Genomic DNA, 144179 nt, shown 5'->3' with positions numbered 1-144179 from the left:
CGCGCGTTCTTCGTGTTCCCCGTAGGATCCACTCCAAACGTGAAAGATCGGCCCCTAGGGTTCCGCCCTACATCAAAGTCCTTGAGCGCCGAGAAGCACGAGGTGAACCACCAATCACCACTTGGGCTCAAATGAAAGATGTCATGCTTGCACGTTTTGTGCCCACTTACTACAACCGTGATCTCTTCAAGAAGCTCCAACTCCTCAACAAGGAACAAAGAGTGTTGAAGAATACTACAAGGAAATGGAGATAGCCATGATACGAGCCAATGTCACGGAAGATGATGAGAAAACTATGGCACGCTTCTTGAATGGCCTCAATCATCCCATCAAGAAGATTGCTGACATCCAACCCTACTCCAACCTCATTGAGCTCTTGCATCAAGCTACCAAACCGGAGCGTCAAGTGCAAGATGACTTCAAGTACACCAAGTACTCATCCAAGACCTATACGGCTTCTCCAACACCCAAGCTTCAATGACTCCTCCAACTTCTACCTCAACCAAGCCATCTACAAGCAACGACGACAAGTCAAGTTACAGGAAAACTTAGACCACCAAAAGTCGTCCTCCTCCTACTACGAGCAACTTCAAGCTGGCGCTTCATCATCTACTCCAACCGATGAGACCGTCAAGACAAGCTCCTTCAAGTGTTTCACTTGCGGTGGCCGAGGCCACAAGTATTCCAATGCACCAACAAGTGCACCATGATCCTGAATGATGATGGAACCTATGACTCCATGAGTGAAGAGGAGATAGAAGCCCTTGAACAAGTGGCCATGCACCGGAGCATGAACGAGGATGAAGATGATCAAGTCTTTTGTGATGAGGATTCAAGCCCCGCTCTCGTTGTCTCCAAAGTCTTGACTCTTCAACATCGAGAAGAAGAAGACCAAAGATGCCACATCTTCCACACAAAGGCCGGCATCAATGGAAGGTCCGTCAAGGTCATCATTGATGGAGGTAGTTGTCACAACTTGGCAAGTGAAGAACTTTGCTCCAAGCTACAATTGGTCAAGATGAAGCACCCGCACCCCTACAAAGTCCAATGGCTAAGCGACTCCGGCACTATACGAGTTGAGCATACGGTCCAAGTCTCCTTCAAAATTGGCACATATGAAGAGACTTTGGAGTGTGATGTCGTCCCGATGTCCATTTGCCACCTCCTTCTTGGTCGACCATGGCAATTTGACCGAGGCGTCATCCACAATGGGCGTACCAATCACTATAGTTTCAAGATGAAAGGGAAGGAATATGTGCTACGACCTATGTCTCCTAGTCAAGTGATAGCCGACAAGAAAGCCACCCATCATGGAGAAAAGAGTGAGAAAGTGATCCACCCAAAAGAGAGTGAGAGCCACAAGCCAAAATCGAGTGCCTCCATGATGAGTGACAAGAAAAACTTCATCCTATTTGCCACCAAACGGGAGATGAGAGAAGTGTGTGAGAACCCATCGAGTGTTATGCACTTTGTCCTTGTGTGCAAGGATGAGGCACCAAAAACTAACACTTCTCACGATCTACCTTTAGTGTTCTCTTCTCTTTTGCAGGAATTCCTAGATGTTTTCCCCGATGAGCTACCTCCGGACTACCTCTAATACGTGGCATCGAGCACCGAATCGACGTCATCCCCGGAGCACATCTACCAAACAAAGCTCCATACCGCATCAACCCCAAAGAAACTAAGGAGATCCAATGGCAAGTACAACAACTCATTGACAACGGACATGTACGTGAAAGCTTAAGCCCCTGTGCCATTCCGGTTATACTTGTGCCCAAGCAAGATGGTAGTTTTCGCATGTGCTCAGATTGTAGACCCATCTATGCTATTACCGTTCGTTATAGGCATCCCATTCCTGGCCTAGATAATATGCTTGATGAACTTAGCGGTGCCATCATTTTCTCAAAAAATGATCTTTAAAGTGGTTATTATCAAATCCACATAAAAGAAGGTGATGAATGGAAAACAACTTTCAAAACCAAATTTGGCTTGTACGAGAGGTTGGTTATGCCTATGGGTTTATCGGAAGCTCCCGATACTTTCACGCATCTTATGCATTTTGTGCTTCGTCATTACATTGGAGTGTTTGTTGTGGTTTACTTCGATGACATTCTTGTTTTTAGCAAATCCATGGAAGAGCATCTAAATCATGTTAGGGCTGTTTTGCAAACCCTTCACAAGGAACGTCTTTATGCCAACATGAAAAAGTGCACATTTGGCGTTGACAAGCTTGTTTTCTTGGGTTTCATTGTTTCTTCCAAGGGTGCCATGTTGATGAATCTAAAATTGAGGCAATTAAAACTTCCCCCAACCCACCAATTTGCAACAAGTGCCTAGCTTTCTTGGCCTTGCGGGTTTCTATCGTCGCTTTTGTGAAAGATTTTAGCACTATTGCAGCTCCTTTGCATGCCTTGAGTAAGAAAAATGCTCCTTTGCAATCTACCGCTTTTGATGAGCTCAAATATTTGCTTACTCATGATCCGGTTGTCGCTTTACCCAACTTTGACAAAACTACTGAGGTTCATTGTGATGCAAGTGGTACCAGAATTGGCAGAGTTTTGATGCAAGAAAAACGAGCCATTGCATACTTTAGTGAAAAACTCTCCGGTGCTCAACTTAACTATCCCATCTATGACAAAGAATTGTATGCTTTAGTGCGTGTCATCTTAGACCTCATGAGTTTGTCATCCATACCGATCATGAAACGCTGAAGTACTTAAAAGGACAAACTAAGTTAAACAAGCGTCATGCCAAATGGAGTGAATTTATTGAATCTTTTCCCTATGTGATCAAGTACATTAAGGGTAAGGAAAATGTAGTTGCGGATGCACTTTCCCGCATATGTGCCCTTGTCACTAAACTTGAGTTGAATGTTGTTGGCTTTGAGCACATCAAATACTTGTATGAAATTGATTCTACCTTTGCAACCCCTTATGCCAAGTGTTTGACGCATACCTCTTGGGAACGATATTACATCAAGGATGATTATCTTATGAGAGCTAACAAACTTTGTGTTCCCGAGTCTTCTCTTCGTTTGCTCCTTTTGCAAGAGGCTCATGGAGGCGGACTCATGGAACATTTTGGACGCAACAAGACATTCTCCATGCTCTCTAAGAACAACTTTTGGTCCAAGATGTTTCGCGACGTCTCACGCTTCACAAACTGATGCTCTACATGTCGCAAAGCTAAGTCAAAAGCTCAATCCCATGGTATTTATATGCCTCTTCCTATTCCTTACAAACCTTAGGAAGACAGTAGCATGGATTTTGTTCTTGGTTTACCTAGAACTCAAAATGGAAAGGGTTCCGTCTTTGTTGTTGTGGACCGATTTTCTAAGATGGCACATTTCATTCCATGCAACAAGATAGACGATGCTTCACATGTTGCCAATCTCTTTTGTTGGGAAATATTGCGACTCCATGGAGTACCAAAGACATTCGTCTCGGACCGCAACGTCAAGTTCTTGAGTTACTTTTGGAAGACGCTATGCACGAAGCTCGGTATCAAGCTCTTGTTCTCGTCGGCATACCATCCTCAAACAGACGGCCAAACCGAGGTGACGAACCATCCCTGTTCAAGAATTCGTCCAATTAACCAGTTAACTTGCCGATTAATCCCTACTCATATGGTCACCGAGTAGCTGATAAACCGATAAATCATCCGATTAATTGATTAAATGCCGATTTACTTGCCGATTAGCCTATTAATCCCCTACTCGCCAGCCAACCGAGCAGCTACCAGTTAACGATTTCCTCAACAATGCGAACCATACACTCTCCACTCTACTTCGCGTGTTGATCAAGAGGAACATCAAGGAGTGGGAGGAGTGTCTACCCATCGCCGAGTACGCCTACAACCGTGCAAGACATTCGACTACCCGCAAGTCCCCCTTTGAGATCGTCTACGGCTTCAACCCGTTATCCCCATTGGACATCCTTCCTCTTCCTCTACAAGAGCGCACCAACCTCGACGCGAGTGCACGGGAAAGCTACCTCAAGAAGATGCACGAAGATACAAGGGACACCATCGAGCGCCAAGTACAACGACTCGCGACCAAGCTCAACGTCAACAAGCATCCCATGATATTCAACATTGGAGATCTCGTGTGGCTACACCTTCGCAAGGACCGCTTCCCCAACGAACGCAAGTCCAAATTTCTACCTCGAGCTGATGGACCCTTCAAGGTGCTAGCACGCTACAACAACAACACTTACAAGATTGATCTCCCATGTGACAAGTACAACGTGAGCGACATCTTCAATGTCAACGATCTCTCCACGTACCATGGTGATGAGGATTTCGATCTGAGGTTGGATCTTTCCCACGGGAGGGGAGACGATGCGGACCATCCTACGGTCATCCGCATGGACCTACCATCGTCTCATCAAGCACCAAGAGTACCATGACAAGAGCACGAGCTAGAGCTCTCGAGACCGAGGTGACTTCTCTCCTTAGTGATATCTCATATGATCCTCTGGAGACATGGCTACTACCTAAGTCCACAATGTTGTGCATGATTAGGTACCAAGAGGACCCTCCCGAGGTTGCACCTGAAGATGGTCAACCCCCAAGTCCACAAAAGAAGAGAACCAATGGAAGAAGGCGAGGACAGCTTCCAGGCCCCGAACATATGGCCATGGCCCCGGACATCCGGCCCCTGGAGCTCTACCCCGCAGCCAGGGATCTACAGCCGAAACTAGAGGGCCTGGACATCCGGCGTCCAGCCTGGACATCCGGCCCTTCGCCCCGGAAATCCGGTCCCTAGCCCGGACATCCGGACAAGCCATCCAGGGAGCACAGAAGGCTGCCTCGATGGCCCGGACATTCGTCCATCACCCTGGACATCCGGCTCCTCCCGAAGCCCCGGACATCCGGCCCCTTCGCCCAAACATCCGACCCCGCCTATCCAGAGAGCACCGAGGCCGACTCCACTAGCCCGGACATCCACCCCCCTAGCCCGGACATCCGGTGTCTCGGGAAGGCCCGGACATCCAGCTCGACGCCCGGACATCTGCCCCCCTACCCGCGTGCAGCGCATCCGGGCCGAGGCCCATGTACCCCTTCGTCCCTTAGACTATATATACTCCCTCTCGACCTACGTTTTAGGGGTAGCGTTGATTTAGCTCATTTGTGAGATAGAGCCTCGCTCATCCATACGGATATACTCCTCGTGAGGGACCGACACCTCTTCGGAGAAGATCCACCTAGATTCAAGACCTCCATCCGGAGAAGACCATCATCAAGACCTCCTCATGGAGAAGAACCAGTTACCCTTTGTATCTTCTCTTGTTGGATTTGGATCTTGTACCCCTCTTGTGTGTTTCAATGATCTAGCACATGTGTGACTTTGTTCATGTTGGTTGAGTCATTTTTCGTGTTTTCCTCTTGTTCCCCTTGTCGTGTTCTCCGTGTTCCTCATAGGGATCTGCTCCAAACATGAAAGATCGGCCCCTAGGGTTCTACCCTACATCAAGTTTGTTGGTGCCTTCATGGGCGACCATCAAGAACCAGGGCGGCCCAGTGATTTGCAACTCCTTCCACAAAAAGAAGTGGAGAGTTTGTGGAAGAACATGCAGAGGTTCAGCCAAGTGCACGAGAAAATTCCAAACATCCACCCGACAGTTGTGATTGCCGCGTTCCAGACTAACGTGCGCAATCACAGGATACGTATCAAGATGAATGTCCGGTTGCCCAACATTGTGAACGAGCTTTATACCTTGGCGGATAAGTGTGCCCGAATGGAGGGGATGAAGAGGAAACCAGTGAGCAAGAGTTCCAGAAGGCCACTAAACCTTTGTGCATTGACGGAGGTGCATCCCCGCACTCCTCTCACCGCCAACTTAAATAGTGGGCATGTGAGGTCAATGCCGTAGAGCCAGCAGTGGACTCCCAGAAACCGCTCAAATGCTCCCGCACGCTCATCACCTTTGATGAGGAGGATCACCGTTATCACACCATTGCGGTAGGGTGTTTGCCATTGTTGGTTTCACCAACGATTCATAACCTCAAAGTCACAAAGATGTTGGTTAGCGGCGAGGATGGGTTGAATCTGATTTCCCCCAAGGTGCTCAACAAGCTTCAGATAGCAGATGAAGAGCTCAAGTGTCACAGGAAACCACGGCCACCTATGGGACCAGGACGGCCCCTTGCCGGTTCGGCAGGGGTGAGTCACGTTGCACAAAGAGCAGAACAACGCAAGGCAGCACAACAAGGATCACACATGCATTTTTACCCAGGTTTGGGCCGTCGTGAGGCGTAAAACCCTACTCCTGCTTTGGTGGATTGATTGGGAAAAGGTGGTGGTGATGTGTAGTACACTTACCCGACAAGGGTTGCTTCGGGGCAGCAGTGACTACGCGCGTACCGGGGTGTGAGTGGTCTAAACTTCTAACCCCTCGAATCGTTGCCATGGGCATGCTTTTATAGATCAAGGGGTTACCACAGTGGCAAATTAGTCATTAGACACTGATATGATAGTGAACAGTGCTATCATACCTAACTTTGCAGGCTCACAACATGCATTTAATGCGCTGCTTAGTATCATGTCGTTGGTTGCTAATTCGCCAGCTCCACGCTTGTTCGCTTGAGACGTCTCTGGACGAGTGTCATTTTTGGGTTCACTTGGTAGGAAGTGTCTGCCATGTGGCGAATGGCTGCCACTTAATCATCCTGCGTCTTAACACCGCACTAATCGACGACGTGGGTCGTGGTGAGGTAGTCGGTGAGGTGATTTGGCCTCCGTGAGCCCCGCCAGGCCCTGCCGGAGCGCCTGGATCCACTTCTTCTGGGGGTGGACTTGCCCCGCCCGGCAAGGGAGGCTTCTTCCTTGATCACATATGGTCCTTCTGTCTTAGTCTTGGTTCCTTCTGATCTGCTAGTTGGTTCTTCGAGTCTCTTGGTCCCTTGTTCACATTGCTCTGCCCTTGGCTTGTCCGCACACGAGTCAGGGGGAAAGCATGTACCCCTATGTATTTTCCCCGACATAAGCCCCTGGACCTGAGCCATACATGTTGCTGGCCATGTTAGGTTAGGTCCAAACCGTGTGCGGACACATGGCAGGAAAGGGTTGCGCACGCCGGTTCGCCATGATGGCCAGTCAATCCAACGTCCACTTCACGTGATTATTGGTCATTGTGGGGTCGTGGGACTGTAGCAGTTAAGGTAAAATGGTAACTTTCTAAAGCGTCGCGCCCCTGTTCTGTGTCCCTCTCTTAAGAGCAGAAAAAGCGGAGCGGCGTGATCGATCTATTCTCTGCCCCGCTCCCCAATATTCTTCCTCCACAAGCCAGGCAACAGTTCCTCTCTTCTCCCTTCCGCTGCCCTTCTCTTTGCTATCATCACCGGAAATGGGGAAGAAACCCACGGAGAAGAAGAAGCAGATGGTCACGACGAAGGAAGCCACCGCCAAGGGGTGCAAAAGAGGGGCGGAGTTGAGCAGGAAGCCGAGCGAAGAAGTCGTGTTCACCCCACCAAATCTGAGCGGCCCCGTCCTTTTGGCGAGATATGGATATCTGTGGGGGAGGCCCGTGGAGAACGGGCATGGGGCGCCGTCGGCCATCATGGTGGGGAAGGAGGTACCGCAGGATTCTTACTATTTCTTCTGCGCCTATTTTATCTTCGGTCTTTGCCCTCCCTTCTCTGGATTTTTGGAGGCAATCATGAATACCTATGGGTTCCACCTTCTTCATTTTACGCCAAATTCAATGGCGACCATGGCCATTTTTACCCATCTGTGTGAGAACTTTGTCGGAGTCAAGCCCAATGTGGATTTGGTCCAACACTACTTTGTCCAGGGGGTGGAGAGCAAGGCTTATCGCTCCGGGTTATCAGCTGGATGCCATGCGTGGTGAGGAAGGTTCGGGATTACCTTCCCACGTATCAGCGGGAAAGGTAGGATGAGTGGAGAGGTGATTGGTGCTGGATTTAGGACAAAGAGGCCCCCGAGTTTTGTGAAGCCTGGAAGGAGGTTGTTGAGCGCGGCAAGGACTGGAGCACCAAGGGCCTCACTGAAGACAGACTGCGCCCGACAATCAACAGGATCACCCGTTTGGCAGCTACCGGGCTAACTATCGAGTATGTGGGGGCAGATTTTCTCCACCGCCGAATCTCGCAGTTGCAGGAAAGGGACAGACCTCTGTGGTTGTATGGTGATGCGGCGGATAGGATGAGGTTGCTTCCCGGGATGTCCAACAACCTGTCGGTGTATAGCCATGCCTGGTTATGTGACCAATTGTTTGGTCGTTTTGACATGTTCAAACTACTGGCAACTATCGTTCCGCTGAATGTCAATTGTACCCGGGACCAGATATTGTCATGGATGCCGGACTGCAATGCTGAAGGGGTGACGAGCACTTGGAAGATGCACACCCTGGAAAACAAGCTCGAATGGTCGAGCACCTTGGTGGAGGTGTCTACCAAGGTTGAAATTAAGATGTATAAGCCCACCTCTTCTGTAAAGGTGGCGTATATCTTGATGAAGGTCGAGGAGGCCAAGGCGGCCTACCTCGTGGAGATGGCGAAGGCCGCGAAGGCCGGGAAGAGCAAGGGGAAATCTGGGGATGGAGCTCTTCTCAAGCTGGTGGAGAGGCGCAAGCCACAGAAGGAGCTATCGGGGATGAGCCTGCCGGAGGAAACTTTGCCGGGCTAGACGCACTACTCGCGGCAGCAAAGGAGCTCTAGAAGGAGGAGGAGGAGGCTAGCGAGGTGGCGAAGCCATAAGAGTGACTTGCGGCCGGGCTGTAAGCCCCTGAGCCAGACCTTGATCAGCGTACCCGCAAACGTGCCGCTGCTAGCCCAGCCGCCAGGAAGGTGAAGAAGGGCGAACGCAAAAGCCTCCAAGGCCAAGGCGGCATGCTGCCAATCTCCTCGTCTCACCAATATCAAGGCCCCTTCCACCCGGCGGGCGGCGGCGGAGGACGACCCTGACTCCAGTTCAAGCTCGAGCCCTTTGCTGGACTCGTCCTCGTCTAACCCTTTGGCTCCGCGGCGGGCGCAGCTGCTGCCAGAGAGTTCTGCTCCTGCGCCCCCGAAGAGGAGAAGGGAGCCTTCTCCTTCCATGGAGTTTAACTTGGAGTCCATGCTCATCGTAGAAGAGTAAGGAATAATCCCCTTTGTGAACAACTTCTGCATATCTTGTTATTTCTGCTGACCTCTTGCGTTTGTTGTTGTTGTTGGCAGAGGGGAGCAGGAGGAGACCGAGTCCCTTATCCATCACTCCCGGAGGAAGATCCAGCGCCTTGGATCACCGAAGGGGGCAGAGAGCTCGACCTTGGTGGGGAGTGAGGCAGGGGATCCTGCTTTGAGGCCCTAGTCCAGCCCTCGGCCCGAGAGTGGGGACTTGGTTCCGCCTGCCGAAGAGGATGGAGACCACCCTCCTGCCCCTCCAAGCGGTGGAGGTGAGGTGACGTAGGGTGAGCCCCTCCCCGGTGGGCGCACTTCCCCCGCCACTCGTGTCGGAGATAGTACCGTGGAACCTTTGGTTGATGAGGATGTGCTGGATGCCACCGGGATTGCCACGGTAGAGGACGTATCCCAGGGCCCGACAACAACTGTTGTCGGGGAGACTAAGATTCCCGCCCGGCAGAGTTCTCCAGGTGCCATACTTGCTCTTTCTTTGCTACTTCCCTTTTCTTTCTTCTTTCTCTTTTTTAACTTCCTCTTCCTTGTTGCCTCCTGTCCCCCCTTTTTCTGCAGACCGCCAAGCTGCAGAGCTGGAGCCATTGGAGGTGGCGGTCAACATAGGCAAGGCTGCTGCAGAGGGGCAGGATCAGGTTGCCGGGGACACGCAGGGGTCCCTAGCGGTAACGAATCGCCCTTCTGAGATTGTCCCGGCAGAGGGAGTGGCCGTAGATGTGAAGATTCCTCTCCAAACCATGGGCCCACTCCCCACCACCGGGTCCGTCATCGAGATCCGGCCGTCTTCCTCTAGCGCACTGGCCATGGTGTTGTCGCCGCCCGGAGTTGGATCCCCCAGCCCGTCTTTGGTGACGGACACCGAACTTGCTGAAGAGCTTCGACGCATCCTGGCTCCACTTTACCAAGAGGCTGAGGAGGCTGATGACTCGATCGCCGTTGCCATGGACTTGTCCTTCATGGAATCCATGGCGGCACGCGTCAAGGAGATGCAGGCCTGACACAACAAAAAGTGGGTGGAGCTCAAGGAGCGGCGTGAATCCATTGACAAGATGGGCCCGAAGCTGAAGGACAAGGGTTCAGAGCTGCACGAGTGGCATGACAAGCATTTCAAGGTGCTTTTGAGGCAGCAAGAGACGCTCCAGGTGACGTGGGAGGATGTCATAGCCTGTGAGGCGCGTCTGGTGGACCAAAAGGCTTCCCTGGATGCCAGAGAGCAAGAGATTTCCCTCCGGGAAGAGAAGCTTGCGGCCACTCTCCACGCCAAGGATGATGAATTGGACGCTCTTGTTTGCTAGCGTACCAAAGACTTGGAGGACAAGCAGGAGGCGGCTCTGAATGCTGTTGTTGCTGATTCTACTGCTCGACTGAAGAAGCTTGCTAATGACTTGGCTCCCGTGTCCGCTAACAGAACTAATCTTGACTGGCAAGTGTCCGAGCGGGCGGAGGATCTCGCCAAGAGCTCCAGGGAGTTGGATTCCCTTAAGGAAGAGGCGTGGAAGGCAGAGACCCTCTTAACTGATGTGAGGTCGTATCTTTCCTCCAAAACTCAGAACCTCGAAGCTGCTCACTGCGAGAACGTAGACCTGAAGGCGAGGATTGGCACATTGGAGAGCTCGGCGGAGTCTCTTGAGTCATGCCAATAGTTGCTGATCAGGGATTTTGACGATGCCAAACGTCTCCGGCAGGAGGCCGAGGACAAGATGTAGAACAAGGTTGACTTGAGAACCCTCTTGGCAAGAGCCTGGTTGACATAGCTGAACGCCTGGCTACTCGGGTCGCCGAGATGGGCATGGATGGTCCGGTTTTCACGCTCAACCAGCATGAGGTCTGAAGTGCCAAATTGGGGGTCTTCTTCAATGAGTTGATCGAGAAGCTGGGAGCTCACGAAGTGGGGGAGGGCCTAGCACTTCGTGACCAAATCCCGGAAGCTGCCTCGCAATGCCCTCTTCATGGTTCTGAGCAACATCGCATGTAGCCACCCGGATCTCGACCTCGACGATGGATTCAAGAAGCCACCGGCAGGCGCCGACGTCGCAGCCGCCAATGAGAGGGCTGCGTCGTGGGCCAACAGGGTCCTCCTGGTCTGAGTCTCTCCGCCTGGTCGCCAAGCCAAGTATTGGGCCTCCGTTGCCCTGTAATGAAAACATGTCGTATATTCTGTGTTTAGTCATCCTATCTCTAACATTTGTGTAAAACTGATATTTTGGGTTGAACCTCGATCGCGTGTTTATCCCTTAATTGCCCACGTGTTTGCGTCCGTATGGTCGGCTTCCATGTATGTTCTGGATGTTTGCCGGTATCATATTGCCGCTATTGTCGTAAGGGTCCAGCCCTTAACAGTCATCTTGGCGTGGATGCGTCCCGACAAGTTTTTCCCGGGTAGTTCTCAGTGCAGCTTCTCATCTTGAGAGCAAGGATCTGTGCAGGACGATGGAGCAACCAAAGAAGCTGACCAAGGTTCCATCACATGAGGATCTTCATGATACGAAAGCTTGCTAGGGTTTTAAGGGATAGACAACTGCAAAGAATTGTAAAGCACTAATTAAGAGATGATAACATGAACTTAGCTTGTATTTTGGGCTTCCTTCTCTGCTGTCGGGTTGCGCGTGTCAAGTGTGTTCGTGGTGCCCGGCAAAGTAGAAGCCAATCAGGTGGGTTCTCTGCTCCCGGCAGGGGCCAATATGCACTTTGCTCGGTAGGTGAATATTGAGGCATAATGTCGAGCTTCTATGGACCCCCATCCCTCATTCTCTCCTCTTTTTGGGTCAGTCCAGCGGCCGCCAGTGCCTGAATTGTGCTGATGCTACCTCTTGAGCACTGCGTTGGATTTCCCCGAAGAGGAGAGGATGATGCAGCAAAGTAGCGTAAGTATTTCCCTCAGTTTTTGACAACCAAGGTATCAATCCAGTAGGAGACCACGCACAAGTCCCTCGTACCTACACAAAATGATAGCAACTCGCAACCAACGCGATTAGGGGTTGTCTATCCCTTCTTGGTCACTTACGAAAGTGAGATCTGATAGAGATGATAAATAATATTTTTGGTATTTTTGATAGATAGATGCAAGGTAAAAAGTAAAAGGCAAAGTAAAAACAAAGCAAGTAAATAAAGTGATAGAGATTGATATGATGAGAATAGACCCGGGGGCCATAGGTTTCACTATTGGCTTCTCTCAAGAGCATAAGTATTCTACGGTGGGTGAACAAATTACTGTTGAGCAATTGATAGAATTGAGCATAGTTATGAGTATATCTAGGAAATGATCATGTATATAGGCATCACGTCCAAAACAAGTAGATCGAAACGATTCTGCATCTACTACTATTACTCCATTCTTCGACCGCTATCCAGCATGCATCTAGAGTATTAAGTTAAAAACAAAGTAACGCCTTAAGCAAGATGACATGATGTAGAGGGATAAATTCATGCAATATGATAAAAACCCCATCTTGTTATCCTCGATGGCAACAATACAATACGTGCCTTGCAACCCTTTCTATCACTGGGTAAGGACACCACAAGATTGAACCCAAAGCTAAGCACTTCTCCCATTGCAAGAACTACCAATCTAGTTGGCCAAACCAAAAAGGATAATTCAAAGAGACTTGCAAAGATAACTCAATCATACATAAAAGAATTCACAGAAGAATCAAATATTTTCCATAGATAATACTGGATCATAAACCCACAATTCATCGGTCTCAACAAACACACCGCAAAAGAAGATTACATCGAATAGATCTCCACAAGAGAGGGGGAGAACATTGTATTGAGATCCAAAAAGAGAGAAGAAGCCATCTAGCTACTAGCTATGGACCCGAAGGTCTGAAGTAAACTACTCACACTTCATCGGAGGGGCTATGGTGATGATGTAGAAGCCCTCCGTGGTGGATGCCCCCTCCGGCGGAGCTCCGAAACAGGCCCCAAGGTGGGATCTCATGGATACAGAAGGTTGCGGCGGTGGAATTAGGTTTTTGGCTCCTGTTCTGATTGTTCGGGGATACATAGGTATATATAGGAGGAAGGAGTACGTCGGTGGAGCGTTAGGGGGCCCACGAGGTAGGGGGCGCCCTCCACCCTCATGACCGCCTCTGGCACTTCTTGGAGTAGGGTCCAAGTCTCCTGGATCACGTTCGGTTGGAAAATCATGTTCCCGAAGGTTTCATTCCGTTTGGACTCCGTTTGATATTCCGTTTCTTCGAAACACTGAAATAGGCAAAAAACAGCAATTCTGGGCTGGGCCTCCGGTTAATAGGTTAGTCCCAAAAATAATATAAAAGTGGAAAATAAAGCCCAATATAGTCCAAAACAGTAGATAAAGTAGCATGGAGCAATCAAAAATTATAGATACGTTGGAGACGTATCAAGCATCCCCAAGCTTAATTCCTGCTCGTCCTTGAGTAGGTAAATGATAAAAAAGAATTTTTGATGCGGAGTGATACTTTGGCATAAATTCAATATAAATCTTCTTAATTGTGATAGGAATATTCAGATCCGAAAGATTCAAGACAAAAGTTCATATCGATACAAAAATAATAATACTTCAAGCATACTAATCAAAGCAATCATGTCTTCTCAAAATAGCATGGCAAAAGAAGTTCATCCCTACAAAATCATATGGTTAGGCTATGCTTCATTTTCGTCACACAAAGATGTTCCCAACTTCTATACCCCTGATGACAAGCCAAGCAATTGTTTCATACTCAAATAATCTCAAACTTTTTCAATTTTCACGCAATACATGAGCGCGAGCCACGGATATAGCACTATGGGTGGAATAGAAAATGATGATGGGATTGTGTGGAGAAGACAAAAAGGGAGAAAGTCTCACATTGACCAGGCTAATTAACGGGCTATGAAGATGCCCATCAATTGATGTCAACATGAGGAGTAGGGATTGCCATGCAACGGATGCACTAGAGCTATGAATGCTCAACAAAAGAAAACTAGTGGGTATGCATCCAACTCGCTTGCTCACGAAGACCTAGGGCATTTTGAGGAAGCCCATCATTGGAATATACAAGCCAAGTTCTATAATGAAAAATTCCCACTAGTATAAAAAGACAACTTATGAGACTCACTATCATGAAGATCTTGGTGCTACTTTGAAGCACAATATATGAGACTCACTACATGAAGAACAAGGTGCTACTTTGAAGCACAAGTGTGGTAAAAGGATAGTAGCATTATCCCTTCTCTATTTTTCTCTCATTTTTTATTTGTTTGGGCCTTTCTCCTTTTTTTATAGCCTCTTTTTTTCGTCCGGAGTCTCATCCCGACTTATGGGGGAAGCATAGTCTCCATCATCCTTTCCTCACTTGGGACAATGCTCTAATAATGATGATCATCACACTTTTATTTTTCTTACAACTCAACAATTACAACTCGATACTTAGATCAAAGTATGACTCTATATGAATGCCTCCGGCGATGTACCGGGATGGTGCAATGAATCAAGAGTGACATGTATGGAAAATAATGCATGGTGGCTTTGCCACAAATATGATGTCAACTACATGATCATGCAATGGCAATATGACAAAAGTAATGTATGTCATAATAATGATGATGGAAGTTGCATGGCAATATATCTCGGAATGGCTATGGAAATGCCATGATAGGTAGGTATGGTGGCTGTTTTGCGGAAGATATAAGGAGGTTTATGTGTGATAGAGCGTATCGTATCACGGGGTTTGGATGCACCGGCGAAGTTTGCACCAACTCTCAAGGTGAGAAAGGGCAATGCACGGTATCGAAGAGGCTAGCAAAGGTGGAAAGGTGAGAGTGCGGACAATCCATGGACTCAACATTAGTCAAAGGAACTCATATACTTATTGCAAAATTTTAGAAGCCATCAAAAAATTCAAGTACTACGCGCATGTTCCTAGGGGGATAGATTGGTAGGAAAAGACCATTGCTCGTCCCCGATCGCCACTCATAAGGATGCACAAGCCAGGTACACTTCATGTTTCAAATTTGTTACACAACTTTACCCATACGTGCATGCTAGGGGACTCGCAAACTTCAACACAAGTATTTCTCAAATTCACAATTATCAACTAGCCCGACTTTGATATTATCACCTCCATATCTCAAAACAATTATCAAGCATCAAACTTATCTTAGTATTCAATTTACTCAAAAGAAAGTTTCACATGTCTTGAACACTAAGTATATTAACATTAAGCAAACTACCATGCTATTAATGACTCTCAAAATAATCTAAGTGAAGCATGAGAGATCAATAGTTTCTTTAAAACAAATCCACCACCATGCTCTAAAAGATATAGGTGAAGCACTAGAGCAAAAATTATCATGCTCAAAAGATATAAGTGAAGCACTATGAGCAAAACTATCAAGCTCAAAAGATATAAGTGAAGCACATAGAGTATTCTAACAAATTCCAAATCATGTATGGCTCTCTCAAAAGATGTGTACATCAAGGATGATTGTGGTAAACTAACAAGCAAAGACGCAAATAATACAAGACGTTCCAAGCAAAACACATATCATGTGGTGAATAAAAATATAGCTCCATGTAAATTACCGATGGAAGTGGACGAAAGAGGGGATGCCTTCCGGGGCATCCCCAAGCTTTGAATTTTTGGTGTCCTTGGATTATCTTGGGGGTACCATGGGCATCCCCAAGCTTAGGCTCTTTCCACTTCTTGTTCCATAATCCATCAAAAGAATTCACCCAAAACTTGAAAACTTCACAACACAAAACTCAACAGAAATCTCGTGAGCTCCGTTAGAGAAAGAAAACAAAATACTACTTCAAGGTACTGTACTGAACTCATTCTTTATTTATAATGGTGTTAAACCTACTGTATTCCAACTTCTCTATGGTTTATAAACTATTTTACTAGCCATAGATTCATCAAAATAAGCAAACAACACACGAAAAACAGAATCTGTCAAAAACAGAACAGACTATAGCAATCTGTAACTAATGCAAACTTATGGAACTCTAAAAAATCTACAAAAATAGGAATTCCTTGATAATTGGTTTATTGAACATCAGAAAAAAGAATCAACGCAAAATCATGTTCCTGTGATTTATCATAACTAGATTCGTGTGCGCAAAGTTTCTGTTTTTCAGCAGAATCAAATCAACTATCATCGTAGGTTATCCTATAGGTTCTACTTGGCATAAACACGAATTAAAACATAAAACCACATCCAAACAGAAGGTAGATGTATTATTTATTCCTAAAAAAAGCAAAAAAACAAAATAAAATTGGGTTGCCTCCCAACAAGCGCTATCGTTTAACGCCCCTAGCTAGGCATAAAAGCAAGGATAGATCTAGGTATTGCCATCTTTGGTAGGCAATCCATAAGTGGCTCTCATGATAGATTCATATGGTAATTTTATTTTATTTCTAGGGAAGTGTTCCATGCCCTTCTTTAAGGGAAATTGGAATCGAATATTCCCTTCCTTCATATCTATAATTGCACCGATCGTTCTAAGGAAAGGTCTACCAAGAATAATAGTACATGAAGGATTGCAATCTATATCAAGAACGATAAAATCTACGGGCACATAATTCCTATTTGCAACAATAAGAACGTCATTAATTCTTCCCATAGGCTTTTTAATAGTGGAATCCGCAAGATGCAAGTTTAGAGAGCAATCATCAAAATCACAGAAATCTAGCAAATCAGATAAAGTTTTGGGAATAGTAGAGACACTAGCACCCAAATCACACAAAGCATGAAACTCATAATCTTTAATTTTAGTTTTAGTAGTAGGTTCCCACTCATCATAGAGTTTTCTAGGGATAGAAACTTTCAACTCAAGTTTTTCTTCATAAGATTGCATCAAAGCATCAACAATGTGTTCGGTAAAGGCCTTATTTTGACTATAAGCATGAGGAGATTCTAGCACGGATTGCAACAAGGAAATACTACCAATCAAAGAGAAATTTTCATAATTAAATTCCTTGAGATCCAAAATAGTGGGTTTAGCAATATCACGGTTTTCGTTTATTTCAATCCCACTTTCATCAATTTCATCATCAAGATCTAGAAACTCCGAATTCTTAGAACATCTTCTAGGTAAAGGAAGATCATATTCAGTTTCATCAAGATTCATATTACAAAACAAAGATTTAATGGGGGACACATCAATAACTTTTAGATCTTCATCTTGATTTTCATAGGAATTCGGTTTAGCGGCCATCTTATTGACTAAGGTAGCTTGCATATCCGAAATTTCAGCGGTCATCTTTTCAAGACGAGCAATTTGGGCCCTTATACCATCAAATTCCTTAGACATATCATCAAGTTCTTTATTCATATAACTCATAAATCTTTTTTGTTCCTTAAGCTCGTTTCTGAAGAAATTATTGTGCTCAAATTGCAAAACCATAAACTTTCTAACATTGCTTTCGATCTCCTCTAGCCTTTTAAGGTGAAGGTCACCAAATCTAGGTAGAGCCATCGCAACAAATAAGCAAACTAACACACGAGCAAGCAGAAAGGCAACAAGAAAAGGCAAAAAGGAAAAGAGAGGAGGAGATTGGGAAAGAGAAGGCAAAATAAAACGGCAAGGGTGAAGTGGGGGAGAGGAAAATGAGAGGCAAATGGCAAATAATGTAATGCGAGAGATAGGGATTGCGATGGGTACTTGGTATGGTTGACTTGCTTGCGTGAGCCTCCCCGGCAACGACGCCAGAAATTCTTCTTGCTACCTCTTGAGCACTACGTTGGATTTCCCTGAAGAGGAGAGGATGATGCAGCAAAGTTGCGTAAGTATTTCCCTCAGTTTTTGAGAACCAAGGTATCAATCCAGTAGGAGACCACGCATAGGTCCCTCGTACCTACACAAAACGATAGCAACTCGCAACCAACGCGATTAGGGGTTGTCAATCCCTTCTCGGTCACTTACGAAAGTGAGATATGATAGAGATGATAAATAATATTTTTGGTATTTTTGATAGATAGATGCAAGGTAAAAAGTAAAGGCAAAGTAAAAACAAAGCAAGTAAATAAAATGATAGAGATTGATATGATGAGAATAGACCCGGGGGCCATAGGTTTGACTATTGGCTTCTCTTAGGAGCATAAGTATTCTACGGTGGGTGAACAAATTACTGTTGAGCAATTGATAGAATTGAGCATAGTTATGAGTATATCTAGGCAATGATCATGTATATAGGCATCACGTCCAAAACAAGTAGATCGAAACGATTCTGCATCTACTACTATTACTCCATTCATCGACCGCTATCCAGCATGCATCTAGAGTATTAAGTTAAAAACAAAGTAACGCCTTAAGCAAGATGACATGATGTAGAGGGATAAATTCATGCAATATGATAAAAACCCCATCTTGTTATCCTCGATGGCAACAATACAATACGTGCCTTGCAACCCTTTCTGTCACTGGGTAAGGACACCGCAAGATTGAACCCAAAGCTAAGCACTTCTCCCATTGCAAGAACTACCAATCTAGTTGGCCAAACCAAAAAGGATAATTCGAAGAGACTTGCAAAGATAACTCAATCATACATAAAAGAATTCAGACAAGAATCAAATATTTTCCATAGATAATACTGGATCATAAACCCACAATTCATCGGTCTCAACAAACACACTGCAAAAAGAAGATTACATCGAATAGATCTCCACAAGAGAGGGGGAGAACATTGTATTGAGATCCAAAAAGAGAGAAGAAGCCATCTAGCTACTAGCTATGGACCCGAAGGTCTAAAGTAAACTACTCACACTTCATCGGAGGGGCTATGGTGATGATGTAGAAGCCCTCTGTGGTGGATGCCCCCTCCGGCGGAGCTCCAGAACAGGCCCCAAGATGGGATCTCGTGGATACAGAAGGTTGCGGCGGTGGAATTAGGTTTTTGGCTCCTGTTCTGATCATTCGAGGATACGTAGGTATATATAGGAGGAAGGAGTACGTCGGTGGAGCGTCAGGGGGCCCACAAGGTAGGGGGCGCCCTCCACCCTCGTGACCGTCTCTGGTACTTCTTGAAGTAGGGTCCAAGTCTCCTGGATCACGTTCGGTTGGAAAATCACGTCCCCGAAGGTTTCATTCCGTTTGGACTCCGTTTGATATTTCGTTTCTTCGAAACACTGAAATAGGCAAAAAACAGCAATTCTGGGCTGAGCCTCCGGTTAATAGGTTAGTCCCAAAAATAATATAGAAGTGGAAAATAAAGCCCAGTATAGTCCAAAACAGTAGATAAAGTAGCGTGGAGCAATCAAAAATTATAGATACGTTGGAGACGTATCAGCCGATGCAGGCAGCCTTGCCGACATACGCTTGTCGGGGCGTCTGTCGGTGTCAAAACCGGCGGATCTCGGGTAGGGGGTCCCGAACTGTGCGTGTAAGGCTAATGGTAACAGGAGGCGGGGGACACAATGTTTACCCAGGTTCGGGTCCTCTCGATGGAGGTAATACCCTACTTCCTGCTTGATTGATCTTGATGATATGAGTATTACAAGAGTTGATCTACCACGAGATCATAGAGGCTAAACCCTAGAAGCTAGCCTATGATTATGATTGTTGTCGTCCTACGGACTAAACCCTCCGGTTTATATAGACATCAGAGGGGGCTAGGGTTACACAGAGTCGGCTACAGAGAAGGAGATCTACATATCCGAAGTGCCAAGCTTGCCTTCCACGCAAAGGAGAGTCCCACCCGGACACGGGACGAAGTCTTCAATCTTGTATCTTCATAGTCCAACAGTCCGGCCAAAGTATATAGTCCGACTGTCCGAGGCCCCCCTAATCCAAGACTCCCCCAGTAGCCCCTGAACCAGGCTTCAATGATGATGAGTCTGGTGCGCAGATTGTCTTCGGCATTGCAAGGCGGGTTCTTCTCCAAATCCAGAGTACATGTTATAACGAGTAGTGTGCGGCTTCCCATTAATGTTGCACTCCTCGGCTTCTGCGCTTAAATAATGGCTATCTCCATGTGTCGAGCGAATGCAAGAAGTCGGGGCATTTTTACATTTGCCACCCCGACCATGTAAGTAAATCGTCTATTTAAAGAGACGGGGATCCTCAGATCCAAATCACACCATCCTCTCCCAGCGAGTATCCATCAGAGCGTGCCCGGAAGAAACCATCCCATCATGGCCGCTTGTCGCAGATCCTCCTCTCGCTCCCTTAGCACTAAGCCAGGCGATTAGGAGAAGTGTTCTGTCCCCCATAGCCGATTGGTAGAGTTGCTGACCCAGGGGTTTCTCCCGCCTGTGTACATGGTCCCCGTCTGGGCCGGACTAGCCACTTACAATGGCGGGGAGCAAGCAGAGAGTTTTGCCAACCCGTCCAAGGGAGAGCGGGTATGCCTTGTCCCTTACTTGGTGAGGGGACTTGGATTTCCAATCCATCCGTTCCTCCGCGGGCTCGTGGAGTTCTATGGCCTCCAGCTGCATAACTTCACTCATGCCTCCATACTACACATCGCAGGCTATGTCGCCTTCTGCAAGCTATTTCCGGGCTATGAAGCTCATTTCAAGCTATGGAAGAGGCTATTCTGCCTTGTACCCCGCACTCCGGAGGGGTCGATTTATCAAGTGGGCGGAGCCGAAATATGGCACATCGCCGGGACCGGATACCTGTCCGGTACTCCGAAGACTGGCCTTCGGAGTGGTTTTATATGGAGGACGTCCCCCTTCCGGACCCTATTCGGATGGGCCTTCCTGAGTTTGCTAATGCCCCATTAAAGAAACGCCACAGCTGGCGCCCTCAGAGCCCCCAGGAGGAAGATAACAGAGAGGTCCTTTACCTGATGGGCAGGATAAAAACGCTGGCAAAATCAGGACTGGCAATAATCAAGGTCATGTCAATTTGTATAATGCAGGGGGTGCAGCCACTTCAGTATCGGGGGAAACCCATGTGGCACTTCAAAGGAGAAGATGATGCCACCCGCCGCAGTCGTAAAGGTCCGGACTCCGCCACTGCTCTGGCGAAAATTCTGTCTGATTTGTATAAAGGAGAAGAAGAGGAGTTCATCCATATTAAGCGACGGGATGGATTCTCCATGTATAACCCCCCAAGCTGGGTGAGCTGCTATCCTTTACTCCAGTCATTCCCGCACTTTTCATCATAGATACTTACCTTGCTAGTTCATAGCAGGAACTGCGAAAAGCTATGAGGGAGGTCCACAGCCCGTCTCACAGCCAGAGGACCCAGTCCGGACCCTCGACTCCGGACTTGAAGAGGATTCGGACGTATTTGTGGAGCTCGTTGACAGGACATTCTATCAGCTAAGCTGTGATGGTGCCTTGGTGGCCATCATAGCCGACTACCCTGGCCTACTCCCTGCATCGCATGTAAGTAAAACCAGAGTCCCAACTTCCGAGAAGGATCCCTTCTTTGCATCTTACCCACCGCACACGTATTGCGTTTTACAGGGAAGGCCATCGGGGCGCCATGCCGAACCCGTGGTGACTCGTCAACAAGGGGCACTGAAGCCAGGTAGGCTCAAAAGGAAGGCGGTCAGGACTAAGACGCCGTTGCAATGGTATGATAAAAAACTTGCTCCGTGATTATCGTCTTTAAAATATAATAATGTCTGTGGTTCCTGGCAGAAAAAACGCTCGCCGGACTTTGTCTCGAGAGCCTGCCGGCCACGCCTCTACCCGCCGGACACCAGAGCCGGACTTAGGGGCGGAGGCTAACGTGGGGACAACGCCGGATGGTCCTCCTACAGAGGATGCGGATAGACTGTCCGCTATGAATTCCGAAGTTGAGAGCGCCATGAATCATAGGCGTCGCCGGGCCGTACTCCGCGATCCTAGTTTCTCCGAAGAGGCGTTGAATGCCTTCAACTCAGGAGACGCGTACATCCGAGCCGCTCAAAATGGACTTGCCAGAGCCACGGACCAGTATGTAAAGGATATACGGTTAAGAAAATATGATAATTATGTATATCAGTAGCCCCTGAGACTTGAAATAGTTGGCACAACTGATTTAAGGATCATTGTATGCATAGTTTCTTACGGAGAAGAATACCCAGTTGTCTCAAGAGCTGGATGAGTGCAAAGCCCAACTTCGGGCCGCAGTTGCCGGAATGGAGGAGTCCAAGAAGGCCTCATCTGGTAATACTTGTGATGATCAAAAAAGAATGTAATGACATGTACCAGCTAGTATTCGGCATGCATGCAAATCTAACAATAGATTCTGCAGACAATCCCGGAGGCAATCAGGAGATCGTATCGGGGGATGAGCAACATGCTCAACGATAGCTAGAGGCTGGCGAGCGCGTGCTTACACGGGTTATTCGACAGAAAAATGAACTCAAGGACGCCAATACCCAGTTGGACATTGAATTAAAAGATGTTCGGGCCCAGCTTGCTGACTCTGTGAAGGAGAATAAGAGGCTTCGAAGCGGCATTTTTAGTAAGTGCTCGAACGAACCTTTATAGAGTTCGGCAAAGAAACAGGCTAACAGAGTTATGTCTGTAGGTATGCTGACAGGTCGTCTCGAAGAGGAGATGCCCGGATCTGCAGGCGATCTTCTGCAAGAGCTCTCACAGCTGCACGAACAAGTTCGGCGGGTGATGCAGGGTATCGCCCAGGCCTTGTGATGCAGAGCATCCTTCGGTCATGCCCATGGACCTTCCATCGCTTCACCAAGCACCAAGAGGACCAATGACTAGAGCATGAGCTAGAGCTCTCGAGACCGAGGTGACTTCTCTCCTTAGTGATATCTCATATGATCCTCTCGAGACATGGCTACTACCTCAATCCGGAATGTTGTGCATGATTAGGTACCAAGAGGACCCTCCCGAGGATACACATGAAGATGATCAAGACCTCAAGTCCATGGAAGAAGAGAACCAATGGAAGAAGGCAAGAACAACCTCCAGGCACCAGACATCCGGCCAGGACCCCGGACATCCGGTCCCTGGAGATCTACACGGCCAACCCTCTGTAGAAGAAACTACAGCCACCAGACATCTCGCGTCCATCTCGGACATTCGTCCCCCACCAGAAATCCGGCCAAAATCCCAAACATCCGGCACCGGCGTCCAGGGAGCACAGAAGCTTGCCCCGTCAGCCCGGACATCCGGCGACCGCCCCGGACATCCGGCGACCGCCCCGGACATCCAGTGCCTCCCGAAGCAGCAGACATCCGCCCCCTCCGAGCGGACATCCGGCGTCGCCCATCCAGAGAGCTGAATAGCCATCTGCACTAGCCCGGACATCTGGCCCCTCGCGAGCCACCGGACATCCGGCCCGACGCCCATCAAGACAAGCTCCTACTACAAGCAACTTCAAGCCGCATGCTTCTTCATCTACTCCGACCGATGAGACCGTCAAGACAAGCTCCTTCAAGTGTTTCACTTGCGGCGGCCGAGGCCACAAGTCCTATGAATGCACAAACAAGCGCACCATGATCCTCAACGACGATGGCACATATGAGTCCATGAGTGATGAGGAGATGGAAGTTCTTGAGCAAGTGGCCATGCACCGGCGCGTGAACGAGGATGAAGATGATCAAGTCTTTTGTGATGAGGATTCGAGCCCCGCTCTCATTGTCTCCAAGGTCTTGACTCTTCAACATCAACAAGAAGAAGACCAAAGATGCCACATCTTCCACACAAAGGCTAGCATCAATGGATGATCCGTCAAGGTCATCATCGATGGAGGTAGTTGTCACAACTTGGCAAGTGAAGAACTATGCTCCAAGCTTCAAATGGTCAAGAGGAAGCACCCGCACCCCTACAAGGTTCAATGGCTAAGTGACTCTGGCACTATACGAGTTGAGCATACGGTCCAAGTCTCCTTCAAAATTGGTGCCTATGAAGACACTTTGGAGTGTGATGTGGTCCCCATGACTGTTTGCCACCTCCTTCTTGGTAGGCCATGGCAATTCGACCATGGTGTCATCCACAATGGGCGCACCACTCACTATAGCTTCAAGATGAAAGGGAAGGAATATGTACTACGACCTATGTCTCCTAGTCAAGTGATAGCCGACAAGCAAGCCACCAATCATGAAGAGAAGAGTGAGAAAGTGATCCACCCAAAAGTGAGTGAGAGCCACAAGACAAACTTGAGCGCCTCTTCGCCTAGAGAGAAAATCCTAGTCCTATTTGCCACAAAAAGTGAGATGAGAGAAGTGTGTGAGAACTCATCGAGTGTTATGCACTTTATCCTTGTGTGCAAGGATGGATATGTTGGGGAATGTAGTAATTTCAAAAAAATTCCTACGCACACGCAAGATCATGGTGATGCATAGCAACAAGAGGGGAGAGTGTTGTCCATGTACCCTCATAGACCGTAAGCGGAAGCGTTATGACAACGTGGTTGATGTAGTCGTACGTCTTCATGATCCGACCAATCCAAGCACCGAACGTACGGCACCTCCGAGTTCAGCACACGTTCAGCTCGATGACAGTCCCCGGACTCCGATACAGCAGGGTGTCGGGGATGAGTTCCGTCAGCACGACGGCGTGGTGACGATGGTGATGTTCTACCGACGCAGGGCTTCGCCTAAGCATCGCAACGATATGATCGAGGTGGAATATGGTGGAGGGGGGCACCGCACACGGCTAAGGAATGATCATGATGATTAACTTGTGTGTCTAGAGGTGCCCCCTACCCTCGTATATAAAGGAGGGAGGGGGAGGTGCGGCCGGCCCCCTAGGGGTGCGCCTAGAGGAGTCCTACTCCCACTGCTCTTGCCTTGGTGGAGAAGGAAAGGGGAGAGGGGAAAGAGGAAAGGGGGGCGCCGCCCCCCTTCCTTGTCCTATTTGGACTAGGGGGGAGGGGGCGCGCGGCCTGCCCTGGCCGGCCCTCCTCTTCTCCCTCATGGCCCATGTAGGCCCATTAACCCCCGGGGGTTTCCGGTAACCCCCCGGTACTCCGATAAAATCCCGATTTCACCCGGAACGTTTTCGATATCCAAATATTGGCTTCCAATATATCAATCTTTATGTCTCGACCATTTCGAGACTACTCGTCATGTCCGTGATCACATCCAGGACTCCGAACAACCTTTGTTACATCAAAATTTATAAACTCATAATAAAACTGTCATCGTAACGTTAAGCGTGCGGACCCTACGTGTTCGAGAACTATGTAGACATGACCTAGAACTGTTTCCGGTCAATAACCAATAGCGGAACCTGGATGCTCATATTGGCTCCTACATATTCTATGAAGATCTTTATCGGTCAAACTGCATAACAACATACGTTGTTCCCTTTGTCATCGGTATGTTACTTGCCCGAGATTCGATCGTCGGTATCCAATACGTAGTTCAATCTCGTTACCGGCAAGTCTCTTTACTCGTTACGTAATGCATCATTCTGTAACTAACTCATTAACTACATTAGTTGCAAGGCTTATAGTGATGTGCATTACCGAGAGGGCCCAGAGATACCTCTCCGACAATCGGAGTGACAAATCCTAATCTCGAAATACGCCAACTCAACATGTACCTTCGGAGACACCTGTAGAGCTCCTTTATAATCACCCAGTTACGTTGTGACGTTTGGTAGCACACAAAGTGTTCTTCCGGTAAACGGGAGTTGCATAATCTCATAGTTGTAGGAACTTTGTATAAGTCATGAAGAAAGCAATAGCAACATACTAAACGATCAAGTGCTAGGCTAACGGAATGGGTCAAGTCAATCACATCATTCTCCTAATGATGTGATCTCATTAATCAAATGACAACACATGTCTATGGTTAGGAAACATAACCATCATTGATTAATGAGCTAGTCAAGTAGAGGCATACTAGTGACATTAAGTTTGTCTATGTATTCACACATGTATTATGTTTCCGGTTAATACAATTCTACCATGAATAATAAACATTTATCATGATATGAGGAAATAAATAATAACTTTATTATTGCCTCTAGGGCATATTTCCTTCAGTCTCCCACTTGCACTAGAGTCAATAATCTAGATTACATAGTAATGATTCTAACACCCATGGAGTCTTGGTGCTGATCATGTTTTGCTCGTGGAAGAGGCTTAGTCAACGAGTCTACAATATTCAGATCCGTATGTATCTTGCAAATCTCTATGTCTCCCACCTGGACTTGGTCCCGGATGGAATTGAAGCATCTCTTGATGTGCTTGGTCCTCTTGTGAAATCTGGATTTCTTTGCCAAGGCAATCGCACCAGTATTGTCACAGAAGATCTTCATTGGTCCCGATGCACTAGGTATGACACCTAGATCGGAAATGAACTCCTTCATCCAGACTCCTTCATTTGCTGCTTCTGAGGCGGCTATGTACTCCGCTTCACATGTAGATCCCGCCACGACGCTTTGTTTAGAACTGCACCAACTTACAGCTCCATCGTTTAATAAAAACACGTATCCGGTTTGCGATTTAGAATCATCCGAATCAGTGTCAAAGCTTGCATCGACGTAACCATTTATGACTAGCTCTTTGTCACCTCCATAAACGAGAAACATATCCTTAGTCCTTTTCAGGTATTTTAGGATGTTCTTGACCGCTGTCCAGTGATCCACTCCTGGATTACTTTGTTACCTACCTGCCAAGCATATTGCTAAGCAAATGTCAGGTCTGGTATACAGCATTGCATACATGATAGAGCCTATGGCCGAAGCATAGGGAACATCTTTCATATTCTCTCTATCTTCTGCGGTGGTCGGACATTGAGTCTGACCCAACTTCACACCTTGTAATAGAGGCAAGAACCCTTTCTTTGCCTGATCCATTTTGAACTTTTTCAAAACTTTATCAAGGTATGTGCTTTGTGAAAGTCCGATTAAGCGTCTTGATCTATCTCTATAGATCTTGATTCCCACCGAGGTCTTTCATCGAAAAACTTTTATTCAAGTATCCCTTTATGCTATCTAGAAATTCTATATCATTTCCAATTAACAATATGTCATCTACATATAATATTAGAAATGCTACAGAGCTCCCACTCACTTTCTTGTAAATACAGGCTTCTCCAAAAGTCTGTATAAAACCATATGCTTTGATCACACTATCAAAGCATTTATTCCAACTCTGAGATGCTTGCACCAGTCCATAAATGGATCGCTGGAGCTTGCACAATTTGTTAGCTCCTTTCGATCGACAAAACCTTCCGGTTGCATCATATACAACTCTTCTTCCAGAAATCCATTCAGGAATGCAGTTTTGACACCCATTTGCCAAATTTCATAATCATAAAATGCGGCAATTGCTAACATGATTCGGACAGACTTAAGCATCGCTACGGGTGAGAAAGTCTCATCGTAGTCAATCCCTTGAACTTGTCGAAAACCTTTTGCAACAAGTCAAGCTTTGTAGACAGTTACATTACCATCAGCGTCAGTCTTCTTCTTGAAAATCCATTTATTCTCAATGGCTTGCCGATCATCGGGGAAGTCAACCAAAGTCCATACTTGGTTCTCATACATGGATCCCATCTCAGATTTCTTGGCTTCTAACCATTTTGCGGAATCTGGGCTCATCATCGCTTCCTCATAGTTCGTAGGTTCGTCATGGTCAAGTAACATGACTTCCAGAATAGGATTACCGTATCACTCTGGTGCGGATCTTACTCTGGTAGACCTACGAGGTTCAGTAGAAACTTGATCTGAAGTTTCATGATCAATATCATTAGCTTCCTCACTAATTGGTGTAGTCGTCATAGGAACCGGTTCTTGTGATGAGCTACTTTCCAATAAGGGAGCAGGTACAGTTACCTCATCTAGTTATACTTTCCTCCCACTCACTCCTTTCGAGAGAAACTCCTTCTCTAGAAAGGATCCAAATTTAGCAACGAAAATCTTGCCCTCAGATCTGTGATAGAAGGTGTACCCAATAGTCTCTTTTGGGTATCCTATGAAGACACATTTCTCCGATTTGGTTTCGAGCTTATCTGGTTGAAGTTTCTTCACATAAGCATCGCAGCCCCAAACTTTAAGAAACGACAACTTTGGTTTCTTGCCAAACCATAGTTTATAAGGCGTCGTCTCAACGGATTTTGATGGTGCCCTATTTAACGTGAATGCGGCCGTCTCTAAAGCATAACCCCAAAATGATAGCGATAAATCAGTAAGAGACATCATAGATCGCACCATATCCAGTAAAGTACGATTACGATGTTCGGACACACCATTTCGTTGTGGTGTTCCGGGTGGCGTGAGTTGCGAAACTATTCCACATTGTTTCAAATGTAAACCAAACTCGTAACTCAAATATTCTCCTCCACGATCAGATCGTAGAAATTTTATTTTCTTGTTACGATGATTTTCCACTTCACTCTGAAATTCTTTGAACTTTTCAAATGTTTCAGACTTGTGTTTCATCAAGTAGATATACCCATATCTTCTCAAATCATCTGTGAAGGTGAGAAAATAATGATACCCGCCGCGAGCCTCAATATTCATTGGACCACATACATCAGTATGTATGATTTCCAACAAATCATTTGCTCGCTCCATAGTTCCGGAGAACGGAATTTTAGTCATCTTGCCCATGAGGCACGGTTCGCAAGTACCAAGTGATTCATAATCAAGTGATTCCAAAAGTCCATCAGTACGGAGTTTCTTCATGCGCTTTACACCGATATGATCTAAACGACAGTGCCACAAATAAGTTGCACTATCATTATCAACTCTACATCTTTTGGCTTCAACATTATGAATATGTGTATCACTACTATCGAGATTTAATAAAAATATACCACTCTTCAAGGGTGCATGACCATAAAAGATATTACTTATCTAAATAGAACAACCATTATTCTCTGATTTAAATGAATAACCGTCTCGCATCAAACAAGATCCAGATATAATGTTCATGCTCAACGCTGGCACCAAATAACAAGTATTTAGGTCTAAAACTAATCCCGATGGTAGATGTAGAGGTAGCGTGCCGACCGCGATCACATCGACTTTGGAACCATTTCCCACGCGCATTGTCACCTCGTCCTTAGACAATCTTCACTTAATCCGTAGTCCCTGTTTCGAGTTGCAAATATTAGCAACAGAACCAGTATCAAATACCTAGGTGCTATGCGAGCATTAGTTAGGTACACATCAATAACATGTATATCACATATACCTTTGTTCACTTTGCCATCCTTCTTATCTGCCAAATACTTGGGACAGTTCCGCTTCCAGTGTCCAGTCTGCTTGCAGTAGAAGCACTCAGTCTCAGGATTAGGTCCAGACTTGGGTTTCTTCTCTTGAGCAACAACTTGTTTGCTGTTCTTCTTGAAGTTCCCCTTCTTCTTCCCTTTGCCCTTTTTCTTGAAACTGGTGGTCTTATTGACCATCAACACTTGATGCTCCTTCTTGATCTCTACCTCCGCAACCTTTAGCATTGCAAAGATCTCGGTAATAGTCTTGTCCATCCCTTGCATATTATAGTTCATTACGAAGCTCTTGTAGCTTGGTGGCAGTGATTGAAGAATCCTGTCAATGACACTATCATCAGGAAGATTAACTCCTAGTTGAATCAAGTGATTATTATACCCAGACATTTTGAGTATGTGTTCACTGACAGAACTATTCTCCTCCATCTTACAGCTATAGAACTTATTGGAGACTTCATATCTCTCAATCCGGGCATTTGCTTGAAATATTAACTTCAACTCTTGGAACATCTCATATGCTCCATGACGTTCAAAACGTCGTTGAAGACCCGGTTCCAAGCCGTAAAGCATGGCACGCTGAACTATCGAGTAGTCATCAGCTTTGCTCTGCCAGACGTTCTTAACGTCATCAGTTGCATCTGCAGCAGGCCTGGCACCCAGCGGTGCTTCCAGGACATAATTCTTCTATGCAGCAATGAGGATAATCCTTAGGTTACGGACCCAGTCCGTGTAATTGCTACCATCATCTTTCAACTAAGCTTTCTCAAGGAACGCATTAAAATTCAACGAAACAACAGCACAAGCCATCTATCTACATCAAACATAGACAAGCAAAATACTATCAGGTACTAAGTTCATGATAAATTTAAGTTCAATTACTCATATTACTTAAGAACTCCCACTTAGACAGACATCTCTCTAGTCGTCTAAGTGATCACGTGATCCAAATCAACTAAACCATGTCCGATCATCATGTGAGATGGAGTAGTTTCAATGGTGAACATCACTATGTTGATCATATCTACTATATGACTCACGTTCGACCTTTCGGTCTCCCTGTTCCGAGGCCATATCTATATATGCTAGGCTCGTCAAGTTTAACCTGAGTATTCCGCGTGTGCAACTGTTTTGCACCCGTTGTATTTGAACGTAGAGCCTATCACACCCGATCATCACGTGGTGTCTCAGCACGAAGAACTTTCGCAACGGTGCATACTCAGGGAGAACATTTCTTGATAATTTAGTGAGAGATCATCTTAAAATGCTACCGTCAATCAAAGCAAGATAAGATGCATAAAGGATAAACATCACATGCAATCAATATAAGTGATATGATATGGCCATCATCATCTTGTGCTTGTGATCTCCATCTTCTTAGCACCGTCGTGATCACCATCATCACCGGCGTGACACCTTGATCTCCATCGTAGCATCGTTGTCATTACGCCATCTATTGCTTCTATGACTATTGCTTCCACTTAGTGATAAAGTAAAGCAATTACAGGGCATTTGCATTTCATACAATAAAGCAACAACCATATGGCTCCTGCCAATTGCCAATAACTTCGGTTACAAAACATGATCATCTCATACAATAAAATATAGCATCACGTCTTAACCATATCACATCACAACATGCCCTGCAAAAACAAGTTAGACGTCCTCTACTTTGTTGTTGCAAATTTTATGTGGCTACTATGGGCTGAGCAAGAACCATTCTTACCTACGCATCAAAACCACAACGATAGTTTGTCAAGTTGGTGTTGTTTTAACCTTCGCAAGGACTGGGTGTAGCCACACTCGGTTCAACTAAAGTGAGAGAGACAGACACCCGCCGCTCACCGTCGGTGTCAAAACCGGCGGATCTCCGGTAGGGGGTCCCGAACTGTGCGTCTAGGCGGATGGTAACAGGAGACAAGGGACACGATGTTTTTACCCTGGTTCGGGCCCTCTCGATGGAGGTAAAACCCTACTCTTGCTTGATTAATATTGATGATATGGGTAGTACAAGAGTTGATCTACCACGAGATCAGAGAGGCTAAACCCTAGAAGCTAGCCTATGGTATGATTGTTGTTGTATATGTCTATCGACTAGCCTGGCCCCGGTTTATATAATGCACCAAAGGCCTAGGATAACAAGAGTCCTAGCCGAATACGCCGGTGGGGGAGGAGTCATTGTCTTGATCACCAAGTGTTGTGGATTCTTCCTTGTATGCGGCAGCTGTCCGGACTGGCCCATGAGTATACGGCCATGGGGGTCCTCGGCCCAATCCAACTGATCGGGAGACGACGCATTGAGTACCCCCTAGTCCAGGACACCGTCAGTAGCCCCCTGAACCGGTCTTCAAGTTAGGGACGCTCCTCGATTCTTCCGAACTGTTCTTCATCTTCGGTTGCCGGTCTTGAAAACTGGTTCAACAAATATTCTCATCTTCTATCTTGAGGATCGCCGAAATGCATTCGACGAGTTTACACGTCGGGTATCCGATGAGCCCCTTTAAGTTTCCGGCCTTTATCAATGCCTTGTTATTTTTATGCCACACCTCGGGTTCAGAGTTGTTCCCTGGAGGCAGTGTCCTCTTGCGTCCGAGCTCTAACGCCGGACTGCATTCAAGGTATCTCTTGCAGCCGAGCACCAACGCCGGACTGCTTCCCGGCTCTAACGCCGGAATGTATCCAAGCTCCAACACCGGACTATGTATCCGAGCTCCAACGTCGGACTGTATCCGAGCTCCAACGCCGGACTATGTATCCGACCTCCAACGTCGGACTGTATCCGAGGTGTCGTAAATCACCTTGGTTCAAAGAAGTTTGAACGAGTTTAGCCGAGCTTAATGCCGGAAATGCCCTCTATGGAGCCAGCCACTAGCGCTCGAGCTTTATGCCGAACTGCTTCCGAGGTGGTGCACCTCCCCGAATGTGGGTCGATTTTTGTCAATATTTTTGATTGGTGCAATTTATTCTCTGCCGAGATACATAGCCAGTAGCCCTCAAGGTGGGTATCAGTCTAAAACCCGAGATGCACATGAAGGATGACATAAGACCGCTAATCCCCGTAGCCGCTGAGACTCAGGTTGATTTGCAAAATCGGTCTGAGGATCAAGTCCTAGCTCGGCAGAATACTTCGGGACACAAAAAGCGGCGTGCTTAGTCCTCGAGACTCAGGTTGGGTGCGGCCGACCAACCTGAGGATCAAAATCTCCTCGGAAACTGTATTGCACTTAAAATTTTCTGCATAGAACAGGCAATGCAGTAGCCCCTGAGACACTGGTCGGGTGGCAACACCAGATCAGGGGATCGATGTGCCCCTTTAATATTTGTAAATAATAAGCCCGAAGCCCAGTAGCCCCCGAGCCTTAATGCGGGCATGGGAGGCCGAATTAAGGATCGATATCGATAGTAAAATCACAAATTATGTGTAATGACTCTATGTATCCAAGTACTTTACGTCATTAATGCTCGGATCCGTATTGTACAAAACTTTGTTGACCGACCATCGGCTTCCACCGCCTCGGCCAATAGCCGAGGAGTGTTTGTCCTACTTTATAAAGCCTTTATGAGGGCAAAGATTTACAACAAACAAGGCAATCTGGCCATACGGTTTTATAAACAAAGGTACGCAGAGAGACATGTTATATTACTGTTTAACAGAAGAAATGTCTTACAAAGAAAATAGTCCCGCTATCGGTTCCTTTCTTTGGGTTGTCATGCTAAGCATGATCATGAAACCTCAGCTCCAATGTAAGAGCAAAATATCGAGGATTTAGTTTGGGAGGCCAGTTAATAGCCCCCCGGTAGTGTTCGGCGACAGTCGAGGTCAAGCCGTAAACACTTCGGCCATTGTTATGAATGGCCCGTCGTTTAACGCCGTCATCGGATCGCCGACCAGTTTACGCTTATTGTGACAGTCAGCTTTCGGCTTTCTCCACTGAGGTGCTTAACCATGTGAGCTGGAAGCACAATCGTAGTGGTTCTCCCTTTGCACACCTAGCCGAACAAAGCGGAACATAGGAGGCAAGCGCAGGAGCCGGGCAACCCAACTATTGACCGAAGACACAATTCGAAACCGATGCATATATAGCAATATCCGAGAATGTTTTTGCGAATCTCTAAAGGTGTACGACGTTGCACTGCAAGACTTGTGCTGAAAACACACAAATAGTTTAAAAGTGCCATGGGCTCGAAAAGCCAAAAAACTTATTCAAAAGGTTAATGTCTGACCTAGATCAAGTGTTCGGTGCCAATCCGAAAATTGGACTTTAGAAAAGAATGGTGCTTCTACCGTGCTTTAACATGACACATCCTATCTCAAAACTTCAAGCGGGTCAGCCTACGGCTTCAACCTCCTATCCCGAATGCGGAGTACTTCTTACTAGGCTAGTTTAGCAAACTAAACTCTAGCAGCTTTGAGAGAGAAATTAGGCTCCCCGGCTAGTGACCGCACACTTGTGTCGAAAAAAGGAGTGATAAATAATAATAAAAACTTTGCAACAACTAAGAAGAAAAACACTTATCATAAAACGGCTCATATAAATTTAAGAGCCCCCAAGTGACTTGGGTAAAAGAATGATTGCATGTACCGAAGTACTTATATCATATCTATGTTCAACCGAACTTTAAATGCGTCTTAACCGACCGTCGGCTTCTCCCTCTTCGGTCAAGGACCAAAAAGTGTTATGTACTCCATCTGTCGAGAATATCGATGGTGTTTCCAATAACCAGGCAATCAAGCCATAAGGCTGTAACAGACAAAGCGCGCTCAGGGAACTTATGCTATATTACTGCGAAGTGTAAGAAGCATCTTCGAAGAAAATAGTACCCCCACCGATACCTTTCTTCGGTGCTCATTGTTATTATGAGACTTGTGCAATAGATTTTCTGTACTCATGAGTTCCGTTGTGTGCCGACCATGATTGATAACAATAAGAGCGCTAGCTTTCGGCTTCACCCAGTCTGAGGTCCGGCTCGGGTGACCCGATCGTGACAATCGCAGAGGTGCTCCCTTTACTCCCTAGCCGAACAATCAGGAACGTAGGGGTAAGCACAGGAGCCAGGCAACCTAGCTTGCAAATCACTTAAGTCAATATGGTGCATATTGTGGCATAATACACGAACAAGGAACGAAGCCGTACAAGTATAACCATATGCAAGAGGAAAAAGCTTCATGAAGGAAGCCCCCAAGTAAGTGGGGTATTTGAATTTGCGCGTCACAAACAAAGTTTGGACAAGGAAATTTTTACAAGCAACTTTTTTCCAAAAAAGTATAATGCTTGGCCGAGCCGAACACAAGTTAAAAATTTAAAACTTTGAGCATGAAGACAACTTAGCTGGTTAATGTGTTCGGTATTGATGACGCCTAGATCGGAAATGAACTCCTTCATCCAGACTCGTTCATCTGCTGCTTCTGAGGCAGCTATGTACTCCGCTTCACATGTAGATCCCGCCACGACGCTTTGTTTAGAACTGCACCAACTTACAGCTCCATCGTTTAATAAAAACACATATCCGGTTTGCGATTTAGAATCGTCCGAATCAGTGTCCAAGCTTGCATCGACGTAACCATTTACGACTAGCTCTTTGTCACCTCCATAAACGAGAAACATATCCTTAGTCCTTTTCAGGTATTTTAGGATGTTCTTGACCGCTGTCCAGTGATCCACTCCTGGATTACTTTGTTACCTACCTGCCAAGCTTATTGCTAAGCAAACGACAGGTCTGGTACACAGCACTGCATACATGATAGAGCCTATGGCCGAAGCATAGGGAACATCTTTCATTTTCTCTCTATCTTCTGCGGTGGTCGGACATTGAGTCTGACCCAACTTCACACCTTGTAATACAGGCAAGAACCCTTTCTTTGCCTGATCCGTTTTGAACTTTTTCAAAACTTTATCAAGGTATGTGCTTTGTGAAAGTCCAATTAAGCGTCTTGATCTATCTCTATAGATCTTGATTCCCAATATGTAAGCAGCTTCACCGAGGTCTTTCATTGAAAAACTTTTATTCAAGTATCCCTTTATGCTATCTAGAAATTCTATATCATTTCCAATTAACAATATGTCATCTACATATAATATTAGAAATGCTACAGAGCTCCCACTCACTTTCTTGTAAATACAGGCTTCTCCAAAAGTCTGTATAAAACCATATGCTTTGATCACACTATCAAAGCGTTTATTCCAACTCTGAGATGCTTGCACCAGTCCATAAATGGATCGCTGGAGCTTGCACAATTTGTTAGCTCCTTTTCGATCGACAAAACCTTCCGGTTGCATCATATACAACTCTTCTTCCAGAAATCCATTCAGGAATGCAGTTTTGACACCCATTTGCCAAATTTCATAATCATAAAATGCGGCAATTGCTAACATGATTCGGACAGACTTAAGCATCGCTACGGGTGAGAAAGTCTCATTGTAGTCAATCCCTTGAACTTGTCGAAAACCTTTTGGAACAAGTCGAGCTTTGTAGACAGTTACATTACCATCAGCGTCAGTCTTCTTCTTGAAAATACATTTATTCTCAATGGCTTGCCGATCATCGGGCAAGTCAACCAAAGTCCATACTTGGTTCTCATACATGGATCCCATCTCAGATTTCATGGCTTCTAACCATTTTGCGGAATCTGGGCTCATCATCGCTTCCTCATAGTTCATAGGTTCATCATGGTCAAGTAACATGACTTCCAGAATAGGATTACCGTATTACTCTGGTGCGGATCTTACTCTGGTAGACCTACGAGGTTCAGTAGAAACTTGATCTGAAGTTTCATGATCAATATCATTAGCTTCCTCACTAATTGGTGTAGTCGTCATAGGAACCGGTTCTTGTGATGAACTACTTTCCAATAAGGGAGCAGGTACAGTTACCTCATCTAGTTATACTTTCCTCCCACTCACTTCTTTCGAGAGAAACTCCTTCTCTAGAAAGGATCTGAATTTAGCAACGAAAATCTTGCCCTCAGATCTGTGATAGAAGGTGTACCCAATAGTCTCTTTTGGGTATCCTATGAAGACACATTTCTCCGATTTGGGTTCGAGCTTATCTGGTTGAAGTTTCTTCACATAAGCATCGCAGCCCCAAACTTTAAGAAACGACAACTTTGGTTTCTTGCCAAACCATAGTTCATAAGGCGTCGTCTCAACGGATTTTGATGGTGCCCTATTTAACGTGAATGCGGCCGTCTCTAAAGCATAACCCCAAAATGATAGCGATAAATCAGTAAGAGACATCATAGATCGCACCATATCCAGTAAAGTATGACTACAATGTTCGGACACACCATTTCATTGTGGTGTTCCGGGTGGCGTGAGTTGCGAAACTATTCCACATTGTTTCAAATGTAAACCAAACTCGTAACTCAAATATTCTCCTCCACGATCAGATCGTAGAAATTTTATTTTCTTGTTACGATGATTTTCCACTTCACTCTGAAATTCTTTGAACTTTTCAAATGTTTCAGACTTGTGTTTCATCAAGTAGATATACCCATATCTTCTCAAATCATCTGTGAAGGTGAGAAAATAACGATACCCACCGCGAGCCTCAATATTCATTGGACCACATACATCAGTATGTATGATTTCCAACAAATCATTTTCTCGCTCCATAGTTCCGGAGAACGGCGTTTTAGTCATCTTGCCCATGAGGCACGGTTCGCAAGTACCAAGTGATTCATAATCAAGTGATTCCAAAAGTCCATCAGTACGGAGTTTCTTCATGCGCTTTACACCGATATGACCTAAACGACAGTGCCACAAATAAGTTGCACTATCATTATCAACTCTACATCTTTTGGCTTCAACATTATGAATATGTGTATCACTACTATCGAGATTTAATAAAAATAGACCACTCTTCAAGGGTGCATGACCATAAAAGATATTACTTATATAAATAGAACAACCATTATTCTCTGATTTAAATGAATAACCGTCTCGCATCAAACAAGATCCAGATATAATGTTCATGCTCAACGCTGGCACCAAATAACAAGTATTTAGGTCTAAAACTAATCCCGATGGTAGATGTAGAGGTAGCGTGCCGACCGCGATCACATCGACTTTGGAACCATTTCCCACGCGCATTGTCACCTCGTCCTTAGACAATCTTCACTTTATCCGTAGTCCCTGTTTCGAGTTGCAAATATTAGCAACAGAACCAGTATCAAATACCCAGGTGCTACTGCGAGCATTAGTAAGGTACACATCAATAACATGTATATCACATATACCTTTGTTCACTTTGCCATCCTTCTTATCCGCCAAATACTTGGGACAGTTCTGCTTCCAGTGTCCAGTCTGCTTGCAGTAGAAGCACTCAGTCTCAGGCTTAGGTCCAGACTTGGGTTTCTTCTCTTGAGCAACAACTTGTTTGCTGTTCTTCTTGAAGTTCCCCTTCTTCTTCCCTTTGCCCTTTTTCATGAAACTGGTGGTCTTATTGACCATCAACACTTGATGCTCCTTCTTGATTTCTACCTCCGCAGCCTTTAGCATTGCGAAGAGCTCGGTAATAGTCTTATCCATCCCTTGCATATTATAGTTCATTACGAAGCTCTTGTAGCTTGGTGGCAGTGATTGAAGAATCCTGTCAATGACACTATCATCAGGAAGATTAACTCCCAGTTGAATCAAGTGATTATTATACCCACACATTTTGAGTATGTGTTCACTGACAGAACTATTCTCCTCCATCTTACAGCTATAGAACTTATTGGAGACTTTATATCTCTCAATCCGGGCATTTGCTTGAAGTATTAACTTCAACTCCTGGAACATCTCATATGCTCCATGACGTTCAAAACGTCGTTGAAGACCCGGTTCCAAGCCGTAAAGCATGGCACACTGAACTATCGAGTAGTCATCAGCTTTGCTCTGCCAGACGTTCTTAACGTCGTCAGTTGCATCTGCAGCAGGCCTGGCACCCAACGGTGCTTCCAGGACATAATTCTTCTATGCAGCAATGAGGATAATCCTCAGGTTATGGACCCAGTCCGTGTAATTGCTACCATCATCCTTCAACTTAGCTTTCTCAAGGAACACATTAAAATTCAACGAAACAACAACACGAGTCATCTATCTACATCAAACATAGACAAGCAAAATACTATCAGGTACTAAGTTCATGATAAATTTAAGTTCAATTAATCATATTACTTAAGAACTCCCACTTAGACAGACATCTCTCTAGTCGTCTAAGTGATCACGTGATCCAAATCAACTAAACCATGTCCGATCATCACGTGAGATGGAGTAGTTTCAATGGTGAACATCACTATGTTGATCATATCTACTATATGATTCACGTTCGACCTTTCGGTCTCCGTGTTCCGAGGCCATATCTATATATGCTAGGCTCGTCAAGTTTAACCTGAGTATTCCGCGTGTGCAACTGTTTTGCACCCGTTGTATTTGAACGTAGAGCCTATCACACCCGATCATCACGTGGTATCTCAGCACGAAGAACTTTCGCAACGGTGCATACTCAGGGAGAACATTTCTTGATAATTTAGTGAGAGATCATCTTAAAATGCTACCGTCAATCAAAGCAAGATAAGATGCATAAAGGATAAACATCACATGCAATCAATATAAGTGATATGATATGGCCATCATCATCTTGTGCTTGTGATCTCCATCTTCGAAGCACCATCGTGATCACCATCGTCACCGGCGTGACACCTTGATCTCCATTGTAGCATCGTTGTCATCACGCCATCTATTGCTTCTACGACTATTGCTTCCACTTAGTGATAAAGTAAAGCAATTACAGGGCATTTGCATTTCATACAATAAAGCGACAACCATATGGTTCCTGCCAGTTGCCGATAACTTCGGTTACAAAACATGATCATCTCATACAATAAAATATAGCATCACGTCTTGACCATATCACATCACAACATGCCCTGCAAAAACAAGTTAGACGTCCTCTACTTTGTTGTTGCAAATTTTATGTGGCTACTACGGGCTGAGCAAGAACCATTCTTACCTACGCATCAAAACCACAACGATAGTTTGTCAAGTTGGTGTTGTTTTAACCTTCGCAAGGACCGGGCGTAGCCACACTCGGTTCAACTAAAGTGAGAGAGACAGACACCCGCCGGTCACTGTCGGTGTCAAAACCGGCGGATCTCGGGTAGGGGGTCCCGAACTGTGCGTCTAGGCGGATGGTAACAAGAGACAAGGGACATGATGTTTTTACCCAGGTTCGGGCCCTCTCGATGGAGGTAAAACCCTACTCCTGCTTGATTAATATTGATGATATGGGTAGTACAAGAGTTGATCTACCACGAGATCAGAGAGGCTAAACCCTAGAAGCTAGCCTATGGTATGATTGTTGTTGTATATGTCTATCGACTAGCCTGGCCCCGGTTTATATAATGCACCAGAGGCCTAGGATAACAAGAGTCCTAGCTGAATACGCCGGTGGGGGAGGAGTCATTGTCTTGATCGCCAAGTCTTGTGGATTCTTCCTTGTATGCGGCAGCTGTCCGGACTGGACCATGAGTATACGACCATGGGGGTCCTCGGCCCAATCCAACTGATCGGGAGACGACGCGTTGAGTACCCCCTAGTCCAGGACACCGTCAGTCACCTTTAAGCAACGAGTGCTCGTAGCGGTGAAACCAGTCTCGCGTAAGCGTACGCGTAATGTCGGGCCGCTTCATCTCACAATGCCGCTGAACCAAAGTATGACATGCTGGTAAGCAGTATGACTTATATCGCCCACAACTCACTTGTGTTCTACTAGTGCATATAACATCTACGCATAAAACCTAGGCTCGGATGCCACTGTTGGGGAACATAGTAATTTCAAAAAATTTCCTACACACACGGAAGATCATGGTGATGCATAGCAACGAGAGGGGAGAGTGTTGTCCACGTACCCTCGTAGACCGTAAGCGGAAGCGTTATGACAACGTGGTTGATGTAGTCGTACGTCTTCACGATCCGACCGATCCAAGCACCGAACGTACGGCACCTCCGAGTTCAGCACACGTTCAGCTCGATGACGATCACCGGACTCCGATCCAGCAGGGTGTCGGTGATGAGTTTCGTCAGCACGACGGCGTGGTGACGATGATGATGTTCTACCGATGTAGGGCTTCACCTAAGCATCGCAACGATATGACCGAGGTGGAATATGGTGGAGGGGGGCACCGCACACGGCTAAGGAACGATCATGATGATCAACTTGTGTGTCTAGAGGTGCCCCTACCCCCGTATATAAAGGAGGGAGGGGGAGGTGCGGCCGGCCCCCTAGGGGTGCGCCTGGAGGAGTCCTACTCCCACCGGGAGTAGGACTCCCCTCTCTTGCCTTGGTGGAGAAGGAAAGGGGGGAGGGGAAAGAGGAAAGGGGGGCGCCGCCCCCCCTTCCTTGTCCTATTCGGACTAGTGGGGGAGGGGGCGCGCGGCCTGCCCTCCTCTTCTCCCTCATGGCCCATGTAGGCCCATTAACCCCCGGGGGGTTCCGGTAACCCCCCGGTACTCCGGTAAAATCCCGATTTCACCCGGAATGTTTCCGATATCCAAATATAGGCTTCCAATATATCAATCTTTATGTCTCGACCATTTCGAGACTCCTCGTCATGTCCGTGATCACACTCGGGACTCCGAACAACCTTCGGTACATCAAAACTTATAAACTCATAATAAAACTGTCATCGTAACGCTAAGCGTGCGGACCCTACGGGTTAGAGAACTATGTAGACATGACGTAGAACTGTTTCCGGTCAATAACCAATAGCGGAACCTGGATTCTCATATTGGCTCCTACATATTCTACGAAGATCTTTATCGGTCAAACCGCATAACAACATACGTTGTTCCCTTTGTCATCGGTATGTTACTTGCCCAAGATTCGATCGTCGGTATCCAATACCTAGTTCAATCTCGTTACCGGCAAGTCTCTTTACTCGTTAGTAATACATCTTCCGTAACTAACTCATTAGCTACATTGCTTGCAAGGCTTATAGTGATGTGCATTACCGAGAGGGCCCAGAGATATCTCTCTGACAATCGGAGTGATAAATCCTAATCTCGAAATACGCCAACTCAACATGTACCTTCGGAGACACCTGTAGAGCTCCTTTATAATCACCCAGTTACGTTGTGACATTTGGTAGCACACAAAGTGTTCTTGCGGTAAACGGGAGTTGCATAATCTCATAGTTGTAGGAACTTTGTATAAGTCATGAAGAAAGCAATAGCAACATACTAAACGATCAAGTGCTAGCCTAACGGAATGGGTCAAGTCAATCACATCATTCTCCTAATGATGTGATCCCGTTAATCAAATGACAAAACATGTCTGTCGTTAGGAAACATAACCATCATTGATTAATGAGCTAGTCAAGTAGAGGCATACTAGTGACATTAAGTTTGTCTATGTATTCACACATGTATTATGTTTCCGGTTAATACAATTCTAGCATGAATAATAAACATTTATCATGATATGGGGAAATAAATAATAACTTTATTATTGCCTCTAGGGCATATTTCCTTCAGGAGAACCAAAAACTAACACCTCTCACGAGCTACCTTTAGTGTTTCAATCTCTTTTGCAGGAATTCCAAGATGTTTTCCCCGATGAGCTACCTCCGGCTCTACCTCCTCTTCGAGGCATTGAGCATCGAATCGACCTCATCCCCGGAGCGCCCCTACCAAACAATGCTCCATACCGCGTCAACCCGGAATAAACTTAGGAGATCCAACGACAAGTACAACAACTAATCAACAACGGTCATGTACGTGAAAGCTTAAGCCCTTGTGTCGTTCTCGTTATACTTGTGCCTAAGCCCAATGGGAGTTTCCGCTTGTATTCCGATTGTAGACCTATAAATGCTATTACCGTTCGCTATAGGCATCCCATTCCTCGCTTAGATGATATGCTTGATGAACTTAGTGGAGCCAACTTTTTCCCAAAAATTGATCTTAAAAGTGGCTATTATCAAATCCGCATATAAGAGGGTGATGAATGGAAAACTGCTTTCAAAACAAAATTTGGCTTATATGAGTGGTTAGTCATGCCTATGGGTTTATCGTAGGCTCCCGGTACTTTCGTGCGTCTCATGCATTATGTGCTTCACCATTATATTGGAGTCTTTGTTGTGGTTTGCTTTGATGATATTCTTGTGTTTAGCAAAACCATGAAAGAGCATCTTAATCATGTTAGGGCTGTTTTGCAAACCCTTCGCAAGCAACGTCTTTATGCCAACATGGAAAAGTGCACATTTGGTGGTGACAAAGTGGTTTTCTTGGGTTTTGTTGTCTCTTCAAAGGGTGTCCATGTTGATGAATCTAAAATTGAAGCAATTAAAACTTGGCCCAACCCACCAATTTGCAACAAGTGCGTAGTTTTCTTGGTCTTGTGGGTTTTTATCGTTGCTTTGTGAAAGACTTTAGCACTATTGCCGCTCCTTTGCATGCTTTGAGTAAGAAGAATGCTCCTTTTGTTTGGGGATCTTTGCAATCCACCGCTTTTGATGAGCTCAAGTCCTTTCTTACTGATGCTCTGATTCTTGCTTTGCCCAATTTTGATAAAACTTTTGAGGTTCATTGTGATGCAAGTGGTACCGGAATTGGCGGAGTTTTGATGCAAGAAAAACGAGCCATTGCATATTTTAGTGAAAAACTCTCCGGTGCTCAACTTAACTATCCCATCTATGACAAAGAATTGTATGCTTTAGTGCGTGTGCTACATGTTTGGGAACATTATCTTAGACCTCATGAGTTTGTCATCCATACCGATCACGAAAAGCTTAAGTACTTAAAAGGTCAAACTAAGTTGAACAAGCGTCATGCCAAATGGAGTGAATTTATTGAATCTTTCCCCTATGTGATCAAGTACATTAAGGGTAAGGAAAATGTAGTTGCGGATGTACTTTCACGCATATGCACGCTTGTCACTAAACATGAGTTGAATGTTATTGGCTTTGAGCACATAAAAGACTTGTATGCTAATGATCCATCTTTTGCGACTCCTTATGCTAAATGTTTGAGGCATACATCTTGGGAACAATATTACATCAAGGATGGTTATCTTATGAGAGCTAACAAACTATGCATTCCCAAGTCTTCTCTTTGTTTGCTCCTTTTGCAAGAGTCTCATGGAGGCAGACTCATGGGACATTTTGGTCGTGACAAGACATTCGCCACGCTCTCCAAGAACTACTTTTGGCCCAAGATGTTCCGCGACGTCTCACGCTTCACCACCCGATGCTCTACATGTCGCAAAGCTAAGTCTAAAGCTCAATCCCATGGTCTTTACATGCCTCTTCCTATTCCTTATCAACCTTGGGAAGACATTAGCATGGATTTTGTACTCAGTTTGCCTAGGACTCAAAATGGCAAGGATTCCGTGTTTGTTGTTGTGGACCAATTTTATAAGATGGCACATTTCATTTCTTGCAACAAGATAGACGATGCTTCACACATTCAAATCTCTTTTGTAGGGAAATCTTGCGTCTCCATGGAGTACCAAAGACAATCGTCTCTGACCGCGACGTCAAGTTCTTGAGTTACTTTTGGAAGACCCTATGTGCCAAGCTCAGAATCAAGCTCTTGTTCTCATCCGCATACCATCCTCAAACCGACGGCCAAACGGAGGTGACGACCCGTACACTCTCCACTCTACTTCGCTTGTTGATCAAGAAGAACATCAAGGAGTGGGAGGAGTGTCTACCCATCGCTGAGTACGCCTACAACCGTGCAAGACATTCGACGACTGGCAAGTCCCCCTTCGAGGTCGTCTACGGCTTCAACCCGTTGTCCCCATTGGACATTTTACCTCTTCCTCTACAAGAGCGCACCAACCTCGACACAAGTGCCCGTGCAACCTACATCAAGAAGATGCATGAAGATACAAGGCACACCATCGAGCGCCAAGTACAACGACTCGCGACCAAGCTCAAGGTCAACAAGCATCCCATGATATTCAACATTGGAGACCTCGTGTGGCTACACCTTCGCAAGGACCGCTTCCCCAAGGAACGCAAGTCCAAGATTCTCCCTCGAGCTGATGGACCCTTCAAGGTGCTAGCACGCTACAACAACAACGCTTATAAGATCGATCTCCCACGCGACAAGTACAACATGAGCGACATCTTCAACGTCTCCGATCTCTACCCGTACCATGGTGATGAGGATTTCGATCCGAAGTCGGATCTTTCCCAAGGGGGGAGATGATGCGGAGCATCCTTCGGTCATCCCCATGGACCTTCCATCGCCTCACCAAGCACCAAGAGGACCCATGACTAGAGCACGAGCTAGAGCTCTCGAGACCGAGGTGGTTTCTCTCCTTAGTGATATCTCATATGATCCTCTCGAGACATGGCTACTACCTCAATCCGGAATGTTGTGCATGATTAGGTACCAAGAGGAACCTCCCGAGTATATACATCAAAATGATCAAGACCCCAAGTCCATGGAAGAAGAGAACCAATGGAAGAAGGCAAGAACAGCCTCCAGGCACCGGACATCCGGCCAGGACCCCGGACATCCGGCCCCTGGAGATCTACACAGCCAACCCTATGCAAAATAAACTACAGCCACCAGACATCCGGCGTCTAGCCCGGACATCCGGCCCCCACCGGAAATCAGGCCAAAATCCTGGACATCCGGCACCGGCGTCCAGGGAGCACAGAAGCTTGCCCCGTCAGCTCGGACATCCGGCGGCAGCCTCGGACATCTGGCGGACGCCCCGGACATCCGGCGCCTTCCGAAGCAGCGGACATCCGGCCCCTCCGAGTGGACATCCGACATCGCCCATCCAGAGAGCCGAACAGCCATCTGCACCAGCCCTGACATCCGGCCCCTCAGCCCGGACGTCCAGCCCCTCACGGGCCACCGGACATCCGGCCCGACGCCCGGACATCCGGCCATCCCAGCGCCTGCGCGCGCGTGTTTGGTTGAGCCCATGTACCCCTTCGCCCCTTGACTATATATACTCCATCCCCACCTACGTTTTAGGGTTAGCATTGTGATAGCTCATTTAGAGAGAGAGCTCTGCTCATCCATACCGGACCTAGTCCACGTGAGGGATCGTGCCTCCTCGGAGAAGATCCATTCATATTCAAGGCCTCCATCCGGAGAAGACAATCAAGACCTCCTCACGGAGAAGAACGGCTACCCTTGTATCCTTCCTTTGTTGATGTTGGATCATGTGTTACCTTATGCCCTCGGTGATCTAGCCCTTGTGTGATCGACTACTTGTCGGTTGAGTGATTCTCTCATTTCTCCCCGTGTTTTCCCTTGTGTTTTCCGCGCGTTCTTCGTGTTCTCCTGTAGTATCGACTCCAAACATGAAAGATCGGCCCCTAGGGTTATGCCCTACATCATCTTGGTATCATGAGCCACGTTGATCACGTTTTTGGAGCCCCTACCCCATGTGTTCTAGCTTGATTTTGTTGTTTTCGTCCTAAATCCGAAAATCCCCACCAAAAATAGCCCCAATTATTTTTTGTAATTTGTTGGTGTGATGAAGTTTTGTTGGATTTGATCCATGGATCTGCTTTGCATCGAGTTGATCTAGCTTTTTCCCATCTCTCCCGCGATTTCCATCCACCAATTCGTCCGAATTTTTTTGCCCCGGAGTTGCAATTTTTCCCGTGGAGTTCATCGTGTTCGTCCCCGATCCAGAGCCCGGACATCCGCCCCGTGTCCACCATACATCCGGCATCCCGAACATCCGGCAGCTGGCCCGGACATCTGGCCCCTGGGAGCAGCAACTCCATCCCCCGCTCCCATTTCCGCATACTTTCGCCCAATTTTGCCCCGGTGCCCACGCTTACTTCCGCATACCCCCAACGTTTTCCACAAACACCACCACCGCTCACGGCTACCTCCTATGTCGATTTTGACACGTTTTGGTCTTTGAGATTTTGGGTTGTGGTTCTCGTGTCATATTGTGTTTCGGCTATATAGGTATGGCTCGACGTCACCATCACCACCGCTCATCTCCATCGACTACTCATCATCGCCAAGGACGGTAACTTCGACGACATCTTTGTCATACCTTGCAATTGCATTGATACCCCACATGGCCTTACTTTTGTGTAGCTTACCCATCGAGACTAGCCATTGAGTATTGCCGGCAACGTGACTTGTGCACATTAGTGATCATACTCCATAGCATACATACCATACCACTGTGGTTCATATATTGGCATCAACTTGTGTGTCACAAAGTTGTCATAGCATACAAAATTGCTATCTTGGTTCGTGAAGTTTTGCATGAGAAAAGAGCTCAACAGTGAAAGAGCCACCCAAGCTTTTAAGCAAAGAGGAAAGATAAGCAAAGAGCTTATAAGCAAGAACCATAGCATCATACTACATTAAGATTGTCATATAAGATCATCTTGGATCATAGCACCGAAATACCATACATATAGCATACTTGGGATAGAGATCGTTGCATTTTTGCCTAGTAGGTTGTGCAGAAGCTCCGTATCCGCCTATTGTGCAATCGTGCTAGCGTCTCTCTAGTATTGTGCAACAAGAGCATTTTTGTGGATTCCACATTTTGGCTCACTTTTGGTTTGCACAATCCCATTTACCTATTTGCGTGTGTGTTTCCGTGTACCACTACTTGCTTGGTCTACTTGTCGCATTTGCAAATTTGTGAATCTTTTGCAACATTATTGACTCTCACTTTCAATTGCATCAAATTTTGTGCCACCATCCTAACCAAGCTCCACCATAAGATTTTACTTGTGTAGGTGTGAGAACCGACAAGAATCGGTACCAATAGTGCTATTTCATTGTCCGCATTTGAGTGAACTTGATTCATCATCAACATCGGTCAAGATACATTGGTATAAGTTCTTCTCCTTCTACCACTCACATTTTGCTTGGAATGATGGATAGGCCGAGTACTTCTACCAACCCACTCTTCATCGAGCAAGACGACGACATGTCATCATACATCACCAAGAGCCACCTCTTCGATGCACAACGAGAATTGCATCAAGAGCAACAAGCAATGAACGACCGCATCGACAACCTCACCACCGACTTGCGACTCTCCGAGCAACATACAAGAGACTACTTCGACAACAAGCTCGATGGGCAAAAGCAAGAGAACGATGCAAGAATGGACGAGATCCGCACCTTGTTGGTGAACCGACCTCCTTCTACATCGTCATATAGAAGACGGAGCCACTCAAGTCGACACTCCGATGACTCCTTCTCCGACTCAAGTACACCGTCATTGAACACTCTTCGACGAGCCGCGCGTCAAGACCGTCAGGCATCTCGCAACCCGCTACACGACAAGCATTCACCAGAGCAAGCCAATGAGCAAGTCCCTCGTCCTCAATGAAACCAAGTCGCTTTTGCTCAAGCTCAAGAACGACAACGTCTTCGTTGCTAAAAGAAGAACGAGCACGTCTACACCAAGAGGAACAAGACACCGAGGCTCAATGTCTTCAACAACAACAACGAGAAGCACAAGCTCTTTAGGCGCAACGTGCCCTTCAAGAATCAAGTCGAGATATAGCCAACCGCAATCGCGAATGGCGCAATCAAGAGGAAGCCCTTCGAGAAGAAATCCAAGAGAGGAACTATCAACCACGTGTGCAAGGTCAAGATCCACAAGCTCCTCCACAAGCTCGTCAAGCTCCTCCTCAACCTCAAGTTCAACAAGCGCAAGTTGATCATGGACTTCCTCCATGCCAAGAGAAACATGGGGATGATTACCCTCACCGTCAAGGGCGTCATCATCACCATCGCCAACAACACAATGAAGAGCAATGCTATGGCAAGCTAAAATTCACAATGCTCAAGTTCAATGGAAGCAATGATCCGGAAGAGTACCTCTCATGGGCATTGAAGGTCGAAAAAATCTTTCCTTTGCACAACTATGAGGAAGAGAATAAGATCGCTATGGCATCACTTGAGTTCCAAGAATATGTGCTCATATGGTGGGAACAAGTCCTTGAGCGCCGACAAGCAAGAGGTGAACCTCCAATCACCACTTGGGCTCAAATGAAGGATGTCATGCGAGCACGTTTTGTGCCAACCTACTACAACCGCGATCTCTTCAAGAAGCTACAACTCCTCAAGCAAGGAACAAAGAGTGTTGAAGAATACTACAAGGAAATGGAGATAGCCATGATTCGAGCCAATGTCACGGAAGATGATGAGCAAACAATGGCACGATTCTTGAATGGACTCAATCATCCCGTCAAGAAGACCGCCGACTTCCAACCCTACTCCAACCTCATTGAGCTCGGACATCAAGCTACAAAGGTGGAACGTCAAGTGCAAGATGACTTCAAGTACGCCAAGTACTCATCCAAGACCTACGGCTTCTCCAACAATCAAGCTTCAACAACTCCTCCAACATCTACATCAACCAAGCCTTCTCCAAGTAACGACGACAAGTCAAGTTACAAGAAAACTTTGGCAAGTTCAAGTCGTCTTCCTCCTACTACAAGCAACTTCAAGCCGCATGCTTCTTCATCTACTCCGACTGATGAGACCGTCAAGACAAGCTCCTTCAAGTGTTTCACTTGCGGCGACCGAGGCCACAAGTCCTATGAATGCACAAACAAGCGCACCATGATCCTTAATGATGATGGCACAAATGCTCCATGAGTGATGAGAATATGGAAGCTCTTGAGCAAGTGGCCATGCACCGGCGCGTGAATGAGGATGAAGATGATCAAGTCTTTTGTGATGTGGATTCGAGCCCCACTCTCGTTGTCTCCAAGGTCTTGACTCTTCAACATCAACCAGAAGAAGACCAAAGATGCCACATCTTCCACACAAAGGCCGGCATCAATGGACGATCCGTCAAGGTAATCATCGATGGAGGTAGTTGTCACAACCTGGCAAGTGAAGAACTATGCTCCAAGCTTCAAATGGTCAAGAGGAAGCACCCGCACCCCTACAAGGTTCAATGGCTAAGTGACTCTGGCACTATACGAGTTGAGCATACGGTCCAAGTCTCCTTCAAAATTGGTGCCTATGAAGACTCTTTGGAGTGTGATGTGGTCCCCATGACCGTTTGCCACCTCCTTGGTAGGCCATGGCAATTCGACCGTGGTGTCATCCACAACGGGCGGACCAATCACTATAGCTTCAAGATGAAAGGGAAGGAATATGTACTATGACCTATGTCTCCTAGTCAAGTGATAGCCGACAAGCAAGCCACCAATCGTGAAGAGAAGAGTGAGAAAGTGATCCACCCAAAAGTGAGTGAGAGCCACAAGACAAACTTGAGCGCACCTTCGCCTAGAGAGAAAAACCTAGTCCTATTTTCCACAAAAAGTGAGATTAGAGAAGTGTGTGAGAACCCATCGAGTGTTATGCACTTTATCCTTGTGTGCAAGGATGGAGAACCAAAAACTAACACCTCTCACGAGCTACCTTTAGTGTTTCAATCTCTTTTGCAGGAATTCCAAGATGTTTTCCCCGATGAGCTACCTCCGGGTCTACCTCCTCTTCGAGGCATTGAACATCGAATCGACCTCATCCCTGGAGCGCCCCTACCAAACAAAGCTCCATACCGCATCAACCCGGAATAAACTAAGGAGATCCAACGACAAGTACAACTAATCAACAACGGTCATGTACGTGAAAGCTTAAGCCCTTGTGCCGTTCCCATTATACTTGTGCCTAAGCCCGATGGAAGTTTCTGCTTGTGTTCCGATTGTAGACCTATAAATGCTATTACCGTTCGCTATAGGCATCCCATTCCTCGCTTAGATGATATGCTTGATGAACTTAGTGGAGCCAACTTTTTCTCAAAAATTGATCTTAAAAGTGGCTATTATCAAATCCGCATACAAGAGGGTGATGAATGGAAAACTGCTTTCAAAACCAAATTTGGCTTATATGAGTGGTTAGTCATGCCTATGGGTTTATCGGAGGCTCCCGGTACTTTCGTGCGTCTCATGCATTATGTGCTTCGTCCTTATATTGGAGTCTTTGTTGTGGTTTGCTTCGATGATATTCTTGTGTTTAGCAAAACCAAAGAGCATCTTAATCATGTTAGGGCTATTTCGCAAACCCTTCGCAAGCAACGTCTTTATGCCAACATGAAAAAGTGCACATTTGGTGGTGACAAAGTGGTTTTCTTGTGTTTTGTTGTCTCTTCAAAGGGTGTCCATGTTGATGAATCTAAAATTGAAGCAATTAAAACTTGGCCCCAACCCACCAATTTGTAACAAGTGCGTAGTTTTCTTGGTCTTGCGGGTTTTTATCGTCGCTTTGTGAAAGACTTTAGCACTATTGCCGCTCCTTTGCATGCTTTGAGTAAGAAGAATGCTCCTTTTGTTTGGGGATCTTTGCAATCCACCGCTTTTGATGAGCTCAAGTCCTTGCTTACTCATGCTCCGATTCTTGCTTTGCCCAATTTTGATAAATCTTTTGAGGTTTATTGTGATGCAAGTGGTACCGGAATTGGTGGAGTTTTGATGCAAGAAAAATGAGCCATTGCATATTTCAGTGAAAAACTCACCAGTGCTCAACTTAACTATCCCATCTATGACAAAGAATTGTATGCTTTAGTGCGTGTGCTACATGTTTGGGAACATTATCTTAGACCTCATGAGTTTGTCATCCATACCGATCATGAAACACTGAAGTACTTAAAAGGTCAAACTAAGTTGAAAAAGCGTCATGCCAAATGGAGTGAATTTATTGAATCTTTCCCCTATGTGATCAAGTACATTAAGGGTAAGGAAAATGTAGTTGCGGATGCACTTTCACGCATATGCACGCTTGTCACTAAACATGAGTTGAATGTTATTGGCTTTGAGCACATAAAAGACTTGTATGCTAATGATCCATCTTTTGCGACTCCTTATGCTAAATGTTTAAGGCATACATGTTGGGAACAATATTACATCAAGGATGGTTATTTTATGAGAGCTAACAAACTATGCATTCCCGAGTCTTCTCTTTGTTTGCTCCTTTTGCAAGAGGCTCATGGAGGCGGACTCATGGGACATTTTGGACGTGACAAGACATTCGCCACGCTCTCCAAGAACTACTTTTGGCCCAAGATGTTCCGCGACGTCTAACGCTTCACCACCCGATGCTCTACATGTCGCAAAGCTAAGTCTAAAGCTCAATCCCATGGTCTTTGCATGCCTCTTCCTATTCCTTATCAACCTTGGGAAGACATTAGCATGGATTTTGTACTCGGTTTGCCTAGGACTCAAAATGGCAAGGATTTCGTGTTTATTGTTGTGGACTGATTTTCTAAGATGGCACATTTCATTCCTTGCAACAAGATACATGATACTTCACACATTGCAAATCTCTTTTGTAGGGAAATCTTGCGTCTCCATGGAGTACCAAAGACAATCGTCTCCGACCGCGACGTCAAGTTCTTGAGTTACTTTTGGAAGACCCTATGCGCCAAACTCAGAATCAAGATCTTGTTCTCATCCGCATACCATCCTCAAACCGACGGCCAAACAGAGGTGACGAACCGTACACTCTCCACTCTACTTCACTTGTTGATCAAGAAGAACATCAAGGAGTGGGAGGAGTGTCTACCCATCGCCGAGTACGCCTACAACCGTGTAAGCTACATCAAGAAGATGCATGAAAATACAAGGCACACCATCGAGCACCAAGTACAACGGCTCACGACCAAGCTCAACGTCAACAAGCATCCCATGATATTCAACATTGGAGACCTCGTGTGGCTACACCTTCGCAAGGACCGCTTCCCCAACGAACGCAAGTCCAACTTCTCCCTCGAGCCGATGGACCCTTCAAGGTGCTAGCACGCTACACCAACAACGCTTACAAGATCGATCTCCCATGCGACAAGTACAACATGAGCGACATCTTCAACGTCTCCGATCTCTCCTCGTACCTTGGTGATGACGATTTCGATCCAAAGTCGGATCTTTCCCAAGGGGGGGAGATGATGTGGAGCATCCTTTGGTCATCCCCATGGACCTTCCATCGCCTCACCAAGCACCAAGAGGACCCATGACTAGAGCGTGAGCTAGAGCTCTCAAGACCGAGGTGACTTCTGTCCTTAGTGATATCTCATATGATCCTCTCGAGACATGGCTACTACCTCAATCCGGAATGTTGTGCATGATTAGGTACCAAGAGGACCCTCTCGAGGATACACATGAAGATGATCAAGACACCAGGTCCATGGAAGAAGAGAACCAATGGAAGAAGGCAAGAACAGCCTCTAGGCACCGGACATCCGGCCAGGACCCCGGACATCCGCCCCCTGGAGATCTACACGGGAAACCCTCTGCAGAAGAAACTATAGGCACCGGACATCCGGCGTCCAGCCCGGACATCCAGCCCCCACCGGAAATCCGGCCAAAATCCCGGACATCCGGCACCAGCGTCCAGGGAGCACAGAAGCTTGCCCCGTTAGCTCGGACATCCGGCGGCCGCCCCGGACATCCGTCGCCTCCCGAAGCAGCGGACATCCGTCGTCGCCCATCTAGAGAGCCGAACAGCCATCTACACCAGCCCGGACATCCGGCCCCTCAGCCCGGACATCCAGCCCCTCGCGGGCCACCGGACATCCGGCCCGACGCCTGGACATCCGGCCTTACCAGCGCCTGCGCGCGCGTGTTGGGCTGAGCCCATGTACCCCTTCGCCCCTAGACTATATATACTCCATCCCCACCTACGTTTTAGGGTTAGCATTGTGATAGCTCATTTAGAGATAGAGCTCTGCTCATCCGTACCGGATCTACTCCACGTGAGGGATCGTGCCTCCTCGGAGAAGATCCATTCGAATTCAAGGCCTCCATCCGGAGAAGACAATCAAGACCTCCTCACGGAGAAGAAAGGCTACCCTTGTATCCTTCCTTTGTTGATTTTGGATCATGTGTTACCTTATGCCCTTGGTGATCTAGCCCTTGTGTGATCGATTACTTGTCGGTTGAGTGATTCTCTCATTTCTCCCCGTGTTTTCCCTTGTGTTTTCCGCACGTTCTTCGTGTTCCCCCGTAGGATCCACTCCGAACGTGAAAGATCGGCCCCTAGGGTTCTACATCACCTTGTGGCCATCTGCCTCCCTGCCAGGAGGATGGGGGAGCTTGTAGAGATGCTCAAGGGAGCGCAGCGGCATTTCCGGTTATGGAAGATATCGGCCTGCCGACAAGGTGCAAGGGAAGCCTGGGCCATGGTGAAGACGCGATACACCAAGGCTAACCCGAACCACATTTCCGCATTAAAGAGATCCCCGTTAGTCTGGTATATGACCAGGTAGCATTAGCCGCAAAGTATTCCCAACAGGATTGTAGGCTAGACAACCTGTTGGATGGTATAGAAGAAAAATTTAGTCAGTCTAAGTGACTGTGTACTTCAGATGACATATTTTGTCCCTAGCCGGATTGTAAATCATTTGTCATGGCGGACCTTTTCGCTTAAGCCTCCGGACCCGATAGTCCGGAGTGTACCTGAATACCCGCTCAGTTATGTAAACCGGGGTACACGTGGAAACCAGGCGTAGGGGTCATAAGTGCTTGAACAGACAAGTACCCAACTAGCTATGTTATATACATGGATAGTAAAAAACATCTTCCAGGGAGAATAGTTCCATTAAGGGTTCCTTTCCCTGGGTACGCATGCATTAATGTGCATGTCCGAGCTGCGCACGGGGACGCGGGATATAAGACATCTAGGGGTTTATATTGTAAGTAGGTAAGAAACATCTTTTGTTCACCGATCGAATATTCCCTTAAGAACGCTAGCTTTCGGCTTCACCCAGTCTGAGGTACACATCCGGCTGACCCGACAGTAACAATCGCAGAGGTGCTCCCCTTATGCCCTAGCCGAATTAACGGGAACATAGGGCATAAACACAAGAGCCAGGCAACCCAGCTTGGCCAAAACTTAAGTCATATCGATGCATATAATGGCAAAAAAGGCACATATGGAGAAGTGACGCATATGTGGTGGGCATAAAGCCAAGAAGATAATTATATTAAGCTTCTATATAAGAAGCCCCCAGGTATATTGAGCATGCATAGCGCGGCGGGAGTGTGCGGTCAAAGCACACTTGAAGCTTTTAAGGCTATATAAAAAAAGAAAGAGAGAAAGAGGATATAACTTTTTTTTAAAAGGCAGAGGTAAGGAGACGAACACAGAGTTCGACACTAGGCGTAGAATCTTCAGAGTCTGGCCGCGTTCCATGGGTTCGGCTCGAGTCGATTATCAGATACATCACGCAGACGGTACACTCCTCCGGTGAGAACTTTATCAATGATGAAGGGACCCTCCCACTTGGGCTTGAGCTTGTCCTTTTTCTTCTCTGGTAGGCGTAGAACAAGTTCGCCAATGTTATAAGTTTTGGCCCGTACTTCTCTACTTTGATACCTTCGAGCCTGCTGCTGATAGAATGTGGAACGGGTCTTTGCGATGTCACGCTCCTCCTCCAGGGCATCTAAACTGTCCTGCTAATCCAGCTCAGCTTCTCTCTCTTCGTACATGCGCACTCGAGGTGAGTCATGAATGATATCGCAGGGTTGCACTGCCTCTGTGCCATACACCATAAAAAATGGTGTGTATCCGATGGTGCGATTTGGCGTGGTCCGTAGCCCCCATAGTATGGAGTCGAGCTCCTCGACCCAGTGCGTATCTGATTCCTTCAAGGATCGCACTAGTCTTGGTTTGATGCCGCTCATAATAAGACCATTTGCTCGTTCAACTTCACCGTTTGTTTGGGGGTGATAGACAGAGGCATAATCGAGCTTAATGCCCATGTTGCCACACCAAGTTTTCACCTCGTCGGCTGTGAAGTTGGAGCCGTTATCAGTGATGATGCTGTGGGGGACACCGTAACGGTGTACGACCCTAGATATGAAGTCTATCACTGGTCTGGATTCAACCGTTTTAACTGGTTTGGCCTCTATCCATTTGGTGAATTTATCTACCATGACCAACAAATATTTTTTTCTTATGGCTTCCTCCTTTAAGGGGTCCAACCATATCGAGCCCCCAGACCGCAAAGGGCCAAGTTATGGGGATTGTTTGGAGAGCGGTAGGCAGCATATGGCTTTGATTTGCAAAAACCTGGCAACCGACACAATGTTGGACAAGATCCTGTGTGTCTGCTCGGGCTGTCGGGCAGTAGAAACCTGTATGGAAGGCCTTGCTTACAAGGGCCCGAGCTGCGGCGCGATGGCCGCCGAGTCTAGCATGACTTTCGGCCAGTAGCTGCCGTCTTTCCTCTTCGGAGATGCACCTTTGGAGCACTCCGGTCGCGCTTTTCTTATAAAGCTCTCCCTCGTGAACCTTGTAGGCTTTAGAGCGCTGCACAATGCAACGCGCCTCATTTTGGTCCTTCGGGAGTTCTTGCCTATTTAGGTAGGCTAAGAAGGGTTCTGTCCACGGGGCGATGACAACCATAACCACGTGGGCCGAAGATGTTATTTCGGTGGCGGAGCCTCCGATTATGTCAGATTGTTCGGGATCTGGGGTTGTGTTCTGATCCGGACTGGTATTGCCGGCACTACAAAAAAAAGACACATCCGTGACATTTTGGGCCAAACAAAATTTTATTCTGTCATACATATGACACTTCTATGACGATAATTGTGACAAAACCCGGTATCATCATAGATGTGGTGGGCTCCTACTTCTATGACAAAAAATCATGATAGAAATGGGCTTTTCGTCCTGGGCGGGCCGGAGACGCAGCTGCATGACATTCTTTGGGCCATCCATGACGGAAAAAACCATGGTAGAAGCAAGGGGGAGGAAAATTTCGGGGAGTTGCCGGTTACGATGGGAGGTCGGGGGCCGAGCGATGCGCGTTTCTCTCGTACACGTATGAGCGTGTGTGCGAGGCATTGGCTCTAACTGAACCCGAGCGAGGCGTTGGGCTCTAACTGAACCCGAGCGATTGCACTGCAGGCTACGCGTTACTGAACCCGAGCGATCGATCGATGGCTATTAACTGAACCCGATGGAGCGATTCGTTCGCTACTGCTGCTAACTAAAGCCGATCGATTGGATGAATAGTGAGCATTGCGGGGGGGGGGGGGGGTGGATGAACTGTGAGCGGTGGCGTTGCCTCTGGATGAACAGGACCCCGTGGTGTGGAGGGCTGGATGAACAGTAGACGGTGGAGGGGTGGCCATGGAGGGGTGGTTGAACAGGACCCCGTAGTTTGGAGGGCTGGATGAATAGTAGACGATGGAGGGCTGGATGAATAGTAGACGGTGGAGGGGTGGTTGAACAGTAGCCGGTGGAGTAGCGCGCGGTGGAGGCTGGATGAACAGGAGCCCGTGGAGGCTGGAGGAGTCGACGGTAGCCCGTGGAGGCTGGAGGAGGTCGATGGTGGGGATGGACAGTATCCCGTGGACTCCCGTTTTGCGGTACGCCACACCCCTCCCATTGAACAGGACCCCCGTTTCGACCGTAGTGCTCCAACACAAGTCTGTTTCGTCCGTTTTGTGGTACGCCACATCCCTCCCGATCAACAGGACCCCCGTTTCGACTGTAGGAGGCCCGTTTCATCCGTTTTGCGGTACGCCACACCCCTCCCGATCAACAGGACCCACGTTTCGACTGTAGGAGGTCCGTTCCGTCCGTTTTGCGGTACGCCACACCCCTCCCGATCGACATGACCCCCGTTTCGATTGTAGGAGGTCCGTTTCCTCTGTTTTGCGGTACGCCACACCCCTCCCGATCAACAGGACCCCGTTCCGAACATAGGAGGTCCGTTTCCTTAGTTGTGCGGTACGCCAGGCCTCGTTTCCATCGCCTGTTCCGTCCAAGCCCTCCCGATGAACACGACCATGCATTCCGTTCCGACCCAGCCGGTTGGCTCCGCATGAACACGACGATGATGTTGTTTCTCCGTTCCGACCCAGCCATGTACGTATGCGCGAGTAGGCGTTCGAGACCCTGCCCGTATGTACGTATGTGGCCGTATTTTCTTTCTTGCACCCTCGCTGCTATACGTACGTGTACATGCTACGTGCGCGCCTCTACATCGACACGTGCGCGCCTCTACTATGACATGTGCGCGCCTCTACATCCACCAGTATGTACGTACACGTTCGCGACTAGAATGACAATGCTACGTACGCTTCGACTAGGTGGGTCCCGACTGTTAGGCACTTCATTGCCTGCAAAGATGTAGCTAGTGGGTCCCAGCAGTCAGGGGGCGAATCGTTTTGTTTTTTTCGCCCGACGCACTTCCTTGCGTGCGAAGATGTAGCTGGTGGGTCCTAGCAGTCAGGGGGGCGAATCGTTTTTTTGCCCGGACGCACTTCCTTACGTATGAAGGTGTAGCTGGTAGGTCCCAGCAGTCAGGAGGGAAACATTTTTTTCACGAAATACGGTGGCATGTCTACTGGGTCCCTGCTATCAGGTGGAGGAATCATTATTTTCCGCGTAATAAGGAAGCACTTCCTTGCTGCGGCCGTGGACCCAGCTGTTAGCCTCTCGACGTACTATCGATGTCCGATGGAAGTCGTTCCTTGACCACATTGACCACGCTGCACCGAGAGCACCAGGGCGGTGGACGACGGCAAGGCCTAGGAAGGGGATGATGCGGAGCCGGTGAAGACGCTGTAGGGGATGCCCACGCGGAGAGGAGTATGAGTATTCACTCGTTCGGCTGCGGTGTGAGGCTGCCGTCGCCGCAGGGCCTGGCCTAAGGTGGGAATAGTAGGGGGCGGTGAGGCCTCCGCGGCAGCACAACCAGCCATGGGAGGCAGGAGCAGGCGGCACGATCGGCGCTGCTTTGGGCAGCTGGAGCAAGAAGACCAGAGGTTGAAGAAGCACTACGGCCGTTGGATGGACATCGTACGGTCACTAGAGCTAGAATCGTTCATATTGACTAAGTTGACAAAGCCCTCCGTCCCCGTCAACTTAGTAGGCCCACAAGTTAGCTTCCCACCAAGGTGAGTCCCAGCTAGCAGGGGGAGTATTCATTTTTTTGTGCGTAATAAAGAGGCACTTCCGGTGGGTCCGAGCTGACAGCGGGGGGAACATTTTTTTCGTGAAATACGGTGGCCCGTCCGGTGTGTCCCAGCAGTTAGGGGGGAAACGTTTTTTTTCGCGAAATAAGGTGGCCCGTCCGGTGGATCCCTGCTGTCAGGTGGAGGAATAATTATTTTGCGCGTAATAAGGAGGCACTTCCTTGCAGCCGTCATGGACCCAGCTGTCAACCTCTCCACATACAGTACTCTTCTGATGGAAGTCGGTCATTGACCACATTGACCACGCCGCGCCGAGAGCACCAGGGCGGTGGACGACGGCGATGCCTAGGAAGGGGACGATGCGGAGCCGGGGAAGACGCAGCAGTGGAAGCCCGCACGGAGAGGAGTACGAGGGTTCACTGGTTCGGCTGCGGTGTGAGGCTGCCGTCGCCGTAGAATAACAGGGGGTGTGGGTGAGTGGAGGGATTGCCTGGCTAGCGGTGGGAGTAGTATGGGGGCAGTGAGGCCTCCGCGGCAGCACAACCGGCCACGGGAAGCAGGAGCACCGGCATGACCGGCGCTGCTTTGGGCGGCTGGACCAACAAGTCCAGAGGTTGAAGAAGCACTACGGCCGTTGGATGGACATCGTACAGTCACTGAAGCTAGAATCGTTTATATTGACTAAGTTGACAAAGCCCTTGGTACGCTCCAACTTAGTAGGCCCACAGGTCAGCCTCCAAAACGGTGCGCCCCAGATGTCAGGGGGAGGAATCATTTTTTGGGCGGCCGAAGCTAAGAATATCCGAGATTGAAGAAGAAGCACGACATCCGTTGGATAGACATCCAACGGCCACTGCTGCTAGAACCGTGTGTTGACTATAATAAGTTGACAAAGCCTTGCATACGCGTCAACTTATTTTTTTAGGGGACGCGTCACTTAGTAGGCCCACAAGTGTGTGGCAGAGAACTTATAGCCCATTTGCGTTTTGTAAGAATGTACAGCCCATTTTTGAATTCTAATGGAATTTACAACAGCCCATTTATAGTTTGTTAAAAGTACAACCCATTTTCTAGCTAGGACAACGATTAATAATTTCAACCAACCGTTGAAGACAGAATTCAATAAAATTTCCCACATTTTGATGGGATCCGAAATATTTTTATCCCGAAATTTCTAGTCAGATTAAATATAAATTTGTATTACGTAAAAATCCAACGAAACATTGCGCGCGCAACAATGAAAATTTAAGATTTTCAAAATCCATAAATAATATTTTATAAACTAATTTCGTGTTTGGTGCATTTTTTTATAGTTACTGCCCAGTTTTTATAATTACATCCCATTTATTATTTTTAAAGCCCATTTTCCTGTTAAGCCTAATGCATCCCTCCTAGGAAAGATTTGCAGCCCAGCGGGGCGGAGAATAACAAGTTGACCTTGCCTGGGTATTCCTCAAAAAGACGTATAGCTGGGCTAGCCATTTTCATCTTGAAAAAAGTAGTATCTGGGCTGGATATCTGGCCTGGGCTAGACGGGCCACAGCCCGCCCAGTTAATACCCTGCTCTCCTCTGAACAACAACGAAATCATCGCCAAGAAAAACTCTGCAGTGCTCACGCCTCAAAAACACAAATACTGCTCGAGCTGCTTGGTCCCAGCTGTCGGCCGCACCTTGTGCAATTCTCTCGTTTATATTGACTACATAGGTTGACAATGGTGTGGGACCGTGATGTCAGGAAACCAGGAGAAAGCAAAAAAAATATAGTTGTACATAATAAGGAGGCACTTGCGTACGTACGGCTATGGCCCTAGTGGGTCCCTAGTGTCATCCAGTCAAAATAAAGTCATCTCCTGAATCCTCATGTTCGTTGACCATGTTAACAATGCTCGGCGCCACGGCGAGCGCAACAACTCGAAGGACAACGGAGAGGGCCTCGCGGGCCCTACGGAGGTCTGATACAACGCCCGCTGCTCATTCAGGAAGCCAGGATCATCGGACACCTATGAGCACCTTCGAGAAACTGAGACGGCATGAAACGGTAAGGCCGCGCTTGGGAGCTCTGGTTTATTTCAAACCTGTATTAACATACAAGTGTAATTTACTCGTCATCGGAAGGCCCGAGGTCTGTAAGTAAAACCGGTGGGTTACGCGTGTAATTTGAGAGACCGGTGTATATTTTACGAGCACTGCTATATGGACGACATTACCAGACGATACATGCACGACGTGTGTATCATGCCATCCATGGGCAAGGCTGAAACAGCAGCTAACGGCTGGATTAGCAATCGTCCGAGTGTCGTTCAGCGTTTTTATCGTGTGTGAAGTACTTCCGATATTTTACTAGTCGAAATCGACCAACCAAGCGCCTTCGCCCGAGACCATCTGCTTTAATTTACAAGCGTCAGTTTTACAAGCGGTTTTGGTTGGAAAACGACGATCCAATCACGGCCTAATATCATGAGTTGGTCGGAAGATCATATGGTTTCACGTCTAACCTACCCGACATGTCGTATAGGCTATGAATGAAACATCAGACGATGAACTTCTTACGCACGGAAACAACAGAAGAGGATGATCTTCTTAACAAGCAAATCACTGGCATTAGATCGACATGCAAAACAATACGAAGCATTATTCTCAGGAGGCACGGTGAACAGCTCGTGATGCCGCATGCCACAACATTCCAAGCTCAACTTTGCAATCAAACACAAGGCCTGGCATTACATAGACAATATTCAGAACAAACTCTTAACACAGGAATATCTCAGCAGAGTAACTATTTACTTCTAAACTGAACACAGGAATAGGAAAAAACACTCGACGCTGCTCACAGCAAGGGCGTCCCACTCAAAAATATCAAATGCATGTCTTCTGGCTAACATCAATGAGCAAATTTTGACAAGGTTTTCCAATTCCAATATATTAAACTAACGTCTTCTTGCTAACATCAATGATTAAACTTTGACAAGCTTTTCCCATTCAAAATATGTAATGCCTATGATCGTGTCCTGTCGTAGCTTCTTGTACTTGTTTGGGCACTTTTTGCCCAGGGCACTCCACGTGTTGTTAAATTGCCAATGGTCTCTGCAGACTAGTCATGTCACCGGTGTCTAATAATACTCTGTAAAGCTTCTCGGTCATTCCTTCTGTAATGTACCGCAACCAGTGACTGCTTCTTTCTGCAAAGTGGAACGACCAACTGGACCCAGTAACGCAGCAGTTTGCCTTGGACACATTGGCTCCTTTTGTGCAGTTCAACTAAAATCGAAGTCGGAATAAAACCGAGCTTTAATTTTGATATCCCTGTAAGCAACAATAGGTATAAGGGAAACAATTACTGAGAAATAACGGTTGATGACTTGTCTTAATGGGAAACAAAGCAGGAGAGTAGCAATTCTCCATCAGTGTGATTCATTCATATTGACTGAGACATTATCTTAACAATGCCTTGTTTCAACATGTATAAAGAACGACAAAGCAGAAAAGTACCATTCCTAAAACAATGCAACTGATTCATTTTTAAAGAGACATTATCTTAACAATACCTTGGTTAAACATGTAGAAAGAACTACAAAGCAGGATAGTACCATTCCTAACAAGTGTTGCAGTTTTGAACTAAGATTCAGTAGTTAATTAATTCTGAGAGTGGCATTGCTTAATTTTACCAGCGGCATTAGATTAACGAAAAGCATAAACAGTTCCAGGGGAGAGTGGGCGCAACAACAATATGTGCTTCCATCTACTTATAAAGGGGGTGATGCAGAGTTTGTTGTAACAAAGCAACAAGCATCATGTCTGGGTTGGTCCCATTTTTGTTCACTACTTAATGGGAAAAGACAGCAATACAATAGCTTCAATTCAACATTTATTTAAAACAGTACCAATACAAGTAGCACAACATCTCAAAGCACACTGCACAATCATGTGGATGAAGGCCTATACTGACCTTTCATGAGAACACCAGGATAAAATACGAATCTGCTAACATGAATAGGAAATCCAATCTCCTTTTGTGCAGTTGCACTGAAATCAAGCAAAGTGTTTCGTGTAGCGAAGCAAAATGTCGCAATAGCAACAAGTTGAATAGATATCATGTGGTTGAGACCATGATTTGAAACAACTCGACAGGAACACTGGAAACAAATCTCGATCTCCTTTTGTGCAGTTCCACCAAAATTAAGCAAAGTCACCGGTGTGACATTCAAGTTGAACTGCACAAAACACTCTTAAAACATAAGTGTTTCGAGTAGCGAAGCAAAATGTCGCAATAGCAACAAGTTGAATCGATACCCCTGTTTTAACAGAGGCAAAAAAGGAAACAATTACTTGCCGATAAAGGAGGATGAAACAAACGGTGATAGAAAGAAGCATCTAACTTACCTTGGATGGAAAACAAAGTAGGATAGTAGCATTTCTAAAACAGTTGCATTGATTCATATTAACAGAGACACTCTCTTGAAACAACATTTGTTAAAAAATGTAATTTACTTTTAACAGTGGCATTGCTTCAATTTTCCGGCGGCATTCTTAGATTAACAACATCAAAATAGCTGTATGTAGCCAAGCAGCATATCTGTGTTGGTCCCATATTTGTCCTCTTTTAACTTTTTTTCCTATGTGAGGGCAGCAAATCTAGTCCTGCACAAACTACCCGACCACCCCCCAGTTTCTTTCCCTTTTCAACAAAGAGATCGGTTCCTTACAGATGTGTGTACTGGGTTACCCCCTTTTTCCCTTTTCGAGCAACAAAGCGGCTGGATAGCCAGTCTATACTACTTTTCCTCCCTCCTTTCCTCATCGAACCACGTCCTAGATTCATGCTCCACCCCACTGCGCCTTTCTTTCCTCTTTGAACCAAGACCTAGATTCGACTACAGATTGAAAAAGATCCACATGCAGCTAGATCAACGACGGTTTCAAAGAAACTTATACCTTAGGGTCGTCGGAATGTGGCAAGGCGTGCGGTGGGAGGCCGGATCTGCCCACACTACATACGACTGCAAGGAAGAAGGGGTCGGTGGCCCTCCCGCATAGGCGCTGGGTGAAAGAGAACAGCACAGCCGGCAGTGGATTGCCTCCCTCACCGAAGGCGATAGAGTTAACGATGCACCTCCTCCCCTTCCTGGTGCGACGGGATACGGACGCCTCCTTCACCAGCTGTGAGGGGGGAAAGAGAGACAAGAGGCCAACGCAGTCTTGTTTAGATCTGGTGAAGAGAGGGTGAGAGACTGTGAATATAGCAAACCCTAGCAAATGAAACGCTGAGCCTCCAGCGTGTAACATATATGTATTGCGGCGAGCGTGTGGAGAGTGCAAACCCTAGCGAACAAGCGCTGAGGCTCCCGCTTATATATATACTAATGTAGTACGGATCGAGCTCCGGTGCCTTCACTCCATCTGCTTTTGGCTGTATGACAGGTGAGCCAGCCACATTTTGGGCCCACCTGTCATAAACCCAAAGGCAGGTGCACTAAGTCAATGAAGCTGCGTCCATATAGTACTCTCGTGTGTATACGACTAATATATAGTGGAGTGGTTTTCTTATTCTCTCCATAACAATCGTTTTAAATTGTGTAAGTACGAAACGAAACTCTTTATTTAATGTACAGTGAAGAAAACTAGTACTACTTCCGATGAACTAACGATCCACGCCCACGCGTCCTGGTCGCACTTCCTGTCCTTCACGTGTGGTACACTACCCTCCCTTAAGTGAACAACCACACATGCGCCAAATTATCGGAAACGTGTGAGAGTGTGTACAAATAAAGAATTTTAATTTCAATTATCGGAAAGGTTTGAGAGTATTACAAAGTTTGACTTCAGTCAAATCTAATATGCGGAGTAAATAAAAATGGAGGGCTACTACGTCCATCCGGGTTTTTAGTCCACACCATTTTTTAAATCAAAGTTAATAGCTGGACAAATAAAATTACAGGGGAGCTGGAGACAAAGTTGTGAGAAGGCTTAGAAATCAATACAAAACTTATGCTCTTAGTACCAACGTCGATCCTTCTTCGAGGAAACATTTGGTTCATAGCCAATTGTGTGATAAAATTGCACCAACGTGAAAGACGACTGCGTCTCCAACGCAACCAAGGTGAACTGACGAAGGATATCATCTTTGTGCGTAACAAGCAAAGAGCACTGATGGAAGACAACTTGTTTTTCATTGAAAATCGATCAGCTTCACCAGCCGACGCAACCATGAGGCGCAACCATGAGCATCGATAGGTCATCGTGGTGATGCATCATCCATTTGGCATCAAGTTTGGGTGAGGCACCTATGAAGTTCGACAAATCCTCACTGTGGTCTGTTTCTTCTCAGTAATCAAGCTCGAGGAAGGAAGAACCACGTGGCAGAGGACAGTGAGGCGGAACAACAATGGCCATCCAATTTTGTGCAGTTCCACTAAAATTGAGGAAGACATGCCCGGGTATGGAGACACGCATCGCTGTTTCCAAAAATATAAAAAAGGGTTAATGAAAAGTACACCAACAAACAGAAGCATCATAATTATATCTTGATGGGAACTAAACCAGGATACCCGAGAAAAAAAGCATTTCTTCATTTAACCAGTGATAGTACTACCACCATATGGACAATGACCGCACAACCACCATGTACTTTTTGTCGAAACAACATGTATACCTCCACCGAGGCATAAATCAGGACAACTTTTCGAGTGGCATTTCCTCTATAATAGTACTAGTAGGTGATGTTGGACCAGCCGACGAACCCTAGCTACTATGCATGGGGAGCTGGGGAGTAGTCGCATAGAAGAAAACCCGCACGCAGCGACCTGGGGAGCTGGACCAGTACAAGAAGTTATACCTCAGGTGGGCGAGATGTCGTTTAGGCGGGCGGGCGGGATCTGCCCACACGACGGCAGCGAACAAGGGCGCGGAGGATCTTCGTCCGCGCCAGCGCCGGCTCCGAGAGGACGGTGCGCATCGGCTCCCTCCGTCGCCGACGGCGACAACGTCAACGCTGCACCTCCTCACCTCCCGCAGCGGACGGGATTCGGCCGGATCTGTGACCACCGGTGAGGAGAGAGATAGAGTGGACACTGTCATCTTGTTTTGATATGGAGAGGGTGAGAGAGCGAGACGCGAGAAACTCTATCAAACAAGAGGCTATAATGGAGTAAAAAAATCTCTCCATAGCAGTGGTTTTAAATAGAATACGCGCGTTCCCGGAAAAAAGAAACGAAAACTGGCGGACAATTTTTTAAGGGTCTGTCTAGGACACATCTAGATGTGACATAGTTATGTCACATCTAAGTTGATGTCCACTCTGTTTGTGGTCTATTTTTTTGTCCTAGTTTTTTTTGTTTCTTGTTGCTACATTATATACTTGTGGGAGCTTAGATGTGATATCCTTAAATAACATCTAGATGTGAATTAGACAAACTGATTTTCTAACGTACCAAGAAAGAAAACTCGATCAAAAACACGCCCCCGCTTCCAGGTCGCGAGAGTCGTCGCGCACACACACATAGACATAGACATGCATATCCGTGTTTACGTAAAATTCCATTTCCATCTCCATCTCCAATCATATTTGTCCAACTGGCACATTATTTACGTTGTTAATTATATACGCAGCAATATTAACGTACAACATCTCTTGTTTGCGCACGTCCGGACCGCTGCCACGGCCGGTCCTGACCAACCCGAACCCTCTTCATCACCCGCGCGTGCTTCCCGCCCGAAACGGTCAGTGCCGCATTCATGCCCGGCCAGAGCGGACGCGACCTCTCACTGGCGCCGGCATTGAAGCGGCGCGCCGGCCGAGAGAGCGTCGCCCGTGCCGCTTCCGGGTGCACGCGGCTGCTCCGCGTTCAAAGGTCGCAATAGCCGGCTACAACATGCATGTAAAAAGTTCTTGGGAGTCCGTGCTACAGCTAGCTGTCCTCCCCCAACTCGTCAATCTCTTCCAGTAGTGCTAGTAGTACTCCATGGCGCGATCCATCGACAAGCAGGCGGGAAAGTTATCGTATACTCGGTTTGCGGTGAGTGGCATGCCGAGCGACCGTGTGGGGTCGAGCCGTGGAGGAGGGTGAGACACGAACACGACAGACGTGATTTAAACGTTGGTTTTGCTCGATGGCGCGATCCAACGAAACGAAACGTTGGTTTCTCTCCGTTTCCATTTTTTCTCCGGAAAAACGGAAACTTTCCACTCCATTTTCATTCCTATTCCAAGGTTGCCCCGTTACAACATTCCATCAAATACAAAGGAAAACTAACACGCATGCTGATGCATCTCAATGATTCACAGATCATAGCCAATATTTACTTCACAACTAAAGAAAAAAGTTGTGAGAGCGTGTACGAAAGAAAAACTACTGATGGGGTCACTACGACTTAAACCCTAAACCCTAAACATGATTTAATTCCCTGGCCAGGTAGAACCTGTCGAAGGAAAGACGGCTGGCACCCTCGGATCATACGATGCTTTTGTGCAGTTCCACTAAAATCGACCTGAGCATCCCTGATGGCAAAGATATTGAAGAAGTGTGATTAGAATAATAGTACTGGCACTAGTTCATGAGACATAAACTCATCACAAGTAGAAGCCGGTAGAAGTAGAGAAAGATCGACATGGAGATGGAGCTACGGCAGTGGAGCAAGCCGGCTCCAAAAGGAAGATGGACTACCTGGGACGTCGGGCTGTAGCTAGAAGGGCGGTTGGGACGCGGCATCGGCCCATACCGCGGTGACCCCCGATTGGGACGCACCGACTGTGGGTTTTCTCCCTCGCCGATGTCGACCGCGTCTACGCAGAACATTGTTCCCTTCCCCCAGCTGCGGGATCAGGCCCGTCGTTCTATGCTTGTGAAGAGAGCAACCTTAGCAAGCAGGCTTGTAGCTTAGGCTCCTGCTAGTGTATATATAGTGGTTTTCTTTTTCTCTCCATATCAACCATTTTATATTGCGTACGTGTCATTCAAGAGTGAAATGATGGTTGCTTCTTCCGACTAACTTACTGTGTGATTTGACTGCTCCTTAGTGGCCCCTACACGTACTCCCCCTACGTGTATGCAACAGTCACACGTACACATGGACGCAAAAACGCGCGCGACGCCCTAATGCATGCATGTCCGAGCACACGACGGAACACACACGGTCACGCTAAGTGCTCAACCTACACGTGCATGCACACACATACTCAGTCAGGGTGAGCTAGTGACCGTATAAACACCGGAAAATATATATATTGAGCGCAATGAGCGTATTATGAAGTCCACTGACCGTATTTTTACAAATATACAGTGACAGACAGTGTATTTATCTCGTTTGAAATTAATCCATATTAACCGGAGAGGAGGCAGTATGGACTAGCATTACTTGCGCGCGGTGGCTCGCAGGACAAGGAGAAACTTTTGACTAATGCAAGCTCTCCCTCGCTCAGGCGGTGGACGTGCAACAGTTAATTCGGTGTCAGATTGCCAGAAGCATACACTATACTACTAGTGCTACTATTGTTCGACTTCCCGAATAGGCGAACAGCCAAGCGCAAAGTTTACTAGTACTAGTACTACTAATATAGTCTATAAAGGTACGTACTATACTAGTACTAGGAACCGGATGGAGGAGCGTCTGCACTCTTATTATAATTTTAAAATGTGATAAAGCAATCTTCAACACATTTGGTTCTCTTCGAGGGTTCTCGCATGTGATAATGGAAGTTGATTGCATGGAACACTCGCCACAATTCTCGCTTAATTCTGGCTCATATCCTGTTACAAATAGTAGCGCTCGGTAATATTTCCTCTTTTTTTGTTATTCAGCATGTAAACAGGTCAGCAAACCTTGCGGCGCATCTTCGTGCGAACCGTGCTTGCTGCACTTTGAATGTGGCCGAGAGCTGGCTTGATGAAACACCTCGCTTCCTACTTCTTTTTTTGCGGGGTACCTCGCTTCCTAGTGACCAGTGTCTTGGCTGATCGTCCTAAGAATGCTTATATATGAATAAAGCTCTCTCATTTACCCGCAAAAAAGATTAAGCCATATTAACCGGAAAGGAGGGAGTATGGACTAGCACTACTTTTTGGTGTGTCCCGTCAACTCGCAGAACGAGGAGAAGCTTGCAGGACAAGGTGAAGCTCGCTTACGCCTTTTGACTAATGCAACCTACCCTCGGTGGACATGCATCAGTCCATTCGGTGTCAGATTGTCAGAGGCATACACTGTAGTACCCAACATGCGGAGTACCATCATTGTTCGACTTCACGAAGAGGCGAAGAGCCAAGCGCAGTAGTACGAGTAGTACTACTACTAGAACCGCATGGTGGAGCGTCTGTACTCTTATTTTTTTATCTCTGATAAAGTACACGTTTATTCCGGAGAAGGGCGGAAAACGGCAGCCCAACATGTAATGAATGATATCGATCAACCAACCATGCTCGAATATATCTTGGCCTCCATGCGAACCCGTCTGTGTGTTCTCGCTCCTCGTCTCTCTCAAGGAACGGCGGGTTGGCTCTTTGCCGTCAATTGAGATCGGTTTGCTCACACTCCTGTCCCACATGTCAGTGATATGCCAAGAGGAGGTGCGTTGACCGACTGGCCATACGCGTACTTGGTTTTGAACCTTCATACTACTCCTCCCTCCGTCACAGTTTACAGGGCGCGCTTCATTATGATGCATTTCTCTCAATGCATTTCCACCACCAGAGAGACTTTAGACGCGTTTGGTTTAATGCTCAATTAATTAGGGCGTGGTAACCGCAATCAAGTCCACAATTTTCTCTCCATGTACTCTGTACTACTCCCTCCATTCCTTGATATAAGGTGTATAGATTTTTGAAAAAAAAATCCAAAATATAAGGTGTATTGCGTTGCAACACTCGTTTGGATAATTTTTTTAGGATTTGATTACATTTCCTTATATCATGCAAGATCCTCTATTTTCTCATGTCAATTAGTCAGGTGTAAACTTGCCCAAAACTTGTGAAATTTTGCCTTCACGTGCTTTCTTTAATTTTCGTGCCAAAAACTATACACCCTACATTTAGGAACGGAGGGAGTACTACGGAGTGGAGTAAGTGCATGCATGTGTGTACCCGGGGTGGAAGCACTGCATGCATGTGTGTACGCATTATTCCCTCTAGTAATAGACGCCGTGCTATAACTACCAATGCTATTTTTCAGGCCGATCGCTAGTCGCCTTGGTCCCACAGATCTTTTTTCTTTTTTCTGAAGCGCGTTGTATAAACAGTGACGGATGGAGTAGAATGAGCGGATTCAAAGAAGAGCGGATTGATGGTTGCTTCTTCAGAGCAACTTACAGTGGGAAAGGTGGGGCTTACGATTTGACTGCTCATTACTCACTATTAATGCGGCGCAACGACCGGGCTGAGTCTCCCATGCGGTTGTGCACTACCCCCTCGGTTCTTAAATATACTCCGGAGTATATTTGTCTTTCTACAGATTTCAACAAGTGACTACTCAAATATTTGTCTTTTTAGAGATTTCAAATGGACTGGCACATACGGATGTATATACATATTTTAGAGTGTAGATTCTCTCATTTTGCTCCGTATGTAGTCACTTGTTGAAATCTCTAGAAAGACGAATAGAATATTTAGGAACGGAGGGAGTACACATACGAAGCAAAATGAGTGAATCTACACTCTAAAATATGCCCGTTTGAAATTTGTAAAAAGACAAATATTTAGGAACGAAGGAGTATAATTTTGTGCATGGCACATGGACCCGGATGATGAAGAGGCTTCTGGCAATGCTATCAAGCTTCCATCATTTGTTTACATAATTGACGTACTATACAAATAATTTTCCAGCGAGACATGAAATTGTAAATGGTGTGAGCTTTCAGCTTTTGTTTCGCGTGTCTTTCCATCGATGCTCTTTCGGAAACAATAAAAAACTAACTTCCTTGCTAATGCATGTCAATTATTAGCAAATCAAAGCTAATAATTACATCACAACTGAAGACAGAGTTGTGAGAAGGTGTTAAATTAAAATTGATCCATGCTTTCATTGGCAGAAACGTCCCCCAGCTCTGTCTAAATCAACAAGGCATGTTGGGAAAAAAGTAGCTGTCTAGAGCATGCAACATTCCGATCATTTTGTGCAGTTCCACTAAAATAGAGCTGAGCGTCCCTATTCCAAAGATATTAAGTGTGATTACGATAATAGAGGACTGCTGATGAAACAATAAACACATAAATAGAAGCCGGTCACCTTTGCAGTCTCTCTTAAGACTAACTAGTTGGAGAAGATTAGGCTCGGAGTTGGATGAGGAGGATAGAGCAAAACCAATCTCCCTTTGTGCAGTCGCACTGAAATGTAGAGATGTTGCCCATGTGACATTTTAGTACAACTGCACAAAACACTCTTAAGAAAAAAGTGATTTGTGCAGTTCACCAAAAGGTCGCAATAGCAACGAGGTGAAATGGATAGCCCTGTTTGCAAAAAAGAGGTAGAAAGGAAACAATTACTGGCCAATAACAGTTGATGACACATGCGACGACAAAAAAGAAGCATATTCCTTGCCCTAAGGGAAGATAACAACACGGTTGTGTTTGTCTAAAACGGTGTGAGGACGAGAATGCAATATGGAAAGTACGCTGGACGAGCTACGTTTTGGGCAAAGAACTATGGAAGATCCACATGCAGCGACGTGGGAAGACGGGCAGTGGAGCAAGGCCGGAGGGGATACCTGGAGGTCGTCGGGATGTAACTAGGTGAGCGGCGGCGGGCGGAATCTGCGAGCAGGTGGCGTAGGCCCTGCCGCGCCGGAGCTTGGTCAGAGAGAACGGCGTGTACCGCAGATCGGGACGTGCTGCCTCGGCGCCGTCGAACGGAGAAACGATGCACTTCCTCCCTTTCCCCCGGCGGACGGGATGCGGCCGGATCAGTGACCAACGGTGAGAGAGAGAGAGGCCACCGCACTCCCTTTCCCCCGGCGGACGGGATGCGGCCGGATCAGTGACCAACGGTGAGAGAGAGAGAGGCCACCGCAGCCTTGTGTGAGATACTCTGAAGAGCGACAAACCAGGCACGCAAGGCTCCATTGTATATAGTGAGCGGACTACCTTTTTCTCCATAAAAATCGTTTTATATTCTGTGTACGTGCCATTGAGCGCTATAACTTTATTTAAAAATAACGCGGCAACGCGTCAAGTCGAACTTTGTTTCGTGCAGGCGTGGTACACGACCTCCCTAGGTAAACAACCGCTACAGGCGTTCAAATTAGCACGTGGGCTGCCATTTCGTAAAGAAATGAGCTCCACCATGTACCCGCGCGGGTGTGGCTGGGCACGAAGCGTGAGTACGTGCACGGTGCACCTATTCTCTTCTTGTATACGTACACCACCTACGTGGGGTTGTGTGCGAGAGATACAACCTAGAGAGATATAGTGTGTGGGTTCTTGAGAGTTTTTTGGGGGGGGGTTCAATCAAAAAATGTAACATATGCAATGTGTGTGAAATAGAGTCTTGGATATAACATATATATAGAGGGGGAGATCCACGATAAGAGAGTGGAGGTATCACCGGCTTGAGGTGTCCATAGAATCGAAAAGAGGGATGATGTGTGTGTGTGCGCGCGCACGATCGATATAGAGTGGCTGGCCTACTGGAACGTGAGAAGGGACATGTGCAGTTTGTCTCTGTGGCATGGATACCTACCTGCAGCGCTCGACTATCGGTGTGTGGCGGGGGAAGGGGGAGGCCCAATTAACAATAGAGGTAAAATGGCTGGTATATGTGTGGAGGAGGAGAGAGGACTACCTCATGTATTAAGGAGATCGATCTGCCTCATGTATTAAGGGAGATCGATCGGCATCCATGCATATGTGCAGGAGAGGAATAAGGTTGGGAGAGAGGTAGAGCTAGAGTGTTGGAGGGGGTGGTAGTGGAGTTGCTTCTAACAAATGGTGGGATAGGCTTGCTAGACAAACGGAGGGCACGCCCGCAATATCAATAAGAGAGGAGATGGCTGCTTGTTGTCTGTGCACGTGCGTGTGAGAGACGGGTCAGGAGGCATGCACGAATGATGAGGGGGGACGATGTGGCTGTGGTAAGCAGACATAACTACATAGGAAGATCAATCGCCCTTTGTTAGAGAAAGGAGAGACATAACTTGTGAGGTACGTCGATCGATGGGGGGGTAGTTAAAGTCGATCCAGGTATATGTTGGGAGATCGATCGGTATACATGCATGTGTGTGTTAGAAGCAAACGAGGCACGAGGAGAAGGATAGAGATAGAGGGATGCATGTAGGAGGTGGTACGAGAGGCATACTATATCGAGCGGGGAGGAGTGTGCGAGTACGAGAACGATGAAAAGAGTGGTGGGAGTGAGGCATGGACGGTGACAAGAGAAGAGGGGAAGCTTGTGTTTGTGCTAGGCACACCTGGCTAGAGAGGCATATCGATCGATGTGTGCCGTAAAGAAGGAGCTGGGGGGCCTACACACACCGTGGGTGAACGACCTAAAGTGAAAAGACGAATTTGCGCGATGGAGCTAGAGAATGCTGAGGGAGGGTGAGAGGGATGCGGGCGTGTGCATGCACAAGAGAAAGTTAGCGCTAGCTACAAAGATAAGAGGGTTGTGTGGGTGTAAAAGACGAATAGAGATCATATATACTTCATTATAAAAAGCGAATTCGGATATTTGAAGAATTTATCATAGTGTTTTAAACCGACGCATGTGTGAATATATATAACGGTGATACACATGGTGTGTTTATGAACATGTTATACTACATTTAATATATTTTATCTCTACTCTTATAAAAAACGGAGTTGTTGATGATGGTGTGCCTGCCATCCTGCATTATAGGCCGTCCGATTTATATCTGGCGGATAGCAAGGAAACTATGATGGTTGAAGTTGGCAACAATCATGATTGTAGATTCTTATTGAAATAGAGAAACGAATTCAAATTTAGTTCGAATTGCAGCGGTAGTATAGACATTTGGAATGCACTAAAATGTTGGTATGAGTAGGTTACATGCATTATACAGCAAGCGAAAAAATTAATCGGACATAACATGGATTCATACTCCCTCCTTCCATCTATATAGGGCGTAATGAGATTTTTAAGACCGCCTTTGACTATTGACAAGATTAATAGTACATGACATGCACAATGTGAAAATTATATCATTGAAAGAACCTTTCACAGACGAAGTTAACGGTGTGCTTTGTGTAAGTTGCATGTCATATATCATTGCTCTAATATTTGGTCAAAGTTAGCATCGAAAAACGCATTAGGCCCTATATAGATGGAAGGAGGGAGTAGCCTTGAATACCATTTGTATAGTAAAACAGGGCAAGATTCTCTCTTTGTGTGGTGTGAATAGTTTTATTTTTTTCGTTTTCTTTTTGGTTGAGGGAAGTGCGAATTGACTTGGTACATACAAGTACAATATTACTACACGTTAGGCTTGTCCCTAAAATTCAACCCGCGTCTTGTTATATCCCGAAAATTCAGATATCGTGCTCCCAAAACTGGCGCCTTCACAACCCGCGCCTTGCTATCCCGAAATTACAATGCGCGCGAAAACTCCCTCCAGCTGCCAAATCCTGACACGCGAAATCCCCCTTCTAACCCTGAGCCGAAAGGGCTGCTAGTTAAAATCGGTGGGGGGTACTTTTGTAACAAACCCTACATTTTGGACAAGCGCGTCCCTAAGTCATGCTTCACGCCCTCCCATCGCCCCCTTTTCGCCATTCGAAATCCCAGGCCGCCATAACCTCTCCGCTCCAGCCGCGAAACCCCACCCTCCTCCGTCCACCACGTCACCGCTGCCCAGCCGGAGCCTCTTCCCCGACGATGTTGTCCACCGCAACAGCTCGACGTCCCTCGTCCACCTCCCCGAATGAGGATCCGTCGTCCGTCTCGCCATCCCGCCGGTTCAGCCGCCCCATCCTCCACCTCCAAGGAGATGCTCCGACGATCGCCTCGTCTATCGCGACTGCTCCATCCCCACAGCGCCGCCTTAACCTACTCCACCGGAACCGCAGCATCCTCACCGACTCCTTGAACGAAGCCGAGGCCTACTCGGCACCACAAAAGAGGTTGTACACTCATCGCATCACACCTTCTCCTTAACTCAACCTCCTGTCACCGACGGTTCTCCATCCCGCACCCCCCCGGAGCGGCTACCTTGAAGACAGCGCCGCGAGCGACATCTCCACGGCGGCTCTCCCCCAGTGCGAGGCCCCTTCGGCGGCGGCGTCCATACCAGTCGGATCTGCTGCTGCTGCTCTGGCTCTCGCTCGATCGCTCGCTCGCCCAGCTGCTGCAGCTACTCCCCCCCTCGCTCGTGCTGCTGAACTGCTCCGATTAAGCCACACTTCAGTCGACTGAATCGACTTTTGGGTCAGTCGATTTTCAGGGGTTGGGGGAGGCTCGCCGGAGTTAAGGAAGAACCACCCGTAGCGGGGATGGGGGCTCGCCGGAGAGGTACCCCACTATCTATCTTAGGGTTCAGGGTGGGGGGCGGGGGCCTAGAGGGCTGGCCGGGGCGGCGGTGGCGAGTTCTTTCGGGGCGGCGAGGCGGCGTTGGGGCCGGCGGTTCGACTAGTGGTGGCTGGCGGCTCAGGGGTGTGCAGGTTGAAGATGAACTGCAGGCCCTCCCTAAACTACATGTCAAGTGCCTCTCTGCTACCATTGTGTTCAGTTTTGACAGTAGCATTCAGATTCCACAATAAATTTCAGTTTCGACAGTTAAGTTCAGAGTCAACAGTTTTTACCTCATCTGTTGTAGTCAGGTGGTTTTTGGTGATGTTAATTTTACATCCATTTTACATCATCTATTGGAGATGCTATTAGAATCCCACTTGAGATTGACGATGTATGTCTTGTGCTGCTTCAGCCTTGACGTCTTACACCTCACCGGAGCTGCTCCAACGACAGAATGATCCATCACAACAGAGCAGTGCCCTGGACGCCGTCTACAGATTCCTCAGATCTTCCTCCACACCTCCGACAGCCACCTCTGCCTCAACTGCTTCAGCGACCAACCCAATGATGCTGAGGTCGACACGGCTACGGCAAAGAGGTTGTACACTTGTTGCATCACTTATTACTATACATTCACGTCGATCCATTAGGGCTATTTTGGTTCAACGGAAAAACGTCGATCCACTGGTTGTTACCATCACTCTAAATTTCTGCATGCTCTCCTTACATAATCTCACCATATTTTTTTCGTATGCATGTCAGATATTGTACACAGTCATGCTGAACATGTAGAGAAAAAGAGAAGAGTTTTGCGCGGCAATACAATGTCATGCAGACATCGCTCCATGGTGGGTTCAATGGCAAACCCTCCCCACCCCTCTCCAGATTGTAATCCAGAGGAAGATATCTGTTCTGAGGCGTATTCAGACGCCGCTGACCACTCCTATTTACCCCCCAAGGTGTTTGCTCTACCTTGGCATGATGATGTTAGTCATATCATGCATATGTTGCCTTGCAGTGCCTACTTTTGACATCATATATGTCATCTGCTTAGTTTAGACATGTTCTGTAATGCCACCTGTTTAGTTTCTATATCATATATGGGAATTATGCAGTCTCATGTCTTTTAGCCAGCCATAATATATGTGAAATGTGCAATGCCATCCTGTTTAACCAGGCATCATATATTTGAATGATATCTTGCCCATCCTTTTCTTCATTACATTTCCATTTGTCGACAATGTTTGTACATTAAACTACTCTTCCTGTGAATCAGCCATTTGGGTGGGAGATGGAAAAATCTGGAGTGAAAACAAGGCCTTCAGAGCAGACAGTGCTACCTGTCGAAGCAGATCTCTTGTTGGGTCCCGATAGCTCCTCAGAGATGGATTCAGAGACAGATGACCAGTCCTATTCCCCCACTGAGGTGTATGCTCTAACTTGGCACGGTTATACTGCTCATATCATGCATACGGTGTCTTGCATTGCATAGTTTAGACATCATATACACAATATTCAACACCATGTTCTTAGTTCAGACATCATATCGAATGCCCTCTGTTTAGCATATAAATCACATATGTGAATTAAATGATGCGATCCTGATTACTTAGATAACATGTAGGTGAATTATGTCATGCGATCCTGTTTAGTTATTCATCATATCTTTGAATTATGTTATGCTATGCTATCCAGTTTAGATAGACATCATATATGTGAAATTATGTCATGCTATCCGTTTTAGTTAAACAATATACATGTCAACTATTTCATGCCCTCTTTTTTCCACACTATCTATTGCATCTGTCTCTCATACAATGTCTGTACATTCAACTATGTTTCCTGTTTATCAGCCATTTGAATTGGAGCGGGTGATGCCAGTATCTAGCGGAATAAAAACACGGTCTTCAAATAAAACAGTGCTACCTCTTGGTGGAGATAGCACCCCGGTTGTACATGCACAAGAACCAGCCCTACCACACATAACCCAAACTCTCGCAGATTGTACCCCTACTGCGATGGACAGAGAACCAGCTTCACCCAATCTAACCCCAACCCCAGCCGATAGTAACCCAGTTCCTGTTGACACAGCACCATCTCCACCACAGAGCTCCCAAACAAGAGCAGTTAGTAAGGCAGCTCCAGTGCCCAAAGGGCCAGTACTATCACGGCGAACCCCAACTCCACCAGTTAGTACGCCTATTCCTGTGGAGGAAGCACAACCAGCCAGTCGTAGTTTAGCATCTATCGCATTTGATGTTGTTAAATCGTATGTGCGTATCTTCCCATCTTGGAAATATTATACTGAAGATGAAGGAAAATGCCAGTTGCAGGTGTTTGTCCAGGAGTTATGTGTAAGTAATGTTATTCATGGCAATTACTTTGCTTCGTCCCATACATCCTACCTCCATGATGGTTATAATACAACAAATTTTCCCATTTTTCTCTATAGAGAAGGACCGATTTGGAAACTCAGGATGAGGTAACCTGTGCTAATACCTCTGCTATCTTCAAGAATGCTTGGTGGCAGTATCGGAATTACCTGAAGAAAACGTACTTCACCGGCAAAGAAACTCATCAAATTCCCTTACGTTCTCCTGAGACACATTTACTGGACGATGACTGGGAACGCCTTGTTCTGTACTGGTCCCGAACCAAGAATGTGGTAAGGTCTATGAGCTCATTTTCTATTTTTAAGTATTTTATTCTTGCGTCTTACTGTACTCTGTTCATGTAGAACAAGTGCCTAAACCTGAAGAACAACTGTTCTAATTTAAGATTCCATTGCTATCATAGTTCAAAAAAGCGCTAGGCGTTAATTGTGCGTTTTGCCACCGCCTTGCGCTTTACTGACCAAAGCGCATGCTTATGCGCAGTTATGCACAGATTATGCGTAGTTATGCGCAATGCGTTTTGCCAACGCCTAGAGCCTAGGCGCGCTTAAGCGCTCGCTTAGGCGCGCCTTTTTTAACTATGATTGCTTTGCTCTTGTATCACTGTATTTACTCATACAAACTTATTTTTAAATTGAAGGATCCAATCGAAACTCCAATGGCACAGCAGGTATGTTCACGCATGTTTCTTTAACAGGTTTGCTCTTATCAATAGCTCTGTTGATTTCAATTTCAATTGTGTATACAGTTGACTTTCATATCATGCACATTACTAGCATCACAACAGAGCCAATAGTGTTGTTGTACATGTAGACCCGTGGTACCCATCTGAAATCTTGTTGTGCCGTGTAGTTTCCCACGCTTTGTATTCTTTCACTGCTGCTTTGTCTTGAACTGATATGATTTGAACCGTGTCTCTATTTTGATTTGGCAAGACAATGCAGTGACCATAGGACATAGATATATGTTTGTTTGATGCTTTTATTATGTACTAGTACTTGGCAATAGAAGACTTGGTAGTTTAATCCTGTCCACCTTACTAATGAACTGGTTCACCGAAATGAGTTTCATATACTAGTACATGCTAAACTTGTTATGTGTCTGCTTGTTTCTTCTTTTAGAATGCTGACAGAATATTGGGGAAGAGTGCCTTATTAAGCAATGGTAAAGGAAGTAATGCAGATAAGGTTCAGGATAGTGACACATCCTTGTTGGTCTCCAACAAAGCTGATAAAACAGCTAAGGAAGACTATCTTGAAGACAGCGAGACAACCCCAAAGTCCTGTCTTGGTTTAGTGTTCGAGTTACTGGCCACTACCGCATGCACAAGCTATTCAAACTCACTGTCTGAATCAGTTCGGTTTCTTGAGTCTCAACTACAAGCTGAAAGACATCGATCAGCTGTGCTGCGACAAGAAGCGGAAGGACTGCGGAAGTCCCTGGAGCATTCAGATGCATACTTTCTGGTGCAACAGCAAGCGTTGGAGGATTTTAGCGCCAAACAGGACAAAGCTAATCAGCTTGCTAAGCTTATTGCCAGCATGGTGGATACCCAGGATAACGTTTCTTGAGCTCTTCTGAAGTTGTTTCAGTTATGCTCTTGTTTTGCTGCCGCGTTTATTTGCACTGGTGGCCAATTTTGACGGCCAGTGTATGTAATATGCTGCTTTGTTCCCTATATTTGCACTGGTGGCGAACTTTGATGCCCAGTGGATGTAATATGTGTAATAGCGGTAATAGGCTAGCCTTAATTGCTTGCTTATTTATTTCCTTATTGTCTTGTTTAGTTGTTTGCTTGTAGTCACTGCAGTTCTTTTTCTGTGTTTTTCTAGTGGCCACAATAGCCTATTTTTGGTAACTAGGCCAAAATAATCATGGCAACACACGGACTGTTGTAACCATGGGCCTCCTGCAGGCCGTATGATCCATGGGCCTTCGTTCGGCCGTAGGACCATTGGCCTTCTATACGGGCCGTAGGATCCATCGGCCTTCTATACGGGCCTTAGGGATCAATGGGCCTTCTACGGGCCGTAGGGTCCATGGCTTTACGGGCCGTACGATCCATGGGCCTTCTACGGGCCGTACTATCCATGGGCCTCATACGGGCCGTAGGATCCATGGGCCTTCTACGGGGCGTATCATCATTTCGCCAATCATGGGCCGTACTATTCGTGGACCATAACGGGCCGTTAATAGGCCGTATTTGATAACTCTATGAAAACAGCCCAACGGGTTTTTTTGACATGAAAACGGCCCAACGTATTAACGGTCCGCAAACGGGCCGACTGTAACGACGGGCTGAATTTGGCCCACAAGCAGAAAATGACAGTAACGGGCCGTATGTAACCGAATGCTGCAAATGAGCCCAAGAATCAATGGGCCCTGAGAAGGCCGAAAGATAACTTGGGCTGGAAACGGCCCAATGGAATAACGGGCCGTTAATGGGTATAAAGTGATACACTGTTCATTACGGGCCAGTTTCACCACGGGCCGTTAATGGGCCAAGAGTTACAAAGGTCCTCATATGGGCCGAAAGAAGTCATGGGCCACACATGGGCCGGAAGTTAAAACGGGCTGAATCATATTGGACGGCCCAGATGATGGTACTGGGCCTAATTCGGATATGGCGTAATGGGCCCTGGGCTATATGCGAACAGGCCATTAACAGGCTTTCCGTGGGCCGGCCGCCACCTTTTGACCAAGTCAAACGGGCCGGCCTTTTCACAGGAATGGGCCTCTGTTGGGCCGTGCCACGTGTCGCCGTATCATAGGCGACTTCGGTCCAATGAACGGATGACATTTGTCCCAACGGTGAGCTGACACGTGTTTCCTCCAGCCAATGATGATTTTACACGTGGAAAATTCCCATTGGTCGGGGTTGTTAATGGGTTATCGGAGCCAAAACCCGACCCGATAGCTTAACGGCATTCCGTTACGGTGGATCCCACGTGTCGGTCACCCTTGACGAAAGCACTTCTGTGACGCGCGATTTATCGTCATGGAAGTGGACACTTCCGTGATGATAATTTTGTTAATGTCATGGAACACTTCTACGACAACACAGGTATGACTATCTTGATTCTGTCATAAATTTGTCATGGATGTTCATGCATGACAAAAAACGCGACATACTGTGACAAACACGTCTCATCACGGAAGTGTATTTTTTTTGTAGTGCGGTCTCCCCTTCCCATACCACAGATGGCTTGAACAGCCTTTCCAAGAAGATATTAGGTGGGACGGGGTCACGCTTAGCACCGATGTGGGCGAGGATATCCGCCGCTTGATTGTTTTCTCGGACCACGTGGTGGAATTCGAGCCCCTCGAATCGAGCTGACATTTTGGGGACGGCATTACGGTAAGCCGCCATTTTTGGGTCTTTGGCGTCAAAGTCTCCATTTATCTGAGATATTGCGAGGTTCGAATCCCCACACACTTCCAGGCGTTGAATGCCCATGGAGACTGCCATCCGAAGACCGTGCAACAGAGCCTCATATTCGGCTGCATTGTTGGAGTCTGTGTATAATATTTGAAGTACGTATTGGACTGTATCTCAGGTGGGGGATGTCAGGATAACGCCTGCCCCCAGACCAGCCAGCATCTTAGAGCCGTCAAAGTGCATGATCCAATTGAAGTACGCGCCATACTATTTAGGGAGTTCGGCTTCTGTCCATTCGGCGACGAAGTCGGCCAGTACTTGTGACTTAATGGCTCTCCTTGGTTTGTATATTATGTTGGACGGGAGGAGCTCGATAGCCCATTTAGCAATGCGGCCCGTAGCATCGCAGTTATTTATTATATCGTTGAGTGGTACTTCGGAGGCCACCGTGATTGAACACTCTTGAAAGTAGTGTCGTAGTTTCCTGGATGCCATGAAGATCGCGTATGCTATCTTTTGATAATGTGGGTACCATGATTTGCACGGAGTGAGGACAGTGGATACATAGTATACCGGATTTTCAAGCGGGAACTTATGTCGGTCCGTCTCTCGTTCGACGATGAGCACTGCACTTACAACCTGGTGTGTTGTAGCTATATATAACAGCATGGGTTTGCCGATATTTGGTGCAGCCAGGATTGGGTTGCTGTCCAAGAGGGCCTTTATTTCTTCCAATTCGGCCGTGGCCGCATCCGTCCACTCGAAGTGTTTGGTGCGTCAAAGAAGGGGATAAAGAGGTAGTGCCTTTTCTCCCAATCGGGAGATAAAGCGGCTTAGGGCAGCCACGCATCCCGTTAATTTCTGGATTTCTTGAGGTCTGTTGCGGTAGCCAACTATGACAGAGCTCGGATTTTAGCTGGATTTGCTTCAATTCCTCTATTGAAAACGATAAATCCCAGCAGCTTTCCAGCAAGCATGCCATAAACACATTTTTCCGGATTGAGCTTGATGTCATATGTTTGGAGATTGTCGAACGTAAGCCTCAAGTCGTCTATTAAAGACTCGACGTGTCTGGTTTTGATGAAGACGTCGTCTATGTATGCCTCCACTGTTTTTCCGATTTGTTTTTCCACGCATGTCTGAATCATGCGTTGATAGGTTGCACCGGCATTTTTGAGCCCGAAAGGCATGGTATTAAAACAGAATGGGTCGTATAGTGTGATGAATGCCGTTGCGGCTTGATCGGACTCCGCCATCTTGATTTGATGATATCCGGAGTATGCGTCGAGGAAGCACAATGAGTCGTGTCCTGCGGTAGCATCGATGATTTGATCAATGCGGGGGAGGGGGGAGGGGTCCTTGGGGCAAGCCTTATTGAGGTCCTTGAAATCTACACATAGGCACCGGGATTTGTCCTTCTTTGGTACCTTCATCAGGTTTGCTAGCCAGTCCAGATGTTTTATTTCTCTAATGAATCCTGCCTCGAGTAACTTGGCTAGCTCTTCTCCCATGGCTTGTCACTTAGGTTCTGAGAAGCGTCGAAGAGTCTACTTGACCGGCTTGTATCCCTTCAGTATGTTTAGGCTATGTTTGGCCAGCCTGCGTGGGATACCTGGCATGTCTGAAGGATGCCAGTCAAAGATGTCCCAATTCTCACGCAAGAATTCTTGCAGTGCAGCGTCTATTGTGGGGTTCAGCTGTGCCCCGATGGATGCTGTTCTTGTAGGGACCATTGGGTGGACCTGGAATTTGACTATATCGTCCGCTGGTTTGAAAGAGGTGGATTTGTGTCGTTTGTCGAGTATCACATCGTCCATGTCCATGATGGAGCGCAGCGCAGTTAGTTCTTCGGACGCGAGGGCTTCGAATAATGCCTCAAGGGCCAGTGCAGCGGTTTTATTTTTGGCGCGGAGTGCTATGTCCGGATAACTAGCGATAGTGATGATTCCATTGGGCCCAGGCATCTTGAGCTTCACGTACCCGTAATGGGGTATATCTTGAAAGCTCGTGAATGCATCCCGCCCTAAAAGGGCGTGGTATCCCCTACTGAACGGGGCCACCTGGAATGTGATTTCTTTGGACCTGTAATTTTTCGGCGTGCCGAATACTACATCTAGTGTGATTTTTCCCGCACATCGTGCCTCCCGGCTAGGGATGATTCCCCTGAAGGTCATGATGCTTTGCTCAATGCGGCTCTTGTCTATTTCCATTTTGTTAAGAGTCTCCTCGTAGATGAGGTTTAATCCATTGCCACCGTCCATGAGCACTATAGTAAGCTGGAAGTCGTCCACAATTGGACTAAGGACCAAAGCGGCTGGTGCTTGGACTGTTCGGAATTGAGGTTCGTCACTGGCATTGAAGGTTATGGCCGTGTCGTTCCATGGATTTATTGCTGTGACGTGGCAGACTTCGGCGAGGCTGCGGAGTGCTCGCTTGCGCCTATTATTTGAGGCGAAAGTCTCAAAGACTGTCGGTACTGTATTGTTATTTTCCGCGGGACGGTGTTCTGCGGTATTGTTGATGAGGAGACCCTCGCCGCTCTTAGCCACCTGTCGGAGTATCCAACATGCTCTAAGGCTGTGTGTTGGTATGGTGTTCGGTGTACTGTGAATTTTGCATGGCCCATTAAGCCATCCCTCCAATACGGTTCCACGCCCTGTAGTGGGCTTTAGTTTCTTTGTAATTAGATCAGGTGACTTGCGAGAGTGCACCCTTTAATTCAGATGAGGGGTTTAGTGAGAGCTGGAGGATCCTAGAATTTTGTTTGGGTTTTCCAGGCGCTTTCCATCGCACAGTACTTCTGTACTATGTCCACCAAGTCAGCGAAGTGTACTATGTCACGGCAACTTATGGCGTTGAGGACAACCTTGTCCGTGCAATTTTTGCAAAAGAATGAGATTGCGTCTTCCTCGCGATAGTCCTTAACCTTGCTCATTACAAGGAGGAATCTGGCCCAGAAGTGATGTACTCTCTCTTCAGGCTCTTGTCTAATGTGGGAAAGATCACTTGTATCTGGGTGGGTGGGTAGATTTAAGTCCAAACCCTGACCCGATCTGAGACCCAGGTGCAGAGGAGCTTCCGAGCTTGGCAGCTCGGGCTCTGGGATGTTGCCCAATTTTTCTAGCCCGCTGTCCGATTCTATGTTCGGAGCTTGGGCCATGTCCTCCCGTAGACAGGTATCTGGCTTGGAGAGCTCAGGAATCCGGACACAGTTCGTCCTCAAAATAGAGGAAGAATCGCTGCATTGCTCCTCCACCACCGCTATCTGATGGGTGACTGGCAGAGAGTTAATCTCCCTTTGGTCGGGTTTAAGACCAATCCGATCATAGTCCGTAGCGACTCCTAGAGCGGCGATGTGATCCAAGAGCTCGTTCAGGGAGGATAGCTCCATTGGATCCATCTGCTCGGTGAGTTCTGAGCTGACGTGGAGGCTGGCTTTGATGACCTGAGAAGTCATCGTCGGTGCGACGTCCGAACGGGCAGTCATGACGAAGCCGCCTAGTCGGAGAGTTTGGCCTAAAGCCAGGGCTCTCCCAGAGGTGTTGTGGTCCTTGATAACAAGGCGAGCCATCATGCCTTATCGTGATGGCACGGTGGAACTCTCAATGAAAGCACCAATGTCGGTGTCAAAACCGGCAGATCTCGGGTAGGGGGTCCCGAACTGTGCGTCTAAGGCTAATGGTAATAGGAGGCGGGGGACACAATGTTTACCCAGGTTCGGGCCCTCTCGATGGAGGTAATACCCTACTTCCTACTTGATTGATCTTGATGATATGAGTATTACAAGAGTTGATCTACCACGAGATCATAGAGGCTAAACCCTAGAAGCTAGCCTATGATTATGATCGTTGTTGTCCTACAGACTAAATCCTCCGGTTTATATAGACACCGGAGGGGGCAAGGGTTACATAGAGTCGGTTACAGAGAAGGAGATCTACATATCCGAATTGCCAAGCTTGCCTTCCACGCAAAGGAGAGTCCCACCCGGACACGGGACGAAGTCTTCAATCTTGTATCTTCATAGTCCAATAGTCCGGCCAAAGTATATAGTCTGGCTGTCCGAGGAGCCCCTAATCCAGGACTCCCTCAGTGTCAACCCACGGACTCGTACCAGCGCCTCGCTCAGGATTGCCCTAAGCAGGGCGAATACTGGACTAAGCGTGGCATGGTAATCTTCGATGCCGGTGCTGCCGAGGCTGAAGAGATTCGACTACTGACGAAGGGAAGAGATGGGGAGGAGGGAGTTCACGTCTGTGGGTTCTGTGCTTTCTCTTCGAGCGGCGCCCGGATGGTGGATACATCATATAGGCCGCCGAGACAGGTCTCCTGCCTCCAGTGGGGATCATCATCGTGATCGCGACCGCGGCAAGGCATGGAGGCCAGTGATGTGGTGCGGGGATTGGCCCACTTTTCTTCTGCACCCTCGCATGTGCCACGGCCGGTGGCATCGTCGATGGTGCACATGGTGGTGAAGATGACGCGCTGCTTACATCTTCAAGTTCGCGCAAGCATTCCCCCTACCTGGCGCGTCAAAGATGTCGCAGGAAACCATAGCCACTTATGGGACCAGGACAACCCCTTGCTGGTTCGGCAGGGGTGAGTCGCGTTGCAGAAAGAGCGGACCAACGCAAGGCAGCACAACATGGATCACACAGGCAGTTTTACCCAGGTTTGGGCCGTCATGAGGCGTAAAACCCTACTCCTGCTTTGGTGGATTGATTGGGAAAAGGTGGTGGTGATGCATAGTACACTTGCCTAGCACGGGTTGCTTCGGGGCAGCGGCGACTACGTGCGTACGGGGGTGTGACTGGTCTAACCTTCTAACCCCTCGAATCATTGCCATGGGCCTCCTTTTATAGATCAAGGGGTTACCATAGTGGCAAATTAGTCATTAGACACTGATATGATAGCGAACAGTGCTATCATACCTAACTGTGTAGGCTGACATCATGCATTTAATGCACCGCTTAGTGTCAGGTCGTTGGTTGCCTGGCAAGGCTTGCCAGGCTAATTCGCCAGCTCCACGCCTATTCACTTGACACGTCTCTCGATGGTTGTCATTTGTGGGTTCACTTGGTAGGAAGTGGCTGCCATGTGGCGAATGGCTGCCACTTAATCATCCTACATCTTGACACCGCACTGATCGGCAACGTGGGTCGTGGTGAGGTAGTCGGTGAGGTGATTTGGCCTCCGTGAGCCCTGACAGGCACTTCCAAGGGCGCCTGCATCCTCTTCTTCTGGGGGTGGCCTCGCCCCTTGCTAGGCTCGCCTGCTTGGCAAGGGAGGCTTCTTCCTTGATCACATCTGCTCGTTCTGTCCTAGTCTTGGTTTGTAACGCCCCAGATTCGATGCGCCAGGTGTCTGCCAGTTATTTGCCGTCATTGCCATGTCATTTGCTTGCGTGTTGCATTTTATCATGTCATCATGTGCATTGCATTGCATACGTGTTCGTCTCATGCATCCGAGCATTTTCCCCCTTGTCCGTTTTGCAATCCGGCACTCCTATGCCCTCCGGCGCCCCCCTTTTTGTCTCTCGCTGTGAGAAGGTGTTAAACATTCTCGGAATGGACCGAGTCTTGCCAAGCGGCCTTGGTACACCACCGGTGGACCGCCTGTCAAGTTTCGTGCCATTTGGAGTCCGTTTGATACTCCAACGGTTAACCGCGTAGCCCGCAAAACCCCTTTTGTCTTGCAGCCCAACACCCCTCCAAAGTGGCCCGAAACCCATCTAACTCCCCTCTATGCTCTTGGTCGTTCGATCACGATCGTGTGGGCGAAAACCTCACCTCCTTTGGACTCTCCTAGCACCCAGAAATCTATAAATAGCCCCCTCCCCCGAAATTCGCGGATGAATTCCCCCGAAACCCTAGCCCCGCTCCTCTCGCCCGCCGGACACGTCCGATCTAGAATGGACGCGTCCGCCGCCGCGCCCTGCCCAACCAGATCCCGCCACGTGGCCGCCGCCGCCGTCCGCCGCCCGCGGCCCGCCCGGCCCGCAGCTAGCCCACGCGGCCCGCGCGCCGCCGCCGCCGCCCGAGCGCGCCCCTCCGCCCGGCCTGCTCCCCGCCGCCGGCCATCTCCGTCGTAGTCTCCACCGGCTCCGGCCGCGCCGCCCGCCGACCGCCGCAGCTCCTCTGCCGTTGTCCCGTCCTCGGTCTCCACGCCCGTGCGTCGCCTCGCGCCAAGATCCGTCCGCCCCCGCTCCATACGGCCTCCTCCTCGACCTCCCCGGCCACCTTCCTCCCTAACTCCGACGGAATCTCCGGCGAACCTCGGGTTCCGCGCCAGATCCAGATCTGTCTGAGGTTGACCCCGATTTTGCCTAAGTCCCTAAAATTTGTACATTATCATGCCATGTTCATCGCATCATATCTCCATGCATACTGCTCTGTTTCGTGCGTGTAATATATCAAAGTGTTCGCTGTGAGATTCTCTACATTTCATTCCATTGCACCATGTTCATTTGAGCTCATCTTGATGCCTGAATCATCGTTGCAAGAGTTCTATATAATGTTGTCTGCTGTCTGTTAACAGAACATGTTCAATTGTCATTTTTGCCATGTTTGATGTGTGCATCCTATGAGGTTGATGTCTACATGTGTTTTGTGCTACATCATGCCATCTTTACAGTGGTGTATGCCATGTATATTTGTAATCAATGTGGTGACTAGAACAAGCATGCAAACTAGGCTTCGTGATGTTGCTGATTTCAGTCCCTGTTCGGCTGTTATTTTTAATGCCATGTAAACTTGATGCTACAGAGAGATCCAAGCATATTTTGAGATACTTCAGTAAGTATGTTTTGAACATATGGTTATTTTCTATCCATTCATGCCCCTTATTGCAATTTTGGAGTAGTCTAGCATGTCATTTTCTTGCTCTACTTTTGCTATAAAATGTTTCCTGGTAGATTGTTTACATATTCAATTTTGCCAAGGTTGTTATAGTTGATCCTTGCATGATATGAACTTGTTATTGCCTTAGTTAGTTTCATAAACATGTTTTCTTGCGGATGCTATGCTTATCTTGTCATCCAATGACTTGTGGTGAGTGAATCGAGCTCGTGAAGTAGTGTACTTGCTGTTGCTGTTTTGTTAGGCTGAATCTGTTATTTTGTGATGCTATGTAAACCTGCTGCTACATGTCATTCTACGCCTAATCTGGAGATGTTCACTAAGTATGTTTTGTTCTACATGTCATGCTCTATCCATCCATGCCCCTGGTTCCATTTATTGCTTGCTATAGATTGTTGTCATCATGCTCCAAATTTGCTATATAATGTTGCTGTCAGCCTGTTAACATTAAGTTCAGTTTTGCCATGTGTTTTACTAGTGATCCATGTGCCCTATGAACTTGCTATTGCCATGCTTAGCTTCATAAACATGTCTTCTTGCTGTTGGTTGCCTTGTCATGCCATATATTTCTCTGTGGTGAGTGGTACAAGCTCACCAACATGCCTACTTATCGTTGTTCCTGCCATGTATGAATTTGTCATATAACTTGCTATGTTTACATGGGTGCCATCATATCTTCTGATCCTTTCTGGCTCATGGTCAGCAAAGGACTTTTGTTCTATGCAATTAGTAAGTTCATGCCATGCCTTTGTTTTCCATGATATGTTCCTGTAACATGTTGTTTGATAGCTCTAAACATTGCAACCTGATGTTATTTCTGCAAACTCTGAAACTGTTATTATTTGCAATCTTTCCATGTGTGTTTGAGCATGTTCTAGTGTTTTCTGGAGATAGCTCAGTGTACATGTTTTGTTACGCTTTACCTGTAAATCATGTCCATGCCTCTTGTTTTCACATTGTGGTAATGTAGCATGTTGTTTTGATGCTTGCAATATGCCTAGTTGCTGTTTTGGACAGATTGTTGCTATAACTTGTTTCATGTGTGTGTTGAACCGTTGCTCCGTTTCGAGTGTGCTCTATATGAAACTTGCTTGATTTTGCATGTAGTTTCATATTATCTTGTTGCATCCATGTTTTGAGGTGTTGGCTTGATGTTTGGGTGCATTTTGCATCAATGCCATGTTTATCTTGTTTTGCTCATATCTTCTAGGCCGTAGCTCCAAATCTAATGAACTTTATATGTAACTTGACTAGAATCTCGTGTAGATCATTTTGGAGCATTTTAACTTGCTGTTTAACAACTTGAACATAAAGTTTGTTCAGATCTGGACCAATTTCGAAATTTGCATATGAGGACTTACCGGAATTGTTATATGTTGTTTCCGGCCTCATTTAAACCTGCTTTGATGTGTTGCTCTTGTGTGCATCATCTCTTGCCATGAGTAGCTTCATGCAGTCTTGTCTTGCATCATACTTGTTTGTGCATCATGTCATGTTCATGTGTGGTGTGTTACCATGTTGTGTGCTTCTCTTGATAGTTCCCGTTTCGTAGCGATCGTGAGGATTCGTTCGTCTATGCTTGGTTCGTCTTCATGGCTTCATCTTCTTCATGGACTCGTTTTTCTTCCTTGCGGGATTTCAGGCAAGATGACCGCTACCCTGGATCTTACTACTATCATTGCCATGCTAGTTGTTTCGTTCTATCGCTATGCTGCGCTTCCTATCACCTGTTCTTCAAGCCTCCCCGAATTGCCATGAACCTCTAACCTTTGACACCCGTCCTAGCAAACCGTTGTTTGGCTATGTTACCGCTTTTGCTCAGCCCCTCTTATAGCGTTGCTAGTTGCAGGTGAAGTTGAAGATTGCTCCATGGTGGACAGGATTATGTTGGGATATCAGAATATCTCTTATTTAATTAATGCATCTATATACTTGGTAAAGGGTGGAAAAATCGGCCTTATGCCTGGTGTTTTGTTCCACTCTTGCCGCCCTAGTTTCCGTCATACCGATGTTATGTTCCCGGATTTTGCGTTCCTTACGCGGTTGGGTGATTTATGGAACCCCCTTGACAGTTCGCTTTGAATAAAACTCCTCCAGCAAGGCCCAACCTTGGTTTTACCATTTGCCTCACCTAGCCTTTTTCCATTGGGAGTCGCGCATCCCGAGGGTTATCTTTATTTTACCCCCCCGGGCCAGTGCTTCTCCAAGTGCTGGTCCAAACCGAGCGATGTCCGGCGCCCCCTGGGCAACCAGGGTCTATGCCAACCTGACGTCTTGCTCATCCGGTGTGCCCTGAGAACGAGATATGTGCAGATCCTATCGGGATTTGTTGGCACAGCGGGCGGCTTTGCTGGTCTTGTTTTACCATTGTCGAAATGTCTTGTAAACCGGGATTCCGAGTCTGATCGGGTCTTCTTGTGAGAAGGTATATCCTTCATTGATCGCGAGAGCTTATCATGGGCTAAGTTGGGACACCCCTGCAGGGTATAAACTTTCGAAAGCCGTGCCCGCGGTTATGGGCAGATGGGAATTTGTTAATGTCCGGTTGTAGATAACTTGACACCAGGTCCGAATTAAAATGCATCAACCGCGTGTGTAGCCGTGATGGTCTCTTTTCGGCGGAGTCCGGGAAGTGCACACGGTTTTTGGATTATGTTTGACGTAATTAGGAGTTCAGGATCACTTCTTGATCATTGCTAGCTTCACGACCGTTCCGCTTGCTCTCTTCTCACTCTTATTTGCGTATGTTAGCCACCATACTTGCTTAGTCGCTACTGCAACCTCACCACTTTACCCCCTTCCTTTCCCATTAAGCTTTGCTAGTCTTGATACCCATGGTAATGGGATTGCTGAGTCCTCGTGGCTCACAGATTACTACAACAACAGTTGCAGGTACAGGTTATGCGATGATCATGACGCGAGAGCGATGTTTACTTGTTTGGAGTTCTTCTTCTGCTTCTTCTTCGATCGGGGGATAGGTTCTAGGTCGGCAGCCTGGGCTAGCAGGGTGGATGTCGTTTGAGTTTCTGTTTGTGTTTCATCCGTAGTCGGATGGTGCTCTTATGTAAGATGATGTTGTATTCGTGTGGCATTGTATGCCTTTTGTATGTATCCCCATCTATTATGTAATGTGGATGTAATCATATCCACCTTGCAAAAGCGTTTCAATATGTGGTTCTATCCTTGGTGGGACCTTCGAGTCTCTTTAGGATAGTATCGCATATTGGGCGTGACATGGTTCCTTCTGATCTGCTACTTGGTTCTTCGAGTCTCTTGGTCCCTTGTTCACATTGCTCTGCCCTTGGCTTGTCCACGCACTAGTCAGGGGCAAACATGTACCCCTGTGTATTTTCCCTGACATCAAGGTTACTGGTACTTCCGAAGGGATCAACCCTGGCAGGAGTCGTCCTAAGGGAAAGATCACACTGCCGGTAACCTTTGGAGGAGAATTGAACTACCGCACTGAGAAGGTTGTGTTTGATGTGGTCAATCTCCCCCTGTTGTACAATGGAATCCTTGGCCCTCTAGCCTTGGCGAAATTTATGGCGACACCTCACTATGCCTACAACACATTGAAGATGCCAGGGCCTATGTGCGTCATTTCCATTCCATCGGACAAGAAGGACGCAATCATATGCGTGGATAAGATGTACCGGGAAGCAGTCGCCACTGAGGCCATGAAAGCTCCGGCTCCCGCCAAGGAATGTATGAAAGGGAAGAAAGCCAGTGGAAGCATCAGCAAGTAATCCGGGAAACGCGCCTCTCTGGAGTGTGCTACGCCCATTGATAATTTGCCGGAGAGCTCCACTATCAAGAGATCCAAGGTTGATGCACCCGCTGTGATGAAGGTCCTGGCAGGGCTTGTTGGCATTGATGGTACATTCACTATCAGCTCCACCCTCACCGACAAATAGGAAAGCATGCTCGCTGCCTTCCTGCGGGCGAATGTTGATGTGTTTGCTTGGCAACCATCTGACATCCTCAGTGTTCCAAGGGGGGTAATCGAGCACCACCTTGTTGTCTGCCCTCATGCCCGACCCGTCAAGCAGAAGGTCGGGAAACAAGCCTTGGGGCGGCAACAGTTCATTGCCAAGGAGATCAAGAAACTTGAGGCAGCTAGTTTGGTCAGAGGAGTATAGCATCCGACATGGTGTGCGAACCCAGTGGTAGTGCGCAAGGCGAATGGGAAGTGGAGGCTTTTCATAGATTTCATTAATCTAAACAATGCTCGCCTGAAGGACCCATTCCCCTTGCCGCGTATCGACCAGATCGTGGATTCCACCTATGGGTGTGATCTATTTTCCTTCTTGGATTGCTACTCTGGGTATCACTAGATATTCATGTCCAGGGAAGACGAAGAGAAGACGGCGCTCATAACCCCAAGTGGCACATACTATTTCGTACGGATGCCCTTTGGGTTGAAGAACGCCAGGTCCACTTTTGCAAGAACTGTGCAAATGGGGTTCGAATCCCAGCTGCACAGGAATATTGAAGCTTATATGGATGATATAGTGGTTAAGACCAAGGATAGATCAACGCTCATTCAGGACTTAGAAGAAACTTTTGCAAATGTGTGCAAGGTCAACTTGAAGCTAAACCAAGAGAAGTGTGTGTTTGGCGTTCCTTCTGGCAAGCTGCTTGGCTTCTTCATGTCCCATCGAGGGATAGAGGCTAACCCCGAGAAGATCAAGGCGATCGAATAGATTCAAGCACCCAGGTCAGTTAAAGATGTAAGGCATATGACCGGATGTGTTGCCCCGCTAAGCAGGTTCATTTCCAAGTCAGCCGAGCATGCCTTGCCATTATTCAAGATTTTGAAGAAAGCAGGGCCGGTGAAGTGGACCCCGGAGGCAGAAGCAGTGCTGCAGGATCTGAAGACCTATCTTTCCCCTGTTCCCACCTTAGTCGCTCCTGAACCACAAGAGTCATTGCTGCTATACTTAGCGGCAACCAATCAAGTGGTTAGTGCAACACTGGTGGCACAGTGGGAACTAGATGAAGAAGCAGTCGCGTCTACCATCTCTTCTGGAGAGGAAAGCGAACCTATCCCAGCAAGTTCAGATGCAAACCAAGAAAAAGAAGAGCAGAGAAGTGAAGGCAATCCCAAAACTGCGGCAAGGAAGAAGGTGGTGTAGCGTCCAGTTTACTTTGTCAGCTCCCTATTGCAGGGGGCTAGATCAAGGTACACTGGTGTGCAAAAGTTGATCTTAGGTCTCATTATGGCCTCAAGGAAACTGCACCACTACTTCCAAGCCCACGAGATCACGGTTGTCGCTAGGTTTCCTCTCCAATGCATACTGAGGAACCCGGAGGCCACTGGCAAAATAGTGGAATGGGATTTGGAGTTGTCCAGATTCGGTTTGAAGTTTGAGAGCACATCAACCATTTAGAGCAGAGCACTAGCAAAATTTATTGCAGAATGGACACTACTCCAGATGAAGAGACACCAGAAGTAGTTATTCCCGACAAGGAAGCGCAGCAGGAATGGATCATGTACTTTGACGGTGCTTTCTCACTACAAGGTGCGGGAGCTGGCGTGCTCTTCGTTGCACCTACTGGAGAACACCTCAAATACGTGGTCCAGATGCATTTCCCTTGGGAGGAGGCTACCAACAACACTACAAAGTATGAAAGACTCCTTGTTGGGCTCAGGATTGCAACAAAACTGGGAATCAAGAAGTTGATCATTCGAGGAGACTCACAACTCGTGGTGAAGCAAATTAACAAGCATTATCAGAGCCCATTGATGGAGGAATATGTGGAGGAAGAGAGAAAGTTGGAGGAGCACTTCGATGGATTGCAAACAGAGCATGTGCCATGCGCGGAAAACAGCATTGCTGATCATCTATCAAAGTACGTTGCGCAAAAGCTTCCTATGGAACCAGGGACTTTTGTCCTCCAGCTAAAGCAACCCTCAGTATCCCCAGCAACAATGGCCAGAAAGAGGAGGAAACTGAATCCAGGCAAACCTTTCTCGGCAGAGCTTCTCGAAGCCCCTCGTAGAGAGGTTGGCGGGAACAACTCCACTTCGCTTGGTGAGAAGCACCCTCCTACCGAACCACCAGTTCCTGTGGTTGAGGCTTGTGCTTCCATGAATGAGGAGGTGCCATTTGCCCTCATTGTCGATCCCTAGGCTCCAACTTGGGCACAACACATAGTCCACTACCTCCAAACATGAGAACTTCCCGAAGAGCAAGAAGAAGCTGAAAGAGTAGCCCGGAGGGCCAGTATGTATCAGTTCATCGATAACACAGTATATAGAAGGAGGCCCAATGGTGTGAAATTGAAGTGCATTTGCCGGGAAGAGGGAAAGGAAATGTTCACAGAGATACACAAAGGCATGTGCGGCTCCCATATTGGATCAAGGGCCTTGGTTGGAAAAGCTTTCCAGCAAGGTTTCTACTGGCCCACGGCCCTGCAAGATGCATGCATCTAGTCACCAGATGTGAAGCCTGTCAGTTCCACTCCAAGAATATCCATCAGCCTGCTCAAGCTCTCTAGACGATTCCTTTGTCATGGCCATTCTTGGTCTGGGGGCTCGACATCTTGGGCCCCTTCCCCCGCACTATCGGGGGCTTTGAATTCTTGTACGTCGCCATCGACAAGTTTACAAAGCGGCCAGAGGTGGAGCCCGTGAGGAAGGTAACCGGACAGTCAGCTATCAAGTTCTTGAAGGGATTGGTATGCCGCTTCACTGTACCCGCTAGAGTCATCACTGACAACTGCACCCAATTCACAAGCGGCGCCTTCATGCAATATGTTCAAGCCCTCGGAAGCAAGGTCTCATTTGCTTCTATGGCCCATCCCAGAAGCAACGGACAAGCTGAGAGGGAGAATGCTGAAGTGCTGTGAGGACTCAAGACAAGAACATTTGATAGACTGCAGAAGTGCAACAGGCGTCGGATTGATGAGCTGCCGATGGTTCTATGGTCCCTTCGTACGACACCAAATCGATCTACCGTCCAGACTCCCTTCTCCCAAGTCTATGGGGCAGAAGCAGTGATCCCCACGGAACTCATATACGCGTGACCTCGAGTACTTGCCTACGTTGAAGTAGAGCAAGGACAACACTGGCATGACGATGTCGTGCTCCTCGAGGAGAACCGTCTCTGGGCTGCTACACGTGTTGCACGCTATCAGCATGCCCTACACCGCTGCCATAGCCACAGGGTTCATTCCCGGAGCCTTGAGGAAGGCGACCTTGTCCTTAGGCGCGTTCAGTCCGCCAAGGGTACAAACAAGTTGACACCAAAGTGGGAAGGCCCTTACCGGGTAGTATGAGTCACCAGACCTGGTGTAGTCCGTCTGGAGACCGGAGATGGCATTCAGTTGCAAAACTCATGGAACATTGAGCATCTCCGTAAGTTCTACTCGTAAGGCGCGGCTGTCGGGCTCTGCCCGGTAGCCACCCTTTTGTACAAGCTTTGCCAATGCTGCATGTAACCCTTTGTAAAAAGCCAGGAGTAGACCCTGAGCAACAGATGAATAAACGAAGCGTTGAGGGGGTCCCCGAAAACTTGCATGCATGCATAAGCATATCATGAGCATAGCATGATCATGTAGAAAGGATCATATGCAACTTTGTTTTCCTCTGCACTAAACTACAAGGTTCTTATCGCAGACTCGATCCCGGAGAGATGAAACGGAGACAAGTCTACATATTGGTCCTCGACAAGCTAAACAGATAAGTTCCTTCTTATCCATATTTGTTCTATAAAGAGAAACTTGTGCATATGGAAGCCTCGTCACTTCGAAGCATGGGTGCTCCCATCCATTGACCCGAATGTTGCTTCGGGCAAGGTGGTTGTAGTGGCCTTCTATGGAGAATGTTCGACAGGGGCTGGTCCCTTTCCATAAACCCGAGCCTGGCAGGCTTAGCCCCGCGACAATGAATGAAAGATACCGACAAGATAGCTTACCGGGAAAACTTGTTTACTTAAACATATAGAGGCATTCCGCCTCTTCATGAATGTAATGCATGCACAAGTGCCTGGCAAGACTTGTCTTTTTCATTAATATGCATATAAACAAGTACATATCTTACATGACACGAACATGGACAAAGAAGATTACATGATTAAGATTAGAGCTTGGCAAGTGCCTACATATTTTAGGCTGAAAAAAGATAAGTGCCCCATAATCCCTTTCTTGTCCCTCTCCTCCTAGGAACTATAGGGGGAGGTGAAGAGGGCAAAAGAGTGCCTGGGCAGAAGCCTAGCCTGACCCCGTCAAGGCCTGCCGGGAGCAGCCTGACAAGATCGGGAGTGGCGAGGCTGCGAAGAAAGGGGACGGGGAGAGCAGCTCGGTGGTGCCCTAGTCACCACCCCCAGGGCCAGCAGGACGCCCCAACACAGGCGCCGGCAGGGAAAGCCTATCAGAGCACAACTGGAAGACTATTGGAGGAGTTGAAGGCACCAAGAGAGCTTCCCCTCCCCGGTAGTTGTCCAGAAGAGGCTGATGATGATGGTGTTGGGAGCAAGGGGAAGAGCAGAAAGATGAGGCAGCAGGCCGGCAGTACGAGACGAAGCGTTAGTGCCATCGTACTCCGACCTGATGGCCTGCCACCTGCCTTCTCCGTCTTCCCTTGTTTTTCCTTATCACCACCGCTCCAGGAGGACGCCGACCCCTCAGCCCGGTGCCTCCCCGGAGAAGCAGCCCACTATGGCGGCGTTCGAGGCGTGCGAGGAGCGACACTCCCCACCTTTGCGGGCAGGAAGGCACCGCCATCTTCAGCGTCAACCCCGACCCAGCTAGATGGGGTAGTGCTAGGATCACCAAGGATCCCAGGCACAACATCCCAGGAGGGCGCCAGAAGCCTCAGGGGCCTTGCCGACGGGATGACAAGCCCCGACGACCTGCGGCAAAGGCTAGTTCTCCCCTCCAAGCGACTGGCTTGTGTTGGAGAAATGAGGGCACCACCACTTTGGAGAAATGCAACGCCTCCCACGCTGCGGTCGGTTCGGCGCCCACATCCACAGCCGCCGCATCTCCTATGATCCTAGACCAGACTCACTCCTGGGGCGTCAACGCGAGTATTCGGCATCGTCACGCCCGAACGAAGAACCGAGGCTTGGCCCCGATCTCTCCCCTCGGCATGACAAAGAAGAAGGTGGAAATGCATGGATGGATGCCTCCACTCCCCATAGTGCTCCCCCTTTTATAGGAGAGCAGGGGTCGGGGGCTGATCCTCCACCTACTCCTGGGGGCTCCACTGAGTCCGACCCGCCTGAGCTGCAAACGGTGGCCGGACCCATCGGCCGCCCTCTTACACCAATCCGAGAATTTCATGTCCGTGCCATGAAGCATTTTCCCGCACCACGCGTCTCCACTACCTACCCCACTCGCTACATGCAATATACGTGGCAAATGATAAGGGCGTGGTGGGATGAGTGAATTGGCAGTTACTCCCCCATGGGTTAACGTCATTCACGGGCCATTACAGAGATGGCCCTACCACCTTTGGCATCGCATGACATGCGGGAAAATAGGAAACTGACTCGAGCATAGGTTAATGAAGGAGGAAAGGAAATCTCAAGGAAAGAGCTACCACAAGTTCTCCGCCTATGTACTAGATAGGGCCTATCCAGATGACGCTCGGTAGCGCGTTCGGGCCAGGCCCGGGGGCTCCTGTCGGTGCAACAAACCTTGGTATATGTTGCCTGAACTGTACACAGGCTCGAGGGCAAGTTTGCAGCATCCAAGAGAAGACCAAGCAGAAGAAACAACTATTTGAGAGATCAAAGGGCGGATCAAGAAGACCAAGATCAACCAAAAGGAGCAAGATATTGCTAAGGAAAAACCTCCCTTGCCGGGCACGCGAGCCTAGTAGTTCGAGGCATCCCCAATGGCGAGGCAAATATTCCCCAGCAAGCTTGCCGGGGACAGCGAGATAAACTTTCCCGCCAAGGCTCCATCGCTCAACCTCACAGTGACGCAAGTCACTTGTCGATGCGGTGTCGAACCCCCAGATGGCTAAGTGGCAGTCACTTAGCACATGGCAGTATTTGGAGAGGAAATCATCCCTGTGTGACACCAGTCCAGACGTGTGTCATACAGGCAGACAGAAGACGACCAGAACGGCGCGGTAAGGCTTGTCGGGTTGCACCCACGACGTGACATACAGTGGTGCATTTAATGCATTTTGTCCTAACTGTGAGAGTTAGGTATGATAGCACTGTTGGCTATAAAATCACCGGATAATGAACACTTTGCCATTGTCGTTCCCCCTTGACCAATAAAAGGAGGGTAGTGGCAACTTTAGAAAGGATTTGGACCTCTGTACACCCATACGCGCGTAGCTGCTCTCGTCCCCAGGCGACCGTATCGGGCTTGGGCGCTGCGTCTCCACCATGGTCCTCTCATCAATCCACCAAAGCAAGAGTAGGGTTTTACGCCTTGCGGCACCCCAAACCTGGGTAAAAACTGCCCGTGTCATCCCTACTGTGCTGCTCCACGGCCTCCTCTCTTTGTGCAACGCGTCCCTCCCCCTTGCTGAACCACAAAGGGGCCGATGGCCCCATAGGTGATCGTGTTGCACCGCGATAGAAATATGCCCTAGAGGAAATAATAAAATGGTTTATTTCCTTAATCATGATAAAGCTTTATTATTCATGCTGGAATTGTATTGACCGAAAACTTAAATACATGTGTGGATACATAATCAAATACCATGTCCCTAGTAAGCCTCTACTAGACTAGCTCGTTGATCAAAGATGGTTAAGGTTTCCTAACCATACACATGAGTTGTCATTTGATAATGGGATCACATCATTAGGAGAATGATGAGATGGATAAGACCCAACTGTTAGCATAGCATCTGATCGTTCAATTTATTGCTACTGATTTCTTAATGTCAAATACATGTTCCTTCGACCATGAGATCATACAACTCCTGGCTACCGAAGGAATACCTTGTGTGCTATCAAACGTCACAACATAACTGGGTGATCATAAAGATGCTCTAGATGTATCTCCAAAGGTGTCTGTTGAGTTGGTGTGAATCAAGATTGGGATTTGTCACTCCGTGTATCGGAGAGGTATCTCTGGGCCCTCTCGATAATACACATGACAAGAAGCTTGCAAGCAAAGTGACTAAGGAGTTAGTTGCAAGATGATGTATTATGAAACGATTAAAGAGACTTGCTGGTAACGAGATTTAACTAGGTATAGAGATACCGACGATCGAATCTCGGGCAAGTAACATACCGATAGACAAAGGGAATTACATATGTTGTCATAAGGTTCAACCGATAGAATATGTAGGAACCAATATGGCATCCAGGTCCCGCTATTGGTTATTGACCAGAGAATTGTCTCGGTCATGTCTACGTCATTCTCGAACCCATAGGGTCCGCATGCTTAATGTTAATTGATGATATAGTGTTATATGAGTTATGTGAGTTGGTGAACGAATGTTGTTCCGAGTCCCAAATGAGATCACAGACATAACGAGGAGCTCCAGAATGGTCCAAAGGTAAAGGTTTCGGAGTGTACCGAGTATTTATGGGAGTGCCAGAAGGGGTTCCGGGAGGCCACCGGTAAGCGGTGGGCCTTATTGGCCAAGGGAGGGAAGCACACCAGCCCACAAGGGGGCTGGTGTGCCCCTCCACCCCAGCCTATGCGCCAAGGAAGGGAGGGAAAGGAAGGGGAGGCACCCAAAGGCAGCCAAGCCCCCTTTCCTTTCCCCCCATGTTCAAATAAGGAAACGGGCACGGCCTGGCAAGTGCCCTAGGGCAGCCGTCGGCCACTTGGGGGCGCCCTAGGGGCTGCCTCCTCTCCCCCTCCACCTATATATATGGGAGGAGGGAGAGGAGCAACACACACCATGATTCCCTAGCCGTGTGCAGTGCCCCTCTCCCTCTAGTTCATCCTTGGTCATATTTTCGTAGTGCTCGGCGAAGCCCTATGGAGATAACTGCAACACCACCGTCATCGAGTTGAACGTGTGCTGAACACGGAGGTGTCGTACGTTCGGTACTTGATCGGGCGGATCGTGAAGGTGTACAACTACATCAACCGCGTTGATAAATGCTTCCGCTTAACAATCTACGAGGGTACATAGACACACTCTCCCCTCTCGTAGCTATGCATCTCCATGGATAGATCTTCCGTGTGCATAGAACTTTTTTTTGTTTTCCATGCAACATTCCCCAACAGACGCATCATGAGCCAGGTCTATGCGTAGATGATATGCACAAGTAGAACACAAAGAAGTTGTGGGCAGTGATGTTCATACTTCTTACCACCAACATCCTATTTTGATTCGGGGGCATTGTGGGATGAAGTGGTCCGGACCAACCTTACATGTGCACGCACATGAGAACGGTTCCACTGAGTGACATGCAACTTGTTTTGCATAAAGGTCATTATCGGGTGTCTGTTTCTCCTACTTTAGTTGAACCAGATTTGACTACGGTCAGTCCTTGAAGAAGGTTAAAGTAGCAAACTTGATAATCACCGTTGTGGTTTTGCGTAGGTAAGAATGGTTCTTGCTAGTTGCCCGTAACAGCCATGTAAAACTTGCAACAACAAAGTAGAGGACATCTAACTTGTTTTTGCAGGGTATGTTGTGATGTGATATGGTCAGGACGTGATGTGATATACGTTGTTGTATGAGATGATGATGTTTTGTAATATCGACAACTGGCAGGAGCCTTAGGGTTGTCTTTTAATTATTGTATGAAATGCAAGCGCCATCTATTTGGTTTACTCTATTGCTATGTGTTAGCAATTGTTGTTGAAGCAATAGTTGGCGAGACGACCCCGACGCAACGATGGAGATCAAGGTGTCGAGCCGATGACGACGGAGATCATGACAATGCTTTGGAGATGGAGATCAAAAGCACAAGATGATGATGGTCATATCATGTCACATATTTTGATTGCATGTGATGTTTATCCTTTATGCATCTTATTTTGCTTAGAACGATGGTAGCATTATTAGATGATACTTTCACTTAATTTCAAGATAAAAGTGTTCTCCCTGAGTATGCACCATTGCCAAAGTTCATCGTTTTGAAGCACCACATGATGATCGGGTGTGATAGACTCTACGTTCACATACAACGGGTGTAAGCCAGTTTTGCACACCGAGAATACTTGGGTTAAACTTGACGAAACTAGCATGTACTAACATGGTCTCGGAACACTAGAGACCAAAACGTCGAACATGAGTCATATAGTAGATATGATCAACATAAAGATCTTCACCATTGAAGACTACTCCATCTCATGTGATGATCAAACATGGTTTAGTTGATTTGGACCATGTATCACTTAGACAACTTGAGGGGTGTTGATTTAAGTGGGAGTTCATTAGTAATTTGATTAATTGAACTAAGATTTATCATGAACATAGTCAAAATGTCTTTGCAAATTATGTTGTAGTTCAATAGCTCGCGATGTGGCTTCAACATTTTCTGGATACGTTCCTAGAGAAAACTAAGTTGAAAGATGATGGTGGCAATAATGCGGACTAGGTCCATGATTTGAGGATTATCCTCATTGCTGCACAGAAGAATTATGTCCTTGATGCACCGCTTGGTGACAGACCTGCTGCAGGAGCTGATGCAGACGTTATGAATGTTTAACAAGCTCCATCTGATGACTACTTGATAGTTTAGTGCTACATGCTTTATGGCTTAGAATCGGGGCTCCAAAGACGTTTTGAACGCCATGGAACATATGAGATGTTCCAAGGGCTGAAATTGGTATTTCAAGCTCATGCCCGTGTTGAGGGTATGAGACCTCTGACAAGTACTTTGCCTACAAGATGGAGGAGAATAGCTCAGCCAGTGAGCATGTGCTCGGAATGTCTGGGTACTACAATCGCTTGAATCAAGTGGGAGTTAATCTTCCAGAGAAGGTAGTGATTGACACCGTTCTCCAGTCACTATCACCAAGCTACTAGAGCTTCGTGATGAACTACAATATGCAAGGGATGACGAAAACGATTCCCAAGCTCTTCGCGCTGCTGAAATCGGCAGAGGTAGAAATCAAGAAAATCAAGTGTTGATGGTTAACAAGACCACCAGTTTTAAGAAAAAAGGCAAGGTAAAGAAAGGGAACTTCAAGAAGAACAGCAAGCAAGTTGCCGCTCCCATGAAGAAGCCCAAAGCTGGACCCAAGCCTAAAACTGAGTGCTTCTACTTCAAAGGAAATGGTCACTGGAAGCGGAACTGCCCCAAATACTTGGCAGGTAAGAAGGAGGCAAAGTAAACAAAGGTATATTTGATATACAAGTTATTGATGTGCACCTTACTAGTGCTCGTAGTAGCCCTTGGGTATTCGATACTAGTTCAGTTGCTGAGATTAGTAACTCAAAACAGGAGTTGCAAAATAAACGGAGACTATTTAAGGGCGAGGTGACGATGTGTGTTGGAAGTGTTTACAAGATTGATATGATCACCATCGCACACTCCCTCTACCTTCGGGATTTGTGTTGAGCCTAAATAAATGTTATTTGGTGCTTGCGTTGAGCATGAACATGATTAGATCATGTTTATTGCAATACAGTTATTCATTTAAGTCAGAGAATAATTGTTGTTCTGTTTACATGAATAAAACCTTCTATGGTCATACACCCAATGTAAATGGTTTATTGAATCACGATCATAGTGATACACATATTCATAATATTGATGCCAAGATACAAAGTTGATAATGATAGTGCAACATACTTGTGGCACTGCCGTTTAGGTCATATTGGTGTAAAGCGCATGAAGAAACTCCATACAGATGGACTTTTGGAACCTCTTGATTATGAATCATTTGGTACTTGTGAACCATGCCTCATGGGCAAGATGACTAAAACTTTGTTCTCCGGAACAATGGAGCGAGCTAATGACTTATTGGAAATAATACATACCGATGTATGCGGTCCGATGAGTGTTGAAGCACACAGCGTGTATCGTTATTTTCTCACCTTCACAGATGATTTGAGTACGTATGGGTATATCTACTTGATGAAACACAAGTATGAAACGTTTGAAAAGTCCAAAGAATTTCAAAGTGAAGTGGAGAATCATCATAACAAGAAAATAAAGTTTCTACGATCTAATCGTAGAGGAAAATATTTGAGTTACGAGTTTGCCCTTCATTTAAAACAATGTGGAATAGTTTCACAAGTCACTCCACCTGGAACACCACAGCGCAATGGTGTGTCCGAATGTCCTAACCATACTTTATTATATATGGTGTGTTCTATGATGTCTCTTACCGATTTGCCACTATCATTTTGGGGTTATGCATTAGAGATAGCCACATTCACATTAAATAGGGCACCGCCTAAATCCATTGAGATGATACTGTATGAAATGTGGTTTGGCAAGAAACCTAAGCTGTTGTTTCTTAAAAGTTTGGGATGCGACACTTATGACAAAAGGCTTCTGATAACCTTGAACCCAAAGCGGAGAAGTGCATCTTCATAGAATATCCGAAAGAAACTATTGGGTATACCTTCTACCATAGATCTGAAGGCAAAACCTTTGTTTCTAAGAATGGGTCCTTTCTAGAGAAGGAGTTTCTCTCGAAAGAAGTGAGTGGGAGGAAAGTAGAACTTGATGAGCTAGTTGTACCTTCTCCCAAATTGGAAAGTAGTACATAAAAAAACTAATTCCCGTGATGCCTACACCAATCAGAGAGGAAGCAAACGATGATGATCATGAAACTTTAGATCAAGTTACTATTAAACCTCGTAGGTCGACCCAAACACATTCTGCACCAGAGTGGTACGACGGTCCTATCCTGGAAGTCATGTTGTTGGACAACAGTGAACCTACGAACTATGAAGAAACTATGATGATCCTAGATTCCAAAAAATGGCTTGAGGCCATGAAATTTGAGATAGGATCCATGTATGAGAACAAAGTGTGGACTTTGATGGATTTGCCTAATGATCGGCAAGCCATAAATAATAAATGTATCTTTAAGAGGAAGACGGACACTGACGGTAATATCACTATCTACAAAGCTCGACTTGTTGCAAAAGGTTTTCGACAAGTTCAAGGGGTTGACTATGATGAGACTTTCTCACCCATAATGATGCTTAAGTCTATCCAAATCATGTTAGCAATTGCCGCATTTTATGATTATGAAAACTGGCAAATGGATATCAAAAACTTGCATTCCTTAACGGGTTTCTTTAGGAAGAGTTGTATATGATGCAGCCGGAAGTTTTTGTCGATCCTAAAGGTGCTAACAAAGTGTGCAAGCTCCAGCGATCCATCTATGGACTGGTGCAAGCATCTCGGAGTTGGAATATACGCTTTGATGAGATGATCAAAGCATATGGCTTTATACAGACTTATGGTGAAGCTTGTATTTACAAGAAAGTGATTGGGAGCTCTGTAGCATTTCTGACATTATATGTGGATGACATATTGCTAATTGGAAATGATATAGAATTTCTGGATAGCATAAAAGGATACTTGAATAAGAATTTTTCAATTAAAGACCTCGATGAAGATACTTACATATTGGGCATCAAAATCTATAGAGATTGATCAAGACGCTTAATAGGACTTTCAGAAAGCACATACCTTGACAAAGTTTTGAAGGAGTTCAAAATGGATCAGTTAAAGAAAGGGTTCTTGCATGTATTCAAGGTGTGAAGTTGAGTAAGACTCAAAGCCCGACCACGGCAGAAGATAGAGAGAGAATGAAAATCATTCCCTATGCCTCAGCCATAGGTTCTATAAAGTATGCCATGTTGTGTACTAGACCTGTTGTGTGCCTTGCCATGAGTCTAGCAAGGGTATAATACACTACTGCAGGATGCTGCTAATGTGACACTATGATCAGAGACCCTTCGACGAAACTGAGTGCGATGCAATAATCGAAAATGATGGCGTAAAAACCCATCAAAAAAGGTGCAAAACATTTGTGATGATGAATGCATTAAACACGGTTCAGATTTTAGTTGTGTGTGCAATGCAGGGCATACGGTTCAGTTCAATTAACTGTTTGCGATGAGGCGAAACAAAAGAAACGGGCAGCCAGATGAAGGTGTGTGCGATATACAACATACAGTTCACTCGGATGAACTGTTTGTGATTAGGCAACACAATAGAAATGGCCAGCCAGATCAAGGTGTGTGCGATATACGGCATACGGTTCACTTGGATGAACTGTTTGCTTTGAGCCAGGAGAACAGGAACAGTTCAATTTAACAAGATGTGTCTGATACGCAACAAACAAGTCTGTAATCAAAAATGTGTGCGAAGATTGATAATATTACAGACGATTGCTGCTAATAAGCCGTGTGTGTTGTGGGCAAACGCTTGCTGGTACACAATTGTCGGTGATTGCTGAAATCATCACCGACGGGTTCCTCAGTATGGTCCGTGTGCGATGTCATTGCACACAGAACAACAACATATGTACTTATAACTTTTAAGGACCTGATTCCATAAACAGATTGAACATCCAAGTACATATGTGGCTAGTACACACATCACCTTTGCACACACGAAAGTATGTTCCAAAATGCCTAGAGAACTCAAATAAGGTATAAAAAGGCAAAATGAACCATGAATAATTTCATATTTTTAGGACGACACTACTATAGTTGCATGTTTCCTCTGTAAAATAAATCAAGGCGGGAAGAGACAATGCATCTCGTTTCGCACATATAGGTGACAAGGTCCCTCTCGGAACCAGAGCCTTTTTGAGAGAAGCTCTGGTTTGTAAGAAGTTTGTACCAAAACTTGTCCCAAATTGGACTAATTTTTTTACCACAACATGTTGCTGCTATGTCATAACACCATGCCGAGTTTCATGATTTTAACGTGAGTTTTGGATTTACAGTAATTTTAAAACCAGGTTTCTCAATGTTTACTATCGAGTCGGCACCGCCCTGGATAGGCTTTTTCCTCGTGGGTTCCAAATGACCAATGCAAATCTGTCACTATCATGTAGCTTTTCTTATTAAGAATTACAACCCATTTGGTGTGCTAGCTGAAAATAAGTTTGTGGGTGCTGGTGGGCGCTAAGAACTTGCGGTTTTTTAATGAACAAAAATCTCAAGGATCCTGCGAGTGAGGTTCTTTCCCTATGTTGTGAATGCTTATACTATTTATGTCTTAATTAAACAAATGGCAAGCCATTGGCCCAGTATGAAAGAAAATATGGGTCGAAGCTGAGTTGAAAAGGGCAACAATATCTAACTCCAGCTTACAAATAGTACAAAAGCACGAGGATTAATTACTCATCGGGTTTAGACAAAATTCGTATTGAACAGGACAATGACATCTAACTTAACCAAAGTTTATAGCAGTCAAAATAAAATGGATCTGTCTGATCCATAAAATCGAGATCTCGGGCCAGAAATTATACTGGTACATGATGACAGTCTGTTGTAAATAGAAGCCGAGCACGATCAGAAGCCCTTAGGTCCACGTGAAACTTCTCTTTATGTTGTTCAACACTTGCAGCCGTAAGAAATTTCTTGTTGAAAAACTTAATCCTCACGGACAATAGTGCCTTCGCATTCAATATGAAGAATGTGACAAATCTAGTGTTTGCATTGTTGGATGCATGTCCTTCCAGCTTTACTGTCTTCAAACGAATGTCATGAGATTTGAGAAAATCCCGGTGCTTCTTGAACCATCGATTGGTTATACTTTTTTCTCCATGTGTTAGTGCGTAAGTAGAGATGAAGATTGAAAACACTTCATGTCTAAAAAAGATTATGTTGAAAGAGTGATAGCTGAACGATTAATTATAGTACATTATATATGGGCTTTCCATGTGCGTCAAATCATCACATTTATATACAAATTCTCCAGACATGGAAAGCATTGCAGCAAGCCAATAATCGTGTTCAGATCAAAACACTGCATACTGATATGAAAGGTCTTGATAGAATCCACCACCATGGATAGGATGGACAAGCTCTTCATTGAGCATAGAACGTAATATTATTACCAAAAGTGTACTCCAAGATGATACTTATGCGCACAAATGAAAAAAAGCAGATTACAAAAGTGTACATGAATAATATACATTAGCTCAATAGGTGTGGAGCCAAACACCATCTTGAACCATCTAAAAGGATCACAAATTGCACCCAAGGTCTCCAGTTTACACGCAGAGACTATAGTTATTTGCGAAGGTACTATAATAGAATCAAGGAGCAACCTTTGAAGTGAAGGGGCATCTTTGATGATGAGATCATGTCCCAAAAAACAAATTCCCATGCTTTCTTTTTTTAGGTGGGGAGACTTTATTTTGAGACAACGGATACGAATTTCTATTCCAAAAACAAGCAGCAAGCACTCCAGGGTAGGGCAGCTGGAGTGGATGATGCTGGGCAGTGCGGCCTCCGACAGATCAACCACCACAAGCGCAAGTTTTTTTAGTAGTGGGAGTTGAAGCATTTGTACCAGATTGTCTGCTAGATGGCACCAAGTGAAGGTGGCGGTGTGGAGAGAGGAGGAAAACCACGAGATGGACATCGGTGGTGAGGGCATTGATACATCGGTTCGTGGTATGGTACATACATAGTCATGGCATAACTCAAGTTGCTGGAGTTTATCGAATTGACGGGATGTCAACCAGGCGGCCACTGTGCAAGTTATGTACAGCAGGTACCATGCCAGGATGCAGATGCGTTGAACGGTGCCCTGGTGGGAGGAGATGATGGCTCCGGGGAGTTCAGAATCATCATCGAGAGATAATTGACAACAGTCGAGATTAAGAGGTGTGGCGCACCATAGAGTGCACCACCGAGATGCGAGGACTTGTGTGCGGTAGCCATCCTTGGTGGGGAGAAGGGATATGATCTCCCGAAGGATTCCGTCCGGGAGATCGCTGATGCAGTCCGCCGGAGATTCTACTGGTTCCTCGGGTCCAGGGGCATGGCCGCTTCTGGCCGCACAGCCGGGTCCAAGACCTACATTCAGCGGCGGCGCTGGCCGAAGCCTCATCTGTGTACATACCAATCTGAAAGAAACAAATGGCAAAAACATACATATAGGACATTCAAAATCAATTCTCAAGATGTAGAAGAAAAAAGGAACAAACATATATGTAGGACATTCAAAATAAATTCTCAATATATGGCCACAAATTTTTAGCACCCAAGCTAACCCTAGTCCGATTATTAGCAAAAATCATTTGTACAAAACAAACAATTAACCACTAAGTCTATACAGATAACATTCAAACAATCAATACACCACGTGCATCTAATGGATCTTAATTACTCTGATTTTATGGACTGAGACAACATTGAAAGTGCGTTATATCGACTAGAGGGGGGTGAATCGGCAATATTTAAAATTCATCACTGAGGAATTTCTAGGTGAAGAAACTCCTAAGCAACGACACACTAGCAGCGGAATAAGTACTCAGGTAAAAGCATAACAGAGAAAAAGCATAGTCATCATGATGAAATGAAAGACAAGCACATAGTACAGGTAGCGTGAAACAGGATAAGCAGGCTGAAGACAATGAGACTGAAGAAATAGGATTAAGGAAATAGAGAAAGTCTTCAGTCAAATTATTCAAACAGTAATGATCAGGTTCATCAACACATGAATGAGGAAATGAAAGAGTTGATGAAATAGAACCAGTTGGCTTGGTGAAGACAATGATTTGGTAGACCAGTTCCAACTGCTGTGATAGTTGTACGTCTGGTTGGAGCGGCTGGGTATTTAAACCTGAGGACACACAGTCCCAGACACACAGTCCTCACTGTATTCTCCTTGAGCTAAAGTCACACATACCTCGCCCAACCACTCGCTGTAAGTCTTCAGGTGACTTCCAAACAATCACACACTTGGTCACTCGGCGATCGACAATTCCTCTTGGATGCTCAGACCATGACGCCTCACCGTCTGGAGGATGCACAGTCCTCAAAGGTAACAAACATCGGTTCCACACAGGAATAATCTCTTCAGTGATACTCAATCACTTTGGGTTGTAGGTGTTTGGGTTTTGGGTTTTCCATACTTGATGATTTTCGCTCAAAGTCCTTGGAGGATGTGATAACCCACAAGTATAGGGGATCGCAACAGTTTTCGAGGGTAGAGTATTCAACCCAAATTTATAGATTCGACACAAGGGGAGCCAAAGAATATTTGATGGTATTAGCAGCTGAGTTGTCAATTAAACCACACTTGGAGATTAATTATCTGCAGCAAGGTGATTAGTAGCACAGTAGTATGATAGTTTTGATGATAGCAGCAGTAGCAACAGTAAAGGTAATAGTGATAGCAGTGATATTGTAGTAGTAACGATAGCAGTAGCAACATTAGTAACTTAGCAAGACAATATAAGATAAATTCGTAGGCATTGTGATGCGGAGCATCCCACGTTCATCCCCATGTACACTCTGACTACTCTCCAAGCCCCAAGAGGACATATGATGATACCTCTAACATACGCCATTGGACACAAGGTGAATTCACTCCTCTTCGAATCGTCACTTTCCACATGTGAGACATGGCTACTACCTCATGCATGGACCTTGCCTATACTTAGGTACAACCAAGATGACCATGGAGAATCAAAGGACCAAGGCCAAGCATGGAAGAGGAAAAGGAAGAAGAGCCAGCTGCTATAGGCCTCAGACATCCGGACCAGCCCGGACATCCGGTCCAACCCCGAAAATCTGGCGCCCATCATAGAACACACCCAAAGCCGAACCCCGTCAGCCCGGACATCCGGCCAGAGGCCCGAACATCCGGCTCTTCCCGAGCCGCCGCACATCTGGCCCCCAGCCCACACATCCGGACCACGCCTATCTAGAGAGCTCCGAGACCGGCCACTCCAGCCCGGACATCCGGCCCGCTAGCTCGGACATCCGGCACCTCGCGAAGGCCCGGACATCCGGCCTCCCCTGCCTGCGTGCAGCTCTTCTGGGCTGAGGCCCATGTACCCCTTCGCCCCTTAGACTATATATACTCCCCCTCCACCTATGTTTTAGGGTTAGCATTGGTTTAGATCATTTGAGATAGAGCTTTGCTCATCCATATGGATCTCCCCCTCCTGAGAGGCCGCGGCCTCTTCAGAGAAGATCCACCTGGATTCACGACCCCTTTACGGGAAGATCCCTCATGGATTCAAGACCTCCTCTCGGAGATGTACTACCACCAATTGTATCATCCTTTGTTGGATTTGGACTGTGTATCTCTTTGTGTTTCTTGGATCTAGCACATGTGTGATCATATTCATGTTGTTTGAGTGTTTATCTTGTTTTCCCCCGCGATTTCCCTCGTTTCCTTCCACGCGTTCTTCATGTTCCTTGTAGGGATCATCTCCAAACGTGAAATATTGGCCCCATAGGGTTCCGCCCTACATCATCTTGGATCAGAGCAAGGTTAATCACGTTTTTGGAGCCCCTACCACTCGTTTTCTAGCTTAATTTTGTTCTTTTTGTCCTAAATCCGAAAATCCCCACAAAAAATAGCCCCAATTTTTTTGTGATTTGTTGGTTTGATGATGTTTTGTTGATTTTGATCCATGGATTTGCTTGGTTTCAAGTGGATCTAGCATTTCCCCAAGTTTCCCCATCTTTCATCCACGAAATCCATCAAGTTTTGCCCCCGAAATCATCAATTTCCGCCCAAAAATCGAGTTCCTCGAGTTCATCCTCGGATTTGGAGCCCGGGCATCCGGCCCAACCCCCGGACATCCGGCCATTAGCCCGGACATCCGGCTCCTAGAGCGCATTTTCGCGCAAGGTTTTGGACATCAGGTCCCGGACATCCGGCCAAACCCCCGGATGTCCGCCCCCTAGCATTTCAGCCTACCATTGTTTCACCGTTTGGTAATAACTTTCACATTTGGAGTCCGATTTTCGCGTTCTTTAGCTCGTTGAGTAGCTATTGACACCCCCATCTATATGGATAGGTTGCAACACCATTTGACTCCATCAAATGTTTGGAATTTTGGCATCTTTGCCTACGGCTTCCACCACATCATCTGCTACACCACCACCGACTTCCGCAACCTAACCTATTTTGCTTGCCATAGCTTTAGCGGTTGCTTGAGTAGTGAATCGAGTCTCCTAAGGTGTTTCGGCTAATTAGGGACGGTTTCTTCTTCATTAACCACCACCACCATTTTCGCATAACCTTGCCCACCATACCCTTCCACCACCCAAACTTAACCCAATTTTTGTTTGAGGTTGTTTGAGTTGTGGCTTGTGTCTCCTAAGGTGTTTCGGCTACTTAGGGACAGTAACTTCAACTCCGACACGTGTATAGCCCATCATTCCACTTTCGCATTGTCAAGTGGAAACCACCACCGCTTTACCGCTACCACATTTTGACATTTGACGGTTGAGATTTTGAGTTCGCGGTTTTTCCGTTTCCTAAGGTGTTTCGGCTACTTAGGGACGAGTCTCCATCATCTTGGTTTCTACATCAAGAACACCGCCACTCATCATCACCATGCACAGTAACCTCCATATCATCTTGGTATCATGGTATCCCTCCATTGTATATTCCCCTTGCCATTGCATTGTTAACCCCTAGCCCATTTTGCGTTACTTGCCTATCGAGACTAGCCATTTGAGTATTGCCGGCAAAGTGACTTGTGCACATTAGTGATCATACTTCCCATAGCATACATACCATATCATCGTGGTGCATATATTGGTATCATATCTCGTGTCACAAGTTTGTTCCCGCATATATACAATTGCTATCTTGGTTTGTGCATTGCGCAAAAGTGGCCATACAAAAAAATAAATAAAGCTTTTAAGCAAAATAAAGAGAGCACAAAAGCTTGTAAGCAAGTGCCATAGCATCATACCACATTGCACATAAGATTGTCATATCCGATCATCTTGGATCATCTTGACAGGAACACCAGGAACCATACATAGCATACTTGGGATAAAAGTCTACATATTTTGCATCTTATAGGTTGTGCACAAGTGTCGTATCCGCCTATACAGCAATCGTGCTAGTGTCTCTCTTGAGTTGTGCAACACGAGCGGTTTCGATGGATTCCACATTTTGTGCTCATTCCTTGGTTGCATGACCCCATTTATCTATCCGTGTGTGTGTTTCCGTGTGCAATTCATTGCTATTGGTCTACTTGTTTCGTTTGCGAATTTGTGAATCTATTTCAACATTATTGACTCTTGCAAACATTTTGCATCAATTTTTTTTGTGCCACTATCCTCACCGAGCTCCACCATAAGCCTTACTTGTGTAGGTGTGAGAACCGACAAGAATTGGTACCAATTGTGCTATTTCCTTGTTACATATTTGAGTGATCATTGATCCATCTTCAACATCGGTCAAGGTACATTTGGTATAGTTCTTCTCTTTCTCCCACTCATATTTGCTCGAGTCTTGTGATGGATAGGCAAGGCATTTCCTCTCCGGTCTACGACAATAATGATGGCATGAACAACTACATCTCCAAAGCGTCCATCTTCGATCTACAACGACAAATGCAAGGCGCACAATCACGATTGCGAGAGCGTATCGAGAACATCTCCATCGACATTCGTCACTCCGAAGCAAGGAAAAGGGACTACATCGACCAGAAGCTTTCCGCACATAAAGAGGAGCAAGATGCAAGGATGGAGGAGATTAGGGCCTTGATCAAGTCTTCTTCCCATTCGTCATCTTCAAGGCGGTGACGTTCAAGCCACAAGTCTTCGGAGCGCGAAATCGATGCAAGCGCAATTCATCCACGTCCACATCTACATGGCGACCACCATCATGTTCGTGATCAACATCGTCATGAAGGGCAAGTCACCTCCAAGCATCATGTGCACGACGACGATGAACGCCTACGAGCTCAAGCACGACAACGACATCATCATCATGAAGATGCTCCACAAGAACAAATGCACAAGTCCCAACAAGCCCTACTTCACGCCAAGTCGACGCTTCATGAGAAAGAGAGAAGACCGCGAGACGAGCACCACCAAGACGGAGATAGGGCTACATCAACCACTTTGGCATCTTTGCCAAGTGTTCTCATGGCATCTTCGCCTTTGGACGTACGACATCTTCGCCAACTTCCCAAGAGTATACTTACAACGACTTCATCAAGTCCAAGGAGACCACCTACAAGCGAGGGCAACACTTCCATCTTCGGAAGCCCCTCAAGGAAGATGGCTGAGCATGGGAAATTCCCTTCGGTCATGGAGAAGAGGTACGAGGTGCCACATCATATGGGCCTCCCACACCAAGATGGCGACAAGAATGTCGAGCAAAGGGCCATCCCCTTCGACCACGGCGACGAGCGCGAACCTCTTCAACAACATGAAGACGGCACCCATATTGGACTCATACTCTGAGTCAAGCTACGCAACCGCGCATGGAGACATTTGCACCTACATCTCTCCGACACCCACATATGTCGGGATGCCCCATTTGCCATGTGAGGAGAGCCACCATAACATGAGTGAGATGAGTGACTCCACCATATATGACATTAAGAGCATTTCCTATGAGAGGATGAGTGTGACCACCATTAGCCCCACATATGTGAGCATGCCACACATCCTATGTGAGGTTGAGCGCCATTTGAGTGACTCCACCAACCATATGAATGAGAGAACCCTTGAGGGAGTGAGTGAGCCACAACACTTAGCGAGTAAGGTAGTTGACATGGCATGTGAGGCCACTATGATTTCTAACTACTTAACCTCTACTCCTGGTGTGTTTTTTTCTTTGGTGCTTGGTCTCCTACATGACGACATGCCTACCCTCGACGAGTCCATCCCTTCAATGGGAAAACCGATGGCTAGGGTGGACGATGATGCACCCCCCACATGGTTCCATCAATATGACGATGACAACGAGTGGATCTTCGACACCTCACCTACAACACATGAGCGATGCTCCAAAGGTAACATAGGTGATGGTGCTTCTCTTGTCCCACTAGTGGACTCTCTTGACATCGATTGCTCCCATGATGTTGACCCACCTATTCCCATGCTTCATGCTAGTGAGACTTCTTCATGCCTTGACTTACCTATTTATGATGAATATGATGATGAGCATGTTGAGTTGCCTAGTTGTGATGCTATGCTCCGTAGGATATCATGTGAAAATTCTTTTGGTCACATCATGTTTGACAACCCATTGAACTTGTCATATGCTATGAGTGAGATCTCCCATATTGCATCATTACAATCTCAACATAGTAACTATGCATGCCCCATTAAAATCAATCCCATTTGCACTTATGGCATAGATGATGAGATGATGGTCATTGGCTTTTGTTTTTCATGTGATGATATTGCCATGCTTCCTTTACATGATTTGCGCAATTCTTGTACTATGCCATGCCATGATCACATTGTTCCAAATATGCATTGTTTTGGATGTTGTCAATATTCTCCATGTGATGTTTCCATTAATGCTCATGAGGAGACCCCCATAATTTCCTCATACATATTAGGAGATCTTGATGCATTTCATAGTTTGCATGATTCCCATGATAGTGTACACAATATGCATTCCATGAATAACAATGCTCTAGATATTGCTCGTGATGCATTACACAATTTGAGTCTCCATTATGCTATACATAATAACAAACCTCTCATGATGGATGACATGTTTCTATATCACACATCTCATTTATTTGAGCATTTGATATTTTGTGCTAACTGACACATGCACATGCGCATCATGATGGATGATGTGTACATATACCACGCACACACAATTTCTCCTTTGCCTTTGTTTTGTGTAGGTACTCACATATACTCGTCAACCTCTCAATCCCAAGAGTTGATGAAACGAGCTCTTGAGAGCAACGATGACTTGGGATCCCATGGACTATCCTTACCACTGTTCCCTTCGCGCAAGGACTACGCGCATCTCTTTTACTTGGCTCTCACACGGCTATGGGCTATATATCACTTGTCCCTTTATGTCCATACTATCATGTTCACTTTGCATGTTATGCCTCTTTACATGATTTTGCCATGCAATTGTGACCCTTGCTTGCATCTACCCATGATTCACCATTATGATACTCCTATGTGTATTTGCATGCTTGGTGGAGACCCTTGTTGCTATTGCCATGTTTATCATGTGCTTCATGCTATTGATAGTTGTTGTGTTGGGAGAGTCATGATGTCCCATTGCTATTTACATATGGACTCTCGCCAATACATTGATGATATTTTGCTCATATCTTGCTTTCATGCTTGTGATCTGTCATGTGCATTATTCATGCCCACTATTTGCAAACATGACATGCTTTCCATGTTTTCCTCTAGTATGTTGCATCTTCGCACTACTAGCTTGCTTGACTTGATCACTATGATTGCTTGCTATGTTGCATCACCCATGTTCCACTATTACTTGATTTCTTGGGTTGATGACATATATGCTCATGCCTCTCACATGATATATCTTGATCATTGTCTCTTGTGTCCATTAGTTCCCTCTCTCATATCCACTTGTATTGAGTGCAACCATACTATGCTTATTGATATTGGAGACTTTGACACCTTACTTGTGATGCATGCTTGTTTGATTGAGCCTATTGCATTTGGTTGTTCTCGCATCATATGCCTCCATACTATGCAATACTCCCTTGTACTTTCTTATGATGAGCATGATGCATACACTTGTTGGATATCTTACCACACGAATGATAGGTTTTGCGCTTCCGCTAACCTTATTTGTTTTTCCGAGTGTTTGCCATGTTCTTTCGTTTTGAAGGTTTCACAAGGCATTACCGTCATGAGACATATTGGTTATGTGAAGGCATACATGATGTGCAACTCCAACATCTTTGGGAACATTCTTGAGGTGAACTCCTTCTCTTTGAGCCATCCTCAAATACGCATATTGGATGGGTCACTCTTTCATTGTTGTTTCCTTCTTGTTGTCTACATGTTTCATCTATTGGATGGAGGAGCGACATCGGAGATTGGCTCTATGGACCTTCACATCGAGGAGCACTCGCACTTATTGGATGCACTGTCGAACCTCCACTCTTGCCACGACATCGAGCATTGGTACACCAACACCTCCATATTTGTTGCTTGTGCTCATACATGTCATGCTCGATGGACATATCATACTCACCACAAATTTGCACCCCAAGCATGGATTGACTCACATTATGACTGCCTTGTTGCATCTTGTATTCCCATGTCATCCATGATATATGAGCTTGTGCACTTCCTTAGCAGATTTGTTGTGATCTTCCTTGATGGCATATTCATACACCATGATCATATTGTCCACCATCAATTGCATGATAGCTTACACATATTGAGCGTCCATTGCCATATTCATGCTATTGATGAACCGTCCCTCTATGACATCATTTTGCACAATGGTAGAATTTGTCGTTTTGTGCACCATGCTAACTATCCCATGAATGCTTTGCATATCATTCTAGATCATCTTGATAAGCATCATGTGTCTTGCCACACACTATCTTGCCGCACAGACTCATTCTTACATGTTGGACACTTTTTGTGCACTAACCATTGTATTTTCGAGTGTCGCTTGTGTTTGCTCTTTTGCATGTCTATCACTCTGGTGACACCTTGGACTACTTGGATTGCCCCATGTCTTCAACTTCGTCCAACTACAAGTCTGTCCGACAACCGTTTCCATGGTGATGAAGATCACGATCCGAGGTCAGATCTTTCCCAAGGGGGGGTGAGATGATGCGGAGCATCCCATGTTCATCCCCATGTACATTTCGACTACTCTCCAAGCCCCAAGAGGACATATGATGAGACATCTAACATACGCCATTGGACACAAGGTGAATTCACTCCTCTTTGAACCGTCACTTTCCACATGTGAGACATGGCTACTACCTCATGCATGGACCTTGCCTATAGTAAGGTACAACCGAGATGACCATGGAGAATCAAAGGACAAAGGCCAAGCATGGAAGAGGAAAAGGAAGAAGAGCCAGCTGCTACAGGCCCCAGACATCCGGACTAGCCTGGACATCCGGTCCGACCCCGGAAATCCGGCGCCCATCACAGAACACACCCGCAGCTGAACCCCGTCAGCCCGGACATCCGGCCAGAGGCCCGGACATCCGGCTCTTCCCGAGCCGTCGCACATCCGGCCTCCAGCCCACACATTCAGACCCCGCCTATCTAGAGAGCTCCGAGACCGTCCACTCCAGCCCGGACATCTAGCCCGCTAGCCCGGACATCCGGCACCTCACGAAGGCCCGGACATCCGCCCGACGCCCGGACATCCCCTGCCTGCGTGCAGCGCATCTGGGCCGAGGCCCATGTACCCCTTCACCCCTTGGACTATATATACTCCCCTTCCACCTACGTTTTATGGTTAGCATTGGTTTAGCTCATTTGAGATAGAGCTTTGCTCATCCATACGGATCTCCTCCTCGTGAGAGGCCGCGGCCTCTTCGGAGAAGATCCACCTGGATTCAAGACCCCTTTACGGGAAGATCCCACGTGGATTCAAGACCTCCTCTCGGAGATGAACTACCGCCACTTGTATCGTCCTTTGTTGGATTTGGACCGTGTATCACTTTGTGTTTCTTGGATCTAACACACGTGTGATCATATTCGTGTTGGTTGAGTGTTTCTCTTGTTTTCCCCCGTGATTTCCGTCGTTTCCTTTCGCGCGTTCTTCGTGTTCCTCGTAGGGATCCTATCCAAACATGAAAGATCGGCCCCATAGGGTTCCTTCCTACATCACATTGGATCGGTGACTCGTTGGATAATATTCATCATGAGACAGTTATAACCTAGGGCGATACGGCACTAGCTCCAGTTCATAAACATAATGTAGGCGTGTATTGCGTAAATAGTCATACGTGCTTATGGAAAGAACTTGCATGACATCTTTTGTCCTACCCTCCCATGCAAGAGGGGTCCTATTGGAAACTAAGGGATAGTAATGCCTCCTTTTAATAGAGAACCGGAACAAAGCATCAGCACAAGGTGAATACATGAACTCCTCAAACTACGGTCATCACCAAGAGTGGTCCCGACTATTGTCACTCCTGGGTTGCCGGATCATAACATGCAGTAGGTGACTATAACTTGCAAGATCGGATCTAGAACATGGATATAATGGTGATAACATAAATGGTTCAGATCTAAAATCATGGCACCCGGGCCCAAAGTGACAAGAATTAAGCATGGCAATGTCATAGCAACATCAATCTCAGAACATAGTGGATACTAGGGATCAAGCCCTAACAAAACTAACTCGATTACATGATGAATCTCATCCAACTCCTCACCGACCAGCGAGCCTACAAAGGAATTACTCACTCCCGGTGGGGAGCATCATGGAATTGGCGATGGAGATGTGTTGTTGATGACGAAGATCAAAGACCCCCCTCTCCGGAGCCCCAAATGGACTCCAGATCTGGCCTCCCGATGAAGAACATGAGGCGGCGACGGCTTTGTCTTGTGGAACACGATAATTCTTTCTCCCTGATTTTTTTCTGGAAATATGGGATTTTATAGTGTCGGTTTGAGGGTCAGCGGGGCCACCAGGTGGGCAGCACCCACCAGGGCGTGCTTGGAGGGGCTGGCGCGCCCTGCTGGGTTGTGCCTACCCAGGCGCCCCCCTCAGGTACCTCCTGGCTCCAGAAATTCTCTTATTTGATATAAAAAATCCTTGCAAAGTTTCATTCCATTACGAGAACTTTTATTTCTTCACAAAAACAACACCATGATAGTTCTGCTGAAAACAGCGTCTGTCCGGGTTAGTTTCATTGAAATCATGCAAATTAGAGTCCAAAACAAGAGGAAAAGCGTTAGGAAAAGTAGATACATTGGAGACGTATCAACTACCCCAAGCTTAAACCTTTACTTGTCCTCAAGCAATTCAGTTGATAAACTGAAAGTGAAAAAGGAAAACTTTTACGAACTCTTTTGCTCTTGTTTCATAAATAAGTTTAAACAACACCCAGGTTTTCAGCAAGGATTATAACTAATCATGTCGACAGTAACTCTTAAAAATTATATTTACTCATATCAATGACATAATCAACTAGAGAGCAATAATAAGATATCTCAAACATCAACACGTTGTCAAAACAACCATGATATAATATGACAATAATGGTATCTCGCTAGCCCTTTCTGAGACCGCAAAACATAAACGCAGAGCACCCCCAAAGTTCAAGCAACGACTAAACATTGTATTTCATGGTAGAAAAGATCCAGTCATGATGCACCCAACATTAGCTATACACAACGCATTAGCATGTGCTCTCAGGTTAGGGCGCTTATCTTCTTAGCAAGATGGCTTGAACGCTTCCTTTTAAATATAATTCTATATTTGCAAAAGCCTTTTTTCCTCTAAAACCAATAAATTTGATACGGTTCTTCTCTTACATTTGACCCTAAATACACACAAAGTTTATATTTTACATGTTCCGCAGCAACGCGTGGGATATTATCTAGTTCCGTAAATAGTCATACATGCTTATGGAAAAGAACTTGCATGACATATTTTGTCCTACCTTCCCATGGTAGCGGGGTCCATAAGGAAACTAAGGGATATTAAGTCCTCCTTTTAATAGAGAACCAGAACAAAGCATTAACACATAGTGAATACATCAACTCCTCAAATTACGGTAATCACCTGAAAGAATCCCAATTATTGTCACCTTAGGGTATACCGATCATAACACGTAATAGGTGCGTATAACTTGCATGGTAAGATCAAGAACCCAAATATATTGCTAAAAGCATAAATGGTTCAGATCTAAAATCATGGCACCCGGGCCCTAGTGACAAGCATTAAGCGCAGCAAAGTCATAGCAACATCAATCTCAAAACATAGTGAATACTAGGGATCAAACCCTAACAAAACTAACTCAATTATGTGATGAATCTCATCCAACCCATCACCGTCCAGCAAGCCTACGAAGGAATTGGTTGAATCTGATGAAGATGGAAGATTCCCCTCTCCGGAGCCCCGAACAGACTCCAGATCTAGCCTCCCGATGAAGAACAGGAGGTGGCGGCGGCTCCATATCGTAAAACACGATGAAACTTCCTCTCCTATTCTTTTCTCGGGAAATAGGAATTTATAGAGTTGGAGTTAGGCTCAACGGAGCCTCGAGGGGCCCACTACCCACCAGGGCGTGCTAGAGGGGGTGGCGCGCCCTGGTGCCTAGTGGGCAACGCCCCTCCCCTCTAGTGGGTCTTTGCTCCAGTCTTTTTCTTTTATTTCAAGATAATTCTCCAAAAAGTTTCATCCAATTCCGGGAACTTTTATTTCTGCACAAAAACAACACCATGGTAGTTCTGCTGAAAACAGTGCTAGTCCCGGTTAGTTTCATTCAAATCATGCAAATTAGAGTCCAAAACAAGAGCAAAAGTGTGTGGAAAAGTAGATACGACGGAGACGTATCAGCCAACCCATACAATTAACATGTTTGACATGCATGAACAAATCAATCCAGCATATATATGCTCAAACTATTGGTCGAGTGCCTAGTTCGACGAGTAATTTACAAAGCATTAGCTTGCTAATTTACAAGAATATAACGGACTGCACGCACAACAGAGCAACTATGCACCTGACACCGACCCAGCATGCACAGCTGCCATCGTCCATCAGCGTGTCGATCCTGGGCTCAGTGGGAGCGGAGGCTGCTAAGTCGATGACCTACACACCATGATCGATCAAGGCTGGGGCAGCCTCAACATCGGGGATCGCTGGTACTGCCTCGGGCGCAATGCTCACCAGGGCTACCGCGCCCGCCGGGTCTGCCCTGGCGATGTCCGGCGAGACGACGTTGGCTCTTTCTAGGGCTGCTGTTACGGCCCCGGGCATGCCCATGCGACATCTGGTGTTGCGCCCTCCTCCATCGGGGATACAAGCCTGCGTCTTGTGCGGCGGACGCCACTATTGCATTATCCTTGCTTCGTCCCAGTTCCTGCTCCATCGCCCGCACCATCCGCCGCACCCTGCGTCGAGCCATCAGTATTGCCTGCTGGCGATCCCTGCCCACTTTTAGGACGACCCTGGCTAACCTGTCGGCCTGCTCGTACCACGTTTCCTTCTTTCTCTGGCCGTTGCCAAGAGAGGCGACAGCATGGCCGTCGACTGCCAAGCCGACCATCATGCATTCAGCCTTGATTCCGCCATGACCCAACTACATCCCATCGTTGGCCGTTGGGAGTATGCCGGTATGTGTGGGGAACTAGCTAGCAAGGGGATCGATGGTTAGTCGACGCCGCCGTCCATTGTTTTGGTTATTTATAGCTAGCAGCTGGCTAGGGGATTCAGGGTTTTGCAATCTACCCCCGCGGCTGCACGGGAAGTCTTCCTGGAGCGCGGGAAGACTAAGTGGAGCACACAACTGTATGCTATGTCACATGCTATCACACACGTGTTAACATGAGTACACACATGTGAAACTTATAAACCATCACACACAAGTACTCGCACCACGCATCATGTGTGATGCTCCTAGCCATCGCAAACAACTCATTTTCATTTCCAAAGTTTTTTGTACATACATAATCGCACACAAAACAACTATAGCAACTTTCAGCAAGGGTTAGGGACACCATAAATATCATCTCTTCGCTCTGTATCGTCTCTTTCCTCCCGCAGCCCTCAAATATGGCCTTCTTCTCCCCTCTGTTATTTTTTATCATCGCAAATAGTTCACCTGACTGACATGTTTGCCTGGTATCACACACATATTGTCACTTGTAAACATTTGTATTATTTTTTATCATCACAAACTGTTCATCCGAGTTGCTTGTTTGTCGCGTATCACACACATCTTATCGAATTGAACCATTTCTGTTGTCTCGGCTCATCGCAAACAGCTCATCCGAGTTGCCTGTTTGTCGCGTATCACACACATCTTATCGAATTGAACCATTTGTGTTGTCTCGGCTCATCGCAAATAGTTCATCCGAGTGAACTATATGCCATCTGTCGCACACACCTTGATCTGCCCGGCCGTTTTTGTTGGGTTACCTAATCACAAACATTTCATCTGGGTGAACTATATGCCGTATATCGCGCACACCTTCATCAGACTACCCATTTCTGTTGTTAAGCTCATCGAAAATAGTTCATTTGAGTGAACTGTATGCTACACATCACACACACAACTATAATCTGAATCGTGTTTGATGTCTCTACCATCGCAAACGTTTTGTATCTTTTTTGATGGTTTTATTACATCACCATTTGCGATTAATGCATCGCACACTGATACGTCCATTTTGCATCATGTCCTCCTACTATTATTTATAGTGTTTTGATGTCGGGGAAATGACACCTATGGGATCACAAGATCCCTTCTACGGCTGGCGGGGAGAGAGCTACGCAAAGAGCAGGTCTAGTGATTAGCACCAGGGGAGTTTTACCCATGTTTGGGCCGCAATGATGCGTAAAACCCTAGTCCTGCTTGAGTCTATATTTGTGTTCTTGAGTTCTTGAACTAGCTGCGGTGCATGCTCAGCCAAAAAAGTCTGAATCCTCTCTCAGTACGCCTCGGGCCTCCTTTTATATGTCAAAGGGGTCGCCACAGTGGCACACAGGAGGTGGAAAGCATCTACAGTGTTCAAGCTTATTGTTAACATCGTAGGACAAACGCATTTAATGCGCTGCCTATGTGCCCTCTTACTTTATCAGGGGTGGTAACGGAAGCCATCCCGTCTGTTGCCGCCTCTCCTTGCCTTGACATGTGTCTAGGCTGACGAGGCATGCAACGCCAGGCTGGCTGGTTAGCCGCCGTGCTGGCACGATGGTAGAGCCTCCACGAAGATCTGCATGTCGCCACGCAGGAGTCTGCCTTGTTGGCAAGCTGGTCGTGGCGTTGGAATGGTCGTGAAGTGGCGAAAATCCTTGATGGGTGCGGGCCTGGCTGAGGCCCCGCAATTGTCCCTGGCAAGAGTCTTGCCGGGGGCCTCGCAGTCGTCCCCGGCAAGGGCCTTGCCGGGTGTCTTTGCCTTCTGGTATTCATGTGAACCTGCAAGCCATTAGTATTCAGAAAGATCTGCATGCTACCATGCATGCGCCCCCGAGACTTGGTCTTGACGTTGTAGATGGTGTCAAAGCTCTCAGCCTCAAGGGTGATGATCTTGCTGGTGCTTCGCTGGCTGCCCCGGCAAGGGCCTTGTCGGGGCTATGCAAGTCTCCCCTGCAAGGGTGTTGCCGGGGGAGGTCCAGCTATCTTCTGCTCTCTGTACATTGGCTTGAATGCTTGTCTTGGTAGTCTCGTACCTTTCCTTCCACTGCCCTGCCAAGCCTTGCCGCGGGCATGGCTACGACTTCCCATGCACAAGTAAGGGGTATAGAAGAGCTCATACTTTTGTACACCGACATGAGCACTCAGGCCTGGGCCACACATAAGCGCAAAGCATTGTTGGGCTAGGCCTAGAACAGTGCGCGGGCACGCGTGGCAGAGATTAACCGATGTAAACTTCTTGTCAGTTGCACTTCCCCACGATCCGCATAGAGTGCGCGACATGGGGGTCATGCGTGGAACGGCCGCAGTACGCCTGCGTCAACTTGGAGTGAATAGTAAAGAGGCGACCCGCCCCTTCCCCAAAAAAGAGGAATCCGCAGGGGCGCTGTTCATTTACCCTTCCTGCCTTTCCCAATCAAGGAACCGCCGTTCCCCTCTTCTTCCTCGAGTGCAAACCAGAGTTTTCACCCCTGCTCGCCGCCGCCGTGCTTCCATTGCTTCTTGATCCCTCGCCCCTCCACAGCTGCCATGGAGCCAAAGGCAAGCCAGGGCAAGGGAGCGGCCAAGACCACCGACGGGAAGCAGGTGCCGGAGAGCGAGCTGGTGAAGCTGCGGAAGAATCACGCCCTCTTCATGTCGACGATCGACGCGCTCACCCTCAGGGAGAAATTCAAGTGCCTGTGGGGGAGAGAGACATCGGGGCATCCCACCACGCACATCATCCCTGCTTCCTTCTCCAAGCCAGGTCCAGACAAATAACCTTTCTTCATCGATTACTTCTCCTGTGGGCTCTGCCCCCCTTTCTTAGATTTCTTCAACAACATCTTGCACACCTATGGCTTCCATCTTCTGGATTTTACGACGAATGTCATGGCGGTCATGGCCTTCTTCGCCCACCTTTGTGAGGGCTTCGCCGGGGTGCATCCCAACACGGCGCTCTTCCGCCACTACTTTGTCCCACGCATCCAGCCAGTGGGTGCCATCACTGGTTGCATCACTTGGATCCCAAGGGCCTTGAGCAAGGGCACGTAGCCAGAGGGTGCCGAGAAGGATAGCTGGGATGCATGGCGGAGCCGGTGGTGCTGGATCGAGGAGAAGGATCTGCAGGATTTCTGTCAGGTCCGTTGGAAGCTGCATGCCAACGACTAGTAGCTCATAGTCACCACCACCAGGATTCATCACCTCACCTCAGTCGGGCTTATGCTCGAGATGATCGGGGCTGACTTCATCTGCTGCCATATTGCTCCTCTGCACAATAAGGGGAGGTCCGCCTGGGACTTCAAGAATGTGGTCGACATCATGAGGCTTCGCCCCGGCCTGAATTATAACTTTACAGTGATGCAGCATGAGCATCTCTGTCAGAGGCTTTTTCAACTCAAGATTGACGAGAACGGCAAGGCTGCCAAGACCGGCAAGGTTGACAATCCGTTCAAGTTGCCGGTGGGGGTGGTCCCGCTGAGCAACAACTCTTGCCTAACCGCCATCGTCGCCATGATGCCGGCGTTCAACGAGCACGACCTCGATACGATATGGGTCGAGCCAAAAGCAGAGTTGGTGCAGAAATTCTTCGACAACTTGTCGGAGAAGTACGCCTGTGCCTTTCCGCAGCTCATCCGCCCCACCACTGAAGAAGAGGTGGTGTACATTGCCACCAGGGCGGAGGAGGAAGCACTTGCCGAGGAGGCCGGCAGCCTTGGCACCATGGAGGATGAGGCCGACGAGGCCGAAGAGGAGAAGAAGTTTGCTGAGTGGATGGGGTCTGCCAGGGAGCCCAGCGGCGCCGGCGTCGGGGTTCCCCTTGATGAGGAGGCGGCCGAGGAGGGATCTGGTGTGGACGAGCCCTCAGCCCCAACAAAGAAATGCGTCTTGCGGCGGGACGGCTCCGGCAAGCCAGTCCCGCCCAACAAGGCCACGTAGCGGCAAGAGGCCCAGGCACAACCCGTGCGTCAAATGAGGCGCGTGGCCGCGGAAGCAGCGAAGGAAGCTGCGGTGGTGAAGAAGGCTGCGGCCGCTGCCTCCTCCTCGACCAAGCGCGTCGCTGCCTCCTCCTCGACCAAGCGGCCCAGGACTCCATCTCCTCCTCCTCCTTTTGCGGACACCGTCCTGGTGGCCAATTTTCACCTCGGGTCCTTTAGCCCGAAGAGGAAGAGGAGGTTAGAAGAGGAAGACGAGTAAGCACCTTGCCTCCCCATCCATTTCCCGATCCTTTATTTAGATCATCTTATCTTGACTTGATCTTGTCTTCACAGCAACATGAAGATGCTGGCTTAGAGGGTGGCGAAGAGAGCCAAGGCTTCAACGGTCGACAAGCCCCTAGCAAGCGCTTCACGTGCGCCGGGGATGATTGTGATCAGCCCAAACAACAGCCCTCAACGCAGCCCCCACTCCAGCCCTCAGTGTGAGTCTGTTACTCATTTCCTGCTGGCGGGCATTGGAGTGTGTATTGTTAGTGCTAATCTTGCCGGGTTCGCAAGAGAAGAGCGGCAACAGGAGAAGCCGCTGAGGGCCACCCCCGAGACGCCGCCCCCGTCAACCACACCACCCATAGGGGTATCCCCGGCAAGGGCATCCATCAACGAGCCCACGCGCATGGAGGAAGAAGTGCTGGGCACAGGCATTGGTGGCTCCGTCCCTGCAACGAACGTTGCCGGGGAGGGAACCACTTCTTCTCCGCCCATCACAGGTAAGCCGCTTGCCTCCCGTCTCTTGCCATCTTTGCCATGCGATTTTCTTTCTTTTCTTCGCTCTTAACTTTGATTTTGGCTTCACCTCATTCTCCTTTTTGGTTTCCAGATCCTCCCTCGAGGGACCAGACGGACGTCGATGCTGTCATCATGGATACCACAATGGATGCCGAGGCTGAGGCCACCAAAATTGCTGCCAAGGAGACCGCCAAGGCCGCTGCCAAGGCAAACACCAGGGCTACTACCGAGGAGGCCGCCAAGGGATCTGCCGGGGAGGCCGGCAAGGCTGTTGCCAAGGAGGCCGCCAAGGGATCTACCGGGGAGGCCGGCAAGGCTGCTGCCGAGGAGGCCACCAACAGAAAGTTTGTCGTTGTTGCAAAAATTCCCTAGAAAAGTCATAATATGAGAAAATGTTGAAACTTTTTTCACAATAAACCCTGATAAATTCTCTACAGTTTGGTAGATTTTCATAATCTTTGGAGTTTAAGAAGTATTGATACTCTTGCATTCTTTACAGGTTGTACTGTTTTGGCAGATTGCTGTCATGTTTGCATTGTTTGCATATGTTTGCTTGTTTAGTGATTCTATTTGAGGATAGGAGTATTAAATATGCAGTGGCATTTAGTATGAAATGTTGAATAATATTTTTTGTGATTTGCTACAGTAGAGAATGATAAGGTTTTTGCATTGGTTTATACTAACTTATCTCACAAGTCCTTGTTGAGTATTGTGTGGATGAAGTTTTTGAGATTTAGGGAAACCATGATATGAGAGGAATTAAGGAGACACAAAAGCTAAAGCTTGGGGATGCCCAAGGCATCCCAAGTTAATATTCAAAGTAGTCTCAAGCATCTAAGCTTGGGGATGCCCCGGTAGGCATCCCACCTTTCTTTTTCAACAATTATCGGTTAGCATCGGTTGAGCGTAAGTTTTTGCTTCTTCACATGAGTTGTGCTATTCTTGGAATGTCATTTTGTTTTGGTTTGCTTGTTGTTTTAATAAAATACTTAGATCTGAAAGTTTTAAATAAAAAGGAGTCCACAATCAGCTACCTATTTACTTAACTACACGCATCATCTTCACTTATATCTTTTTGGAGTAGCTTGTCATTTACTCTTGTGCTTCACTTATATCCTATGAGTAAATTGTTGAATGAATTGAATATCATGAAGTTGAAGTTGTATATTCATATCATGCCTAGTAGTAGCTTCACATTAGGTTTAGAAAGTGAAATCTTTTGAAGCTTGACAATCACAATATTGGCCATACAAGCGATTCATGAATGATTAGTATAAGGAAGAGAACTTTCACATGCAAATACACTATCTTGGAAATCTTTTATGATTGTGAGCCCCCATGAAAATATTATATGCCAAATTTTTTGACTTTCGACAAGGAAGATAATGTAATGATTTATGTTTGTTCATATTCACATAGAGGTTATATTGTCATAGATACTTCAACATGTGGTGCTTGCACCCTATCTTTGCTAGCCAAAAATTCCGCACCAAGTAGAGATACTACTTGTGCATCCAAAAACCCTTAAACCCAAATCTAGTTTTGAGAGTCCACCATACCTACCTATGGATTGAGCAAGATCCTTCAAGTAAGTTGTCATCGGTGCAATAAGGCAATATAATTTGCTTCTAAAAGTGTTAGATCATTTAGTGTAAGAGAAAATTGAGCATTGTATGAACTTGTTATCGCGAAGAATAAAAGCGACAAACTGCATAATAAAGGTTGCTATCACAAGGGGCAACATAACATGACGTTCTTTTGCACTAAGGGGTTGAGCATACAAACAAAAAGCGCATGGCAACCTCTGCTTCCCCTTGCGAAGGGCCTATCTTTTACTTTTCAGTATTTACTTTTATGCAAGAGTCAAAGTATTTTTATCTATTCCTTTTTATTTTCTCTTTTGGCAAGCATCATGTGGTGAGGAAACATCCAGACACATATATCCAGTTGGATATGGATAGCATGAGTTATTATTGTTGACATCACCCTTGAGGTGATTGCATTGGGAGGCGAAATTATAAGCCCCTATCTTTCTATGTGTCCGGTTGAAACATTTTGCTCATGTGTATGAGGTGAGTGTTAGAAATCATAGACTATATGATGGTTGAGTATGTGGAGCTCTTACTTAGACTCTGTTGAATAAGTTGAATTGCAATTGCTTGGTGACTGAGATCATAGGTTGTTGAGTTTCAAGGGAATTCATTGTTTGAACCTTAACATGTGAATTGGTTGCTACTATGTCATGATAAGTTTTATTAGAAAGAGTTGTTGTTATGATACTAGTAAAAATGAGTGTAATTATCATTGATCAAACTTATGCACTTTGCTAGCATTCACACTTCATAAATTATTTCTTTTATCATTTACCTACTCGAGGACGAGCAGGAATTAAGCTTGGGGATGCTGATACGTCTCCAGTGTATCTATAATTTATGAAGTATTCATGCCATGTTTACATAATTTGATATGGTTTTGGTATGATTTGCATGGAACTAACCTGCACTGACGTTGTTTTCAGCAGAACTACCATGGTGTTGTTTTTTGTGCAGAAATGAAAGTTCTCCAAACACCGCGAAACTTTTTGTGGATTTTTTATGGACTAGAAGACTATCAATGGGACAGAGCAGCACCTGGGGGTGCCCCAAGGGGGCACAACCCACCAGGGCGTGCCTGGGCCCCCAGGTGCTCCGGTGGGTTGTGCTCACCTCGATGACCTCCCGCACCCCATCTTCGCCCTATAAATTCCCAAATATTCTAAAAACCCTCATGGAGACCCTAGATCAAAGTTCCGTCACCGCAAGTCTCTGTAGCCACGGAAAACCAATCGGGAGCCCATTTCGGCACCCTGCCGGAGGGGGAGATCATCATCGCTAGCCATCTTCATCCCGGCGGCCACCACGATGAGGAGGGAGTAGTCCACCCTCGGGGCTGAGGGTTGTACCAGTAGCTATGTGTTTAATACCTCTCTCGTGATCTTGAGATGTCACGATCTTGATATATCATGGGCTTTGTCAACATAGATGGATCATATGATGTTTCTACCCTCTCTACTCTTGTTGTGATGAATTGAATCTTTACCCTTTGAAGTTTTGTCATGTCAGATTGAATGTTCAGATTTGAGAACACATGATATATGTCTTGCATATGAATACCTGTGGTGACAATGGGGTATTATTTTGATTCACTTGATATATGTTATGGCACTCAACTTGCGGATTCCCGAGGTGACTTTGGGGTAATCTATGAATAGGGGTTGATGCACGTTTTTATTATCTTTTCTCCGAAACTTTGGGGTATCCTTGTAGTTCTTTGTGTGGAGTATTATGAATCTGAAATTGTTTGATACATATCGTATAATTAACTCACGGGTACTCGCGGTGACATTGGGGTTTCTAGGTGACTTTAGAGTTGGTTGATATGTATCATATGGTGTTATTTTAGTACGAATTCTTGATTAGATCGATCGGAAAGAATAGCTTGCTGTTATTTTAGTACGAAATCTAGGATAGATTGATCGGAAAGAATAGCTTTGAGGTGGTTTCGTACCCTACGAACAAATTCTATCTTTTGTTCTCCGCTAATAGGAACTAGGGAGTGATTCTTTATTGCACTTTGAGGGATAATCATATGATCCAACTATGTTAGCATTGTTGAGAGATTGCACTAGTGAAAGTATGCACCCTACGCCTCATTTTCCATCATTGGAATACCGTTTGTGCTTCGTTTTTCTATTTACTACCTTGATGTTTTTTATCGTTCGCACTACAAAAACTCATATCTACTATCCATACTACACTTTTTTCACCATCTCTTCGCCGAACTAGTGCACCTATAAAATTTGTCATTGTATTGGGTGTGTTGGGGACACAAGAGATTTCTTGTATTTGATTGCAGGGTTGCTAGAGATAGACTATCTTCATCCTACACCTCCCACGGATTGATAAACCTTAGATTATCCACTTGAGGGAAAATTTCTACTGTCCTACAAAACACTGCGCTTGGAGGCCCAACACGAGTCTACAAGAATAAAGTTGCGTAGTAGACATCAGTGGGTAGTGGGCCCCTTAGGCACCTTCCCGACTTTGTTTTCCTTCCATATACTTGTTTCCCAATATAAATATTCTTGATATATAGCCCCGGACGATTTGATAACCACATCGCGGAGAAATCCTCTGTTCTTGTTTTGTGTTGTTTTTCTGTCAGATCTATCAAGCCAGGCATCATGTCTTCTCCCTTCCCCAACAATGTATAAGGCGATGCTTGGCTGCTGAAGATGTAGCTAAGGATAGAAGAATCAAAAAATCACTAATGACCCACAAGTATAGGGGATCAATCATAGTCCTTTCGATAAGTAAGAGTGTTGAACCCAACGAGGAGCAAATGGAAATGACAAGTGGTTTTCAGCAAGGTAATTTCTGCAAGCACTGAAATTGTCTGTAACAGGTACTTTTATAATATGTAACAGCCAAGTAACAGTAATGGTAAATAAAGTTCAGCAAGGTAGCCCAATCCTAATGAGGACATCAATACCATTGTTACACCCACAACCCCTGCTGCTATACATACTGGACCAATTACTAGAGCTCGTGCACGCCAATTGAATTACCAGGTACTTTCGTTTCTTGGTAATGATTCTAATGTTCATGAGAATATGATGCTGCCTAAATTGGATACATTTGTTTTGCTTACAAATGAACGGCCTAGCTTGGAGAAGGATGAACATTGGAGCAAGAACAAGCATGGAGATGATGGCATGTGCAAGGGGAATACGAACGGAGTTACAAGTGATGATTTCAGGATGTTGAAGCCACCATAATGAGTGCATGAAGCCTTGGACGAAATATAGAAGATGCTATTTCATAATTTTCGTCCACAGGCTATTCTAGGTGCTGAGTCACCTTATTATTGGGTCAAGCCCATGTAATTTCGAAATACTTGATTATAGGCTGTTTTTAGAGTCCGTATGTGTGAGGAAACAAGATTTCGGGTTGGTTTCGGGCCCCTACCTCAAGGGCCACAAAATTCCGCCCTCTTCCTCCATATATACAGCCCTTAGGGCATTGTTTAGACTTTGGGTTTTGTTTAAATTAAAAGTTCGCCATAGCTGCAACTTCGCGTACTTCGTTTGTGTTCAACAACCAGACCAAGACGTCACAGAACCCCATCTTGATCAATAAATCTTTCATCTTATATTCGCAATATCCATATTGCAATCTCAATTTCTTGCTTGTTCTTTGTTTGCTCGCAGGAAATAGACCCTCGTGGTCAGGTTGATCGTGCTCCGGCGTGGTCAATAACCTCTCGGAGTTGGTTTAGCGATTGCTAAGGCGCGACGTCCTCGCACATACGTAGTCGGATCGTCAAAGTCTACTCCTCCAAAACGATAATCACCATCTCATTGAAAGATGGGACACCTTTGCCTCTATCAAGTGGTATCAGAGCTTCAGGTTGCTCGGTGAGATTTTACAGTTTTTCATAGTTTAGATCGAGTCTGTTTCTTCATACCTATAGTCCACAAAAAGCCACAAAAAATTGGGGTTAGTTCATCTTATCCGAACCAATATGAGACTTTGCATAATCTTTGCTATATTTGCTTTGTTGAATTTACGGTTACATCATCGTGTCAATTTGTTGGTCTTAGCGTCTAGTCCTTTAGAGTGTCGAGTTCTGTTCACATGTTGTCACGTCGGTGCTGCCATATATCACCACCGCATCATCATCATTGTTGCTGCCATATACCACCACTGCACCAACTTCATCGCCGTTGCCATATACCACCATCACATATTCGGCGCCAATCCGAGTCCACCAGCAACATATATCCGCCACTAGTCCGAGTTCCACCAGATTCATCTCTGCCACCAGTCCTAGTCTGAGTCCAGTATTTCGTTACTCTGTTTTGGATTTCGAGATCACGCCATACTCCAAGTCCTGACAGAGTAGGAGTCCCGAACTTTCGTGCTACCCGCAGTAGAAAAAATAGTTCCAGTTTAAAAAAAACTAAGTCTGGATAATTTTGGCTAGGCCATTTTTAGACCATTTGTAAACTTTTTCGAAAAAATTGTTGCGGAGCAAAAATAAAGTGCAAAAAAAAGTGAAAAAAAGGAAAAAAAAATCAAAGCGTGCTCCTCCCCTGTTTACGTGATTTTGTTAGTGTTTTAGGTTCGCGTCTCTAGCACGGTCTAGCCTACGACCAGCACAGTACCGTCGTTGAGCGTTTATTCAACTTTGCATCTCTGAATTGATTATTGCTGACCCTTTTTGCTACCATATTATAAGCCTTCCCAACTCCACATACATCTCCATCATGCGTTTGACTCTCCCTAGTAATCGCTCTCTCCAAGCTTTGAGAGTTTTTGACTATAACTGTTGCCGATCACCACCTGCTGCTGGGTAAGAACTGGTAAGAACGGATTTGTGATACCCCACCACCACCATTTTCCAGTAGTCTGTAGGATCATATTCTTGTCTGTTTCTATTGCTGCTAACTATGGCAGGACCAGAAGCCGATGAGATTGACTGGGAGAACATGACAAACAAGGAGCTTCATGATAAGTTTCATCAAATGTTGGGTCAACAGGTGGAAGACCTGATGGCAAGCTTTGGAAAGGCAATGGATAAGATGGATGACATTGAGAAGACAATTGACACCAAGTTGGACGCCAAGTTCGATGAATTACTCAAACGTCTCCCACCACCAACTTCACGTCGTGATACAGTAGGGCGAGCACAGCGTATTCCTATTGAGCCAGGACAAAATTCTGGTGCCACTGCTACTGTTGTTGATGCTTCTGTAGCTCCTGCTGCTACTGCAGAGGTGAAGGACTATTACAAGGATGAGGTTGATCAAAATCAGAACTACGTGCAGCCACCAGCACCACCACCTACAGGCCGACCTCAGGTATATATTCGCAACGGTAGGCCTGCACCACCACCTCAGGTACGAGATCAAGACCATATTCCTAAACTGAAATTGAATATTCCACCATTTGAGGGTAGATACATTCCGGATGTATATCTTACTTGGGAGTTAGAAACTGAACAACGTTTTACATGTTTACAATATTCCTAGGAGAGACGGGTTGTTGCTTCTATTTGTGCTTTCACTAGTTTTGCATGTGTATGATGGTCTTAACATTGTAGATTATATCCTATTCCAGCTACTTGGGTTGCTTCGAAAACTGCTATGCGTACTCGTTGGGTTCCACCATATTATCAACGTGAATTACTTCAAAAACTGCAGCGTTTGAGACAAGGGAAAATTATGTAGAAGAATATTATTAGGAATTACAAACTGGCATGATTAGATGTGGTATTGTTGAGGAGAATGAAGCTATGCTTGCACGTTTTATGGGTGGATTAAATAGAGAGATTCAGACCATTCTAGAGTATAAGGAGTATACTAATATCACTCGTTTATTCCATCTTGCTTGTAAAGCTGAACGTGAAGTGCAGGATCGACAAGCATTGGCGCGAACTAACTTTTCTGCAGGTCGACCTTCATCATGGACACTGCGTGCATCTTCTACTTCCACTGCACCAGCACCTTGGTGATGATGTTGGTGATGATTTCCCCCTTCCGAAGGGAGGTGTCCTCGGTAGAACAACTCCGCCAAAGCCCTAGATTGATTCCGCCTCGTGGCGGCGGAGTTTTGTCCCGTAAGCTTGGACACGATTTTTTTCCAGATGAAAACCCTTCATATAGCAGAAGATGGCAGCCGGAAGCCCACCAGGGGGCCCAGGAGATAGGGGGCGCGCCCTACAGGGGGGTGCACCCCCTATCTCCTGGACAGGGTGTGGGCCCCCTGGCCTATTTCTTTTGCCCAAAAATTCTTATTAAATCTAAAAAGTTTTTTCGTGGAGTCTCAGGTCTTTTGGAGTTGTGCAGAATAGGTTTCCAACGTTTGCTCCTTTTCCAGCCAGAATTCCAGCTGCTGGCATTCCCCCTCTTCATGGTAAACCTTGTAAAATAAGGGAGAATAGCCATAAGTATTGAGATATAATGAGTAATAACAGCCCATAATGCAATAAATATTGACATAAAATCATGATGCAAAATGGACGTATCAACTCCCCCAAGCTTAGACCTCGCTTGTCCTCAAGCGGAAGCCGAAATCGAAAAATATGTCCACATGTTTAGAGATAGAGGTGTCGATAAAAATAAAATACGGACATGAGGGCATCATGGTCATTCTAATAACAACAACATATATGGATTTTGTCATATGATTTCCTATGTTCAAGTAATAAGCAATTCACAATGTCAAGTATGGTTCAAAAACTTTATTGGGAACTAACAAACTATAATCTTAGCCATTGAAGCAATTGCAATTTATCGTAACATCAGAAAGAGTCAATAATAGAGCTTTTCAGCAAGCTCACATACTCAACTATCTCATAGTCCCCTATAATTGTTAACACTCACGCAATACTTGTGGTTATAGAGTTTCAGCCGGACACTGAGAAAGATAGGGGCTTATTGTGTTGCCTCCCAACGTATTCACCTTTAGGTGATGTCAACAATAATAACCTATGCCAACTTACATCCAATTGGATATATGTATCATGATCTTTCAAACACGAGGAGCTTGCCAAAGGATAAAATGAAAAAGGGAAAGGTGAGGATCACCTTGACTTAAGCATAAAGTAAAAAACATAAAGTAAAAGATAGGCCCTTCGCAGAGGGAAGCAGAGGTTGTCATGCGTGTTTAGGGTTGATGCACAAAATCTTAGTGCAAAAGAATGTCACTTTATATTGCCCCTTGTGTGTGGACCTTTATTATGCAATCCGTCGCTTTTATTACTTCCACAACAAGTTCATACAAAGCTTATTTTCTCTGCACTAATAAGTCATACATATTTAGAGAGCAATTTTTATTGCTTGCACCGATGACAACTTACTTGAAGGATCTTACTCAATCCATAGGTAGGTATGGTGGACTCTCATGGCAAAACTGGGTTTAAGGGTATTTGGAAGCACAAGTAGTATCTCTACTTGGTGCAAGGAATTTGGGTAGCATGAGGGGGAAAGCCAAGCTCAACATGTTTGGAAGGTCAATGACAATATACTTTAACTGAGATGTCGGAAGACATAAACCATTACTTTGTCTTCCTTGTCCAACGTCAACTCTTTTAGCATGTCATACTTAATGAGTGCTTCACAATCATAAAAGATGTCCAAGATAATATATTTATATGTGAACCCCTCTTTCCTTATCACTTCCTATTAATTGCAACGATGACCAAGGCTACGTTCATCAACTCTCAACAACTTTTATGCCTCATACTTTCTATGTGTGATCTTATCACTATCCATAAGATCAATATGAACTCTTTTGTTCTTTCTACTTTTTCCAGATCATAGCAACATAGCAAAGCCCTTGACTCAACACTAGTCTTTATTATAGATAGCACACGGACTCGATTACATAAAGAGATCACAAAGCAAAACTCAAACTACTTGATATCAAAACTTCGAACTAATAGATCAAGATACTACTAAAAGGATCGAACTTATAAAGCGGTAAAGATAGGAGTGTGATGGTGATACGATACCGGGGCACCTCCCCCAAGCTTGGCAGTTGCCAAGGGGAGTGCCCATACCAATGTGATTATTTCCTCGTGGGTGATGAAGACGGTGATGAAGACGGAGGATAATCGCACATAGAGCGTAAAAGCTCCTCCAACTTGTGGATAATGCCTTTGAGCCCAGCAATATGATCCTTCAACAAAATATTCTCCTCTGTGAGATACTTGTTCTGTATGTGGGCTAACTCAATCATCTTGAAAGCTTCAATCTCTGTTGGAGTGAAAAGGTTAGGTAAAGGTTGAGGGATGTCTTCTTCTTTCACCACCAGAGCTTGAGCCTCCATGCCTTCTTGATCCCTTCATCCTTGCTGATCTCTTCTGGTTCCTCTCTTTTCAACTCTAACTTCAATAGCCAAGCATCCTTGTCTTTGTTGTTGGAGGAAGAAGAAGTCATGGTGCTCTAGATCTGCAACAGAAACAGCTCGAAATGAAAACAGAGGATATTTGCGTGATACAATGGTCAAAACCTTCAAGAGTATATATAATGAATTTTTACCGACCAAAATACGTAACATACAAGAAAACGGAGTCCGGGAGGCACACGAGGTGCCCACGAGACAGGTGGGCGCGCCCTACAGGGGGGATCCTCTCTCATGGAAGCCTCGTGCCCCTTTCGGACTACTTATTTCTTCCTAAAATCCTTAAATAATCGAAAACTGATAAAAATTGCCATTAGAGTAGTTTTGGAGTCGGTTTACTTACCGTACCACGTACCTATGCCTTTTCGGAGTCTGGAACGTTCTGGAAAGTGTCTCTTATGTATTCCTCAGGGGTTATGGTTTCAATAATATTAGTTTCAACATTGATAGGATTACCTGAAATGTAATGTTTAATTCTTTGACCATTTACCACCCTCGGGTTTGTGCCTTCGAAGTTGTTGATTTTTATAGCACCAGAACGATAGACCTCCTCGATAACATAGGGACCTTCCCATTTTGAGAGAAGTTTTCCTGCAAAAAATCTTAAACGAGAGTTGAACAATAACACATAATCTCCTACGTTAAACTCACGCTTCTGTATCCTCTTATCATGCCAGCGTTTGACTTTTTCTTTGAAAAGCTTGGCATTCTCATATGCTTGGGTTCTCCATTCATCAAGTGAGCTAATATCAAACAACCTCTTCTCACCGGCAAGTTTGAAGTCATAATTGAGCTCTTTAATAGCCCAATATGCTTTATGTTCAAGTTCAAGAGGTAAATGACATGCTTTTCCATAAACCATCTTATATGGAGACATACCCATAGGATTTTTATATGCAGTTCTATAGGCCCATAATGCATCATCAAGTTTTTTGGACCAATTCTTTCTAGATCTATTCACAGTCTTTTGCAAAATTAATTTGAGCTCTCTATTGCTCAACTCTACTTGACGACTAGACTGCGGGTGATAAGGAGATGCGATTCTATGATTGACATCATACTTAGCAAGCATCTTACGGAAAGCACCATGAATAAAGTGTGAACCACCATCAGTCATAAGATATCTAGGGACTCCAAACCTCGGAAAAATAACTTCCTTAAGCATTTTAATAGAGGTGTTATGATCAGCACTACTAGTTGGAATAGCTTCTACCCACTTAGTAACGTAATCAACAACAACTAAAATATGTGTATAACCATTGGAGGCAGGAAAAGGTCCCATATAATCAAAGCCCCATACATCAAATGGTTCAATAACAAGAGAATAATTCATAGGCATTTCTTGGCGTCTACTAATGTTACCTATTCTTTGACATTCATCACAAGATACGACAAACTTACGAGCATCTTTGATAAGAGTAGGCCAATAAAAACCAGATTGTAGTACCTTGTGTGCAGTTCTATCTCCAGCGTGGTGTCCTCCATAGGATTCGGAGTGACACTTGCGTAGGATTTGTTCCTGTTCATGCTCAGGCACACAACGTCTAATAATACCATCTACTCCTTCTTTATAAAGGTGTGGATCATCCCAGAAGTAATGTCTTAAATCATAAAAGAACTTTTTCTTTTGCTGGTATGTGAAACTAGGAGGTATATATTTAGCAACAATGTAGTTAGCATAATCAGCATACCAAGGAGCAGTACGAGAAGCATTAACAACCGCTAATTGTTCATCAGGAAAACTATCATTAATAGGCAGTGGGTCATCAAGAACATTCTCTAGCCTAGACAAGCTGTCTGTAATGGGGTTCTCAGCTCCTTTTCTATCAATAATATGGAAGTCAAATTCTTGGAGGAAGAGAACCCATCTAATGAGTGTAGGCTTAGCATCTTTCTTTTCCATAAGATATTTAATAGCAGCATGATTGGTGAAAATAGTAACTTTGGAATCAACAATATAAGGTCTAAACTTATCACATGCAAACACAACTGCTAAGAATTCTTTTTCAGTAGTAGCATAATTTCTCTAGGCAGTATCAAGAGTCTTACTAGCATAATGGATAACATTCAATTTCTTATCGACTCTTTGCCCTAAAACAGCACCTACAACATAATCACTAGCATCGCACATAATTTCAAAAGGTAAATTCCAATCAGGTGGCTGAACAATAGGTGCAGTGATCAAAGCCTTCTTAAGTGTTTCAAATGCTTCTACACAATCATCATCAAAGACAAAAGGAATATCTTTTTGCAATAAATTAGTCAGAGGCCTAGAGATTTTAGAAAAGTCCTTAATGAACCTCCTATAAAAACCGGCATGACCAAGGAAACTTCTTATACCTTTTATGTCCTTGGGACATGGCATCTTTTCAATAGCATCAACTTTGGCTTTATCAACTTCAATACCTCTCTCGGAGATCTTGTGCGCCAAGACAATGCCTTCATTAACTATAAAGTGACACTTTTCCCAGTTCAAGACCAGACTAGTGTCTTCGCATCTCTGCAAAACTCGATCAAGGTTGCTCAAACAATCATCAAAAGAGGATCCATAGACGGAGAAGTCATCCATGAATACCTCACAAATCTTTTCACAAAAATCAGAAAATATAGCCATCATGCATCTTTGAAAGGTAGCAGGTGCATTACATAAACCAAAAGGCATACATCTATAAGCAAAGGTACCAAAAGGGCAAGTAAAAGTAGTTGTAGATTGATCCCCCGCTGAAACAGGTATCTGAGAGAAACCAGAATAACCATCTAGAAAGCAAAAATGTGTGTGTTTGGATAGCCTTTCTAGCATTTGATCAATAAAAGGTAAAGGGTAATGATCTTTCTTAGTATCTTTATTTAACTTACGAAAATCAATTACCATCCTATAACCTGTAATAATTCTTTGCGGGATCAATTCATCTGTATCATTAGGAACAACGATAATACCTCCCTTTTTGGGGACACAATGGACAGGGCTTACCCATTCACTATCAGCAACGGGATAAATAATACCTGCCTCAAGGAGTTTTAGTATATCCTTTCTTACCACTTCCTTCATTTTGGGATTTAATCGTCTTTGAGGATCTCTAACTGGTTTGGCATCTTTCTCCACTGAGATTTTGTGTTGACATAATGTGGGACTAATGCCCTTAAGATCATCCAGAGTATATCCAATAGCAGCTCGGTGCTTCTTCAGAGTTTTCAATAATCTTTCTTCTTCTTTCTCTGAAAGGTTAGCACTAATAATAACATGATATATTTCTTTTTCATCAAGATAAGCATACTTCAGATTATCAGGTAATGGTTTGAGTTCAAACACGGGATCACCCTTGGGTGGAGGGGGATCCCCAAGAATTTCAACCGGAAGATTATGTTTCAGCATAGGTTCTTGTTTAAGGAACACTTCATCTATTTCTTCCCTTTCCTTCATAAACATATCATTTTCATGGTCTAGCAAATATTGTTCTGACGGATCAGTTGGAGGAACAACAATGGAAGAAAGACCAATAATTTCATCCTTACTAGATGGTTCCTCTTCACGGTGTTGTCTATGAAATTTAGAGAAGTTGAACTCATGAGACATATCACCTAGACCAATAGTAACTACATCTTTTTCACAATCTATCCTAGCATTGACGGTGTTCAAGAAGGGTCTACCAAATATAATGGGACAAAAGCTATCTTGTGGGGAGCCAAGAACAAGAAAATCAGCAGGATATTTAGTTTTCCCACACAAGACTTCAACATCTCTAACAATTCCCATTGGTGAAATAGTATCTCTATTGGCAAGTTTAATTGTGACATCAATATCTTCGAACTCAGCAGGTGCAATATCGTGCTTAATTTCGTTGTATAAGTCAATAGGTATTGCACTAGCACTAGCACCCATATCACATAAGCCCTGATAATAATGATCTCCTATTTTAACAGAAATAACAGGCATGCCTACCACAGGTCTATGTTTATCTTTAGCACAAGGTTTGGCAATTCTAGCAGTTTCATCACAGAAATAAATAACATGCCCATCAATACTATCAGACAAGAGATCTTTAACAATAGCAACATTAGGTTCAACTTTGATTTTCTCAGGAGGTGTATAAGTTCTAACATTGCTCTTACGAACAACAGTCGAAGCCTTAGCATGATCTTTTATCCTAACAGGAAAAGGAAGTTTTTCAACATAAGCAGTAGGAATAATAGGATCACTATATGTAATAGTCTTCTCTTCGACTGTAATAGGTGCAACTACTTTCACTTCAATGGGAGGATTATATTTAAACCACTTCTCTTTAGGGAGATCAATGTGAGTAGCAAAAGTTTCACAAAAAGTAGCTACTATATCAGAGTCGAGTCCATACTTAGAGCTAAATCCACGGAAAGCATCGGTATCCATAAAAGATTTAACACAATCAAACTTAGGTGTCATACCTGACTCCTTACCATCGTCGGAACCCCAATCTTCAGAGTTGCGTTTAATTCTTTCCAATAAGTCCCATTTGAAATCAATAGTCTTCAGCATATAGGAACCAGCACAGGAAGTATCAAGCAGGTTGCGATTATCAAGAGAAAGCCGAGCATAAAAATTCTGAATAATCATTTCCCGAGAGAGCTCATGATTGGGGCATGAATACAACATTGACTTAAGCCTCCCCCAAGCTTGAGTGATGCTTTCTCCTTAAAGAGGCCAGAAATTATATATATAATTACGATCACGGTGAACAAGATGCATAGGGTAGAACTTCTGGTGAAATTCCAACTTCAATCGCTTATAATTCCAATATCTCGTATCATCACATAGCCTATACCATGTTATTGCATCTCCCTTCAAAGATAATGGGAAGACCTTCCTTTTGACAACATCATCGGGAATACCTGCAAGCTTAAATAATCCACAAACTTCATCCACAAAGATGAGGTGTAAGTCGGGATGCAATGTTCCGTCTCCTACAAAAGGATTAGCTAGCAGTTTCTCTATCATACCCGAAGGAATCTCAAAGTGAATATTTTTGTAAGGTGCAGTAGGTTGAGGAGCATCTCTTTGCTCTTCTGGTTGGGGTGAAGATACCCCAAACAAGCCCCTCAAAGGATTAGTTTCCATAGTAACAAGTAACAAAAAATTTCAGCACACTATATAAATGTTTCCTTACCAAGTTCCACTCACCAAGAGCGCTATGCTCCCCGGCAACGGCGTCAGAAAAGACCTATTTCTTGCAAGCCTCTCCGAATCTCGAGGACGAGATTCATTTTAAGGGTGGTAGGTTTGTAACATCCCAAAATTCTAAATTTTGGAATGTTATACAAATAGATAGATTTGATTGATTGTTTGATTGTTGTGTGATTGATTGAGTGAAATTTGAAACTGTTTGAAAGTTAAATGAGAGGGAATAAAAGGACTTTCCCAAACTTTCATTTTGCATTCATGATCTCCGTGAATTCAAATCATTTTCACCACAAAACCCTGGAGAGAAGATGACATGACTTCTTCCATTTATTTAAATGACAAGGGGTGTTGAACTTATTTGAATTTCATTTGGAAAATATTTCCAACCCTGGAACTTTATGCAACTCAATGATTTTCACGAGCGAAGATAAAATGACTTCTTCAAAAAATATGAAATATGAGTTGGGAGTTTCAAAGAATTAAATCAAAATTCTTTTGAATTTATTTTGAATTTGGAGTTATTGAGTTTTATTCAAATAATTTTTCTCCAAAAGTAAAATATATGGAAAATAGGGTAACATGATTCCATATATCAGAAAATTGGAGAGAAATGAATTTGAATTAATTTTGGTATTTTTAAAATGATTTTTACTGGATTTTACTAGAGCAGAAGCACCCTTTGCTTTATTTGAATTTGTGTGTATTTTATTTGACTCTAGAAAAATGTTCAACTTGTCGGAAATATTTTTCTGAAAATTTTGTTATATTATATGCCTATAGTATATTTTTATTTTGTATTTTATTTTACTTTTTTCTGCTGTCTGCAAATTGTATTTGAAAAAAAAACTCTCTCCGCCGACTGGGCCGGCCCAGCTCCTCAGCCAGCCCAGCCCAGCCGCGTCGCTCGCCCCCGACGTCGGACTCCCGAGCGCGCACGCGCCGCCGCCGTGCTTGATCCGGCAACCGCCACCGCCTCGCCGTTGCCCCTCCCCCACGCCTCCACGCCTCTCCCCCCCTTCATAAATATTGAGGCCGGCCCCGGGCCCTGTCTCTCCTCTCGTCGCCGCCGTCGCATCTCACTGTCGCCGCCGCCATCCCCAGCGCTGCTGCCCCGCGCCATCCCCAGCGCTGCTGCCCCGCGCCATCCCCAGCGCTGCTGCCCCGCGCCACCCGCGATGCCTCCCGCCGCCGCCACCTCTGACTCCGCCGTCCCGTTCCGCGCTCGCCGCCGTCTCCGCCCATCGCCGCCGACCCCGGAGCCACCGCCGCCGTCTGCCGGACCTCGCCGGAGTTCGGGTAAACCCTAGCCCCGACCCCCGCCATCGGATCGAGATCCGACGATCTCGATTCAGTCTTGTTTTTTTTCGTTTCGGCTAATTAACAAACGCCCGTTCGATTAGGTTTTTTTGTGGACAGATTCGGTAGATTAGTTGCTGTAGCGAGCATTCGCTCGATAGATTTTTTTTATTTCGGCCAGGGACCCACATGTGATTAGTTTCTTCACAGATTAGCCCCTGGAATTTTCAGAACAGTCCCTGAACTTCAAAACCCTCCAACTTTTTGATCTGTAACTCCGATTTAAGCGATTCTTTTTACAAAATACTCCTTGTGACGTATTCTTTCCAATAAACAGTCCCTGGATTTTGGAGATTTGAGCAAATCAAATTTATTCAACCTCAAATCTAGTTCAAACCTTCGTTCGATCGTAACTTTTGAACCGGAGCTCCGTTTTCGCCGAAACCAACGCCCACTTCTTTGTTATAATCCCCTCTATCCAGATAACCAACTTAAACATCTTTTTGACAATTTAAAAAATTGATTTTAGTTCAGATTAGTATTTGATCTTGTTTCGTCTGTAACTTGAGTATCGTAACTCCGAATTGAGTGATTCTTTTGCAAATTGAAGATCTTGACCTAAACTTTCTGATAAGGCCAAATTCACATAATTTTGGTACTGTTAGAAATTGTTTTATGTTGCAAGAGTTATTTGTTTGGATTTGATGTTTTTTCGAATTGTTTTTCGTTCTTCACGATCTTTTGAGTGATTGCTTATGTGTGGTTACTATTGCTTGTTTATGATAGATTGACCAGAGTGTAACGAGTAGAACTATCAAGAGTTTTGAGTGCGAATCATCTTCATCAACATTGCAGGCAAGTTCACACTTTGATCATACCCTTTTCATACCCAGTTTTTATGCATTAGATCAATCCTCAAACATTGCATGATTAGGATCTAATTAAATTGTGGGTTTTGGGAAAGTAGATGAGGTAGTACCTATGTCCAATTTTATTATCAAACCCTTGGGAGTTACTTGTATGTTTGCTTATTATGCCATGCTATGCTAGTAGACGTGGATTGGGTGAGTGAATTTCCATGATAGATGTGAGATTGTTAATTAATGGTTTATTTAAGGTGGCAACTTTAATACACATCTGGGTGGATTGAGGCACTTGGGTATTCCAGGATTGCCTGTTTGTTTTGGACCGCCACTCAGGCTCAAAGGGATCATAAGATTATTCATGCTAGAAACTTTCGTGTGGAGCCACATGCTATTATGGGCTCTAGCATAGTTGATTAAGTCGTGCGAACTCTTACAGTGGTAGACTAGTAGATGTAGGGGAAAGTAGGTGTACAGGTCTACCCATCGTAAGGTGCTAGCGCTTCTGAAAGACCATGTCTCGATCATCCGTTTCTCAAACACCATGTAGTGCGAGAAAACCAACGGAGGAGATCGAGTCGTGCGGGGAAAAATGCGCAACCTCTGCAGAGTGTATAAACTAATCATGATTAGCCGTGTCCTCGGTTATGGACGTCCTGAGTATCTAGTACTTAGATTATCATGTGAATCTCATCATGTTATTTTAATTAATATTGTTTTTAATGATGTTACTTAAATGGGATTGAGAATGCTGTTAACCATTCTCAATGTTTAACAACCACCATGATAGTTAAATAAAATATATTCCTTTGCAGTAGGAAAAAATTGGCTTTTCGCAAAAACATTATAAACTTAGAGCTTTCCACCAGCCAAATATGCATGTACTAATAGTTATTATTCATCATTTATCTTATGGTGTGAATTTGCCAGTACATATGTACTGACCCTTTGTGGATGCAACGTCTCATGTTGCAGAAATCTTACAACGAATAAGTGATATGTTAGGGTTACGATTTCTACAATCAACTTTGCCGTTGGGTTTGATGGGAATCCACAACCTTGTTACTTCCGCTATTTGGATTGAGGTAATAGTATTTACGTTACTTTATACATGTGATTTACCTCTGTTATAAATCCTTGAGTACTGTGTGTGTCAGTATACCGATCCAGGGATGACACTTAAGCACAGAGACTTGATCCATTCGGGTCGGGTCGCTACAGGATAATATTGCTTTCAACATTAATTGGAGTACATGAGATATAGCGCTTAATTCTTTGTCCATTGACGACCTTCGGGTTAGTACCTTCGACATTATTGATCTTAATAGCTCTAGAGCAATAAACTTCTTCGATGATATATGGTCCTTCCCATTTGGAAAGAAGTTTTCCTGTAAAAAATCTAAAACGAGAGTTGTACAATTGAACATGTTCACCAACTTTGAATTCCCGCTTTTGGATTCTTTTGTCATGCCATCTTTTAACTTTTTCTTTAAATAGTTTGGCATTTTCATAAGCTTGGGTTCTCCATTCATCTAGTGAGCTAATATCAAATAACATTTTTTTCACCGACAAGTTTGAAGTCATAATTGAGTTCTTTGATTGCCCAATATGCTTTATGTTCTAACTCAAGAGGCAAATGACAAGCTTTTCCATAAACATTTTATATAGAGACATACTCATAGGGTTTTGATAAGCTGTTCTATAGGCCCAAAGTGCATCATCTAATTTCTTAGACCAATTCTTTCGGGACCTATTGACAATTTTTTGTAATATTAATTTTATTTCTCTATTGCTAATTTCAACTTGACCACTAGATTGAGGACGATAGGGTGATGCAATTCTATTGTTAACATCATATTAAGCAAGCATTTTATAGAAAGCACCATGAATAAAATGTGAACCACCATCCGTCATTAAATATCTAGGGACTCCAAACCTTGGGAAAATAACTTATTTAAGC

This window comes from Triticum aestivum, chromosome 2B (assembly GCF_018294505.1).
Source record: "Triticum aestivum cultivar Chinese Spring chromosome 2B, IWGSC CS RefSeq v2.1, whole genome shotgun sequence".
Taxonomy (NCBI): Eukaryota; Viridiplantae; Streptophyta; class Magnoliopsida; order Poales; family Poaceae; genus Triticum; species Triticum aestivum.
Note: the sequence above shows the minus strand (reverse complement) of the source record.